Source organism: Gobius niger (assembly GCF_951799975.1).
Source record: "Gobius niger genome assembly, chromosome: 22".
NCBI classification, from domain to species: Eukaryota; Metazoa; Chordata; class Actinopteri; order Gobiiformes; family Gobiidae; genus Gobius; species Gobius niger.
The window spans coordinates 4,440,943-4,555,074 of record NC_136873.1 but is presented as its reverse complement, the minus strand read 5'-3'; the positions used below and the strand labels follow the sequence as shown (position 1 = coordinate 4,555,074).

The following is a 114,132-nucleotide window of genomic DNA, read 5'->3' as shown; positions in this document are numbered from 1 at the left end:
GGTTTAGTCCTGGCTCAGACCGCGGCTCTGCCATCTCTGATAATGACTGTTGCTGTCGATCACTGACATAAATGTGAGAAAAAAATACATGGCAAGTTTTCTGTCATTTTATCTTTTCATATAAGAACAAGGTGTTTTATGCCTAAAAATGCCCCAAATTTCCCATCTTTTCAGCTACATTCAAATTTATGGTTATATTTTATTGGTAAATGAGTTGCCAAGACTTTCTCAGAGGGGATTTAGGATTTCTTGTTTAGTTTTAAACAGACTGGTTTTTAAGTGTGAGTAAGTTACAGCTTTGCTTCTGCATTTGCGCTGAAGCTGCTCATGAGTTCAGGCTTTTTTAGACTCACTGCGGATCATTTATTGACGTTTGGAGAGAAAAAGAACCGAAAATAAGCACCGAAAAAAAAAAGTTTTTCGATACCGCCCCCTACCGGAGCTTTTCGGTCGGTACCAAGTTGGTACCGTTTACCGTTTACCCAGCCCTAGTGAAGACCAAAATTGAACTTTCAGGGCAAACTTGGATGAAAACATGTTGGAGACTTGAAACTGGGGCGGAGGTTGACCTTCCAGCAAGACGACCCTAAACATAAAGCCAGGGCAACGATGGAATGGTTGAAAACAAAAAATATCCATCTGTTAGAAAGGACAAGTCAAAGTCCAGACCTAAATCCAATCGACAATCTGTGGAAAGATCTGAAAAATGCGGTTCACAAGCGCTCTCCATCTGATCTAACTGAGCTTGAATTCACTTCATGATTGTGTCACTGAGTCTGAGTCTTTCACATAAAACGTCAGCCTATGTAATATATGTTTGTGGACCACAGCAAATGTCGAAAGGTTGTAGGGGTACGGATACTTTTTCAACCCACTGTATACAAAGCAACACATGGAAACCAGAGCATCCGGAGGAAACCTACGCAGGCCTGGGGAGAACATGCAAACTCCACACTACCATGATGAACAGAAATCGTTCCACCACTGGGCATGTCTGCTGTTTGGACTCACGTGGGACTGTGGAATCCCAAAACAAGACTTTGGAACGAGAGGAATGTGGGCTGCGGCGGTGGCAGGACTGTCCCGCTCGTCCGCTCAGAGGGGAGGGAGTGGAGGAGGGGCTGATCCGGCGTGACGTCTGGGGCGATGGGGAGTCAATGCAAGAGCGGAAAGGACGGAGATGGTTTTGTGCCTGGTGAAAGAGGCCCGGCAGATGGACTTTGAAAGGCGAGACACATCCTGCACATTCAAGTCCTCCTTATTAGATCTCCGGGTTTCCTCCAGAGTCGTCTTACAAATGTCCTCATGCACCACCAGGCCAAAAAGGGGGGGTATTATGCAAAATGGACCTTTTCAAGCTTTACATCACGTTATTATGTCACTCCCGCATTAAAAACATGCCTGAAGTGTTGCCTTGGCACATTCACGTGTTTCTGAGTAATCTGTAAAAACTCTGATGGCGGCCATTTTAGGGATAGGTTTGCCTGAGTCCTCCTAGGAACGCCCCCACCTCCTGGAGACGCCTCCGAACTTTCGTCACCAGCCGAGTAACCAACCACTGCTCCTCTATTATTATGGAAATGTGACAAAAAAAGTGAGAAAACATTGACAAAAAAGTGACAAAAAATTGATGAAAAAGTGGCAAAAATGTTACAAAAATGTCACAAGAAATTGACAAAAAAATGACAAAAATGTGACAAAAAATGAGAAAAAAATGACAAAAATGTGACAAAAAATGATAAAAAAATGAAAAAAAATGTGACAAAAAATGAGAAAAAAATGACAAAAATGTGATAAAAATGTGACAAAAATATGACAAAAAAATGACAAAAATTTGACAAAAAATGACACAAATGTGACAAAAAAATGACAAAAATTTGACAAAAAATGACAAAAATGTGACAAAAATGTGACAAAAATGTGACAAAAAAATGTCAAAAATGTGACAAAAAATGAGAAAAAAATGACCAAAAATGTGATAAAAATGTGACAAAAAAATGACAAAAATGTGACAAAAAAATGACAAAAATGTGACAAAAAAATGAGAAAAAAATGACAAAAATGTGATAAAAATGAGAAAAAAATGACAAAAATGTGATAAAAATGTGACAAAAAAATGACAAAAAAATGACAAAAAAATGACAAAAATTTGACAAAAAATGACAAAAATGTGACAAAAAAATGACAAAAATGTGACAAAAAAATGACAAAAAAGTGACAAAAAATTGACAAAAAATGACAAAAATGTGACAAAAAAGTGATACAAATTTGACAAAAAACATGCCTGAAGTGTTGCCTTGGCACATTCACGTATTTTTGAGTAATCTGTAAAAACTCTGATGGCGGCCATTTTAGGGATAGGTTTGCCTGAGTCCTCCTAGGAACGCCCCCACCTCCTGGAGACGCCTCCGAGCTTTCGTCACCAGCCGAGTAACCAACCACTGCTCCTCTATTATTATGGAAATGTGGCAAAAAAAGTGGGAAAACATTGACAAAAAAGTGACGAAAAATTGATGAAAAAGTGGCAAAAATGTCACAAAAATGTCACAAGAAATTGACAAAAATATGACAAAAATGTGACAAAAATGTGACAAAAATGTGACAAAAATGTGACAAAAATGTGACAAAAAAATGACAAAAATTTGACAAAAAATGACAAAAAAAGTGATAAAAAATTGACAAAAAAATGACAAAAATGTGACAAAAATGTGATAAAAAATTTGACAAAAAAATGACAAAAATGTGACAAAAAAATGATAAAAATTTGACAAAAAACATGCCTGAAGTGTTGCCTTGGCACATTCATGTATTTTTGAGTAATCTGTAAAAACTCTGATGGCGGCCATTTTAGGGATAGGTTTGCCTGAGTCCTCCTAGGAACGCCCCCACCTCCTGGAGACGCCTCCGAGCCGAGTAACCAACCACTGCTCCTCAGCAGAACCCCCTCCCCACTGATGCCACAGACGGCGTGTGGAGGAGGCGTGTCTAAAGGCTCAAAGGTTCTTAAAGAGACAGAGGCCTATTTCAAGACATTCACTACAGCCATTTTGAGAGAGACATTTTATACAAGGCAGTTATTCTAATTTACTGCATTTACAGACCAACTGAAGGTTTGCTCATCATTGTAGTGTGATATAGACTGGTGGTATGTGACTGAAAAAAGCATAATACCCCCTCTTTAACAGGTCAAGTTATATTTTACCATAGGAGCCCTTCTTTGAGCAGCTTCAAAATTCTTAAATCCATTAAATTGGTTTGTTTTGGACAGGATTTGTTGTCAGAATAGCCTCCCAGAGCTGCTGTTTGGATGAAAACTGCCTCCCCCCTCATAGAGGCTTTGCTTGAGGCTCCAAAGGTTCTCAATAGGGTTGAGTTCAGGGGAGGAGGGGGTCCACATCATGAGTTTCTCGCAGCCAGTGATGCAGAGGTGTTCTTTACAGCAGGACATGGTGCGTTGTCATTTTGTCAGAGGTCATTTTCACACCTCCAGGGATCCTAAAGGGGGCCGACCATCTCCCTCCCCATGATTCTGACCCCCAAACAGAAACCCTGTACTCACGACAGCAGCGGCCCGCGGCAGACGACCAGCGCGTCGTACAGGACGCACACCCCGAACACGGTGACCCCCGTCTCTTTGACCAGCATGGCGCCGCTGCCCAACAGCAGCGAGGCCGAGAGGCAGAGGGGCGAGTGAGTGGGGGGGAGCAGGCCGGGTGACTGCGCCTCGCCGATGCTCCTGAGAGGGAATAAAACACGTACAAGAGGGTCAGTGACGAGAGAGGAAGCTGCACGTGGGAGGTTGAAGGAGGCGGTTACCGGACGTAGCAGAGGAAGGAGAGTAAGAAGAGCAGACAGGCCAAAACGTCGGCTCGACCCACGATCCCCGACACCTGCAACAGAAAGCACAGACAGTGGAGGCGTTTGAGTTTATTCTGAATGGTTTTGTTAAGGCGAGACACTGCAGGTGAATAGGGAAAAAATGTGTATTTACAGATATCAATTTGAAACTGTTGCTGTCGATCACTGGTATAAATGTGAGAAAAAAATACATTGCAAGTTTTCTGTCATTTTATCTTTTCATATAAGAACAAGGTGTTTTATGCCTAAAAATGCCCCAAATTTCCCATCTTTTCGGCTACATTCAAATGTATGGTTTCATTTTATTGATAAATGAGTTACCAAGACTTTCTCAGAGGGGATTTTGGATTTCTTGTTTAGTTTTAAAATAAGCTGTTTTTTAGTGTAAGGAAATGTAAAAATTTAATTTTCGCCTCATTTTTTGACGTTCAAAACTCTATAAATGGGGCTTAGGGATTAAATAATAAAAAATTCCTCTGAAAAAATCTTCCAAATATTGTTCACTTTTTCGTCAATTTTGGTCATTTTTTTGGCACATTTTTTGTCTTTTTGATTGACTGTGGAATTCTTCCGCAGTCAATTATTGGTTTTCATGTTCTTTATTATTATTCCTCTTCCATCTTTTTCCCGATTTTCTAGAGCTTTCAGCACCTTCATGCTTTGTGCAATTTATGCAAGTTATGCATCAAAATGTTCCGCATGTTGAGGAGAAGGTGCTATTACTTTTGGGACTTCTGCAACTTACGTTTTTTCCGCAATCGGCCGAAATGTCGGAGATTTTTCCCATTGACTTATATTGGGCTGCTGCAAATCCATGCTTTTCTGCACTTTTTTTCTGCAATTTCTGCAATTTCTGCACTTTGTGCATGTTCAGCTTCTGCAACTTGTGGGTTTTGAGAAAAAATTGGCTTCTACAGTTTTCCAGTTTTTTTATATGAGAGTTTGAAATTTTTGCATTGGTGTGTATGGGGGAATCCAGCCAATGGGGAGACTCCAGGACTTTCAGCCATTTGTGCTTCTGCCAATCAAGCACTGAGGCCATTTCAACAGTTTGACCAGTTTATGGAATATAAAAAGTTTATGCAATATTGACAGTTTATGCAAATTAACCACTTTATGCATTTTAAACCGTTTATGCAACTTAAGAGTTTATGCCATTTAGGATTTATGAATGTTAAAGAGTTTATGCAATTTACATAATTTATGCAAATTAACCCATTCATGCATTTTACCACTTTATGCATTTTATACAGTTTATTCAACATGACATTTTATGCATTTTACCAGTTAATGCAAATTAACCACTTTATGGAATTTAAACAGTTTATGCATTTTAAAGCACCATTAGGCAACTTAATAGGGATTTTCGCATATAAAGCAGAATAATGCAACTTAATAGAGATTTTTGCATGTAACCTATTTATGCAATTTGAACAGTTTATGCAATTTCTGCATTTGCTTCCCGCAATTCCGCAGTCAATCGCAATGGCGCAGCCAATTTTTTGTCAATTTCTTGTGACATTTTTGCCACTTTTTCCTACATTTTTCGTCACTTTTTTGTCAATGTTTTCTCACTTTTTGTCACATTTTTGTCATTTTTTCGTAAATTTTTCATCAAATTTTTGTCATTTTTTTGTCACAAGTCCAAGGCTGGAAAGTCTTTAGGTCCGACTGACGTGGACATAGTGTCGCCACAATGACAGAAAAATGTGTTTTGAGAAAAAGGCCCTTGAAATTGCATTCTCCCATATAAGTCTATGGGGGAACATTGAATCAGCGCAATATTTAAACATGTTCTTGTGAAGATTTGGTATATTTTCTGTTTCCAGCTGAAAGCTTGTATGTTCAGAGACCAATTTGGCCCAAAACCTGAAAACTGAAAAAATTGAGTTTTGCCTGTAGTGTCTCCCCTTAAGAAAAACCTTGTGCTTGTTCCATTGGCAAGAATAGGTTTTATCTGCTTTAAGGCCAGACCAAATCTACTCCAACTTTAGATTTAATCTCTTTATTCAAGTAGATTTAAGTCATTTCTACATATAGATGATTATTCTTTTAGGATTATAGCCTAAAAGGGTGCTCTGCTAAGACATTTTAAGGAATTGACAGTATTTTTCACATTTCTAGAGTACTTTAACAGGCATTTCACCTCAGATTTGGGTCATAATATTTCTCAAAATCATCTCGAGGGCCAGAGTTTGATGACGGAGATGTGAGACAAGCCTCAAACCAGACAATGTCCAAATCCAGGCTGAAAAACATCATCTTTTATCTGTGAATATTACACTGAAAATATCTGCACTCCTCACTTTTAATGATATTAATTCATCATAATATTGTTTTATGGGTTGTTGTAACTTTATACAGTAAAGCACTTCCAGCTGCCTTGTGTACGAGTAGTGCCCTACAAGTAAACCTGACTTGTCACTTGGGTTGTTTCCAAAGAAGCCAAGACATATTCTGCAAAATGGAGACTTAAAAACAATTCTATCGGAAAAAGTTCTGGTTGATTTTCCTTGATTATGTCACTTCCAGCCTAAGCAGACAAAGAATTTCCCCAATAGGATTCTACTCTGGCATCATGCTAGACGCTCCACAGCTGCCACGGACCAGGTCCTGAGCCACGATCCCAGTCTGGACTCCATATGTGGAGCAGAGTGGAACCCGAGCCAGACGAGAGCCCCTCCAACACAGGAGGACAGAATGAATGAGGCGATTCAGTGTGAAACAGGAGCTCTTTCACCGAGGAGAGAGAGAGGGAGAGGGGGAGGGAGAGAGAGAGAGGAGAGAGAGAGAGGAGAGAGAGGGAGGGAGAGAGGGAGAAAGAGAGAGAGAGGGAGAGAGAGAGCTAACACACCCAAGTATCAACTATCACGAAGAGAGTGGAAATGAAAACATCACAAAAGTGTGACTCAGGAGCAGTGAGACATTTTTATCCACCACCGTCTGCCTTTAAATAATCAAAAAATCATATATATATATATATATATATATCTTTAATTCGATAAAACAAGGACCAATTCAAACGGCTTTATGTTCGGTTAGCAATTTCACAGAATTCGTGCTCCGTTATATTCTGTTATTATACGGCTCTTCACAACGTAAGCAGAAGCTCCGTTGATTTGAATGGGATTTTCCAACGTTCTACTTGTCATTATTTTTTGATAAAGGACCTCTGAAAAAAATAATGACGCTGCCGATGGCAACGGAGTTCGTGCTCATAATGCAGGTCTTTCATATCACTCCACATGGACGTAGTAGCGACACTATCTCTGTCCCGTCTCTGAGAGAGAAGTCGGGGAATCGCTCGTGAAGTTACCGTGAGTCCAATTTTCAACTTACCCAGAGATTCTCCACCATTCATCCAACTGCGCCTTCCTCTAAGTAGCTAGGCTAGCTGCTAGCCTTGCTGCTTCCAGCCTAGCCAAACGTTGCCGAGCAACGCGCAAACTTTTGGGAACTATTTGCAGCGGAAGTCATTAAATAAACCTTTCGACCTTCATAAAAGTGTATAAAGTTTATGTTGTGTGTGTTCAGTTGGCAAATGGCCGAATAATAAGCGGGAAAATAAGCACCTTCAGGGCGAAACAAGGTTCGCCCTGAAGGTTCTTATTTTCCCGATAACGACCAGCGTTCTATACATTATCTCTTACATAAATCAGAACATTTCAGAATATAAAATCTGAATATCTATATTCTGATGAATCAGAATATAGTGGAGCATGAATTCTGCAAAACCAAAGTGTGTACAAAAAGGCTCAGAGCCTAAATGAAACCCTCATGCTGCGTCCACACCAAACGCGTTTTGGGGCCTCCAAAGCGTCAGGTTTACATTTAAAATACATGGAGGACGCGCCTCCGGGGGGCGCCAAGAGCCTCCTGTGCGGCGCGTTTTGAGGTTTTTCGCGCTTGGTGAGCGTTTGACGCCTCCAGGGCGTCGAGCGCGGCCGACGCTCGAGTTGGGAAATGTTGAACTTTTTGGAGAAATTCGCAAGCGTCGACCAATCAGGAGCTTTCTCCCCATAGTGACGTACGTTGTAGCTGAGCCACCGGGGCAGATTCTACGCCGGCCCTCAGGTGTAAACAAGTCACAAGTCACGGAGGTTTAGCTTCATTGTGAACCGGAGCTACAGCCGCTCTGGGACTTTTACAAAGACACATCAGTGCTTCTTTATCTAAACACCAGGATTAAAAGCGGCGACAAGAAAGGTTATTTCAGAGGCTGAATCTGCGCATTAGCACCGGAGAAAGCTAATGCTAAGCTAAACCTCCGGTCCTCACGTGAAAACGAGAAATATGCACAAATAAAGTCAATAAAGAACAATGATCACACACTGAGCTGGGCTGATGTTGTAGTTTATTACTCACATCATCTACAATTAGCTCCGGGAGAAAACCACAGCTTGTTAGCTCAGTTAGCTCAGTTAGCTCAGTTAGCTCGCATTGAGCTCCGGTTTTCTCCCATGACAACAAGCATTAAGCACTAATAATGTCAATGAAGCCGTAACAACATAGAGCAGCTTTATGACGATCACACTCTGAGCCGCCTTCAGGCGTTTGTGGTCTATTGCAGACTTTCAATCAACAATGAGATGCAGCAGGTGCATTTCAGGCAACAGCGACTTCCAAGATAACATTTGTGACGAGCGTCTGACTTTAGTAAGCACAAGCGTCCAACAACGGGCATGAGGCGCGTTTTTGACGCCCAAAACACGTTTGGTGTGGACGCAGCATCAGTCTTGTTTGTCAATATTTTTCGGTATCTGCTATCAGCCGATATAATGCCGATACAAGCGGATATCTCGAAACCCATAACTTCCTAAGCCTCAGGGGTCTCATTTATAAAGCTCACGTCTGAACTGTTCTGCGACAAAGGTGGTGTTAACAGACAGTGAACGTGCAACATTACGCACCACCACACTAGGTCTGTACCCGTCATACGCAGTCCACACTTTTCAGAAACGCTGCACAGACACGAGGAGGCGAGGGGAAGCAGCGAGCGAAAGTCACACTGAGGAAATCACGCTCTGTGCACATTTTAACCCACTTAGCTTTCTTCTTTATTTAATCATCATCTCATTCAGGCCCAAAGCGAACCGCTGCCTCCTCCCCAAACCCCGACTGCAGCACAGCGAGCTCAAGAAACAACATCTGAGTGATTAAAAGATTATTCTGTCGTCTCAGGATGTTTGAGCTCCGTGAATGGCACTGGCAAACATCACAGTCAGCGTCGAAAAGGCTCTTCTTTACGTTCTTAAAGTGGATTTCCTAAAGTTTCATAAATAAAGGGTTTCATAAATCACTTTTTTTCCCTCCGGACGTGAAGTTTGGATTTTGCTCGTTATAGGCAGAGTCTCTCAGACAGTTTTATAAATGAGACCCCAGGAGAACTGAACAGTATTGCTATGAAAATCAGTTACAAGTTTGTTAAACACATTCAAGATTCACCAACTAAAACTCGCAAAGTTGGCCACAGCTAGCAACAGTATGCTAATGCTAACAGCAACTAATCATGGTTGGGACAGAAGCTATGATTGGATGACCTAAAGCGCCCCCTGCTGTCACAGTTCAACACATTTTACAGTTTAGAAGCTTCATACGACGCTCCTTAACCTCTTAACTCCCGCCTGAACCGAGAGCATTTTCTCCAGTTCAGCTTTACCCAAATCCTGTAGGCCAGTGTAACGCCTCATTTGAAAGCAAAGAGCTACAAAACTCATCTAAATGGATCTTTTTCCTCACGTCATCAGATTTTTTTCCATCTTTTTTTGGGGGGGGGTATTCAACTCATTTTGTAACTTTTTTGTCATATTTTTAAATCAATTTTTTGTCATTTTTTGTCACATTTTTGTCACATTTTTGTCATGTTTTGTAATTTTTTTGTAATTTTTTGTAATATTTTTGTAATTTTTTGTAATTTTTTTGTCATTTTTTTGTAATTTTTTGTAATTTTTTTGTAATTTTTTTGTAATTTTTAGTAATTTTTTTGTCCTTTTTTGTCATTTTTTTGTCCTTTTTTTTCATGATTTTTGTAATGTTTTGTAATTTTTTTGTAATTTTTTTGTAATTTTTTTGTAATTTTTTTGTCCTTTTTTGTCATTTTTTTGTCATTTTTTTAATGATTTTTTGTCATTTTTTTTGTCAATTTTTTGTCATTTTTTTGTCATTTTTTGTCATTTTTTTTTGTCATTTTTAGTTATTTTTTGTCATCTTTTTATCATTTTTTTTAATCATTTTTTGTCATTTTTTTCATTTTTTTTCATTTTTTGTCATTTTTTTTCATTTTTTTGGTCACTTTTTGGTGATTTTTTTGTCCTTTTTTGTCATTTTTCTTGTTATTTTTTGTCACTTTTTTGTCAAAGTTTTCTCACTTTTTTCAATATCAATAGGATAACAATATATCGTTGCTTTTTCGATATTAATATCTCAAATGTTCATGTCTCGATATCGATACGATAACGATATATCGTTCAGCCCAACTTAATAAATTGAATTGGCGTATAAAAAAGATAGAAAACTTGGATAGGTTTTCAGGTTCATTTTACTTGGGAACCGCCACCTCAACCCGCAGACTGGAGCCACTGCAGATACACACCCACACTTGGTACTTTCTTCTCAACTGGAAAGCAACGGTGTAACGCTTAATTTGAAAGCTAAGCCTACAAAAGTGATCGCTGCATTTTTGTTACGTTATGTTGTTTTTTTTGTTGCTTTTTCATTACTTTTTTTGTGGCTTTTTGGCGTAATTTTGTCACTCTTTATTCCTTTTCCATCGCTTTTTTCATTGCTACGTCGTCACGTTTTCGTCACGTTTTTGTCACGTTTTTGTTGCTTTTCCGGCACGTTTTTGTTGCTTTTCACCCTCGTTTTCGTCGCTATTTCAATGCTTCTCTTTTAAGCTTCTAGATTTGGGTAAAGCTCGGTTAAGGTGGGGGGTAAGAGGTTAAGGAGAAAATTAAGAGGCCAGACCGGTGGCCCGAGAGCCAGTGGCCCTTCTGTGCTCTTCCAGAATGGACATATGGCCAGTCCGCCCCTGTGTACATGCAATCAGAGCGGAAACCTGAAATAACGCACCTCCTGCCTTTGTTCTTTTGTCCTTGGTACAAACCATACAGTGCAATGGCTCCAAACAAAGCAAACATAAAAACAAAAGATGATTTATTATCGCAAATTACGTCAAAACCTCGTCTTGTCTCGGTTTTTGCATCGTAAATGTACCGTTTACAGCTTCCTTCCAGTGTGAAACATGAGTCAGAAGACGGACTTACCGCCTCCGTGTGGACGGGGTGGACGGCGAAGAGCAGCGCCGTGACGAACGCGGGCCTGGGCTGGGAGAAGACGCAGCGCTCGCAGGTGACCAGCAGGAGGCAGCAGACCGAGGCGTGGAGCAGCAGGTTCACCAGGTGGAAGTACAGGGGCGTCATCCCCCCGAGCCACACGTTCAACCTGCAGCACACAAACCAGATTTAAGCCATTATTCAGATTCTGTCCACAAAAACACACACGGGCGAAGAAGGAAGACTGGCGCAGATGATCGTCATGGTAACGCAGGACAGTCTAGGCAAGTTTTTTCTTGGTGGAGGGCCGAAGCCACTGATTATTAGCCCAAAATAAAGCACAGCACTGCAAAAATGACCATCTTAAATGAGATAAATGACTTAAAATTGCTTGAATTAAAGTTCTTCTATGTTGAATTTGAGTCGGTTTGAACTAATCCAAGATACAAACGCTAAAGCGCCAATGGAACAAGAATAAAACCCACTTGGAATCAGACAAACTTATCTGAATTAAGAGAATAACTACTACTAAGGTTTATCTCGTCTAAATCTACTGAAACTTTAGATTTAATCTGTTAATTCAAGTAGATTTATGTCATTTCTTCCTTAAAACGATGATTCTTTTCCCAGTGCACTTCCTTCAAATGCCAGTGTTGTACATTTAACTCTAATAATGTTACAAATACTCTGATTTGTGTAATGTTTCTCAAAATCATCTTGAGGGCCAGAGGTTCTGTGCTGGAGGGCCGGATTTGGCCCCCGGGCCTGAAGTTGCCTACCCCTGGTCTAGGCCTAGTTTACTCAAATCGACTGTTAGAAATATAAAAATATTGTCTTGACATAGATACAGACGGCATTGCTGGAATCCCCCATATATGGTCATGTTTGAAAACAGTTAAGGGGGAAAACAATTTGGAGAAAAATTTAAATTTTCTCTAATTATTCAAAAAGTACTGTAACAAATGCTGAATTATGAATATAGTTTTCTACTAAATAATGATACAAAGACATGGGGAGGAGCAAAGTGGTTCAACAGCCCATAAATACATAAAAAACAGAGAATGCTAACTTGATGCTACATGTTAGCATCGGGCTAATGCTAACGGTAGCTAGCGCTTGCTATGACTGCGTTTTTTTTTTTGTTTTTTTTTCCCTTTTACTGAACAACCTGCTGTGAATACACATACATATGGACCCGATTAAGACTTGACTTTATTTGTATGTGATAAATACGTTTATATTTGGCTAAAAAGAGTGAAAAACTGTTTCCCAAAAGATTCTATTTTTCCCCTCGGTGAGGCCACGCCCCCTTCTATAGATACAGACGGCATCTCTGGAATCGCCCATATATGGTCATGTTTAAATACAGTTAAGGGGGAAAACAATTTGGAGAAAACTACTTGCTGAATTGTGAATATAGTTTTCTACTAAATAAAGATGCAAAGACATGGGGAGGAGCAAAGTGGTTCAACAGCCCATAAATAACGGAGAATGCTAACAGAATAGCATCGGGCTAATGCTAACGGTTAGCTAGCGCTAGCTACAACTGCCGTTTTTTCACTTCTACTGAACAATCTGCTGTGAGAAAATATCTACATGGGCCCGATTTAGACTTGTCTTTATTTATGTGATAAATAAGTTGATATTCCACCAGAAAATGGCTAAAAAAAGAGTGAAAAAATGTGTTTCCCAAAAGATTCTATTTTCCCCCTCGGCGAAGCCACGCCCCCTTCTATGACGAGATGCCGTCTGTATCTATAGTTAGAGACGGCATTGCTGGAATCGCCCATATATGGTCATGTTTGAAAACAGTTAAGGGAGAAAACAATTTGGAGAAATATTTAAACTTTCTCTAATTATTCAAAAAATACTGTAACAAATGCTGAATTATGAATATAGTTTCTACTAAATAAAAATACAAAGACATGGAGAGCAGCAAAGTGGTTCAACAGCCCATAAATACACAAAAAAACAGAGAATGCTAACATGATGCTACATGTCAGCACCGTGCTAATGCTAACGGTAGCTAGCGCTTGCTATGACTGCGTTTTTGTTTTGTTTTTTTCCCTTTTACTGAACAACCTGCTGTGAATACACATACATATGGACCCGATTTAGACTTGACTTTATTTGTATGTGATGAATATGTTTATATTTGGCTAAAAAGAGTGAAAAAAAGTTTCCCAAAAGATTCTATTTCCCCCCTCAGCGAGGCCACGCCCCCTTCTATGACGAGATCCCGGCAGTATCTATCCCATGTCACTGTCACGTGATAATTTACTTATCCTTTTGTCCAAATTCTATATTCACAAATGTAAATATTCTACGCAGAAACCCGACTTTGCACATTTTTTTAGTGATACTCTCTCATATATTAAGATTTTGGAAGGTTCTGATAACAAAAAGGCTCTAAAAACTATCAGTATTTGCTCATAATACAATATATTTGTAACTGAATAATTGTATTGTACAATTCTGTTACCCCCCGGCATACTCTGTACTCTGTATATTCATAAACTTTTCAATAAAAATAAAAAAATAAAAAAAACTCAACTTGTGGCCACACCCCCTTTGCTCTGCCCAATCCCGTCAGACCTTGGAAGCTAAACAGGGAAGGGCCTGGTCGGTGCTTGGATGGGAGACCGTTTGGTAACACCAGGAAGCCTAGCGAATGTAGTGAGTGAGTGAGTGGTTGGTGGTGGTCAGAGGGGCCGATGGCGCAGACTGGTTGCCTCGCTTCCGTCAGTCTACCCCAGGGCAGCTGTGGCTACAATAGTAGCTTACCACCACCGAGTATGGAATGAATGAATAATGCAATGTAAAGCGTCTTTGAGTGTCCAGAAAAGCGCTATATAAAACCAATGCAGCCCCTCACTACAAAAGTGTATCGTCCCAGCCCTAAAACTCGTCAAATATCTCAAAATTGTAAACGTTCCCCATGACACATCACTGTTTTCGGAGTACGTGAGCCCTGAGACGTCGACCTCCGCAGAAAGACGCTCTCACGGGAACCTGCTGAGAGGTTTTCCTCAGCGGAGCCCGGAGAGAATGCTTTGGCAGAGGCTCTTTCCTCTCTGTAATCTCGGCTCTGAAGGCCATGTCACACACCCAGCCCGCTCTGGAGCCAAACCCCCCCATCACCACCCCCACCCCCCCTGCAGGACTTACACCCCCGGACACAGCTGCTCCTCCCCTGGCACGCCTCCAGCCTCCTCCCCCCTGACCCGACAGAGTGAGAACCAGCTCTTTGTCACGCGAGTTATTCAAGAACATCATGAAGGTGCTGTGACATGTTTTGCTTGAGAACTTTGGCAACATGTTTCAAATTTGGGGTTTTATGCAAATACTTTCCAATGCCAAAAAAACGTTTCAAAAGAATCTTACAATTTGCAAACAGGTTTCAGATAAATCTTGTAACTAAAACTATGGGCCCGATTTTCCACCTGACGCAGCTGACCTCGAATGAAACCAAACCTTTCCTAGTTAAATAAAGGTCAAATTAAAACCAAAAAGGAAAAATACCCTGGAACACTGCTCGAACTGGTAATTACAGCTTGTAGATGATCAGAGTGCTCCAAGTTCAGATATATAATGCCAGTGATGAAGTGTAGCTAATGATAAAACTGTAAACAAAACCACTGATTCACAGGCATGAATGTTACTTTAAGTCACAGCCTTCAATATAAAAAAATGAGGCATGTTTTCGATTTTATCTGCTGTGAAGAAACGTTAAAGGGATGTTTCAGGATTTTTGACATAGGGCCTCATTTCCAAGTGATCCAGAGTGTTGATTTCTGGAGATATTCTTTTTTTGTATTTCATGCAGTTCTTATATTTGAAGAGTTTCGTGGCGCTAGGCTAGTGCAAGGCTAGTGCATTTCTATGGTATCAGCTAGCCTGCATTAAAAACAGTGTGACCCGCTCCACAGAGCACCTGAGGCAAATCACTGATAACACCAGACTAACCATATAAATGTCTGTGTCCATAGAATAATGTGAATGATCGCATTTTGAGGGACTATTTTCTAGCAGATCACTCCGCCGCCGCGTAGCTTATACAACCACGAAACTGATGCTGCTCAAATATAAGGTATTTTAAATGCAAAATGGTTCAAATGATTCTATGGACACAGACATTTATATGGTTAGTCTGGCGTTATAAGTGATTTGCCTTTCAGTTAGGGCTTTTCCACCAAGGTGCTGGTTCTGGGCTGGTTCTGGTGCCGGGCTGGTTCCATAACTGACTTGGTTTTCCACCAAAATGAGAGCTGTGCCTATTGTCATAGCAACGCTTTGGGAAGTCAACATCAAAAATGGATAGAAACATCTCACTACAGCCACTTCTGGTTATAAAATACAGAAAAATAAGTTTATGTTTCAGTCACAGCAGCCGTTAACATTTTGATTTCTTCTTTCTAAGTCTTGTTTTAGCTGAAGAGCATAAAGCAAAACAACAGTTTCCTCCACAGAGACTGTTTTGGCTTCTCCAGGAAGTTCTAAGCACAAACTAACTAATATTGATTGTTTGTTGGAGGAGAGAGCCACGCCCCCAGCTGCTGACCTCACTGGTGCTCGTTTCTTGGTCCAGCTTTTAATTGGTTCCCAACAGGCACCAGATTTTGGAACCAAGAGCCAGCGTTTTTTCAGTGGAAAACGAAAGAACCGGTTCTGAAACTGGAACTGGCCCAGAACCAGAACCAGCACCGGCACCAGCCTGGTGGAAAAGGGCTAACAAAGTGTGTCTTTGGCCGAGACCTGGCACGGTCAGGACCCGAGCAGGTGGGACGCTCGGTATGGCCTGATCAGAGGGTCTTGATATGAATTTGGTATATTTGTAGACTTTGTTCCCACTCTTCGCTGCTCCGTTGTTGTTGGTGTCCCAGGTCCAAGGCTGAACAACTCTTTTATTGTGTTGCGCAGATCTTTTTGTGAAACTACCCCCGTCTCGTGACTGTTTGTCGCCCACGATACGACACAACCCAGAGTCGACCACGTTACAGGTGAACGCAGTGAGTCTGAACTAACACTGAAGCAGAAACAGCTGAAAACTACAGCCGCCTCAGGCCACAAGCTGCTCCAACATGTGCAGAGCAAATGCCCTGGTTGGTTTAGTCCAGGTTCACTCCCACAGTCCTGCACATATACATAATATGGTGTAACTGCTGTGGCTGCATTAGTAGCACCATTCTTGGCTCCGAACTGGTTTAAAATATTTTGTGACGTCTTTACAATGTCTGTGCTTTAGGGCAGGGGTTCCCAAAGTGTGAGTCGGGACGAGAGGTCGGCCGATGCATCGGATGGTCGATATATTGCAAGAAAAATGACTGTACTGATCTCATGCTGGAGAAAAGCGGAACATTCACTTTTTCACTCAGAAAAAGCCGCTTTTAAGAGAGGTCTTGATATTGGTTCATATCAAAAGATACTCGAACCCGAGTATCAGAATTGGAAGCAGAAAACCTGGATTGGTGCATCTCTAGTTACTACTAACCTACAAAACAGGAGTGCTTTTAATAAATCAGCCCCTAATAAAGCGCCCCCTGTGGTCACAGTTCAATACTGACACAGTTTACAGAGACATTTGGGAAAATCGGGCAAAAATATTGGCATTGGCCGATATATATCCCCAAAAATCGGCATCAGTCTTAGAAAAACCCATATCGGTTGACCTCTCATCGGGGGGCCCTCAAATGGATTTTATGTTTTTTTGACTGTATATTTTAGTGAAAGGAAGCCAAATATCAAAAATAGGGTTGTGCCGATGGACGATATCATCGTCCATCGTGATGGACGAGCAACATCCCTGCACATGCACTGGTCTTCTGTGGGCCTTGTAAACCTACAAACTTTGCAGGGATTGCGCTGTAAATTCAATCACAAATATAACTAACATGCACGCTAGTTTCAGTACCTGCCAGAAGCCATGATGTGTTAGCCGTAATTATTAAAGTAAAGACTATTTCTGACGTGCGGGGCTCTCTCTCTCTCTCTCTTTCTCTCTACAGCTCAAAGTTTAACAGCGTGTGGTTTTGCTTTGCTGCGTACGGAAACTTAAACCGTTTTAAAATGACGAGATGGTTCTCACATCAGAGCTAGCATGAGCGCGCATGGATTTGGATTATTCTCACGAAGGACCGAGAGAGGAAAGAAAGAGGTACGAGGTTACGAGCTCACGGACCGGGCGGCGCGTGGAGCGGCTTCAAAAACGTAGCTACGACGCAAACTTGTAAATATTGTCCCGTTCACCCACTGTTTCTTAAACATTACGTTAAAATTGAGCGAATGCAAATAATAAGCTCAGATTTACATTTGTATTAGTGTGAGAAGAGCCTTGGAGTTCACGCTCTGAATAAGTCGTTCTCCTCTCAGACTTTACGCACGAGTTTTAACACATTTCTTTTGCAAAAGTCGTGTTCCATGAATCTGTTCAGATCATGTTTAATTTAAATCCATTTATCCTGCAATCTCACATTTTCCTAACATAAAGTAATATGCAGCTTCTATACAGGCTATGGAAATGTCTTTAAACAATGCTTATAATGAGAAATGATGGTTCACTGGAAACATCGTCAACGGCCAATTAAGGGAACATCGCCCAACCCTAATTAAAAATACTATCAAAGCAAACCTTAATAATCCACAGCCTGAAAGGTTTGGGAACCCCAGATTAGGGACATAAGTGACTTAGTAGAACTACTAGATCAATGTTTCCCAAAGTGGGGGTCGGGACCGCGGGAAAGTGAAGTGAGGGGTCGCAAGATAATTTGGATATTCTTTACATTTCTGACATTGAATTTGATGTCATTTTAATTTAGAAAATTAAAAAAGCAGCACCACACTGTCAGGCAGCTGATTGATTAATCCACTCAATGGCGTTCAATGTGATGATGTCATAATGTCAGATAGAGGGCGGGGCCAATACAACTCTATGGGAGAAATGCAGTTTTTGGAAGAAATCTCCAAAACAAAAATGTACGAATGTTTTTCCTCATCAGTATTTGATCGTGATCGGATTCACAAACCTGTGATATTATTTTTTTGTCTGAAAGTCCTGTCTATTGGACAACATCACGCTCACGTTTTCACATATTGTCTCCACTTTTTGACGTTTTTTGGAGAAAACAATTGGACATTAGTTCATATTTGCCGACAGAGGAGACGATGGACTTTGTGACATATATATGAGATATGAGCCAAAAACTAAGACATAAAAACATGCATTTTGTCAGTTACCACAGTTGCCATAGCTACCATCAGCTGCCCTCCACCTCAATGTTAAACTATGGCTCTTTAGAATGTTGTGATGTCACGTGAACGCGGCCTATTAACAGGCTCTGAGCTGTTGAATAAAAACTGTATCTTGGACATCGGCTTCCTGAGTGTGCAATGCTACTTTTTAATTTTGAAGATTTTCCTCAACATCTGCATCTCTGACATAACCTTTGGTGTGCATTGCTTCTCTTTTCTCACGTATTTTTGATTTAAAACAGCATATTTTAGTCGCAGGACCAGATGTTTCGTACCGGTGCACCACAAACCAGTGAGCACAGCGGGACAAAAATGAGTTCATCCCAAAGACAAAAACCTCAAGCCACAAACAAAGCAATGTGGTTATTTCTATTTAAGAGCATTACACTGGAGAAACCAAACAACGGCTACAGAAGAGGCTTCATCAACACCGTAGGGAAAGCACAAGCGGCCCTCAATCGGCTGTCCACCTCCGCCAACCCCTCCTTTGAGGACAGAGGGGTTCAAATATGATCTAAAGAAAAACGTTGGTTTGAAAGAGAAGCAATTTTTGTGAAGAAACTAAATCCCTCCATGAACAGAAATGGCCGACTCTCAGCCCAGGACAGATCAATAAGCGGGTGATAAGCCGTGATCAGCTGAGAGGAGGAGCGTTCACTCTGAAATTCAGGTTCGATTCGTTAGGACTTAGAACTATAAAGACTTATAACTACAAAGATGTTTACCTACAGGTGAGAGTAGCCATTAATAGAGTGGAGGGACTGAGCCAAGCTGAACTCTGGTCTATATCTAGTCTGCGGGCTGAGCTGACACTTAATTGCGCTGAAGAAGCCTTTTGGATGAGGGGCGAGTACAGAAATCGATTAATCGACGACTAATCGATTATTGAAATAGTTGATTTTAGTAATCGATTAATCGTTTTCTGGTTCACACAGACTCAAATAGAGCAAAAATTACACGAAAATTTAATAATTTTGATGAAAACCTACTTTGTTTTTATAGCAAGTGTATGTAGTACACTTTGTACATTGTAGATTTCATCTCACTACAAAAAGTAAATATCAAGCATTGGCTTAAATGACTTGAATTGAGGAAATGTTTCTTGTTTTGAGCGGTTTTCACTCATTTAGACACTTTTCCTGATCGGACCAAGTTTGCTTTGCTTGTTTGAGGACATTTCAGACCAGTTCTAGGGTAAATCTCGTTTGAAATAAGAAAGTAAAATCGCCAATGAGATAAGACCAGTTTTCTTTCCCCATTGGCAAAGAAAATGACCTGAAATAAGAACGAAATGTATCGAAACGAGTCAGAAACATCTCAGAACAAGTGAAATAATCCAGGACAAATGCCCAAAAACTTCTTAACCAGTCAAAACAACTAAAATTTTGATTATTATGCTCAAATTGAGATGTTTATACTGATCTAGTTAATTACTTTTTGCAGTGTAAAAATAGTCGATAGATTAATCGATTACAAAATAATCGTCAGTTGCAGCTCTAGACTCAAGAACCTAAAGGAACTCATTAATGGGAATCTGCACCACTTTGACACACATCGCTATTGCAGTGGTTCATTGTTATTTACTGTGACAATAACAAATGAAAGTGATTGATCGACTGATTGGTTTGTATTGCCTATGCCACTAAAATACACTAATGTAAAATAATGATAATATTGTAATTGAATGTACTTTTACGTCTTTAAAAATGTCACTCATTGTCCTGCTTTGTCCCTCTTAAAATATTTCACTCTATATCAGGGGTCGTCAAAAGACCAAGGGCCGGACCCTCCGATTGAAGCAGTTGAAGTAAAGCATCACTTTCTACATATGCCAGTGTTGTTCATCATATACTGGAAAAATTAGATAAATGACTTAAAATCGCTTGAATAAAGGGTTTTTTATGTTAAATTTGAGTCGGTTTGAACTAATCTAAGATCAGATAAAAACGCTAATGCCAATGGAACAAATAGAAATCCCACTGGAAATCAGGGAAATTAACTTTTACTGTAAAAAATATTTATTATTCACTTGAAATTATACAAAATAATCTGAATTAAGAAAAAACTTGTGCTTGTTCCATTGGCAAGAATAGGTTTTATCTGCTCTAAGGCCAGACCAAATCTACTCCAACTTTAGATTTAATCTCTTAATTCAAGTAAGTCATTTCTACATATAGATGATTATTCTTTCAGGATTATGGCCTAAAGGGTGTGCTCTGCTAAGACATTTTAAGGCATTGACAGTATTTTTCACATTTCTAGAGTACTTTAACAGGCATTTGAGCTCTGATTTGGGTCATAATATTTCTCAAAATCATCTCGAGGGCCAGAGTTTGGTGTTTGTTTGTTTGGAGTTGGGCCTGACGTTCCCTACTCCTGTCCGATAGTTTAGTGAGATTCAAATATCAAAATGCAGAACCCAAACTCACATCATTAACCCACATTTTAAATGTTTTGCACTATTACACTGCAAAAAGTGGATTCTAAGCAAGTCAAAAATGTCTTACTTTAAGAAATAAGTTCTTATTTATTTACCTAAAACTCTGCTGGCAAATATGAAACCTCTCAGTGGATTTACCATCTACAGAAGAGATGAGGAGGGGAATTATTTTCCTCAGAGCTCACGGGACTAAAGCTGAAATACTGTCAGTGACCAGACTTTCACCTCAGTCCATAAACACCTACAGAACGCCAGGCCAACTATTTCTTTACTCAAGCACCAAAGATGTCGGTCGAAAGTCTTTCACTGCAAAAAGTGGATTCTAAGCAAGTAAAAAATGTCTTACTTTAAGAAATTAGTTCTTATTTTTTCCCTAAAAAGTAATAATGTTTTGCCGAGCGAAGTTTTCTTGAGAAAAAAAAATCTTGTTTTAGGAAATAAAGTCTAGCCATTTCTTGTTCAGATAAATTTGCTAAAAACATGCAATTTTTTCTTGTAACAAGAAAGAAAAACTTTTTGAATCTTCTTCAGTTTTAGACAAAGAATATTTTTTCTTATTTTAGGAAAAACTAAGATCAACAACTCTTAATGTAAGAACTGATTCTCACAGAGAGAAAATACATTCCATTCTTTAAAGTGGGCGGCTCGGTGGCACAGCGGTTAGAGCCTCAGCTCCACAGCTCGAAGGTCCTGGGTTCGATTCCCACCAGTGAGCATGCATGTTCTCCCCATGTCTACAATTAAAACATGTACAATAGGTGAACCCTCCAGCAGGTGATTCTGACCATCAGCCTGACTCCACATCATGGAGACGGGTCCCCGAGCGTGGGCAATATTTTCCTTAAATATTAGTTTTTATTAAGAACATTTTTGCTCAAAAATGTGAGTAATTTAGAACATTTTACTTAAATCAAGCAACATTTAAGTAAAATATCCCAAAATGTTTCACTAAATAAGAATGTTTTCCTTAAATTATTCCATTTTCTGAGGACATTTTGCTTAATTCTAGTTATTTATTTGCTTAAATTTAGTGTTTCTTTCTTGTTTTATGAAATAAGAATTCTTAGCAAGGAAATAATGCTGACCCCATTGGCAGAATTGTTTTTAGGAGGGTACTTTTTGCAGTGTAGAAATGCAAATTCCATTGTACAGGAGGGGGTTCCTGAGTGATTGTGGGGGTCGCAGCCTCAAAAGTTTGGGAACCCCTGAATCAGACAGTCTGCCCTGCTCCACATCCCCTCCAAACTGCCTCCACTTCCCTGCAATCTGAGGTGCTCCCCCTCATGTGTGTTGTATTGTATGTTAGTCCTGCTTTAACCCTGCACACTGTATGGGCACGAGCGCGGTTTAGTCCTGGTTTAGTCCCGTTATAGTCACTGATGCGCGTCCTACCTGAAGGAGAGGACGCAGAGCGGGCGGTAGGACTTGTGGCTCGTGTTGTCCGCCATCCTCTTCCCCCAGAAGTCGTTGCTGAAGATGCTCCGCGCGCTTGCCCCCGCGCGCACGTCCGGGTTGTTGACGATGGCCCACACGTCGTCGTGGACCAGCTCCCCGCGCAGAGAGTTCCCGTAGCAGAGGACGCACAGCGCGGCCACGGCCATGTAGCGACCCGCGGAGCACAGCGCCCCCTGCCCGGGCCTGACGCAGAGCCGCAGCCCCCGCAGGAGCCGCAGCCGCGCGTCCCGGGCCGGCGCCGTCATCATGTCAGGCCCAGCGGGGAGCGCGGGGGCGCGGGGGGGAGCGCGAGGTCCATGGTCGCTCCAGGTGATCCGAGGTCTGGGTGCCTGGGCAGCGGCGGCGGCGGTGGAGCTGCAGAGCCCGGGGAGGGAGGAGCTTAGGCGGCGTCATGGAGGAGCGCGCGCCGCCCCCCAGCCGTGGACCAGGCTATTTCTGGAACAAAACAGCTGGATGTGTTGTTATTGCTCAGAGACCCGAGCGGAACCGTGAGCGAGGGGGGGGGGGGGGCAGATTTCTATTTCTGTTCATGTTTCATTCATTCATTCGTTTTTGTCACTTGTTGGTTGAGTTTTTGTCACATTTTTGTTGATTTTTTCCTCAAATTTTTGTCAATTTTTTGTTCAGTTTTTGTCACATTTTTGTCACATTTTTGTTGAATTTTTGTTCAGTTTTTGTCATTTTTTGGTTGAATTTTTGTCACTTTTTTGTTGAATTTTTCTCAATTTTTTGTCAAATTATTGTTGATTTTTTGTCAAATTTTTGTCAAATTTTTGTCAAATTTTTGTCAAATTTTTGTTGAATTTTTGTCAAATTTTTGTCAAATTTTTGTCAAATTTTTGTCGAATTTTTGTTGAATTTTTCTCAAATTTTTCTCAAATTTTTGTCAAGTTTTCATTCAGTTTTTGTCACATTTTTGTTGAATTTTTGTTCAGTTTTTGTCATATTTTTGTTGAGTTTTTGTTCAGTTTTTGTCACATTTTTGTTGAATTTTTGTCAAATTTTTGGGAGGGAGGAGCCGCGCCGCCCCCAGGCGTGGACCAGGCTGTTTCTGGAACAAAACAGCTGGATGTGTTGTTATTACTCAGAGACCCGAGCGGAACCGTGAGCGAGGGGGTCACAGCCAGATTTCTAACATAAATAAATTAAAAATAGGCTAATTCAAAACGCAAAGGACAGCACACACACACACACACACACGCACTGAAAAGAAAATGCGCAAATCGGTTTCAGCTGGTCTCTGGTGGAGCAGTCCCATGCTGAGGGTAGAGGGGCCTTGAAAGCTTGGGCCGCCCCATGGTCATGTGTTTAACTAATTTTAAACTTTAAAATGAGATGATTGGACTTACTGGTTTGGCCACTGGACAGAGCTGCCTTAACCTCTTGTGTAACACCTCATTTGAAAGCTAAGACCCGCAAAACTGATCTTTTTCTTTGCATTGTTGATGTGTTGTGTCACCTTTTTATGTTTTTTTTTTTTTTTTTTCAAATTTTTGTCACATTTTGGTTGAGTTTTTCTCACTTTAAAAAAAATGTTTGGTCACTTGTTGTTTGAATTTTTGTTCACTTTTTGTCATTTTTTTGGTTGAATTTTTGTCAAGTTTTTGTCACATTTTTGTTCAGTTTTTGTCATTTTTTGGTTGAGTTTTTGTTGAATATTTGTCAAGTTTTTGTTGAGTTTTTGTCATTTTTTTGTAGAATTTTTGTTGAGTTTTTGTCATTTTTTTGTTGAGTTTTAGTCACTTGTTGGTTGAGTTTTTGTCACATTTTTGTTGAATTTTTGGTCAGTTTTGTCACTTTTTTGTTTAATTTTTGTCATTTTTTTGTTTAATTTTTGTCACTTGTTGGTTGAGTTTTTGTTGAATATTTGTCAAGTTTTTGTTGAGTTTTTGTTGAGTTTTTGTCACATTTTTGTAGAATTTTTGTTTAGTTTTTGTTATTTTTTTGTTGAGTTTTAGTCACTTGTTGGTTGAATTTTGTCCACATTTTTGTCACATTTTTGTTGAATTTTTGTCACATTTTTGTCACTTTTTTGTCACGTTTACATCCTTGTTTCCTTCTCATTTTTTTGTGGCTGTTTTGGTGCTTTTTTCCCCAAGAAGCTTTGTGATTAGGGTAAAGCCAAACTGGAGAAAATGGGATCCGTTCAGGTGGGAGTTAAGAGGTTAAGGTGGGCCTCTAGTTGAACAGTGATTGGCTTACCCTCCCCAAATCCCGACTCCAGCCTCCCCCCCAGCTGCTGAAGCAAATAGCGAATATCTAAAATCCATTGTAATTCATACACCTGCAGTATCAGCTTCAAAAGGGGAACACAGCGGATTTAATGAGGTTTTACGAGCCAATAAAAGGTTGACATCATCCGAGTGTTTGACAGATTGATCTCAGACGGAGCAGGTTCTAAACAGGCTCCTCTCACTAATCGTTTACAGAAGCAAGTGTGGACCTGCCCGAGCGGGAAGAAAGGGGCGTCTCCTTCACACCTGAGGCCAGAGCGAGAGGGAGGATGAAAGAAAGTGAAGCCATTGTTACTGGCAAGAATCAGAATCAGAATAGACAGAATAGAGGCCATTTACTAGACTTTCAGTGGGAGCCATGTGTTAAAGGTACACCGCGTAACATTTTGGACTATGCTGTTGCCATCAGTGCAAAACCTTCTCCCAATGACCGGCTCCACACAGAAAATTCTATTACTGCAGTGGTTAATCAAAGAATGGATTTGGAGGAGAACTTAGGGCTGCTCGATTATTGAAAAAATAATAATCACGATTATTTTTGTCATAATTGAAATCACGATTATTCAAAGGATTATTTGTTGCCTTTAAAAAAATCCATCAAAAAAGTGACAAAAATCCAGCAAAAAAATGAAAAAAATCCATCAAAAAAAGACAAAAATCCAGCAAAAAAGTGACAAAAATCCATCAAAAAAGTGACAAAAATCCAGCAAAAAAATGACAAAAATCCAGCAAAAAAGTGACAAAAATCCAGCAAAAAAGTGACAAAAATCCAGCAAAAAAGTGACAAAAATCCATCAAAAAAGTGACAAAAATCCATCAAAAAAAAGACAAAAATCCATCAAAAAAAGTGACAAAAATCCAGCAAAAAAAGACAAAAATCCAGCAAAAAAAGACAAAAATCCATAAAAAAAAAAGACAAAAATCCAGAAAAAAAAAAGACAAAAATCCAGCAAAAAAGTGACAAAAATCCCAAAAAAATAAATTAGAAAAAAAAGGAAAAAAAGAAAAAGAAAATTATAATCGATTTTTTGCGATTATGCTAATTTTGTAATCGTTTACTGTTGTAATCGAAATCGTAATCGAATTTTGATTAATTGCACAGCCCTAGGAGAACTTAACCTGTTTAAATCTGAAATTCGGCTGACTTTACTCGACGTCTCCATGGCAACGAGCTGGAGACGTACCCACTCCCGGTAAAGTTATAGTCATGTCTTAGAAGAGCTGAGCCGCTTTTTTCTACATTTATGAGGTATTTTTCATTGATGAAAATATCTGTCATAAAATAAATGCTTGTATTTCAAGTATATTTTGGGGGTGAAATTCTACACACTGTGGCTTTAACATACTCTATATAAAGAGACACATATGCATTTTCTTTTTCTCACCGTCTGACATGAAACCAGAGTAAACTACCTTTTTAGGTCAATTAGAATTTTTCAAATGCATAGAATAGAAAGACAGAATTTTGTACACGTTTTATTATACTTTTTTACAAAGCAAAAAGTTGACGTACATTTCATTAATATTTTATTATTATTATTATTTATTTTATTATTTAGATTTTCGTCAAATTTTTCTCACTTTTTTGTCAAATTTTTGTCACTTTTTTGTCAAATTTTTGTCAATTTTTTGTCAATTTTTGTAATTTTTTTGTCACTTTTTCATCCATTTTTTCCTCAATTTTTCATCAAATTTTTCTAAATCTTTCGTCAATTTTTTCCTCATTTTTTCGTCAAATTTTTCTCACTTTTTGGTCAATTTTTTCCTCAATTTTTCGTCAAATTTTCCTCCATTTTTCGTCAATTTTTTCCTCAATTTTTCGTCAAATTTTTCTCACTTTTTTGTGTAACTCGGGTCAAACGTTTTGGATTTCCTTCCACAAGCTTCTCACAATAGTCGGCAGGAATTTTGGGCCTTTCCTCAAATCAGAACTGGTGTAACTGAGACACATTTGTCGGCCACCTTGCGCGCCTATGCCTTTTCAGCACTGCCCAGACATCTTCAACTGGACTGAGATCTGGACTTTGTGATGGCCACTTCAGAGCATTGACTTTGTTTTCCTTAAGCCAATTTGTAACCAGTATTGTCAGTTTGCTTTGGGAATTGTCCATTTGTAAAACCCATTTGTGCCCAAACTTTAACTTTATTTCTTGAGATGTTGCTCCAATATTTCCACATAGAGTTCTTTCTTCATGATGTGAAGTGCGCCAGTCCCACCCGCAGCAAAACAGCCCCACAGCATGATGCTACCCCCCTGCATTTCAGTTGGGATGGTGTTCTCAGGCTTCCCCCTTTTTCCTCCAAACGTGACGCTGGTCATTATGGCCAAAGAGTTACATTTTTTCTTCCTGGCAGAGTTCTCTCTCAGCCCATGTCGGTGCAGGACTTTTTTCACTCTGGATAATCAGAATCAGAATCGTTTTTTATTGCCATTGCTTGCACTGCAAAAAGTATTTAACTAGATCGGTATAAACATCTCAATTTGAGCACAATAATCCAAATTTTAGTTGTTTTGACTAGTTAAGAAGTTCTTGGGCATTTGTCCTGGATTATTTCACTTGTTCTGAGATGTTTCTGACTCGTTTCGATACATTTCGTCCTTATTTCAGGTCATTTTCTTTGCCAATGGGGTAAGAAAATTGGTCTTATCTCATTGGCAACTTTACTTTCTTATTTCAAGCGAGATTTACCCTAGAACTGGTCTGAAATGTCCTCAAACAAGCAAAGCAAACTTGGTCCGATCAGGAAAAGTGTCTAAATGAGTGAAAACCGCTCAAAACAAGAAACATTTCCTCAATTCAAGTCATTTAAGCCAATGCTTGATATTTACTTTTTGTAGTGTGTAAAAAGGTTCACAAACTAGGAATTTAGATAAAAAATAAGCTATAAACTTTAAACTATAAGGCTTTAGGGGCATGCATAGGAATATTAAAATAAATACGATAAAAATAAGAGGTAAAATATGGTAGACGACAACAATTGACATAGAACAACAGGATTGGATTTCCATATGGTGCATAAAGTGATATAAAGTGATAAGTGGTGCAGTGGATCTAAGTGTGGACAGACCAGACAGTGCAATAGAGCAGATCACAGTCTGTACTGAGTTATTAGGTCTTTTTATCATTCATGAGTCTGATTGACGGCTGTGGGGAAAAAACTGTTCAAGTGTCGGGATCTATGGGTCTTGATTGACCGTAGCCTCCTGCCTGAGGGGAAGGGGGTGAATAGTTCGTGTCCAGGCTGTAGCTCTTACCAGTTACAGCATCTTCACCAGGTCTTTTGCATTTGTTCTTGGGTTGATATTCAAATTTCAGACCACAGTATTTACATCTCTGGGACACAGAACCCGCCTTCTTTCTGATCTGTGTGATGAGGTCATGACATCGACATCTGGGCTTTACCAAATTATATAAAGGTATAGTCATCTTAGTGTATGTAAACTGCTGACTTTGTAATATATATATAGTAAACATCTGGTTCCCACTGTATATAAGGCTTTTCTATCTTCAGTGGGCCCAAAGCGCTTTACAGCAAAGAACCACTCACCCGTTCACACTCTCATTCAGTCATCAATCTACACACACACTGGAGGCAAGGCAAGTGAAGTGTCTTGCCCGAGGACACAGCAACAGTGTGCATCTTCAGGAGCTTGGAATCGGACCCCCAACCTTTCGTTTTATTAGATAATGCCACTGCCCTCAAAGGAATCTGTATTTAGCTGATGTAAAATATAGAGTAACAATATCTATTTATTGATCGGATTCTCAATCAGGGGCGGACTGGCTACATGTCCATTCTGGAAGAGCACAGAAGGGCCACCAGTCCCGCCTCAACCGAGCTTTACCCAAATCTAAAAGCTAAAAAGAAAAGCATCAAAATAGCGAGAAAAAGAGGATGGAAAGTCAACAAAAACATGAGAAAAACACGGGGAAAAAACTACAAAAAATGACAAAAATTCAACCAAAAAATGACAAAAAATCAACAAAAATGTGACAAAAATTCAACAAAAATGTGACAAAAAATCAACAAAAATGTGACAAAAAATCAAGAAAAATGTGACAAAAACTCAACAAAAATGTGACAAAAATCAACAAAAAAGTGACAAAAATGTAACAAAAAAGTGAAAAAAAATCAACAAAAAGTGACAAAAAATCAACAAAAAGTGACAAAAATGTGACAAAAACATGAGAAAAACACAACAAAAAATGATAGAAAAAATAATTTAAAAAACAACAAAAATATGACAAAAATGTGACAAAAATATGACAAAAAATCAAGAAAAATGTGACAAAAAATCAACAAAAATGTGACAAAAATTCAACAAAAATGTGACAAAAATTCAACAAAAATGTGACAAAAAATCAACAAAAATGTGACAAAAACATGAGAAAAACACAACAAAAAAATGATAGAAAAAATAATTAAAAAAACAACAAAAATATGACAAAAATGTGGCGACGTGACGAAAAGTCTCCATCACTTTTGTCGGTCTTAGCTTTCAAATGGGGCGCTACGTTGTTGATCTCCGGGTCGAGAAGCTTTTAGATTTGAGTAAAGCCCAGTATAAAAAAACATGAATCTAAAAGGAATTCCGTGGTATGGTGGTATGGTGCACCACAAGGCTCAATTTTGGGGCCACTATTATTTATCATTTATATTAATGATTTTGCTTCTGTTTCTACGACCACCTTTCCCGTTCTTTTTGCTGATGATGCCGATCAAAAAAATCGCCCCTGTCCTCAATCATTACATTTTTAAGGAGTATGAATGTCCTCCTCCTCCCAGTGCTTCAGACAGTGCAGCGTCTCTGAAAAGGTTTGCGTTGTTGTCGGGGCTGATACATCCACACAAACGTCTTGTACTCATTTAATATAATTCAGAGGGATTTCATTTACAGAGACCAAAACAAGAACAAACATTATTATTTACAAAAAACACGGCCTTCAGCCCCGCCCACGGCACAAGTCCTGCCGGTCAAAACGCCGCAGAAACCGACTCAAAAATGCTTTGTGGTTAAAAAGTGGACGAACCAGGGAAAAGTGAGACACTGCCGGTGAAGAGAGACGAAAAAAGAAACATTTTGAGCAGAGCCGTGGGAAGATGTTTTAGTTAGGGGGCGCTGAGGGACAAAGTTTACCCCCAAAACACTTTTTCTATGCATAAATCCTGTTTATTAACCTCTTAACTCCCGCCTGAACCGAGAGCTTTTTCTCCAGTTCAGCTTTACCCAAATCCTGTAGGCCAGTGTAACGCCTCATTTGAAAGACCTACAAAACTAAATGGATCTTTTTCCTCACGTCAGATTTTCTGTTGGGCAGTCATCTCTTTTTTGTCAAATTTTTATGACTTTTTTGTCACTTTTTCGTCACTTTTTTCTCATTTTTTTGTCAAATTTTTCTCACTTTTTTGTCCATTTTTTCCTCAATTTTTTGTCATATTTTTCTCATTTTTTTGTCAATTTTTTGTAATTTTTTTGTCACTTTTTCGTCGAATTTTTGTCACTTTTTTGTCACTTTTTCGTCCATTTTTTCCTAAATTTTCCGTCATATTTTTCGAATTTTTTGGTCAAATTTTTCTCACCTTTTCATCAAATTTTTCTCACTTTTTCATCCATTTTTTCCTCAATTTTTCGTCATATTTTTCTCATTTTTTGTCAAATTTTTCTCACTTTTTGTCAATTTTTTGTCCATTTTTATTCTAATTTTTTCCTCAATTTTCCGTCAAATTTTTCGATTTTTTTGGTCAAATTTTTCTCACTTTTTCATCAAATTTTTCTCACTTTTTCATCCATTTTTTCCCCAATTTTTCGTCATATTTTTCTCATTTTTTGTCAATTTTTTGTCAATTTTTCTCACTTTTTCGTCCATTTTTTTCCTCAATTTTTCGTCAAATTTTTCTCACTTTTTCATCAAATTTTTCTCACTTTTTCATCCATTTTTCCCCCAATTTTTCGTCATATTTTTCTCATTTTTTGTCAATTTTTTGTCAATTTTTCTCACTTTTTCGTCCATTTTTTTCCTCAATTTTTCGTCAAATTTTTCTCACTTTTTTGTCAATTTTTTGTCAATTTTTTCTCATTTTTTCCTCAATTTTTCGTCATATTTTTCGCATTTTTTTGTCAAATTATCATCACTTTTTCGTCAAATTCGTATCAATTTTTCGTCAAATTTTTTCTCCATTTTTCGTCAATTTTTTCTCATTTTTTGTCAATTTTTTGTAATTTTTTTGTCACTTTTTCGTCGAATTTTTGTCACTTTTTTGTCACTTTTTCGTCCATTTTTTCCTAAATTTTCCGTCATATTTTTCGAATTTTTTGGTCAAATTTTTCTCACCTTTTCATCAAATTTTTCTCACTTTTTCATCCATTTTTTCCTCAATTTTTCGTCATATTTTTCTCATTTTTTGTCAAATTTTTCTCACTTTTTGTCAATTTTTTGTCCATTTTTATTCTAATTTTTTCCTCAATTTTCCGTCAAATTTTTCGATTTTTTTGGTCAAATTTTTCTCACTTTTTCATCAAATTTTTCTCACTTTTTCATCCATTTTTTCCCCAATTTTTCGTCATATTTTTCTCATTTTTTGTCAATTTTTTGTCAATTTTTCTCACTTTTTCGTCCATTTTTTTCCTCAATTTTTCGTCAAATTTTTCTCACTTTTTCATCAAATTTTTCTCACTTTTTCATCCATTTTTTCCCCAATTTTTCGTCATATTTTTCTCATTTTTTGTCAATTTTTTGTCAATTTTTCTCACTTTTTCGTCCATTTTTTTCCTCAATTTTTCGTCAAATTTTTCTCACTTTTTTGTCAATTTTTTGTCAATTTTTTCTCATTTTTTCCTCAATTTTTCGTCATATTTTTCGAATTTTTTTGTCAAATTATCATCACTTTTTCGTCAAATTCGTATCAATTTTTCGTCAAATTTTTTCTCCATTTTTCGTCAATTTTTTCTCAGTTTTTTGTCAATTTTTTGTCACTTTTTCGTCACATTTCCATCATTGTTTTAGTCTCAGTTTTGTTGCTATTTTCACACCTTTTTTCCAGAAGCTTTTGGACTGGGGTAAAGCTGGAGAAAATGTGCTCGGTTCAGGTGGGAGTTAAGGGGTTAATATTGCCTGCAGTTCACAAACTATCCACCAGGGGGTGCTGCAGCGCCCTCAGCACCCTGGGTTCCCACGGCCTTGATTTTGAGGAATCAATTTGAAACTTTGCCAGCGTCGTCTTTCATTGAATCTTTTCATATAAAAATAAGGCATTTAATACATAAAAATGAGCAACACTTCCAATGTTTTTGGCGACAAAATCTCAATAATGAACTGAGCCAGGTTTAAATTAATCACATTTTTCCCTCTTTGGAAATCTTTGTTTTTTAGGTTGATTAGAAATGACATGTTTTTTCTCCTTTTTTATTGCTTCAAGGTGAAAGTGTGCAAAACAAAAATGGCCCAAAACTGAAATCATCTCATTTTCCCAGCAGTGTCTCCCCTTTAAGTAATAAAACATGAACCCCCACGCCCAGCACTCGAAGTGTTTTGCCTATTTTGTACACGGTAGATAAAAAACGTACTCAAAGTTGCGCATGTTGGAGAAATCTTTGAATCTACGGCTACGTGACCAGAAACTCGACTGACTCAAATCACGCATCAGTCCGACCGAAAAGCGATTTAAAGAGCTTAGCATCAACAGAGCTCTGAGAGGGTTAGCGCTGGGGCCCAACCGATATGGATTTTTGGGATACGATACCGATATGAAGAGGTTTAGGCACGGCCGATAGACGATATATGGCCAATATTTTAAAGGGGGGGTGTTATGCAAAATTGACTTTTTCAAGCTTTACATCATGTTATTATGTCACTCCCTCATTAAAAACATGGCTGAAGTGTTGCCTTGGCACATTCACGTATTTCTGAGTAATCTGTAAAAACTCTGATGGCGGCCATTTTAGGGATAGGTTTGCCTGAGTCCTCCTAGGAACGCCCCCACCTCCTGGAGACGCCTCCGAGCTTCCGAGTAACCAACCACTGCTCCTCAGCAGAACCCCCTCCCCACTGATGCCACAGACAGCGTGTGGAGGGGGCGTGTCTAAAGGCTCAGAGGTTCTTAAAGAGACAGAGGCCTATTTCAAGACATTCACTACAGCCATTTTGAGAGAGACATTTTACACAAGGCAGTTATTCTAATTTACTGCATTTACAGACCAACAGAAGGTTTGTCATCATTGTAGTGAGATATAGACTGGTGCTATGTGGCTGAAAAAAGCACAATACCCCCTCTTTAAGTACTTTAAATTGATCTTTTTTTTTTTTTTTTATCTCTCAAATAGCCTAGAGTTTATTATCATAGTAAAGGTTTCAATCAGAAATAAATAGAAATAAATCTAATAACAGTCGACCCATGTGGGTTTTTCCAAGGCCGATTTTTTCTAAGGTCGAGATTTCGATTGGCCAAGACCGATATGCACCCCTGATATTTTCGGCCACATTTTTAAAACGTCTCCTCTAAAATCCTGTACAAGCTTCTTAATGTGTCAGTGTTGAACCATGACAGCAGGAGGCACTGCATATATTCATGTTCAGTAGGTACTTCAGAGGAAGCTTGTTTTAAAGACAAAAATCCAAAGTCCAGAACAAAACGCTAAGTCTCTGTCTCTTACGGTTCCAAAATGATACGTCTACAACATCAAATACATAAAACTTGTGACCGATTTTCACCGTCATGTCCTTATCACTCTCGGCCGATATCGGAAATACCCAAACATCGTCCGGCCGATATATCGGTCGGGCCCCAGTGAGCGCCCCCCGTGGATCAGCAGCTCTCGTCCTTTGAAATGAATGGGCAGAGATCGCCTGAGAACGTCTCATTTACGTCTGAAAACACATTTATTTACTTGTCAGATACGGAAAGGCGAAGGAAGTGAGATCAGATTGGAGAAGTAAACCTATCATAGAAGCATTTACTGTGTTTTAAAACCTTAAATACTTTGAGTTATGTCATGTTAGTTCCTCCTCTAGGTCCAAATGTCTGTATCTCGCTGAAAGGGAGACATTTTCGAGTACGTAAATGTTCGAGATGCGTTTTAACAATGAGAGAAAAGTCGACTGAATGAGCGAGTGGATCGACTTCCCCGAAAACAAAAACAAAAACGAAACAAAAAGCAAAGTCCACATTCTCGAGCGGAGCCGTTTCCGCTCGTGTGCAGGTTCAGTTCGTTCCGCATCGAGTCCAGCCCGGCCCGGCCCCCCCGGGTACGATTCCAGTTTTTGTAACAAGTCTGGGCCTGAACTCGCAGGTGTCTGGCTCAGTGGCACAAAGGCAGTCTCTCAAAGTTTCGTTTCGAGCTGCTTCACTTCCAGCACCGGTGATTCCTCTGGAAAAAGAGCGGGAAAACGAGGTTAGAACGAATGACCCAGTGACTTTTATCCACAATTACTCAGAAATACACAGCACTGCAAAAAGTATTTAACTAGATCAGTAAAAACATCTCAATTTGAGCATGATAATCCAAATTTTAGTTGTTTTGACGAGTTAAGAAGTTGTTGGGCATTTGTCCGAGATTATTTCACTTGTTCTGAGATGTTTCTGACTCGTTTCGATACATTTCGTCCTTATTTCAGGTCATTTTCTTTGCCAATGGGACAAAAATGTGACAAAAAAAATGATAAAAAATTGATTTAAAAAAAAGACAAAAAATTACAAATAAATGACCAAAAAATTACGAAAAGTGACAAAAAAAAGACAAAAGTGTGACAAAAAATAACAAACAAAAAAAGACAAAAAATGACCAAAAAACAACAAAAAATGACAAAAAAAGTGACAAAAAGTGACAAAAAAATAACAAAAAATGACAGAAAAAAGTGACAAAAATGTGACAAAAAAATGACCAAAAATTGATTTAAAAAAAAAAGACTAAAAATTACTAAAAATAACAAAAAATGACGAAAGTGACAATTTTTTTTTTACAAAAATGTGACAAAAAAATAACAAAAAAAAAGACAAAAAAGTGACAAAAAAGTGACAAAAATGTGACAAAAATGTGACCAAAAAATGACAAAAATGTGACAAAAAAATCACCAAAAATTGATTTAAAAAAAAGACAAAAAATGACCAAAAAATTACTAAAAAAGACAAAAATGACTAAAAAATGACAAAAAATGACAAAAAGTGACAAAATTGATTTAAAAAAATGAAAATTGGTCTTATCTCATTGGCAATTTTAATTTCTTATTTCAAGCGAGATTTACCCTAGAACTGGTCTGAAATGTCCTCAAACAAGCAAAGCAAACTTGGTCCGATCAGGAAAAGTGTCTAAATGAGTGAAAACCGCTCAAAACAAGAAACATTTCCTCAATTCAAGTCATTTAAGCCAATGCTTGATATTCACTTTTTGCGGTGTGGATGTTATTAAAGACAGAGGGTCCAGGAGCTTTCGTTAAAGATCCACATCAGACATCGCCGTGGTATCACATTGGAACGAGTGGCGGCCATCTTGTGATTGTCCTTTTGAACCGAGTGCGATGGAAACAAATAAAAATCCGCGCAGTAATCTTCACTTTACTGTGCGGATGCCAAATTACTCCTGGTATTATTACGCCTTACAATATAGTCCCCCCTTTTATCCGCTTAGAAAATCCACATTGTTTAATTTTGTGTAATTATACTTTGTAGTGGAACACTTCACGTAACCATATTTAAATAGGGAAAACGTGGAAGAGCTTGGTAGCTTCTATCTTGACCTGTTTTGGAGCTATAGAGGAGAGAGGGAGAGGCTAAATGCTAACGCCGTCTGCGCTGTGTTTACGTGACTGAAGGCACGGGGGAAGATCAGACAGGTCCTAAAGAACTCGTCAAAGCTAAGGTAAGAACCCTAACCCTAACCCTATTATGTAATATTCACATCTGTTTTATGTGCATTGTACTCCTTAAAAAAACAAAAAAACAAAGCAGTCGTACCATTGACTCTTGTTGGCCTTCCTCTGCTGTGCGATGCTGTAGATCTCCTGCAGCTGCTTCTTCTGGTCGTCACTGAGGGGCGCTGTGAGCCGCTGGTACCAGTTTGTGTCGGAGTTCTGTACTCCTGCAAAACAACGAGAACAGAGAGAATAATAAATGATACTACAACTACGACCACTTCTACAACAAGTGTCATGCACCAGATACTTTTCTGGATGAATCGTCACAATCCAAAGAACTCTTAATCATCGACTAAATGCTGTGTGTTTTTTTGGTTTAAAGCAGTACTAAGTAACTCTTCCCCCTAGAGGCCATATGCGCAACTGCAGGTGTCGTAGCAAGTTACGATTTTTTAACTTATTAATTGTCTCGGAGAGTAAATACTACGCTGACAGGAAAGGCGAAGAGAGAGAGGGTTACTGTGCATCCAATTATACAATGGAAATGTTTTTTTTCACTCAAACTTGGCTGTAAATACTGTTTAAAGTGACGTCAACCCGCAGTTAGCTTTGCCCGTTAGCATGTTAGCTTCTTCTTCGTGATTCCATTAGTGTGTATTGCTTTCTCCGGACCGGTGGCAGTCAAGTTGCAAACATGGTTTTCTGGCCAGAGACACCAGGGGGAGATGAAAGACCCTCCAATCATCCCATTAACACTTGTATCACCCCCACAGAGACTACGGGAAGGATTTATTATGGTAAACACGTTACTTAGTACTGCTTTAAGGTGAAAACGTCTAAAATGGCCGACTGGCGAGCGTTGGGTCAAATGTTGCGGGGAGCGTTGGGTCACACAGAAGACTTTGGCTGTTTCTCATTCGCGAGGATCCTCTCGGCATCTCAACCACTTTGGACGGAATCCACGTCATCACAGCGCCGCCAAGTGGTGCCACTCCACAGCACTGAATACTACCCATAATGCACTGCAACTGTATTTCTTCTTTTGTTTGTTTTTAGCCCAAAGTTTATAACATGCTAACCTCCTCCAGCCGGGATCAAAGCAACCTTGAGTGAAGTTTAAAATTGACTTGAAGGGGCGAGATGCAAGTTAGCCATTTTATACTCACTACTGCCACCTCAGGTCATAAGTGTAACTGCAGGTTCTATATTAAGCTCATGCATGACCCGAAGTAACACCGTTTTGAGAGACAGTGCAGGATTTTAGAGGCAGTTGTGGTGAACAGGTCTGAGCGCTCTCAAATACAGTGTCCATATGGGGGGTTCTCACTGAGCAGGGCGTTGGTGAAGAACAGGTACTCGTCCTCTCCGTTGTCATAGTCCAGAGGGGTGGAGTATTCCTCCAGCGGCGTTCCCTCCAGACAGTCCTCCTCCCAGAAGTCGTCCTCCTACAGCGGGAGCAGGGAAAGCACATTTAGTCGAGTTGACATTTTTAACCCATAATGTTGTACATGGATTTCTGAGTCCTGTGAGATTTATTTTCTCATAAACCGTAAACAATCAGATACTTGTAACTAGAGATGCACCGATCCAGCTTTTTTACGACCGATACCGATACTGGGGTTTGAGAATCTGCATAAGCTTAATATAGAGACTGCAGTTACGCGTAAGGCCTGAGGTGGCAGTAGTGAGTATAAAATGACCAACTTCTAACTAACTCCTCAACTCCCACCTGAACCGAGCACATTTTCTCCAGCTTTACCCCAGTCGAAACGCTTCTGGAAAAAAGGTGTGAAAATAGCAACAAAACTGAGACGAAAACAAGGATGAAAATGTGAGAAAAGTGACAAAAAATGGATGAAAAAGTGGCAAAAAAAATGACAAAAAAGTGACAAAAAATGGACAAAAAAAGTGACAAAAAAATAACAAAAAATTGACAAAAAAATAAAAAATGGACAAAAAAATAACAAAAAAATGACAAAAAAACGAGAAAAATTTGACGAAAAAATGATAAAGAAATGATAAAAAAGTGACAAAAAAGTGACAAAAAAATGGAATGTAGGTCTTCGCTTTCAAATGAGGCGTTACACTAGTGTTACAGGATTTGGGTAAAGCTGAACTGGAGAAAATGCTCTCGGTTCAGGCGGGAGTTAAGAGGTTAAAGGGGCTAGATGCAACAAGTTAGCCATTTTATACTCACTACTGCCACCTCAGGCCTTACGCGTAACTGCAGCTTCTATATTAAGCTTGTGCATGACGGCACTTTGGACCGAAAATAACAACTTTCTGCAGGATTTTAATGGCAGTTGTGGTGAACAGGTCTGAGCTCAATCTACACATTAGGACATTGCTGGAACATGTAGGGAGAGGAAAATACTTAGTTTTAACATTTTTAAACTCTGTATAGTCCCTTTAAGTTACATTAATATAAACAACTCACATGAAGTGATCTGATCATTACAAATATGTTAGATCAGTTATTTCTTAAACTAAAATACAAATACTCGGCTTCAGCCGTGACCGATTTGACTTATATAGTATCTATCATAGTTTCTGACTCAGCCTTTAGTTTTCGCATTAGCACTAGCATGCACCCGCTAGCTTTAGCATGCTATTGCTAACAGCAGAATATTGCGCAGTGACCAAACACACATTTGTGAAGGTTAAAAGTAACTCAGGTTCTTAGCTTCACAATGACATACCACATGCTTATATTCACTTAGATGTAGGTGGTAAAAGTTGTGTTTTTAAGGCGCTGAGAGCCAAAACCGGTACCGGATACCCAGCATTGTATTTTATCCCAGTGTCGGCTCCGATATCCGATACCAGTATCGGATCGGTGCATCCCCTTGTAATGCAGATGTCAGCAACTCATGCCACTGAGTTAAACAACTGAGACGTCTAACGTGGCTGCCGGCTCTGTGTGTGTGTTTTTCACTGAAACTTTCAAATAGTTCCTGATACTTCATAAGGAATGTTTAGAGGATTGATGCAAAGTAAAAGTTCTTGATATTTCACAAAATACTTCAGAATAAAACAGTGTTGAAAATGTGTTGATCAAATTTGATACATTATAAAATAATGATAGTAAATGAAGTCATTTATTTGGTAACGCACTGCATTTAAAGGTTTATACAATCAAAGAAACAAACACTGGAAAAACAATAATGATCTTCAGGAAGAAAAGACATAAATCTCCTTAGATTGAGAGGTTAAATCTAAAGTTTGAGTAGATTTGGTCTGGTCTTGGATCAGATTAAACCTCATATTCCAAATGGAACAAGCACCTTTTTTCTTAACCCCCGACTGAACCGAGAACATTTTCTCCAGTTTGACCTAACCCAAATCTACAAAACACTGACAAAAACCAGATGTAAATGAGCAGCAAAACGGGCAACAAAAACACAACAGAAAAGCAACAAAAAATCAAGACAAAGCAGGCGACAAAAGCACAACAAAATGGGCGACAAAAAGTCTTGAAAAAGTCTTAGATCACTTTTGTACGTCTTAGCTTTCAAATGAGGCGTTACACATAGGCTGTGAGCTCCAGTCGAGAAGTTGTGAGATTTAGAAAACTGAACTGGAGAAAATGTGCTCAGTTAAGGCGGGAGTGAAGAGGTTAATCCAGATTATTTTGTATCATTTCAAGAAAGAAAGTCTGATTTCAAGTGGGATTCCTGCTTGTTCCAATGGTATGTATTAGCCGTTGTATCTTACTTTAGATTAGACTAAGTGATAGACTCAAAATCAGACTGTGAGCTCTGCAATCAAGAACCTTTCGATGAGGGTAATGCCGAGCTGGAGAAAATGCACACAGCAAATTGATCTTTCATTCCATTTTTCTCCTATTTGTCAGAAGGTTCCACATTTACACATAGCATTATTTGAATGCAGTGGAAAGGTGCTGTCCATACCTCGTCGTCCTCCGTGTCCTCCGTCTGCCCTCCGCTGTGAGGACACGCCGGCTGCGGCGCCTCCGTGACCTCGTCCTCGTCACTGGGAATCTCCTCTGCACAAGAGCAACGAGGAGCCACAAGTCAGAACTGATAGCTGATTCATTACCGAAGAAAAGACAGACCTCTTATATACTTAACACGTCTTTATCACCAGCTTACACTTTGTTGGTTAGAAAATGCAATATTGACCTAAAACAGATGAGACTAAATATCCGGTTGTTTAATTTAGAGAAGCTACGGCGAGTTTATAATTTCGGAACCATATGAGATTGAGACATATACGTTTTTTCTGTTGGATTCTGCTGATATTTGTCTTTAAAAAGAGCTCCCTCTGAAGAACCTACGGAACAAATGCTTGTTGACATGTTTTTACAGTTAAACTTCTTACCACCCGCCGAGACCAAATGCCTTCTGTCCTCTTTGGCTATTATGTAGGCCTGTGTAACACCTCATTTGAAAGCTAAGACCCACAAAACTGATCTTTTTCGTTGCGTTGTTGCTGTGTTGTGTCACTTTTTTATTTTATTTTTTTAATGTGTTTCTTTTTTTCATCTGGTCACATTTTTGTTGAGTTTTTGTATTTTTTTTCTTGAGTTTTTGTCACATTTTTGTTGAATTTTTGTCATTTTTTTGTAGAATTTTGGTCATTTTTTGGCTGAATTTTTGTTGAATTTTGGTCATTTTTTGTAGAATTTTAGTAAAATTTTTGTATTTTTTTGTTGAGGTTTGGCCCATTTTTGTTGCTTTATTGTCATTTTTTTGTTGATTTTTTGTCATTTTTTTGTAGAATTTTTGTCATTTTTTTGTTGAATTTTTGTTGATTTTTTGTCATTTTTTTGTTGAATTTTTGTCATTTTTTGGTTGAATTTTTGTTGAATTTTTGTCATTTTTTTGTTGATTTTTTGTCATTTTTTTGTAGAATTTTTGTCACATTTTTGTTGAATTTTTGTCATTTTTTAAAATCACATTTTTGCCTGTTTTTCATCAATTTTTCGTCACTTTTTGTCAAAGTTTTCTCACTTTTTTGTCACATTTCCATTATTGTCTTCGTCTCAGTTTTGTCGCTATTTTCACAGCTTTTTTCCAGAAGCTTTTGGACTGGGGTAAAGCCAAACTGGAGAAAATGCGCTCGGTTCAGGTGGGAGTTAAGGGGTTAAAAACTTTAACCGTCTTCTCTCCGAACTATCTGAAGCAACAGACTTCCATAGATCTGACGATATCTGCCCATTCATTTCAATGGGCGAGAGCTGCTGATTTCATCCAAATGGGGCGCTAACCTTGTGCTAGCCCCAAAGCGGGACATGTAAGACGGTGATAAAGACGCGTTGCCTGTGATGCCTCGAGCGGAGGTGTGCAGGGCCTCACCGTTGTGGTCCTCGTCCTGGACGTTCCCTCGGGGCAGCAGCTCCGGTTTGTGGAGGACCCGGGAGGCGTATAGGTGCTTTAACCCCAGGAACAGCAGCAGGATGGAGGGCAGGATCTGGGCCACCACTGCCTCCAGTGCGGACGGCCTGGTGGGCAGCTCCATCAGCACGCACAGGCCCAGGATGCACAGCTTACGGTCGTGCAGCCTGGACAGACAAGGGAAGGATGGTCAGCCCTGTTGACAATTTAGGCTACCACGTCACGTCAACAAAGCTTATATTTCGTCTCAAACAACATATCCGATTGTCTCCTAGCTCGTCTCCTTCTTTGCTCCTGCCATGTTCTATGGATCCTTAACTATACCCCCATGGTCTACGCAGGATCTCCCCAGTATTTAAGCTCATATCCAGCCCATACGGTTGAAGGGACATTGGTGGTAAGTGGCTACATGCTAGGTTAGCCCGGTTAGCTTGTTAAAATCACCTACAGCTCATCTTTGATAAAAAGTGTGCATTTAACCACAAATGTGTCAAGCCCAGCTCAGTGTGTGATCATCATAAAGGCTGCTCTATGTAGTTAAGGGCTTTATTGATGGTATTAGTGCATAATATTTGCTTTCACGGGGTCAATGCGAGCTAGCTGCTTGCTGCTAAGCAAAGAAATAATTATGTCTGCGCGCAGCTAGCTCCGGGAGAGAACAGATCGACTACGGCCCGTTGTAGATAAAATGTGAGCGATAAACTTAAAAATCAGAACGGTTGCTTTATGTAGATGGGGCTTTACATATTGAGTGCTCGTTTTTGCTTTTATTTAATTACGGGGTTTAAGGGGTTAAACGGGAATCGGTTTGATCCGGGGTTAAGGGGTTGAATGGGAATCGGTTCCAGCCGGGGTTAAGGGGTTAAACTGGTTTGCCTGGGGGTTAAGGAGTTAAACGGGAATCGGAACCCCTTAACCCCCAGGCAAAACGGTTTAACCCCTTAACCCCGGGTCGAACCGATTCCCGTTTAAGGCGAGACACAGCAGGTGAATAGGGAAAATAAATAAATGTAGAGATGTCAATGTGAAACTTTTGCTGAACATCACAGATATAAATATGAGAAAAAAATGTGTTGCATTTTTTCTGTCATTTTATGTTTTCACATAAAAATAAGGCATTTTGAGCATTAAAATGGCCAAAGTTGCCTATATTTTGGGAAATCAAAATAATGAATTGAGCCGATTAAATGTTATGGTTTTATTTTATTGACATATTAGTAACTAAGATTTTTTCAGAGGGGATTTTGGATATTTTGTTTAGTTTTTCAATCAACTAATCATCAGTGAAAAAATCAGTAAAAACTCAAATTCCGCCTGTTTTTTTGGTTTCAAAGCTGAATAAATCAGGCTGGGAATTAGATATTAAAAAATCCCTCTGCAAAAACCTTCAAAATATTGTTAGGTCTCAGTCTGTAAAGTTCTGAGTCTGTGGGAGCTTCTATAAGGGCTCAGGCTCTGCCCGAGTGCGGCTTCTCTCATTCAGAGAAAACCAGCCCTGAAGTTTTGTAGCGAGTGCGCATGCTCGGCCCGTTCTCCGACTTTTCCGCTCCAGCGTCTCGTCTCGTAGGAGGAAAAACACCATATTTGGGTGAAAGCGTCATCACGGGGCCCCTTAGCAGGACACGTGGATGTAAAATCTGTCAATATTTATGAATGAAAACCCGCGGGAAAGACGGCCTTTCTACGCATCATAAAATAAACATCATGCGGGTGAGTTTTGTCATTTTTATTCTCCGACATGAAAACTAAGATTTAAAGGGAGGAAAATAGATACAAATCTCCACTTCGACCACTGCGTGAAAAATCAATACTTTCACCTGCCGTGTCTCGCCATAACCCCTTAACCCCCAGGCAAACCGGTTTAACCCCTTAACCCCGGATCGAACCGATTCCCGTTTAACCCCGGATCGAACCGATTCCTGTTTAACCCCGGATCGAACCGATTCCCGTTTAACCCCAGGTCGAACCGATTCCCGTTTAACCCCAGGTCAAACCGATTCCCGTTTAACCCCAGGTCGAACCGATTCCCGTTTAACCCCTTAACCCCGAGTCGAACCGATTCCCGTTTAACCCCAGGTCGAACCGATTCCCGTTTAACCCCAGGTCAAACCGATTCCCGTTTAACCCCAGGTCGAACAGATTCCCGTTTAACCCCAGGTCGAACCGATTCCCGTTTAACCCCAGGTCGAACCGATTCCCGTTTAACCCCCATTTTCGCCTCAATCAGCTGAACAATTACACTTAGGCTATTTATTTATGATCATAATCATCACTTAAATATGACCAAAATCACCAAAATACACTAAAGAAATGCGGCAAAACCATTCCCACAATTTGGACAATTTGACCCGTCTAAAGTGCCCGTCTCAAAAGCCTGATATGTGTCTGGACTGTCCCGACTTGTTCAGCATGGAAACATCCACGACATCGACAAGCGAGCAGAACAAGAGCAAGACTGCAAAAAGAGGAGAGAATGAGAGTGACATTTTAACGATCAAGCCTTACCCGAGGAAGAACTCTGTGTCGTTGATCCACTGGTTGATGAAGTGCGCGGTGAGCGGCTGAGAGCCCGAGTCCAGCGTGTGGAACAGCAGCGGGGGGGAGTACCACAGCGCGGCGATGACCACCTGCAGACACATGGTCCTCAGCTCGTGGGTCTTCACGCCTCGCATCAGGCGCTCCAGGGCCGCGTGCACGAACACCGGGACCACCTGAGAGAAGGAGGGCGTCCGGGTTAAAGCGGACGAGGGAGGTCGAGATGAACCGGTTTTACCATTACCACGATTCTAAAAGGACACGGTAGATAAAACAAAGTCAGTCAGCAGTGTGGGTATCTAAGCGATGACCGAGGTGTTGTTATCGCTGACGGACAAGCAACATGCAAAGCCTCCCGACCGTCAGAAAATTGCAGCAAAAGTCGCATAAAACAACATCTTCGACATAATCCTTTGCTGTATGTCCAAGTCAAGGAAACAAACTGCCTAATTTACAATAAAGTTGTCGAGATGTTCAGAAATAGCCTCAACAACTGGCCCAGGATTCACAAAAAGCTCATCTGCTTCATCGTAGCTGACAGGAACCAGCACCAGTGTTGTTTTTGGCAGCCCTTTTAGTTTTAGTCTTAGTGTTTTGGACGAAAATGCTTTTAGGTTTAGTCACATTTTAGTCATTTCAAAATGTGATCGTTTTAGTCACGTTTTAGTCAGATGAAAATTAAAAAGGTTTTTGTCACGTTTTCGTCTGTTTTATTACAACTCCGCGATCTGACGGAAAACGTTCTCCCATTTTTGTCTCGTCTCATCCACATAAACTTGTAAATGCTCATTTTAGCTCGTCATCGTTACGTTATCGTCGTTTAAAAAAAGGGGCGTCAACGAAAAGATATCGTTATCGTCTTCGTTGATGAAAACAACACTGAAGCGCACAGACTCCCCCCCCCCCAGTAGAATGTGGTGGTGTCCCTCTCATAAAAGGGGCGTGGTCTGGCCCGTTTAATCTTATGGAAATCATTACCTTTGCACAAGTTTCGGACATTTTCTGATGGAAAAGAAGCATTAAGCAAACCAAAATGAAGTCGACGCTAAACTAGGTCTTTAAAAATAAGCATAAAAAGATAAGCTCCAGGCACTCACCATTGAAAAAAATTGAGGGTGTGCATCATACTGGGTTAGGGTTAGTGTGTGTAGCGCATCATGTCTTGCATTTAATTTAATCATTTCGTCTGTGGGTTCGTATGAGTAAGATTACTAATTGCATGGCTTAAAGTGAAAAAAAATCCTGAGCCTGAACATTCTGTGGCTCAACCAGGACTTTTATCGATACTCCTTATCGATCCGGTACTTTAATGGTACTCTTAGCGGTACTTTAAAAGAAAAAAAGAGCTACGTTAGATAGGGGCTACTGTATATAGGCAATGTAGCCTAGGCCAATAATTTTCATGGAAATACGACCATATTAGTCCAGTGCTCCGGTCTCTGCACTGGCTTCCTGTCACTCAGAGAATAGACTTTAAAACAGCTCTGCTCGTGTACAAGTCTTTTCATGGTTTAGCTCCAAAGTACATCTCTGACATGTTACAGTCGCATGAACCATCTCGGGCCCTGAGAACTTCAGGGAGGGGCCTCCTGGTGGTTCCCAGAGTCAGGACTAAACACGGTGAGGCTGCGTTTCAGTTTCATGCAGCTAAAATCTGGAACAGTCTTCACGAGGACGTGAAACAGGCCTCAACTCTGACAATGTTCAAATCCAGGCTGAAAACAGTTCTTTTTACCGATGCATATGACTGAAAGTATTTTATCTACACTCTCGCCTTTTACTGTAATTGATTAATTTTATGTTGATGTTTTTATTGATTCTATTTGTTTTCTTGTATTTATGCAACTGTGAAGCACTTTGAATTGCCTTGTGTATGAATTGTGCTCTACAAATAAACTTGCCTTGCCATTAAACTTTTTTATTACACATTTACTCTGCATTTGGTCCTAAGGTATTTCCAATTTGTGCAAACATTTAATATATGGGAGGTAAAATACAAGTATAGACCAAAATGTAAAGTGTAATATTTTTCAAAATCATCTAGTAAGTAAAGGATTAATGGCTCATTCATACTTCACCCTGAGCTGCAGAACAAAATGAAGTAACTTTTGCTTGTCAAGTTCTTGCATCTTGTGAAGTATGAATGAGCCTGAAGTGTCATACATGTTTTGTTAATCAGGCTGTTGGTTAGATTTGGCTGGAGCTATTGGGACTGAGCCTAAAGGAAAACTGCAGTAAAATAATGACCTGGAGCCACTTTCAGCTTGTGTCCAGTGGGTCAACACTGGCCGCACTGACACATGTGCGCGTTCACGCCACTGTGTGCGCTGTTTGCGGAACAAATAGACTCCACTTATTTTTTAGTCTATGGACTCCACTCGAATCGGGTATTGTGACAGTGCGAGGCTCTGTTCAATATGTAGGCGTTACGTTTCGCTTTTAACAGCGGGTTAGCGGCAGCAGCTCGGTCGTTCCCGTGCACACCTGTCTCACCGCGCGCACGGCTGCAGAAGGAGGCGCGGGGCAGGTACGACCATGGATCTATCATAATAAACGGGGTCCGACACCGCGCTCTCGTGCGGGGCTTGTAGTGCTTATTTTAGCGCGGGTGATGCGACCCCGTTATCCCGACTGTTCTCACAGACACAGTAAATAAACTCACTGTGGATCAGTCGTAGAACCTGCTGCTCTTCGCCTCTTTATCCGATTCTCACTCGTCTGGTCATAGCGTCCATTTGGGAAAACTTAACACATAACAAAAGTAGCTCCAGCATCCGCGTGGCAGTTGTTTTGGTTTCAGACGAATCACGTAACAGCGAGGCTGCGCGTGAGATGCGTTCATGGACCGTAAGAAGTGCGGGAAACGGGAGGTTTTCACAAATGCGCGGAAAAACGGGACAAATAATTTGCAGTCTGATACACTTTGATTGCGCAAGAGGCCTCAAGCCGGAAATCCGGCACCCGGCCGGAATACTTTAAGCCCTGTAATTGTGGCAAAACCATCTGTCATAAAAAGAAAGGGGCCAGTGTGCGCCTTCATACTGATTGAAGACTTTGATTTGCAACAAGAGTCTTCAGCTCATTCTAATCTGAGGAGCGAGGGAAAGGAGAAGGAAAAGTCTGCGTCAATCCCCTCCTCTGCCGCTCGACCTGTGGCGACCTGTATCTGTCACATACATTTAAATAACAAGATGATGCGCAGCAGCACATGATAAGCTTGTCATGTCCGGCATATAAATGATCATACGAGCGATCGCTGTTATTGTTTACTTCCGCAATTTTCGCCGGATGTTTTGGTGAATGGTCGGCAACAGCTGATGCAGACAGGCCTCTAACTCGGTTTTATAAAATGATAGATCTGTTACAGCGCAAGAGAAGCAATGCCCTGTTTATGGACATTGTTTTTGCTGATTATAGGATTTGAATAAAATGTTTATCAAATATGAAAATGTAAAATGCCTACCACGGCCAACGGATGTGACGACATCGCGATCGCTCGTATTAAAGAGAGCATTCAGATCTGGGGGTGTAATAGCCGATCCCCCAGATGAGCCAACATAGTTTAAATGTGGAAAACTTGCTTGAGTGCACTATAATGGACGAAATAGTTACTTTTATTGTGTGCTATTCACCTACCTATTCACCAACAAGCCAGTTGTAAATATTTTATGAGCAACAACATTGTCTCAGTTTAAGCTATATTTTAGTAATACCGAAAATTCTCTAATACTGGCCTGTATTCCATTAGTGGCCGGGTCTCTAATGGAGGCCGGGTTCGCGGCTGGCGGAGGCAAATTAAAGCCGGTCTCTAAAACAGGCCGGGGCTTTTATTAGAAACTATAGCGGTAGAAATATTCCCCATGTTAGGAATTTGTCTCGTGTAAATGAAAACTCAGGTGCAGGAAGTAACAAACGGGAACCCGGGCCGAGGGGGACGCTGCGGAGGAGCTGATCCGAGCGAGACTTTGACACAGATTTAGACACTTTTCAAACCTCCAGTGACGATATTTGGAAACAGGGCAACAAATGTTGTGTGACCCTCCAGGGTTTTAATAAAGTCACCATCGCGTCTTCAAAGCACGTCCAGCTGCTCCGTGTGCAGGTCAGTCCCACGCCTCAAAATAACTCCTCCCATCAGTGCGAGCGTCTCGTCTTCTCTCGGGTCAGTCTCATGATCGATCACAAACACAAACGCTCCGTCTAAACTCGCCTTTTACACAAGATAACAACAAATAATCCGGTCCGCGGTAAAAACGAAACAGAAACCTGCAGTGACACTGATGTCAAAGCTCCGCTAACAGCAACGAAACACTTCCTGTTGTCCCGACAAAATAAAAGGCGTCAATGTTCCAGCCGCTGGGAGAGGGTTTGAAATGTTAATTAATAAATGAACCTAATATTTTAGGTGCAAATGGGCATGAATCTCATTTTTCTTCGTTTTCCTGGTCGTCCGTTTTGCTCAAATAGAAATAAAGGCCTGTCTCTAATTGTGGCCTGGTTCCAATAAAGGCCTGGTCCTAGATGCCCTTGAGTAAATAAAGGCCCGGGACTATATTAGAGCATTTACGGTATGCAACAAAAGGTTATTTATTGGTAAATGCGGGGAACAAAAATCTAAATAGAATCACGATATTGATTTTTTGTTCAGCTCTAGTCATAGACGTGATGTGAGACGGGGGTGTGGCCGGAAGAGGAGGCGTGCTCTCACCTGGTCAATGCCCCTCCCTCTGCACTGGAGGATGATGATCTCCAGCAGTTTGGCCGCGTGACACTCTGCGTCCTCGCCACAGTCACTGCTCAGCACCTACAAACACAAGATACGATCACTCCCACTGCTCCTGCGACGACCAGCGCGCCCCCACCGGCAGCAGGTACCTTCTTGCACATGCTGAAGATGACCTCCAGGTGTTTGGGGTTGGACAGGAGCATGTCTGTGTCCACCGTCACGTAGTTGTGCAGGAGAGGCATCATGTCTACGGGACAGGGAGAGGGTTGATGACAGAGGGTTCAGAAAGGAGGGATGCACTGTAGCAGACACATTATTTTTAGGGGTGGGAATCTATGGGCATCTCACGGTTCGATTACGATTCATCTTAATGTGTGTCAATGAAATGTCCATCAATTAGAAAAACAAGCGCTTTGATTAAAAATGTGCACTTCATTTTAAAAATAATGAACTGTTAAATATACATTTTTTTCCGCATTTTTTTTAACCTCTTACCACCCGCCAAGCCATTGTAGTCACTTTTTATTTCCCTTATGTGTTTTTGTCACTTTTTGCTGCCCTTTTGTCGCTTTTTTGCTGGATTTTTGTCTTTTTTTGCTGGATTTTTGTCATTTTTTTGCTGGATTTTTGTCATTTTTTTGCTGGATTTTTGTCTTTTTTTGCTGGATTTTTGTCATTTTTTTTGCTGGATTTTTGTCTTTTTTTGCTGGATTTTTGTCTTTTTTTTGCTGGATTTTTGTCTTTTTTCTGCTGGATTTTTGTCTTTTTTTGCTGGATTTTTGTCTTTTTTTTGCTGGATTTTTGTCATTTTTTTGCTGGATTTTTGTCTTTTTTTGCTGGATTTTTGTCTTTTTTTTTGCTGGATTTTTGTCTTTTTTCTGCTGGTTTTTTGTTTTTTTTTTGCTGGATTTTTGTCTTTTTTTTGCTGGATTTTTGTCTTTTTTTTGCTGGATTTTTGTCATTTTTTTGCTTGATTTTTGGCTTTTTTTGCTGGATTTTTGTCTTTTTTTTGCTGGATTTTTGTCTTTTTTTTGCTGGATTTTTGTCTTTTTTTGCTGGATTTTTGTCATTTTTTTGCTGGATTTTTGTCTTTTTTTGCTGGATTTTTGTCTTTTTTTTGCTGGATTTTTGTCTTTTTTCTGCTGGATTTTTGTCTTTTTTTGCTGGATTTTTGTCTTTTTTTTGCTGGATTTTTGTCATTTTTTTGCTGGATTTTTGTCTTTTTTTGCTGGATTTTTGTCTTTTTTTGCTGGATTTTTGTCTTTTTTTTGCTGGATTTTTGTCTTTTTTTGCTGGATTTTTGTCATTTTTTTTGCTGGATTTTTGTCTTTTTTTTGCTGGATTTTTGTCTTTTTTTGCTGGATTTTAGTCTTTTTTTTGCTGGATTTTTGTCATTTTTCTGCTGGATTTTTGTCATTTTTTTGCTGGATTTTTGTCATTTTTTTGCTGGATTTTTGTCATTTTTTTGCTGGATTTTTGTCATTTTTTTGCTGGATTTTTGTCACTTTTTTGCTGGATTTTTGTCTTTTTTTTGGCATGTCTATGGTATCAGCTAGCCTGCTTTAAAAACAGTGTGACCCATTCCACAGAGCACCTGAGGCAAATCACTTATAACACCAGACTAACCATATAAATGTCTGTGTCCATAGAGTCATTTTAACCTCTCACCTCCCACCTGAATGGATCCCATTTTCTCCAGTTTGGCTTTACCCTAATCTAAAAGCTTCTTGGGGAAAAAAGCACCAAAATAGCCACAATGAGAAGAAAACAAGGATGTAAACGCAACAAAAATGTGACAAAAATTCAACAAAAATGTGACAAAAATTAAACAAAAAAAGTGACAAAAATTAAACAAAAAAGTGACAAAAATTTAACATAAAAGTGACAGAAATTCAACATAAAAGTGACAAAAATTCAACAAAAATTCAACAAAAATTCAACAAAAATTCAACAAAAATTCAACAAAAAAGTGACAAAAAATGTGACAAAAATTAAACAAAAGTGTGACAAAAATTAAACAAAAATTAAACTAAAATTAAACTAAAATGTGACAGAAATTCAACAAAAATGTGACCAAAAAATCAACAAAAAATCAACAAAAAAGTGACAAAAATTCAACAAAAATGTGACAAAAATGTGACAAAAATTCAACAAAAATGTGACAAAAAATCAACAAAAATGTGACAAAAATTCAACAAAAATGTGACAAAAATGACAAAAAAACAAAAAAGAATTAAAAAAAAACAAAGGTGACACAACACAGCAACAACGCAAGTCAAAAGATCTGTTTTGTGGGTCTTAGCTTTCAAATGAGGTGTTACACAGGCCTATATAATGGCCAAAGAGGACAGAATGCATTTGGTTTAGGCGGGTGGTAAGAGGTTAACCATTTTGCATTTAACATAACTTACAGTACATCATATTATAGATGACATATTTAGATTACGGAGCCTGTGTACCTGTGAAGTAGTCGAAGCAGTCGTGTTGGAAGACCTCGTACAGGACGCCGAGGAGCTGCCACATCTGAGGAGACACGTTCTGACATGTGAGTCCGAACGCCAGGGACAGGATCTCCTCATAGAACTCTGGACAGGAGAGAAGAAGACACGGTGCAAGTCAAATCCGTGCTTTTCATCCCCTTTAAAAGCCAACACCGTCAGTGACACCAGTAAAGAGTTACTCCAAAATGACCGTTATTTTCAGTAAGGAGTAATCTAACCCCCGGCTCACACTGAATCCTGAACGGTTGCAGTACAGACGCCGCAAGAAATCAAAAGTCATTCAAATCGATGTGAACACATGTTGGGTACATTTTACTATTAGATCTACAGTTACTGCCGCTTGTCAGACTAAAAAGAAGTATTTAACAACATATCAGCAAATACCCACAGATCTCATTCAGACATGTGGCTACAGACGTAATAAGGCAAACGTTTTTGAAGCAGCTCCATGAAGCAGGACCATGATTAGGTATGATCATGATGAATATAAAGAATATTATACCATGGTCTGGGTGAATACTGGATCCTGATTGGCTGGTGCATTATTTTGGTATAACCGCACACGTAGTCCGGTAGTTAAATCACTGGGATATCACTCCGCTGTGGCGTCGCCATAGCAACGCATGACACAGCTGAATCAGATAAAGGCGTAATTAGTGACTGACAGGAACGTATGAGATGGATTTAGTGTTAATTTCAAAACAAAATGTTTGTAGAGGAGAGTGAGCAGCTAGGTTAGCTACTGTTAATAACATATGAGCTTTACATTTCTATTGGAAACGGTTAAGGCTATTCATCATTTTCAGGCGTACATAAAATGATCCTGCATTGAAGCATATTTGTCTGGATTAGTAAAGTCAAACATGTTAGTTTCAGTTGGGGGGGCCCAGGTGTGAGCGACTCCACCGCAGCTGTTTCCATAAACAGTTGAGCTGGTTGAGCTAGCTAGCTTTAGCTTCAGGTTAAACAGCGTCAAAGTGAAATAACTCCTGCCCACGAGTGCCGCATATCGGTGTTTACTTCCAGGGAAAAGTGTTTCCGGGTTAGTCCTGTTGTGTTGTGATTCTGTGCTGATGTTGTGTCGTTGAGCCTGACTGAGATCATTTGTCTTTGTCATTTTTGTGTCATTTTTGGTCATTTTTTTGGTCATTTTTGGTCATTTTTTGGTCTTTTTTGTCATTTTTTTTCTTCAGTGACCGGCTAATAACCCACACAAAATAGTCCCGTAGTCTGGCATATTTAGTGAGTTTAGTCGATGAAAAAAACATTTATTATAAATGTTACATTTGTGGGACCCTGGTATAAGGGGATTAAACAACGAGGAGCCGCGTTAGACGTTATATTGCAGGAGTAACTCCACTGCACTGCACGTCGTGGTGCATTATAACCGCCTAATGCACGGTCCGAGTTGTTTAATCCTTGCTTATAAATGCAAAGTCAACAAAATGTGTCTTAAATTTACTCAACTAAATTTACATGCAATTTTAGTCGACTAAAACTAGACTAAAATTTAAGATTTTTTTTTTTTACTTAAACTCGACTAAAATTGAATGAATTTTTGTCAAAAGACTAAGACTAAAGCTAAATTAAAATATGTTGTCAAAATTAATACAAGTAAACAAACAAACAAACCGAGCCCTTAAGATACTCAGAGAGGATGAATAAAAGTATTGCTGTCATCATTCAGTGTTATCTGTTTTTCCATCGCTCGTCATCATTTGTTGCCCCCGTGTGTCGAGCCCATAGAGCGGGACTAAACCATTCCGTCCACAAAGCCCCAGCCGCCCCGAGGCAGCCCAACAGAGAGAGCCTGAAGTTGTGAGGGGTGGAACGCACCTGCCATACCTATGACGGGCTTCTGCAGCACCAGCCCGATCACCTGCAGACAGATGGCCTCCAGCTGCTGCGTGATCTGAGAGGAGACACAAGACAACTTTAAACGTTTTTTCATGACACACTTTAAAGGAGCATAATGCGACTGTTTATGTGGAATAAAAAGTTGACATTTGTGCATAGTTGACCTACTAGCGACCCAGTGGCTGTATGAGTGGTCAGCATGGCGCCTTTACTTTCCTTCACAGCTGGGCTACTGCTGCTTTCAACATGATATTTGAGGGACGCTCTCACCTCGGCGTGGTCCTCCATGACGGTGAGGATGGTGTCCATGGTGCTGAGCAGACCCAAAGCCATCACCGTCTTGTCCTCGCTCTCCTCGTACTCGTCGCTCTGAAGCACTCGCGTGAAGATCTCCGCCTGACCAGAGGGGGTAAAGAAACGGTCAGCTCTCCATGCGCCCGTACGATCACTGTTTATTCTGCATTGATAATATTCATTATAATCATATTTAATCGTGGTCCTCGACTTCATGGAGCTGCTTCCACATGAATAAAGCACAAACCTGTTCATTTGGCAGTGAATTTAAATGATCTGAGGCTCTTTCAGATGGTCAATACAAGTTTGGATGATTTTAGTCTCTCCTTTTCATTTTTATTTAGTCTTATTTTAGTCGACTGAAATATCTGGACATTTTAGTCATAGTTTTAGTCTCATGAGAAACTTTTAATTTAGTTTTAGTCCAATTTTAGTCGTCAAAAATATCACTTTGACTAAAATTGAGACTAAATATTTTAGTCGACGACATTAACACTGGTACTTTATGTTGAATTTGAGTCGGTTTGAACTCATCTAAGATAAAAAAGGCGAATACCAATGGAATAAGCAGAAATCCCACTTGGAATCCGACAAATTAACTTTTACCGTATTTTCTGGACTATAAGTCGCACTTTTTTTCATAGTTTGGCAGGAGGTGCGTCTTATGAGAGCTTGAAAAACATGCTGCAGGGAGAGGTTTGTCAACAGTGCAGAGGTTTGTTCCTTATGCTTTAGTATCTGAACTGTTTATGTGACGTTAACATAACCTATTTAGTTTGTTGTGTATGTTGTTTATATCCCATTAGGCATTTTATGGCTAGTGCGTCATATACTCCGGAGCGACTTATAGTCCGGGAAAAAACGGTACTTAACCTCTTACCTTTCGCATTAACCGAGCGCAGTTTCTCCAGTTCGGCTTTACCCAAATCTAACAAGTTCTCACCTGGCGCTTGCAGCATATTGGCCAGAGTAACACCTCATAGTCAAGACATACAAAACAGATCCTTTTCCTCACATTGCTGCCTCGTTGTTGTCACTTTTTCATCTCATATTTGCCAGAGTTTGACACATTCTTGTTGTTTTTTTGTCACATTTTTATTCATTTTTCGTCCGATTTTTCATTTATATTTTTGTCACAATTTTATTATTTTTTGTCAATTTTTCATTTATTTTTCATTTATTTTTTGTCAATTTTTTGTCAATTTTTTTGTCACATTTTTCGTCAGATTTTTCATTTATATTTTTGTCACATTTTTATTATTTTTTGTCAATTTTTCATTTATTTTTTGTAAATGTATTATTTTTTGTCAATTTTTTATAATTTTTTGTCACATTTTTATTATTTTTTGTAAATTTTTCATTTATTTTTGTTAATTTTTTGTAATTTTTTAAATATTTTTTTTGTCACATTTTTATTCATTTTTCGTCAGATTTTTCATTTATATTTTTGTCAATTTTTCATTTATTTTTGTCAATTTTTCATTTATTTTTTGTCAATTTGTTATTATTTTTTGTCAATTTTTCATTTATTTTTTGTCAATTTGTTATTATTTTTTGTCAATTTTTTATAATTTTTTGTCACATTTTTATTATTTTTTGTCAATTCTTCATTTATTTTTGTTAATTTTTTGTCAGTTTTTTTGTCACATTTTTATTCATTTTGTCAGATTTTTCATTTATATTTTTGTCACATTTTTATTATTTTTTGTCAATTTTTCATTTTTTTTGTTGTTAATTTTTTATTATTTTTTGTCAATTTTTCATTTATTTTTGTTCATTTTTGTCAATTTTTTTATTATTTTTTTGTCAAATTTTCATTCATTTTTCGTCAGCTTTTTCATTTATATTTTTGTCACATTTTTATTATTTTTTGTCAATTTTTTATAATCTTTTGTCACATTTTTTATTGTTTTTTTTAGACATTTTTGTCGCTTCCTCTTTTTTTTAATTTTTTTTTTAGACTTTTTACAATAAGCTTTTACATTTGGGCAAAACCACTGGAGAGAAAGTGCTCTGTTCAAATATTTGTAGCTTTAATCTGAATTAAGAACAAATGTACTTGTTCCAATCGGCAAAAAGAGGTTTTATCTGATCTAAGACCAGACCAAACCTACACAAACTTTAGATTTCATTTCTTAATTTAAGCACTGGTAGATTTATGTCTTTTCTTCCTCCCATGATGATTGTTTTCCCAGTGTAGTCGTAATAGTAACAGCAGTCGTATCAGTAGAACAGTAATAGTAGTATAAGTCGTATCAGTTGCAGTAGTAGCAGTAGTACCAGGTTGCGTGTCATGTCGACGGCGATGGCGGCCACTTCATGGTTGTACTCGCAGATGAGCTTCTGGATGACGTTGGTCAGATCGTCGTTCTCCGTTTCCTTGACGACGTGAAGCAGCTCCTGCATCACCGGCCGGATGAACGGGCGGATGTAAACTTTGGCTGCGGAGACAGGGACACGCCGGGTCAGACGCCCAAACGACTTTCCTTTCAGTAACATAACAAACACAGGAACAGGCTGTAGATCGCAGGGCGAGCCGGCGTCAGACCTTGCTGTTGGTTGGACACGAGCGTCTGCAGAGCGATGGCCGCCTCCACCTTCACCGGCATCTCCTTGTCCTCCACCAGGTCCTGCTTCACCAGCTCCACCGCGCGGCGCAGCACCACCTCGTCGTGGAAGCGCAGCGGGCTGAAGCAGTGCAGCACCCAGCATGACTGTGAGACACAAACACGGGGTACGGTCAGCCCAAAGCAGTTTGAACCAGGACAGGAGAGCAGGACAGGAGAGCAGGACAGGAGAGCAGGAGAGGATCTCTGCTTTCTTCCACTGAAACGGAGAAAAGCTGCTAAAATGGCCCCATAGCGCAAACTACCTTAAAACTTGAATGAGTCTAAACCAGTCTGAATCAGTTTAAATGGGTCTAAACTCATCTGAGCAAGTCTGAACCAGTCTAAACCAGTCATAAACCAGTCTAAGCCCAGTGTAAACCTGTCTGTACTAGTTTAAACCAATCATAAACTAGTCATAAACCAGTCTAAACCAGTCATAAACCAGTCTAAACCAGTCATAAACCAGTCTAAACCAGTCATAGTCTAAACCAGTCATAAACCAGTCTAAACCAGTCATAAACCAGTCTAAGCCCAGTATAAACCCGTCTGTACTAGTTTAAACCAATCATAAACTAGTTTGAACCAGTCTAAACCAGTCATAAACCAGTCTACGGCCAGCATAAACCTGTCTGTACTAGTTTAAACCAATCATAAACTAGTCTGAACCAGTCTGAACCAGTCTAAACCCAGTATAAACCCATCTGTACTAGTTTAAACCAATCATAAACTAGTTTGAACCAGTCTGAACCAGTCTGAACCAGTCTAAACCCAGTATAAACCCGTCTGTACTAGTTTAAACCAATCATAAACTAGTTTGAACCAGTCTGAACCAGTCATTAACCAGTCTAAACCCAGTATAAACCCGTCTGTACTAGTTTAAACCAATCATAAACTCATCTGAACCAGTCTGAACCAGTCATAAGCCAGTCTAAGCCCAGTATAAACCTGTCTGTACTAGTTTAAACCAATCATAAACCAGTCTAAACCAGTCTGAACCAGTCATAAACCAGTCTAAGCCCAGTATAAGCCCGTCAGTACTAGTTTAAACCAATCATAAACTAGTCTGAACCCATCTAAACCAGTCATAAACCAGTCTAAGCCCAGTATAAGCCTGTCTGTACTAGTTTAAACCAATCATAAACTAGTCTGAACCAGTCATAAACCAGTCTAAGCCCAGTATAAACCCGTCTGTACTAGTTTAAACCAATCATAAACTAGTCTGAACCCGTCTGAACCAGTTGGAGGCTTGGTCTGTAAGTGGTTTTAGGGTTCTGGTGCCAAATGGTGCAGACTGGGCAGGTCCTGGGCCGAGTGTTTGTATTTTAGTTCATGAAATACTGATGAAGAATAACTGATTTAAGATATTTGTAATGCACAAGTTGTAATGATGACTTCACGAGAGGTGTTCATGTAAAATCGGCAGATACTCAAACTCCAGTATCGGTATTGGAAGTAAAAACCGCTGGATTGGTGCATCTCTAGTCCCCTTCCTGGACAGAGCAGGGGCAGCGCTCACCCGTGCTCGCAGATATCCCAGAGGAGAGTTGAGGAGTGGGAAGACGTAGTTCTGTAGCATCAGCTCCATCTGCTCGCGGTAAACTCGCTTCTGTTGGAGAAACACACCAAAGCAGTTACTTCAGCTGAACAGTGTTTTTGTAGAGACAGGATTACAGAACCACTTTGACCTTTTTATCCCACCACCTCCAAAATCAAAAACAGGAAAGAGGCACTGAATGTCTACAAGTGAAGTTCTCAGGCTCATGAGGGTCCGGGATGGTGCCTTCAAATCTGGTGACAAGGAGAAACTAGGGCCAGCCTGTCCCACGGCACCAAAAAAGCCAAGAAGCAGTACTCCAAAAAGACAACTGATCACTTCAGAGACACTCGGAGTCTGTGGTAAGGGATAAAGACCATCACAAACCATAGGCCTCCTCCACAAACCTGTGATAGTGGCACCTCTCAGTAGCACTCACTCCAAGTCTTATGAAGTGCTTCGTACGGCTCGTCATGGACCACATCAAGTCTGTTCTCCCTCCCACCCTGGACCCAAACCGGTTAGCTTAACCGGTCCAATCGCTCAACTGAAGATGCCATCTCCACTGCGCTTCATACAGCCCTCACTCACCTCGAAACAAAGGACTCCTACGTTAGAATCCTGTTTTTAGACTTCAGCTCAGCATTCAACACAACAATCCCACAGCAGCTAATACACACTGAACACAGGGGCTCCCCAAGGCTGTGTGCTGAGGCCCCTCCTGTTCACTCAGCTGACCCATGACCGCATTCCAAAGTACGACTCAAACCTCTTCATCAAGTTTGCAGACGGCACAACAGAGGTGGGCTTCATCAGCAACAGAGACGAGTCAGACTACAGGAGTGAGGTGAACAAGCTCTCTCTAAATGTGGAGAAGACTAAAGAGATTGTTGTGGACTTTCGAAGAGCGCAGGTCCGGCACGGTGACCAGCACTTAGTTCGGTTTATAGACTGATTTTTTCATAGCAGATTAGTTAGTAATTAGTTCATTTACTCATTTACATTTCCTTGAGTAAAGTAGGCGACACTTTTAAGAGAAGTTATATCAGAATTTAACAGTTTTTTTTCATTCAATATTATTTTTAATTTATATTGCACTGCTGATGGCAAACCAAGGAATTGTAGAGGGAGCCCAGAGGGTGAGGCTGCCTCTAGACCAATGAGTTTGTAAAAGAACAGTTGTTACAATCAATGAAACAGATTAATTTCACTTGTCCTTTTTTGCAAATGGAGTGTACAAAAATAAAATAAACACATGAAGTTGCACAAATAGCTCAAAATGTTGTTTTAAAATGAAACCGGAATACAGGAAAGCCCCTGAATTTAAAATAAGGAAGGACCACTGGATGGAACATTGGATGGGGGGGGGTTACCTTGAGGAGAAGGTCGGCTAATGCCCCAACACAGTGCAGTGCCCCATCCTTCCTGCGGGGGTCAGCAGAGGGGTCCATGAGCATCTGGTGACAGAACTCCATCATCTGAGGAAGAACCTGCAACGAAAACAAAACAATTCATCCGCTGGAATTCATTTGGAATGAGAAAATGTCTCAATACTGGTCTCTTTTTAAAGCAAACTTGATCTTAGAGCTCCCCCTGCAGGCGTCTTATGAGAATGGGACTGTCGATATGACCGTTCTTTTGATTTTGAACCTGAAATTAGCCTTGGCCTGGAGACCTTGCACTGGTGCAAACTCAAACAACTTGCGAAACTTGACCATCTAACAACTAATAGCATTAATAAAATATATGGTTGAAACGTTTATATGACAAAACAGGACAAGTATATCTTTTTTTTTTTTGCTCTACAGCAGTTTATTTCAGTTTGTTTATAATATAATAATGATTTTTTTTTCCCCCCCTCTTTTTTATTATTATTTTTATTAACATTTACAATTACTAACAACAAAGAGGAAGTAGTGCCAGGGATATATTACATTTTACCAGAGGAAGATCTGTCATTAAAAGAAAAAACAACAACACTCATAACAAAAATATTAAGAGGAGCCAGGAGTAATATTGTACTTTTCTAGGATTTACATTGTTTTACCTGCTTTTATATTTTGTATTGAATTAATAGTAGAAATATATAGGTTCAAGTCTGCAAGGAAAGCATAACAATTGTTTTTTTTTGTCAGCCCATTTCATTTTATGCAGGTGATACTTTCCAATTAAAATATAAAGTTGAATAACAAATTTCACATCTTTATCCAGTTTTTGACCAAAGTAGATACATACATCTTTGGCATTTAAAATAATTAATTGTCCAATTTTACGGGAGAGGTAGTTTTGAACATCGATCCAAAATATTTGACAGTACATGCATTCAAAAAACAAGTGAATAATTGTCTCCTTGTGTAGACCACAGAAAACGCACGAAAAGTCAATATTCAGTTTAAACCGTTCCAGAACATGTTTTGCAGGGTATATTTTGAGAAGAATCTTGAAAGACACTTCCTTTATCTTGTTGGTTAGGCAGTACGTATTTGTGACATTCCAACTGCTCAGTTTGCTTGCGCAGGTGTGAGGGCTGGCCAGCAGGGGGCAGGTGTGAAACAGAGACCTCTCCTTAATCGGGGCATACTTGCCACGTCAGGCGGTCTGGACCGGGCGATATATCGATATATTTTGAAATGAGATATGGAATTAGACCATATCGTGCATATCGGGATATTTCAAATTAAGATAAGCTTTTAACTTAACAAAAAGTTAAAGTTTCTTATTCTGATTTTATTTTGTCATCTCCTTATATGTAAATGCTGCCTCTTTTATTTTCAAGGCTATTTTTATTCAACATGTTTTTTTTTTATTTAAATGTGCACCTTAAAGATTACATTTTATTGTGAGTTTTCAATAAAACTACTCACATTTGGCTTTGACTTTGACTTAACATTTCATTTCACAGCTCTCCCTTTGCGGAAAAACTATCGGGATATATATCGTATATCGATATTCAACCAAAATATATCGGGATGTGACTTTTGGTCCATGTCGCCCAGCCCTAATCTGGACCGATAAGTTCCAGTCTTAGCGGGCTCTTATCAGGGATGAGGAGTCGGGTTGACAAAAGGGGGAGACGACAGACCCTCCAATCATCCCATTAACACGTCACCCCCACAGGGACTTCGAAAAGGACTTTAACTCGAGTAGATGTTCATATTCTGCTGTATAGTTGAGCTTATTGTGGTTTAGCCGTTCATAGTTGTACCTTGTCGTGTAAAGTCTCACCTCTTTGCGTTTGCGAGCAGCTTTGCACAGCAGACTCTGAGCAGCGGTGGCCGGCAGCGCGTGGTCGTCATACAGGTCTTAAAAAGAGAGAAACAAATACAAAAACTGTTGAGATGTGGCTTTGTTTTGTCATACAAAGTAGGTTCAGCTCCTCTACAGTCTCCTCAGAAGGACCTCAGTCTCCTCTCGTCTCTTTTAAAGTTTCCCTGGGCTTTTGCAGAGATGTACAATGTGCAACTGTGACTGTACAACACTACTGTAAAGTAATTTTAGAGGCAGTTGTGGTGAATTGGTCTGGGCTCATTCTATCTACACATTAGGACATTGCTGGAACATGTAGGGCAGGGGTAGGCAATGTCAAAAACCTCTGGCCCCCAAGATGATTTTGAGAAATATTATTATGCAATTAAAATATCAAATACTTGTTAAAGTAGTCTAAAAATGCGAGAAATAGTGTCAGTATTTTTATAAATGTCCCGTCAGAACGTCCCTCTTGGTCATAGAATGTTAAACAGTGATTCACTACTGGTGGGTCAGGACCCAAAAGTGGGTCACGGAACCATTTTCAGTGCGTTGTGTGGGAAATTTTATTATATTTTCCATCTGTAACTGTATGGAAACACTAACTATGTCTGTTAAAATGAAGGTTATTCAGTCTTAAAGGACATCTACTGCTTGTTCAACAAAAACGTGTGTGGAAAATACAATATTTTATACGATATATGTTGAATTACAGTTTTATTTGGGTCATTGGCTCGTCATCTGAGGGTAATGGCGGGTCCCAAAGCCCTGCTTCTTCGGAACCACTGATAAAACATTGGCATTTGCAGAAATAGTTCTTTAGGCTACTATAGATACAGACGGCATCTCTGGAATCGCCCATATATGGTCATTTTTTAAAACAGTTAAGGGGGAAAACAGTTTAGAAAAAATCTAAACTTTCTCTAATTATTCAAAAACTACTTTAACAAATGCTGAAATATGAATATAGTTTCTACTAAATAAAGAAACAAAGACATGGAGAGGAGCAAAGTGGTTCAACAGCCCATAAATACATGAATAACGGAGAATGCTAACAGGACGCTACATGTTAGCATCGGGCTAATGCTAACGGTTAGCTAGCGCATGAACAATCTGCTGTGAGAAAATATCCACATGGGCCCGATTTACCCTTGACTTTATTTATGTGATAATTAAGTTGACATTCCACCAGAAAATGGCTAAAAAGAGGGAAAAATTGAGTTTCTCTAAAGATTCTATTTTCCCCCTCGGCGAAGCCACGCCCCCTTCTATGATGAGATGCGTCTGTATCTGTGTTGAGGTTCGGCCCTTAGGTGTGTTGGCAATGATGAAAATTGGCCCTCCACGACGCAAACTTGCCTACTCCTGACGTAGGGGGTGGAAAATACATAATTTAAATCTTTTTAAACAGGTTTCTTCCACCTCCAAAAACATGCTGGTCAGGTTGCCCCATAATGGCAAATAAAGCACTTACTTACAAACCACGTACAATAACCTCTGTATTAGCGTCACTTTATTTATTTTCTCATCTCTTCTAATTGGTTTATTTACAGGCTTTGCCCCTTTTAATGTACTTTAATAAATTGCACACAAGATACCTCTGTACACTATTTTTTTTGCACATTACCTTGTTTTTCTTTGATTGCACATTTCCTGACTAACTGCCCCCCCTGAGCGTTGAGTTGCTGTAACAAGTGAGCTTCTCCATTGTGAGATCCATAAAGTCCTGTCTTATCTCATCTCTCTCTCATCTCATCCTAAGAGTAAGTCTCACTCACTGAACTTCATGCGGATGTACTCGTAGGGATCTTCCTGCCACAGCTTCTCGTCCTCGTCTTTGTAGCACATCAGGGGAAAGATCACCTCCTGGTTCAGGATCTGCCACAAAATAATCACAAGAGTGTGTCAGACGCCCTTGTAGTTGCCCTGTAGCTGCTGTTCTCACCTGCACGTGTGGCTTGAGGTGTTTCCAGGTGAGCGAGTGCGACAGGCCTTGGCTGAGGTAAAGGAGACACTGCTGGAGAACCCGCGGGGTCACGTAGCGTTTCTGACGATACTGGTCCACCACTTTCAGCAGCGTCTGGAAGAACGGACACACGCAGGGTCACCGCCTTATTTTTGATTAAGAAGCGTATTAACCAATCAGAGAAACGCCTGATATGGTGTGAACGGCATGCTGGGTGAGGAAGTTAGTGGTTTTAAGATGCGTTGGCCAGAAGAGCCGAGACTAATAAGAACCATCTATATCGTTTTCATCACAAGAACCTAAGGAACAAGGAGTCATTGGTGAAACTCGTGAAAAAGTTCATTTATTTCTGTAATAGAACTTAAAATGTGAAACTATTATATGATATAGACTCATGACAGGCAAAGTGACATATATAGTCTTGATCATGCCTTACAGTCCATCCATCCATCTTCTTCCACTTCCACTATCAACATTAAAACAAATAAAGGCTTGATATATGTTACTTTGTATGATGATTATGGCTTACACTGCAAAAAGTATTTAACTAGATCAGTATAAACATCTCAATTTGAGCATAATAACCCAAATTTTAGTTGTTTTGACTAGTTAAGAAGTTGTTGGGCATTTGTCCTAGATTATTTCACTTGTTCTGAGATGTTTCTGACTCGTTTTGATACATTTCGTCCTTATTTCAGGTCATTTTCTTTGCCAATGGGGTAAGAAAATTGGTCTTATCTCATTGGCAATTTTACTTTCTTATTTCAAGCGAGATTTACCCTAGAACTGGTCTGAAATGTCCTCAAACAAGCAAAGTAAACTTGGTCCGATCAGGAAAAGTGTCTGAATGAGTGAAAACCGCTCAAAACAAGAAACATTTCCTCAATTCAAGTCACTTAAGCCAATGCTTGATATTTACTTTTTGTAGTGTAAAAAATCTCAGAAAATTAGAATATTGTGAAAAGGGACTATATTGAAGGCTCAAAGTTCATCAGCGAATTAATCCCAAACACCTGCAAAGGGTCCCTGAGAAATTAAATGGTCTCTCAGTCTGGTTCAGTAGGATTCACCATCATGGGGAAGACTGAGCTGACCGTTGTGCAGAAAACCATCACTGAAGTTGAATGTTCTCAAAGCACATTCATAGAAAGTTAAGTGGACGGGAAAAGGCTGAGGCTGGAGTCAGTGCGTCAAGAGGCGCCACACACAGACGGATCCTGGACATGGCCTTCAAATGTCATATTCCTCTGGTTGAAGCATCCTGGTCTTGCCACAGGCTGAGAGCATCTATGCCACGGCGCATTAAGGCAATAATTAAAGTAAAAGGGGCCCAGACCAAGTACTAAGTACATATGTATGATTATAGTTTCAGAGGGCCTACATTTCTCAGTTTAAAAATGTTTTGTATTGATTTCATGTATGATTCTAATCTTCAGAGATTTTTATTTTTTTTTTATTTTTTTTTACAGGCTGTGAGCCAAAATAATCAAAATTAAAACAAACAAAGGCTTGACATATGTCACTTCACATGTAATGAGTCTATATCATATATTAGTTTCACATTTTAAGTTGAATTACAGAAATAAATGAACATTTCACGAGATTTGATTGGCTTTTAGAAAAGTCCAGACTTTTGAACAGATACAAAAAGCAGGAGTGGACGGTTGGACAGACAAGCCAGGAGCAGGGGCGTAACTATCATATTGCAGGCTGGGGTTTAGGCTAGTGCTCCTTGGATAAAGGGGGCACAAAAAAGCCAAAAAGGAATAAGGGGTAAAAAAAAAAAAGCTTTCCTGCAGCATAAGTGTCGAACACTCACCTGCTGCAGACCCACAGCGTACGTCTTCAGGAAGAAGTCGGCGAACTCAAAGTACTCTTTTGTCACGTTCCCCGGACTGCCATATCTGCAGCAACGAACAAAAGAGGCATCACCATCTGGAGACGTGTAGAGAAGGGCTGAGGCAATATATTGAGCTCAAGAATCTTTGTTATTTGTTGATTGCAACCATTACAACTCCTCACTTCGGAAATACGCGCTAGCCAATGTTGCGTTGAGTCGCGCATGTGCAAACACGAGAGACTGAAAGTTGGCACTAGCATTTTAAGCCCCTTTAAACACCACAGCAGCCGCAACAGACGCAGAATAACAACTTCCACAGTGACAAACACATGCTATTGGCGTCTGAAGGACTTCCCAGCTCAACTGACCACTATGAAAGCCCTTAGTCGCACCTGGAGCACATGGCTACTTAATATGCATGAACAAAAGGACGCACTTCAGCTCCGATTACAGCTGCTGGACTGATTCTACAAGAGTTCGACAGCAAAGGTCATTCTTTCCTTGCAATAATTATATTTTTAGAAGGTGCAGAGCCTCCTCGGTGAGAGCATCTGCTGCTGTGGACGTTAGCACTAGCCGCATTAGCAATAGCAAGTGGGTTACCAATTTATTATGAACCAAGGCGGAAAAAAAAGTGATTTAAATGAGGCAACTGAGTGAGCCGATCTGAGCTTTTTCTTCTCCAGCTCAACATTTCTCTTTTTCCGCTAATGTTTCAGCTCTACTTTACGAGGGTTTAAGACTGTGATCAGACATCGCCAATCCTATAAAGACTACAAATAGTGCTTTATGATGAACATTTAGGCCAGGGGTACACAAATCAGAGAGTACTGTTAACATAATTAGAGTGAAATGTGAGGAAAAAAAGTAGAAATACTGTCAATACACTCAATTAGGTCATGCATTATGTACAACACTGGCATTTGAAAGAAGTGCACTGGGACAAGAATAGTTTTAAGGAAGAATTGACATAAATCGACTTGAATTAAGAGGTTAAATCTAAGGTTTGAGTAGATTTGGTCTGATCTTAGACGAGATAAAACCTATAGTAGTAGTTCTCTTAATTCAGATAATCTTGTGTCATAGCGTTTGTATCTTGGATTAGCTCAAACCGACTCAAATGCAACACAGAAGAACTTTAATTCAAGCATTTTTAAGTCATTTATCTCAAATAAGATGGTCATTTTTCCAGTGTTGTGCTTTACTTTGGGCAAATAATTAGTGGCTTCGGCCCTCGGTCTATCTGTAACAGGGGTGCCCAAATTTGGCCCGCCGGAGCAATTAGGTTGGCCCGCCAGAGAGTGACCTACTTTTGCGCTGAGTGTGGTTAATAATACTAACTCTCCCATTCATTCTCAATGGTAAACATGGATGCAGTACACTTTTTGGCCACCAGCGTCAAATTGGGGGCGCTGTTTCACTCCTTTCGCAAAGTTAAGGAAACACTGTTCTGGTGTCTTGTTTGTCAGTCATAGCATCAACTTCCCAACTTTTTCCAAATTTTATTGCAAAGGTCATTGACATATATGACTTATGAAAGAATTTATGCTGAACTGACACTTTCAAATGGGTCTAATGTGGCATTTTCTTTGACTTAACCTCTTAACTCCCGCCTGAACCGAGAGCATTTTCTCCAGTTCAGCTTTACTCAAATCCTGTAGGCCAGTGTAACAACTCAGTTGAAAGCTAAGATCTACAAAACTCATCTAAATGGATCTTTTTCCTCACGTCATCAGATTTTTTCCCCATCTTTTTTTGGGGGGGTTTTCAACTCATTTTTTGTCATTTTTTGTTCTTTTTTTGTCTTTTTTTGGAGTCATTTTTTGTCATTTTTTTGTTCTTTTTTTTTGAATATTTTTTTGAATTTTTGTGTAATTTTTGTCTTTTTTTTTGTCACATTTTTTGTCGTTTTTTTGGTCACTTTTTTGTCACATCTTCATCATTGTTTTCGTCTCAGTTCTGTCTCTATTTTCACACCTTTTTTCCAGAAGCTTTTGGATTGGGGTAAAGCCAAACTGGAGAAAATGTGCTCGGTTCAGGTGGGAGTTAAGGGGTTAAAGAAATGAATGAGGTAAAGTCACTGTAGGAGTGTAGGTAGTGCAGGTACAGGTGGTGTTGTTGCACTATATTGCTACAATAATTGATTTTGTTCTACTAAAACTTGGCTTTTGTATCATACTATTTGCATAGATAGAATTAAATGCAATTGTATACCAAAAAATAAAATAAAGTAACCATTATTATTTGCAGTTATATGTGTCTCACGCTGACATCGCCGCGTTTGGCCCGAGACCCTTAGGCACTTTTTCACCCCTACTAAAGAAGACATAACAAAGCCAGACTGGAAATGACTTTGACGGCATGAGCAGCAGGACTTGAACGAGTCAGTTGCTTTTTCAATCTGATTGTGTAGCTTTATAACAGTAGCATGAAGTGGTACTTGTTTTTATCAGCAACTCAGTGAGGTACCGTTCGAAGACTCTGGTGAGGATCCTCATGGCCCACTTCTTACACTTCCACCAGGCCAGCTCCGGCCGGTCGTCCTCGTCCACCTCCAACGTCTCCTGAAATACAATTCAGGACTGTGATGTCATCAGTAATACACTAATGGAGTCGCAGCTAGCATTAGCATGACGCTAACATGAAGCATCAGGCTAGCATTTGCCTTTATGTATGAATGGGCTGTTGAACTACTTTGCTCCTCTCCATTTCTTTGTATTTTTATTGGGAAGCAAACTATATTCATAATTCAACATTTGTTACTAGTTTTGAAGTAATTATAGAAAGTTTAGATTTTTCTCCTCTTCGTTTCCTCCCTCAACTGCTTCAAACACGTCCAAATACTAGAGTTCAGGAATGTGACGTCAAGCATTATGGGATGAAACTAATAGATACAGACGGCATCTCTGGAATCGCCCATATATGGTCATTTTTAAAAACAGTTAAGGGGGAAAACATTTTTGAAAAAAAATATATTTTCTCTAATTATTCAAAATCTTCTGTAACAAATGCTGAATTATGAATATAGTTTTCTACTAAATAAAGATACAAAGACATGGGGAGGAGCAAAGTGGTTCAACAGCCCATAAATACATGAATAACGGAGAATGCTAACTTGATGCTACATGTTAGCATCGGGCTAATGCTAACGGTTAGCTAGCGCTTGCTACAACTGCCGTTTTTTCACTTCTACTGAACAATCTGCTGAGAGAAAATATCCATATGGGCCTGATTTACACCTGACTTTATTTATGTGATAAATAAGTTGATATTCCACCAGGAAATGGCAAAAAAGAGGGAAAATTGTGTTTCTCTAAAGATTCTATTTTCCCCCTCGGCGAAGCCACGCCCCCTTCTATGACGAGGTGCCGTCTGTATACGTTTGTTAAGTGGGGACGTCACAGCTCTACTTCCGGGTCCTGGGATGTGCGAGAAACTACAAAAAAACTCTAATACCACAATCAATATTTCTGAAACTCGACAGAGAGTTACTGAACAGACTTATTTATCAGGCCCATTAGCCAAAAAGGTTGTACCTACTACTGTAAAAGCAATATTCACCATAATCGGGTTAGCGGAGAAAAATGCTAACGGCGCAGCAGCTACGCTAACCCCGGAAGTACTGACTTTAGTAAATAATACTTTTTTAGCAGTAGATGCGGCATTTTTGGCTAATGAGTCTGAGACATAAGTAGGGTAAGCAGAGCCGTGGGAAGATGTTTTAGTTAGGGGGCGCTGAGGGACAAAATTTACCCCCAAAACACTTTTTCTGTGCATAAATCCTGTTCATTAACCTCTTAACTCCCGCCTGAACCGAGAGCATTTTCTCCAGTTCAGCTTTACCCAAATCCTGTAGGCCAGTGTGACGCCTCATGTGAAAGACCTACAAAACTAAATGGATCTCTTTCCTCATGTCAGATTTTTTTTCATCATTTTTTTTGGTTGGGCAGTCGTCTCTTTTTTGTCAAATTTTCGTGACTTTTTTGTCACTTTTTCGTAAAATTATTCACATTTTTTTTGTCAAATTCTTATCACTCTTTCGTCCAGTTTTTCTCCACTTTTCGTCAATTTTTTCTCACTTTTTTGTCAATTTTTTGTCAATTTTTGTCATTTTTTGTACATTTTTTGTCACTTTTTCGTCAAATTATTCGAATTTTTTTGTCAAATTCTTATCACTTTTTTGTCCTTTTTTTTAGCAAATTTTTCTCACTTTTTTGTCATTTTTTGTCACTTTTTCGTCAAATTTTTGTCACTTTTTCATCAATTTTTTCCTCAATTTTTTGTCATATTTTTCTCATTTTTTTGTCAATTTTTTGTCACTTTTTCGTCAAAATTTTCTCACTTTTTGGTCACTTTTTGGTCCATTTTTTCCTCAATTTTCCGTCATATTTTTCGCATTTTTTCGTCAAATTTTTCTCATTTTTTTGTCCATTTTTGTCATTTTTGTCATTTTTGTCATTTTTTCTAAATTTTTTGTCACTTTTTCGTCATTGTTTTCGTCTCAGTTTTGTCGCTATTTTCACACCTTTTTTCCGGAAGCTTTTGGACTGGGGTAAAGCTGGAGAAAATGTGCTCGGCTCAGGTGGGAGTTAAGGGGTTAATATTGCCTGCGGTTCCCAAACTATCCACCAGGGGGTGCTGCGGCGCCCTCAGCACCCTGGGTTCCCACGGCCTTGAGGGCAAGTTACTCTCCGTTGAGTTTCAGAAATATTGATGGTTGTTTTTAATGTTTTTTCTCGCATATTTGCCGGTCTGCTAGTACCCGGAAGCAAAGTCGTGACGTCACAACACTGTAAACAGCCTTCAATTTAAAAATTAGATGGTTAATACTAGTACTTTCATTTGAGTACTCGCCGATACCGAATAGAAAAAGCGGTATTGGTGCACCCCTAAGGTATTCTGTGATTGTATTTGCAGTAGTCCTGGTATTTTTGGCAGTGTCTTACCGCAGGTACGTCCCTCTCCATGACTTGCCGGAGCAGCTCCATCCACTGCGTCATGACGGAGGTGTTGATGAGCCTCAGAGGCAGAGAGTACTGCGGAGGCGGGACAGGAGGGAAGCGGGTTACAGGCATTTTCCATAACGTACCGTTCATACAGACACGGGCCAGGGTGCACAACACTCGCCACTTGTGATGTTTCCATTACAGGCTGCAGTGGTGGGGGTAATGAGCAAGCATGTGCCTCTACAACAACATCGGAGGCTGCGGAACTAAAGCGAAGGGAGAAAAGTAGATTTCTGCGGTAGGGCTGCTCGATTATTGAAAAAATAATAATCACGATTATTTTTGTCATAATTGAAATGACGATGATTCAAACGATTATTTGTTGCCTTTAAAAAAATACATTAAAAAAGTAACAAAAATCCATCAAAAAAGTGGCAAAAATCCAGCAAAAAAAGACAAAAATCCATCAAAAAAGTGACAAAAATCCATCAAAAAATGACAAAAATCCATCAAAAAATGACAAAAATCCATCAAAAAATGACAAAAATCCAGCAAAAAAAGACAAAAATCCAGCAAAAAAGTGACAAAAATCCAGCAAAAAAGTGACAAAAATCCAGCAAAAAAGTGACAAAAATCCGGCAAAAAAGTGACTAAAATCCAGCAAAAAAATGACTAAAATCCAGCAAAAAAAGTGACAAAAATCCATCAAAAAAGTGACAAAAATCCATCAAAAAATGACAAAAATCCATCAAAAAATGACAAAAATCCAGCAAAAAAAGACAAAAATCCAGCAAAAAAGTGACAAAAATCCAGCAAAAAAGTGACAAAAATCCAGCAAAAAAGTGACAAAAATCCAGCAAAAAAGTGACAAAAATCCGGCAAAAAAGTGACAAAAATCCAGCAAAAAAATGACTAAAATCCAGCAAAAAAAGTGACAAAAATCCAGCAAAAAAAGTGACAAAAATCCAGCAAAAAAATGACAAAAATCCAGCAAAAAAAGTGACAAAAATCCATCAAAAAAGTGACAAAAATCCATCAAAAAAGTGACAAAAATCCATCAAAAAAGTGACAAAAATCCATCAAAAAAATTACAAAAATCCATCAAAAAAATTACAAAAATCCATCAAAAAAGTGACAAAAATCAAAAATTTGAAAAAAAACAAAAATTGAAAAATTGGAAAAAAAAAAAATGTGAAAAAAAAAAATGTGAAAAAAAATTATAATCGATTTTTTGCGATTATGCTAATTTTGTAATCGTTTACTGTTGTAATCGAAATCGTATCGAATTTCGATTAATTGCACAGCCCTATTCTGCAGTGGGTAATCAAAGGATGGACCAAACCTGTATAAATTAGGGATGTCCCCCCAAAGACAGCAGTGACAATGCTATTGCGAAGCTACTGATCAAACGTTTACACACCCTGGTGATCTTGGCCTGATATTATGCACACAAGTGGACACAAGCGGGTTTCAATGGCTGCAGCATCCGCACCTGTGAACTGTGCTTGTGATTATTGTGTTTGTATAAAAGGTCAGTGGGTTTTTGGGCTCCTGACAGACCCTTGGATCTTTCATCCAGTGCTGCACTGGAGTTTCTGGTTTCTGGTTGCCGGTTGTCCAGGTCCAGGTCATTTTTTGTCAATTTTTTTTGTTATTTTTTGTTATTTCTTTTTGTCATTTTTTGTTGTTTTTTGTCTTTTTTTGGGTCATTTTTTTGGTCATTTTTTGGTCAATTTTTTTTGTTATTTTTTGTTATTTTTTTTGTCGTTTTTAGTCATTTTTGGGTCATTTTTTTGTACATTTATTGTCGTTTATTGTCGGTTTTTTGTCATTTTTTTGTCAATTTTTTTGTTATTTTTTGTTATTTCTTTTTGTCATTTTTTGTCATTTTTTGTCATTTTTTGTCGTTTTTTGTCTTTTTTTTGGTCTTTTTTTTGGTCATTTTTTGTCCATTTTTTGTCCATTTTTTTGGTAAATTTTTTCTGGTCAATTTTTTGGTCATTTTTTGTCAATTTTTTATCAAAGTTTTCTCACTTTTTTGTCACATCATCTGTCGCTATTTTCACACCTTTTTTCCAGAAGCTTTTGGATTGGGGTAAAGCCAAACTGGAGAAAATGTGCTCGGTTCAGGTGGGAGTTAAGGGGTTAACAGCAGAGGCATGAAGACGATAAAACTAAACACTTTTAAAAACTCCATGGTAGGGCTGTGCAATTTATCGAAATTCGATTACGATTTCGATTACAACAGTAAACGATCACCAAATTAGCATAATCGCAAAAACTCAATGATAATTATTATTTTTTTTCACTTTTTTGTGTGCGTTATTTCAGGCTGCTGGGATTACTTTCCCTTCACTTTTCACGTGCCGCGGCTCATGCTTTTGTCTGTGTGATGATGTCATCAGGCCGCGCTGCTCAGTTTGCTTGCGCAGGTGTGAGGGCCAGCCAGCAGGGGGCAGGTGTGAAACAGGGACCTCTCCTTAATCAAGGTGTACTTGAAATCATTTGTACTTTTATGACTGTCCAGAAAACATAAAGTGTAGTGCAGTGTTTTGATTAATAAATAAATAAAATAAAGCCTTTTTTTTTTAAAGGCAACAAATAATCGTTTGAATAATTGTGACTTCAATTATGACAAAAATAATCGTGATTGTTATTTTTTCAATAATCGAGCTGCCCTACTCCATGGCTTATTTAGAGCTTTTACTTTTGAGAGCAGACAGGGAATATTTAAAACAGACAAAACCATTTTTAAATAAAGGGTTATGTTATGTTAATGGGCCTAATTGTAGCTACATTATGAAATATTAATGAGCAGTTTACTTCATATGAAAGATCAATGCACTAAGCTTTCATTTTAAAGGGCTACTAACCCCTCCTTCCAGAGCCTCAGTATCAGAGCCTCAGATTTGAAAATCTCAACAGAAAGGGGGCGTTGCCTGGAGGACTAAGGGGCACGCGGGAGGGGTGAGGGGTGGGAGGGGCTTGAGGCTTCTGACTTCGACGCTGCACCTGCAGCGCTCCTCGTAAACAAAGTCCGAGCATGGGAGCATGGAGTTCCAGCGAGCTAACTTATTTAGCAACTTGTTCCACTGGGACAGCTCGACAGCTCTCTCTACACAGGGGGGGCATCGTGGCAGACAGCGGCCTTGTACCTGAGGCGCTGGCTCATTTATTCCTCTGTCATTTACAAAGCTAGCGGCTTAGCATTGAGCTCGATCGACGTTAGCATCGCAGCTAAGGGACGTAACTGTCCTGGCTGCTTCAGAATTTACCGATCTATTTTAGATGTAGACTTTTGCTGTGGTCTACGTTAACATGGGAGATGTATCTCAGTGTCCTCAGCAGAGTGTGTGATATAGAGACGTGGCTATTTGTGTTACAAAGATTTTTATTATTTTTCTTACAGCAAAGTGCACAAAACATATCAAATAAATATATGTAGGCCTGTATTATAGAGCAGGAACACTGTCTTTTTGAAATTGTTTTTGGTTTGCCATTGAAGATGTGAGACAGAATCATTCAGGTTATGTTTCTCTAAAGGCTTGACTGTAACATTGTGAACCCAAAGAGCCAGTTAGCCCTAAGTAAATAGCCTGAAGTAATTTCTATTACTAAATTTAGTGAACTAAAAGGTTTAACCAACGTTAACACATACACTAAACTACCACTGAATGATGACACTGTAGAGTAAAGACTATAATGAAGTATTTATATGTATGCTTTTTTTAGTTGAATATTGAAATATTAATGAAAATTATAGATCTTGTTTTGTACCAGTACTTGATTCTGCACTTCTGGCTCTTACAACAGTGCAATTTCCAAATTATAGCACAATTTCTTTGGTAAAACTTACTACAAACTTACAGCTCACATTTCACTTGAGGTTGAGCTGCATGTGCCACTCACTTGGCCTACATAGATGTGTGCAATAAACAAATTGAACAGACAAAGTTGACTGGTTATGTTATACAATACCAACTGTAATAAATATACATGCAGTAAGTTTTCAGCTTCTAGAAACAGTGGTGCTGCATATACCTTCCTGTGACATATCTGACAGAACATATACAGGCTTCATTTTTTTTTTACTGCCCACAATTAAATCTTGCATGAAACATTGATTTTAATCTATTACGTTGTCCAATGGGCACAGAATGGTTCAGGCACAGGTCCTTTGTGTGCTCCTGATATGGGAGAGGATCCTCGACCACACTTTCAAACAGCAGGGCCATTAGTTGGTCAAAGTAGACTGTAAACAAAGCACAAAACATTTGTCCTTGTAAAAGCATTGGTTGTGTTGTTTTTAATGTGACATACCTGAGGTAGCTCTGGTCTTCATGGCTCTCACTGTGTAGTCTCCACGCTTGAATTTTGGATACACTATGACGATTTGCCTTTTTTAAATCAAAATTCAAGGCACCAACCTGCACCCTAAAATTTCACAAATAAACATTAATATGCAGTATCTATTTTCTAAACATTTCAAAGTGATAAAATAACTAGTGAATATTTGTTGAACCTTTAGGAATCATTACCTGGCCAGCATTCCTTTGAATAAGAGGCCCAGACTATTGTGAGAGAATCAGACTATGGAATGCCTCAATATTTGAAGTGTGGTATTGTGGGCTTATTTTAGCTTAATCTTTCAAAAAACGTGGTGTTAACAAAAGAGTAAGAGTCTCTCGCATGCTGCTGTGCCTACAAAGAATTATAAAGAATTACAAAGAATAATAAATTGATATGTGAAGTGTAAATACATCAATATAAATTAGATATTGGGAGGAGTAGTTGTAATTACACATACTTGATTTTGGCCACACTCTTGCATCATCCCCAACCAAAGGCCTGTGAAGACAGCGAGGGGACAGGGGGTTTTCCGTGGACATTCTGAATGTAGTTGCCCAGATGTCCACTCAGCCACAGCCTTTGATGGTGACCAGTAGAGATGATTCATATAGATGGTTCACAATGCTTTTCTTCCACCTCGTCATTTCCTCCGTTCACCTTTTCTGGCCCAGCGCATCATTTTTTTCCAATCTCTGGGACACAAAACACAAACCCCTCCTTCTCCATGCACACGCTGTTTCCAACCTCATTGCTCTAATAAGACAAAAAAATAAGAATATGAGTTCTATCATAATGCACAGTTATCCAAAGTTACATATTTATGTTTGTATTGTAATGTTTTACCTGGACTAGCTCGATGTCAATGACTTTGTTACTCGTTAGATTCATCATGGTGTAACTGCCATACTTGGCTGAATGTCCTACATGAATGCAAGTTATACATTAGCTGACTTTTAATACTTCAGATAAATGTTTATTAAATGTATTTACCAGGTGAATCTGCCCGCATGTCCCCGCCCAGTGACACAGAGCCGCTTTCAAGAGCCTCCCTGATGAGGTTATCCTGCTCCAGCTTCCACTGCCAGTTGACCGTAGGGATGAGGAGCTTTGCCTGGTGCCTATAGAAGCACTGCTCTGACAGTCCCTGAATATTGAAGGCCCCCAAGAACTATAAAATTAAAACATCTGTTATCATCGGATAATATATGGAAAAACAAAATGTTTTTGTAGTGCCTTTGAAATCTGGCTAAAGGATGAGCCGGTGAACAGCACAGCAGCACAGAGCTGTAGGTTTCCAGCTGGGACGTTGTTCACCATGGGCTGACTGGACCACTGACTGGAGAACTCACAGCGAGGACACTGTTGAGTGACCCAGACAGGACATCGCCTAAACAGCTCCAGCAGTTGGTCCTCAAGAACAATATATTTTTTGTCCTTGTGTGGAGGGACTTCAGTGGGAATGCTATATAAAATAAAGGATATTTCATCCCTCAAAAAACCAGGACGCTGTATATATTTTTTCAATTAAAACTCTAGATTTTCTTTGTACCTTGAACAGTTCACAGTGCTGGCACTGTCATCGATGTGGAAGCTGGGGTCAGACGCTGACACCTCACACCTTCTCCTTTTTAAAGGTGTAGAGGCTGCTCTGGGACTGTCAGGAAGAGGGATTTCCATCAGGTCCCCTGTCCCACAACCGACGCTTGTGTAAGCGGTCCAGGCTTGAGTAGCTGTACAAAACACAAACAAAAAAAACACGTTTAAAATGGCAGTAATTACACAACTTGTGTCTAACTACAGTATATAAAAAAAACAAAAGTGTAGACTGTTTTATACATAAAATGACAGTACTGTATAAAGGATAAATAGATTTCACCTTTGCGTCGCCTGCTCGGCTTCACATTGGCCTGGACACTTGCATGCCTTGTAATGACTGGATCAGTCTGGACATTTCTCTCTGCTCACTTTTGGCTGAAAACATAACAATAAATAATATTTATAAAGTGCACACACAAGTGACATGCAAACACATTGTTTGTATTGATGATTTATAGGAATACAACCTAGGATATACTTCAGAATATGCCACCCTATAGCAGATCAACCAAATATTTGTATCAGGTTAATTCTGGCTACAGTCGGCTACTAAAAACTTCCAAATGGTTTGGCATTTTGAAAAGCTGCGTCCAAATAGGTGTAAACTTTGGTTCAGTTCAGAAAACTTGTCAACATGAACATAATTATCAGAATTGATCCTATTTTGTGAACCTGTTCAACAACAATGGCAATAACAACTATACTGATTCTGAAACCACGTAAGAACAGCTCACATCTGTGAGCGCCCTCTCCTCACTGACCGCACGGTCCACCTGGAGTGGTCAGCCCTCTCCTCACTGACCGCAGTCGAGCATCAAACGGGAGCAGAGCGCGCACGGAGCGGGTCAGTTTAGCCTCCGACACACAGTACGTTCTAGCTATACGTTAGCTATACAGGCTAGCTTGTAGCTACTGTCAAAAGCTACAGTCATGTCAAACTTAGATTAGTTTGGTGCTCAGACTCGTGCACATTTGCGCAGTGTTGGCGTAACTTTGCAGACTGATGCATTAGCAGGCTGCCCCGGGCAGCGAGTAGACGCGCTTATAACCGGTGGCTGCTGTTCCTCAGCCACAGTGAGCGAGTGCGGGACACATCGCCTGGAGCTGAGGCTGCAGAGTCTATTTACACGCCATATTTTTTCAACATATCTACACGACTCATGTGATTGGTGTTATCAGAGGCCAAACCGGCGAATTTGTTTGAGACACTACAATAACGATCTATTCTGACGTGCACATCAATATTCTATATACTGTACATGACTCAATCTGTGAGCAAAGTAGCTTCTACTGACAGAAATGACCGGGACAGAGTGAACCAAGTGCCTCTTTTTACAGCAGCTACAATCAATGCAATTACTACCAAACCCAAAATGGGTAAATCATTATTTTTCTCACTCACCTCACATTGTTGGCGGGGCAGGAGTGTCGGTGGGGACGGCCTCGCTCTTCAAACGGAGAAGACTAGCATAGCCCAGTTCAACCTCGGTGAAGTTGGCGAAGGAATCAGCACGTAAAATGGTCTTTGCAAACTCCAGCCCCACTACGCTACACTTCCTCCCCATCCTAACACAGTACAATTAACAACTAACAATTAAATTATACACGATAGACCACTAAAAGCAATACTAACAAACGCCCTAAGCTAAATTGAGCTAACTAATCTAACAATAAAAGCAACTAGTGATTACAACTACAATATTCAACAACTAACACTACTAAAACTATACACTTATTTATAATAAAAAAGCTATCCTAATAAAATCTACCTAAATGCTATGACAACTAATCGCAAACCTGACAATCGATGATAATATTCTCTCGTTATTCCAACTCCAACTCGCTACGGGGGCGTGAGCGAGACTGAGCCTTTTTATACCCCAGAGCGGCAGAGCCCGTGACATCATCTCTCGCCTCCTGACATCATCTCTCTCCCCTCCGCTAATTGGGTGCCGAATTCAAAAAATCAAATGCAGTACCGACAGTTCGCTGCAGATGGCGCCACACAGACGGTTTGGGACACAAAGACAGGATTTCAACAAATTTGCACTAAATTGTTAAAATAGTGACATATACACGTAGACAACACTATAAGATACCCATTTATACAACTTAGCTAGAAAAAAAAGTTGATTTGGGGGTTAGTTGTTCTTTAAAGTATTTTAGCTTCCATATATATAAATAAATTTGGTCCAAATAAATATAGGCCAAGGATTAATGCCTATACAGTAGCTTCTATCAAACATTTTTTCTTATTTTCCTTTTAAAAAAAACGATAAGAGAGTTAAAGCACCGGATCGATAAGAATAAGTGTAGTAGTATCGATAAATCCTTAACGACACCCATCCCTAATCACATCTCCATGGAGACGAGCTGGCCTGGTCTGAGGAGCGGTGGCTCAGAGTAAGTTAGTGTTGTGTTGATACCTGTACCTGTACGAGTGAGTAGAAGATCTTGAGCACTTGCTTCTGGATGAGGACGGAGAAGATGGTGGCGTCCGGCATCAGCTGAGCCATGAGCTGCTGCACGCGGGGCAAGAACAGCTCCATGGCCGCCAGCAGGGGAACCCTCTCCTCCACCTTCCTGTATCTGTGACATTAGCAGAATATTAACCCAACCTGAGATCCTCCTCTGGCAGTGAAATAAAAGGTTTGTGTTCGGCGTTTACTCACTCGTAGGTCTTGACCAGCTGGTAGAGGGCGAGCAGGGCGCCGTACCACCCGCTGCTGTTCTGCGCCCGCATGAACATCTGCAGTTTGTCCACCACTCCTGGCCAGCGCCCGGGGAAGTCATGGCGGATGATGGCGCGGAGACACATGGTCAGCTGGGCTCTGGGAGGCAAAAGTCCATGAAAAAGAATAAAGTAAAATTCTGTGAAAAAAGCCATCAGAGCTGTCAATGACACGTTTTCTGCTGGAAGTTAATTACTGGTCTTTTCTACACTGAACACATGAGCGGATATTTAGGATACATTACAACAACTCAGTTATTCTTTGAAGGGACTATACAGAGGTTAAAAATGTTAAAATGAAGTATTTTCCTCCCCCTACATGTTCCAGCCATGATCATTAACCTCTTAACTCCCGCCTGAACCGAGACAATTTTCTCCAGTTCAGCTTTACCCAAATCCGGTAGGCCAGTGTAACACCTCATTTGAAAGCTAAGACCTACAAAGCTCATCTAAATGGATCTTTTTCCTCACGTCATCAGATTTTTTTCCATCTTTATTTTTTTGGGGGGTATTCAACTCATAACTTTTTTGTCATTTTTTAATCTTTTTTTTTGGTCATTTTTTGTATTTTTTTGTTAATTTTCTGTCCTTTTATTGGTTATTTTTTGTCACATTTTTTGTCATTTTTTGTCATTTTTTGTATTTTTTTGTAATTTTTTTGTAATTTTTTTGTATTTTTTTTTCACTTTTTTGTCATTTTTTGTAAATTTTTCATGTTCCAGCCATGATCATTAACCTCTTAACTCCCACCTGAACCGAGAGCATTTTCTCCAGTTCAGCTTTACCCAAATCCTGTAGGCCAGTGTAACACCTCATTTGAAAGCTAAGACCTACAAAGCTCATCTAAATGGATCTTTTTCCTCCCATCATCAGATTTTTTTCCATCTTTATTTTTTTGGGGTATTCAACTCATAACTTTTTTGTCATTTTTTATCATTTTTTTGGTCATTTTTTGTATTCTTTTGTAAGCATTTTTGTCATTTTTTTGGTCATTTTTTGTCGTTTTTTTGGTCATTTTTTGTATTCTTTTTGTCACATTTTTTTTTACATTTTTTTACATTTTTTGTGACATTTTTTGTCATTTTTTTGTAAATTTTTTGTATTTTTTTAGTCATTTTTTGTCACATTTTTTGTCATTTTTTTGTCATTTTTTGTCATTTTTTTGTAAATGTTTTGTATTTTTTTGGTCATTTTTTGTATTTTTTTGGTTATTTTTTGTCACATTTTTAGTCATTTTGTTTGGTCATTTTTTTGGTTATTTTTTGTCAAATTTTTGTCATTTTTTTTAGTCATTTTTTGTCCTTTTTTTGTCCTTTTTTAGGTCATTTTTTGTCCTTTTTTGCAAACAATTTTTTGTCATTTTCTGTCACATTTTTTGTCTTTTTTTGTCATTTGTTGTATTTTTTTATCATTTTTTTTTGTCATTCTTTTGTCATTTTTTGTAATTTTTTTGTAAATGTTTTGTATTTTTTGTAATTTTTTTTGTCATTTTTTGTCACATTTCTTGTCATTTTTTGTCATTTTTTGGTAAATGTTTTGTATTTTTTTGTAATTTTTTTGTAATTTTTTTGTCATTTTTTGTACATTTTTTGTCTTTTTTTGGTCATTTTTTTGCACATTTTTTGTCAAAGTTTTCTTACTTCATTCTGTTCATCTCAGTTGTGTCGCTATTTTCCCACCTTTTTTCCAGAAGCTTTTGGATTGGGGTAAAGCCAAACTGGAGAAAATGTGCTCGGTTCAGGTGGGAGTAAAGGGGTTTATATCAGTCACTGGGTCCATGATCTCTGTACAACATCCAAAATTTCCTCAAAAACGAAATCATTTGACCAATTGTTTACGAAATCCAGTTTTCCATTTTTAAACCTGGCTCTATTTACTATTCAGACTTTGTTTCTACAAAAAAAAAAATACATTATTTCCATATAGAAAGCTTGAGAGAAAGCAAACTGCCTGTACCGTATGGACTCGGGGCAGCGGATGATGCCTTCGATGATGTGTTCGCGGATCTGCTGCCGGTCGTTTTCGTGGATGTTGAAGGGGAAGATGACCTCTCCGGCCGCGGGTTCTCGATCCTGCCAGTACTGGGTCACCATGTTCTTCAGGTAGATCGCCGCTGCGCACATACAAGCGTTCATTTACAAAGATCCTGCACAAGAGGCTTCATAGCATGCCTTTGGGAGCCTCAACATTTTAAATATTCTCTAACTGGAGACTTAGCAGATTACTGAATCCACTGAAGTGTGATTAGCTCAAACTGTTTCTCCAAAATGAATGACATAAGGCCCATTCACTTTTTAACACAGAGAAATATATTTTTTTAAAGGAAGTCTCTTAGTATCGGTTAATAGTGGATCTGGGCAGTAACTGAAATGCCCAGTATCGGTATCGGAGGCAAAAAAAGCTGTAAAAACGTACACTTTGCAGCATGCCCGCTCTTTGCTCACCTGCCTGACGGACGGGGAACTCCACCTGCTCGGACACGATGATCTGCAGGAGCGTCGGGGCGAAGTTGATGATCTTGTACGACTGAAAAAGAAACAAAAATTTGCTTTTGGTCAGAGCAAAACTTCGACATTGGGAAACAGAGAGAACACAGAGCGCGCCGGACAGATGCAGAGTCGTGTTGTCCCGCAAAGTCGGCAGCGTGATTCCCGACTCCCACCCCATTTCCTCTTCAATGTGCCCTATTAGTCTTATATATTTAAATATCTAATACTGTGCCTGTGCCTTTCTGATGATATCACAGTACAGAGATGTCATTTGTTTAGAGATTGCTGTACTGTGATATTCTAATTATGGCAGACAGTGTAATTTACCCGTTATTACTTTGCTATTATTATCATTTTTTATTGATTTGTTTTACCCCTCCTGGAACCGCCACCTTAACGTGGTGGAGGGGTTTGAGCGCCCGAATGATCCTGGAGGCTCTGTTGTCGGGGGCTTCTTGCCTCTGGTAGGGTCTCCCAGGGCAAACAGGTCCTAGGTGACAGGGGCGGACTGGGACTGAAAAACATGACTGCAGCAGGAGCTTGGTTCGCATTGCCGGCAGTAAGTCAGACCTGTTCCCGGTGCGTGTTGGTCTCCGCCAGGGCTGCCCTTTGTCACCGGTTCTGTTCATTACTTTTATGGACAGAATTTCTAGGCGCAGCCAGGGGCCGGAGGGTGTCCGGTTTGGGAGCCTCAGAGTCTCATCTCTGCTGTTTGCGGATGATGTTGTTCTGATGGCTTCAACGAACCAGGACCTTCAGCTGCTCTGGGGCGGTTTGCAGCCGAGTGTGTAGCGGCCGGGATGAGGATCAGCACCTCCAAATCTGAGGCCATGGTTCTCCTTCCCCTCTTCAGGTCGGTGGGGAGTCCTTACCTCAAGTGGAGGAGTTCAAGTATCTCGGGGTCTTGTTCACGAGTGAGGGACGGATGGAGCGTGAGATGGACAGACGGATCGGTGCGGCGTCAGCAGTGATGCGGTCGCTGTATCGGTCTGTCGTGGTGAAGAGGGAGCTGAGTCGGGGCAAAGCTCTCGATTTACCGATCGATCTACGTTCCCGCCCTCACCTATGGTCATGAGATTTGGGTCATGACCGAAAGGACAAGATCGCGAATACAAGCGGCCGAAATGAGTTTCCTTCGCAGGGTGGCTGGGCGCACCCTCCGAGATCGAGTGAGGAGCTCAGTTACCCGGGAGGAACTCGGAGTAGAGTCGCTGCTCCTTCACGTCGAAAGGAGCCAGCTGAGGTGGCTCGGGCATCTGTTTCGGATGCCTCCTGGTCGCCTCCCGCGGGAGGTGTTCCAGGCATGTCCTAGTGGGACAAGGCCTCGTGGACCCAGGACACGGTGGTGGGACTATGTCTCCGAGCTGGCCTGGTGTCGCCTCGGGGTCAGAACAGTTGGAGGAGGTGTGTGTGGATCGGGAAGTTTGGGCATCTCTGCTGAGACTGCTGCCCCCGCGACCCGGCCCCGGATAAAGCGGAAGAAAATGGATGGATGGATTTGTCACATTTTAGTTGAGTTTTTGTCACATTTTTGTTGAATTTTTGTCATTTTTTTGTTGGATTTTTGTCACATTTTTGTTGGATTTTTGTCACATTTTTGTTGAATTTTTGCCACATTTTAGTTGAATTTTTGTCACATTTTTGTTGAATTTTTGCCACATTTTTGTTGAATTTTTGCCACATTTTTGTTGAATTTTTGTTGAATTTTTGCCACATTTTAGTTGAATTTTTGTCACATTTTTGTCACATTTTTGTCGCATTTTCTGCCACATTTTTGTTGAATTTTTGTCACATTTTTGTTGAATTTTTGTTGAATTTTTGTCACATTTTTGTTGCGTTTACATCCTTGGCTATTTTGGTGTTTTTTCCCAATAAGCTTTTTGATTAGGGCAAAGCCAAACTGTAAAAAATGGGCTCCGTCCAGGTGGGAGTTAAGAGAGTTCAGAAAACTCAGAAACACTAGTAGATAATGTGCCGTTCTCTACGTAAATCTAACTTCATTAAAAAAGTGGGACCTGATCTTGAATAGGTGGTCGCGCAGTGCAACCCAAAAGTCCGGGGGTAAACACAGCCCCGCACTTCCACAACGGGACCGGACGAACTTGGGAACACCTCTCTCTATTGTTCCCCTGGGCTTCACGCACCCCCAAATCCCAGGACACTTCCCACGGCCACTGATAGGGGGGGGGGGAGGACGGAAGAGAAGAGCCTCCATCGCCTCCATCCACGGCAGCGAGTCTCTCCTCCCTCCCCCGGCCCGCTCCGGATCACCGTGTCCCCGGCGCACACACCGCTCTCTCGGACCCACCTGGTTGAGCTCATTCTCGGCCGCCAGGCGCAGGCTCGGGTCGATGGTGCCCTTCAGCGCCTGGACGATCCTGTTGGGGTCCATGGAGGGGTCGGTGGAGCGGGACCTGCGCCGCTTTTTTTTTTTTACAGCCCGGGATTCATGAAGCAGCAGCGGGTTACGGGGCTAATGTTGTTTTGGAGGAGCGCACGCGCCGCGGGGACGCTTCCGGCCGTTAGGTTTCAGAATAAAAGCGGCTTCGCGGTTTTTGGAGGACGGTGGTTTGTGTTTTGTTTTTAAGGAAGTGGGTTTGGGTGGCGGAAGCTGTAGCTTGACGCACTGCCGCAGAGCAGGAGCTTGTGTCGTAAAGCCAAAGTAAACGCTGCACTTTTACTCTCTCGTGCGCGAAAGAGAGCGCCGCGGTGTGGACTGGAGGACGCACAGCTGACAGGTCGCGCTTTTTATTTCAAGTAACTTTTTCAAGCAGTTTGTTCACGCAGTACATTTTTACTTCTACTTGATAAACAAATTAAGTACTATCTGCACTTTTACTTGAGAAAATAAAACAGTAACTCGTGGTCACTGTGAGTAAATCTGTTTTGTCTCTTAACCTCTTAACTCCCGCCTGAACCCGCCTGAGAGGATCTTTTTCCTCACGTCGTCAGATTTTTTTTCCATCATTTTTTTGTTGGGTGTTCAACTCATTTTTGTAACTTTTTGGTCATTTTTTGGTCAATTTTTTGTATTTTTTTGTCAAAATTTTATCACATTTTTTGTCACATTTATGTCATTTTTTTCGTCAATTTTTTAATCCATTTTTCGTCACTTTTTTGTCAATGTTTTCTCACTTTTTTGTCACATTTCCATCATTGTTTTCGTCTCAGTTTTATTTTCACAACTTTTTCCCAGAAGCTTTTGGACTGGGGTAAAGCCAAACTGGAGAAAATGTGCTCGGTTCAGGTGGGAGTTAAGGGGTTAAAGTCAAAGCGGAATAATCCATGCTATGTTGCAAGGTCGACTAAAATGTTCCAATAATTGGAAGAACAAATAGACTCCATCCATCCATCCATTTTCTTCCGCTCTATCCGGGGCCACCACCGTGTCCTGAGTCTTCCACGAGGCCTTGTCCCACTAGGACATGCCTGGAACACCTCCCGCGGGAGTCGACCAGGAGGCATCCGAAACAGATGCCCGAGCCACCTCAGCGACTCTACTCCGAGCTCCTCCCGGGTAACTGAGCTCCTCACCCGATCTCGGAGGGTGCGCCCAGCCACCCTGCAAAGGAAACTCATTTTGGCCGCTTGTATTCGCGATCTTGTCCTCTCGGTCATGACCCAAATCTCATGACCATAGATGAGGGCGGGAACGTAGATCGATCGGTAAATCGAGAGCTTTGCCCCGACTCAGCTCCCTCTTCACCACGACAGACCGATACAGCGACCGCATCACTGCTGACGCCGCACCGATCCGTCTATCGATCTCACGCTCCATCCGTCCCTCACTCGTGAACAAGACCCCGAGATACTTGAACTCCTCCACTTGAGGTAAGGACTCCCCACCGACCCGAAGAGGGGAAGCCACATTTTTCCGGTGGAGAACCATGGCCTCAGATTTGGAGGTGCTGATCCTCATCCCGGCCGCTACACACTCGGCTGCAAACCGCCCCAGAGCAGCTGAAGGTCCTGGTTTGTTGAAGCCAACAGAACAACATCATCTGCAAACAGCAGAGATGAGACTCAGAGGCTCCCAAACCGGACACCCTCCGGCCCCTGGCTGCGCCTAGAAATTCTGTCCATAAAAGTAATGAACAGAACCGGTGACAAAGGGCAGCCCTGGCGGAGACCAACACGCACCGGGAACAGGTCTGACTTACTGCCGGCAATGCGAACCAAGCTCCTGCTGCTCATACAGGGAACGGACAGCCCTTAGCAGAGGGCCCCGGACCCCATACTCCCGGAGCACCCCCCACAGGGCACCACGAGGGACACGGACCCCATACTCCCGGAGCACCCCCCACAGGGCACCACGAGGGACGCGGTCGAACGCTTTCTCCAGATCCACAAAACACATGTGGACTGGTTGGGCGAACTCCCACGAACCCTCGAGCACCCGACGGAGGGTATAGAGCTGGTCCAGTGTGCCACGACCAGGACGAAAACCGCATTGTTCCTCCTGGATCCGAGGTTCAACTATCGGCCGGATCCTCCTCTCCAGCACCCTGGAGTAGACCTTACCGGGGAGGCTAAGGAGGGTGATCCCTCTGTAATTGGAACACACCCTCCGATCCCCCTTTTTAAAGAGAGGGACCACCACCCCGGTCTGCCAATCCAGGGGCACTGTCCCCGACCGCCACGCGATGTTGCAGAGACGTGTCAGCCAAGACAGTCCTACAACATCCAGAGACTTAAGGTACTCAGGGCGAATCTCATCCACCCCCGGAGCCTTGCCACCGAGGAGCTTTCTCACCACCTCGGTGACTTCAGCCCCGGTGATGGGCGAGCCCACCTCCGAGTCCCCAGCCTCTGCTTCCTCATTGGAAGACGTGACGACGGGATAGAGGAGGTCCTCGAAGTACTCCTTCCACCGCCCGACGACATCCCCAGTCGAGGTCAGCAGCCCCCCACCCGCACTGTACACAGTGTAAACTCCATGGCTTCCCCGAACTCCCCCCAGACCCGAGTTTTAGCCTCCGCGACCGCACGAGCCGCAGCACGCTTGGCCTGCCGGTACCTCTCAGCTGCCTCAGGAGTCCCACAAGCCAACAAGGCCAGGTAGGACTCCTTCTTCAGCTTGACGGCATCCCTTACTTCCGGGCGCCACCACCGGGTTCGGGGATTGCCGCCGCGACAGGCACCAGAGACCTTACGGCCACAACTACGAGCAGCCGCATCGACAATGGAGGAGGAGAACACTTTATTTGTTAAAAGTAAGTCAAACAGACCAGACGCGGGATCATTTGCTCATGATTTATTTAGGCACAATCTCCAGTTCATTTCTGTGCAAAAAACAGTTTGGCCTCAGTGCTCACACCAACCCCCCCCTCACCTCACCTTTTTACATTCAGTCAGTACAAACATCACCCATTTCATGTCAACAGGCAGGAAAGTGCAGCTTACGTTGAAAATGTTTGTTATTCATTGCAAGTTGACGCACAGAAAAAAAAGTCACACTTCGAAGGATGGGTCAAGTCTCAAGCTCGGATCGAGAGAATTTCGGCAAAAGTGCAGAATTTCGGCAAAAGTGCAGAATTTCCAGAGGAGGAAATAATAATGGATATTTTCTTTATGAGTGTCTGAGGCAAAACTAACCGTACTCAAGATGATTTTCTCAAGAAACTGATTTCATTTTGACAATTTCCTTCTGTCCAAAGTTTAGAAGAAGCTGACGAAATGACCCCTGTTTGAAGTAAATAAATACATAAATAAATAAATTGGAAAATGGCTGAATTCTTACATTTATTGAGAAAAGTTCTTCCAAATCTTGTGCAGAAGCCGCGTTTAGTGTTATTCCAAAAACTGCAAATGCTAAATGGCCGAAGGTTAGTGTTTTAAAGGAGAAATGTTCAGCAGAAAATGAAATTGCTTTTTGAGAAATCAAAATCAACACATCCTGTTTGAATGCGTTTTCTGCCTCCGACACATCGATATTTTTTGCTTCGGAATCGATCAAGATTTTGGTTTCCTTAATAAAAAAACGTAGTTGACCCGTTTTATGAGGAAATAAATAATCCAGAAGCAAAAGCGTAACAAGTTCAGTCCTGGCAAAACAATAAAATGGCGGAATTAGTTGATTTTTCCCCCCCCGCTGCGTTCAGTAAATACAAAAAAAAAAGAATAAAAAGTTATATTTCAAACACAGAACTGAGAAACCATTTGTTCAAACACTTCGCCATATTGAAAAATAAATAAATAAAAAATAAAATATGAAGGAATGAGTATTTTGTAACATTTAGTGAGAAACGTTTGGTCGAAAAAAACTCGCCATGTTCAGTAAATAAATCAAAAACGGAATATACTTTGTCGAAAACATAAAAAAAAGGGCACGAGTTCAATCCCAATCCTTTCAAAACAAACAAATTAAAGTACAACATATTACGATATAATTTCCAGTGACTTATTTGTGACCATTTGTGAGAAATAATTAGGCCAAGTGTTGAGTAGAAGTTGAAAAAGTTCAGCAAAAGCAATAAAAAAAACAAATTAGGGGGGGAATCATTGGCTCAAACGCCTTGTACAGTAACAAACAAACAATTTTTGAATATTTTGACTTGAAAAAGCTCATCATGTTAAGAAAACAAATTCAAACTAACTAAATAAAAAGATAGATTACATCCCTTCCACTTTCCTTGAAACTTAAGCAACACAATTTTCCATGAAATGTTGAACCGAGTGAACAAAAAAAACAAAACACTGACAATTTCGTGACAAATCTTCCACCCAAACGTGCCTCCAGGTCTCCGGGTCCTTCAGTCCTGGTAGAGCAGGAAGCCCGAGAAGGTGCTGTACTTCCACGTGCTGCCGTAGATGGCGCCGCGGTGCAGCCTCAGCCACACCTGGTCGCCCCGGAGCAGCGGCAGGATGGCGTGGTTGCTGGCCGTCTCGTGGTCGGGCGCGCCGTCGTTGGCGTACGCCGACACCATCACCTCCTCGTCGCGCATCAGGTTGACGTAGAGCGGCACGTTGATGGCGAGCTTCAGGATGTGGAAGTGGAAGACGTAGGTGCCGTCCGCCGGGCACGTGAAGCGGCCGATGCGGGCGTCGTACGTGTCGCCCGCGTTGCTGTGGAGCTGGTCGAAGACGATGGGCTGGTCCAGGTTGCCCGGGGCGAAGTTGGCGGTGCGCGTGGAGGTGAAGGCCACGCGGAGCGGGTACAGGGGCAGGCTGGGCGCCTCGAGCGGGGCCAGGGGGTGAGGCAGCAGGGAGGCGTCCACTGAGCCGGAGCTGAGGGCGGGACAGGGAGAGGGGGTTAAAGTGATATCTGTAGTACATTGTAAAATGAGGGGAGACATAAAGTTCATTAAAGAGGGGGTATTATTCTTTTTTTTGTCACAAAGCACCAGTCTATATCTCACTACAATGATGAGCAAACCTTCTGTTGGTCTGTAAATGCAGTAAATTAGAATAACTGCCTTGTATAAAATGTCTCTCAAAATGGCTGTAGTGAATGTCTTGAAATAGGCCTCTGTCTCTTTAAGAACCTCTGAGCCTTTAGACACGCCCCCTCCACACGCTGTCTGTGGCATCAGTGGGGAGGGGGTTCTGCTGAGGAGCAGTGGTTGGTTACTCGGCTGGTGACGAAAGCTCGGAGGCGTCTCCAGGAGGTGGGGGCGTTCCTAGGAGGACTCAGGCAAACCTATCCCTAAAATGGCCGCCGTCAGAGTTTTTACAGATTACTCAAAAATACGTGAATGTGTCAAGGCAACACTTCAGGCATGTTTTTAATGAGGGAATGACATAATAACATGATGGAAAGCTTGAAAAAGTTGATTTTGCATAATACCCCCCCTTTAATAAACAATCAAGAACCTCCTGATAGGACCAGAGGGGTAACCTACCAAGCTGGAGTAGAGGGTTACGTTCAGGGTTGACCCTGTTTCGACCCGTACTACGAAGCTGAGGCCTGTACTACGAAGCCCGGGCTGACAAACCCAGACATAGAGCTTTTGGATCTGTGCGAGCAGGTTTTGTGTACATCTCCGTGGAAACATGTCCCTTGGCGCATAACCTGATCTGGACCAAGCTTAGACAAGACGACAACTCTAACACACTTGCAACTTTCCCTGCTCAGACCCGGAGGTGCAATATGTGAGATGGTGCCAGTTAGTGTTTTTAATTTGGGTTTACTTGCATGCTTTTTATCGCATGGTTTTATTGATTTTATAACTGGTTACCGTCCACCACATGACTATATTGTCCAACTCCCAGGCAGGCTCTCCACGCACGTGTCCCGAGGATGGCCCCGTGACCTCCACGTAGACGGACCCAGGATATGTCGACCATTTATTTAACCCATATACATTAAATTGTATTTTTATCCTTTTAACCTCATCTCATCATTGGCTACACCACACCATGACATCTCCAGAAAGTCAAACCTGTGACACAATGCACACTAATGGAATCAGGAAGAAGAAGCTAACATGCTAACGGACAAAGCTAACTGTGGGCTAGCGCCACTTAAACAGTATTTACTGCAAAGTCTGAGTGAAAAAAAATATCACCATTATATAATTGGATGCACAATATCCCTCTCTCCCTTTGTCTTTTCTGTCAGTGTAGTATTTACTCTCACGGACAATTAATGGGTAAAAAAAAAAAAAACAGCAACATTCTATGACACCTGCAGTGGGGCCTACCTAGTTACTTAGTTCTGCTTTAATATTGAAAACATTCCGTGCACAGAGTTTTTAATGCATCATGTCCTTGTGTGTCAGATGCCTTCCCACCTGCTCAAAGTGGAGGCCGAGAGGGAGGCTCCTTGTCCCGAGTCGAGGGGTCTGAGGTCCATGGTGCTCAGCAGGGACAGGCCACTCCTATCGGCTGCAAACAGAGGACGTTATTTGGGTTCAGACACATGATCCGAGCACTTTACATTTACACAAGGGGTGGTGCTTTATGGAACTGGCCAACAATAAGCACTGTGGGCAAAGATCTTTAATGAAACAAGAGAGGACGGGGCCGTAGTAATATGTTGGACATGGTCTTTCTGGCGGCCATCTTGTGCCAGCGCAATGTAATCAAATAGAAACACCACTTTTTTTTTTGTTTGAAGACGTGGACAAACTAAAAAGAAGGATTTGTCTAACTTTAGCAGGACATGCTCAGAGACTCTCTCAGAGACCCGTTTAGCCCCGCCCTGTGTGTCCTACCTCTCACTGGTCTGTGGTAGTGCGACGGCCTTCCTCCTGATTGGCTCGGAGACAGGAAATACTCGAGGGCTAAAAAGTGAAAACACTGGAGGTCAGATTTACGGGACATCCCAAGATATCGTCCTATTCCTGGAGTCAAGAGGAGACAGAGTTTTTCATTTCAACCATGAAAGAACTTCTTTTTTTTATTGTATATATTTTTTGTTGTAGAAATTGGCTGCTCTGGACTGGGTATGGCCTTCAGATTGATGGGCAACACCCACTCTTTGGAGAAGATCTAAGCCACCTGGGCTGGTCCACTCCACATTATTATTATTATTATTCTTTTTTACTCTCAATGTCTCATTTGCAAGAGAGACCTGTTAAAACATACAAGGTAAATAACAGTTAACAAAAAGGCAACAGTGGAACGATTAGACTATAACACAATCTAAGAAAATGTGTAAAACTTAAAAACAAGAGCAGACACATGGAGGAAACTCCTTTACAAGGGATTTAAACTGATGGAAGGTCATGAGAAAGGTTTTTTAAAAGGTTTTCTGTGCCTCATTCCAGACATTTGGTGCGAAGTAGCAAAAGGCTTCTTTCCCCATTCTGTCTTTACACGGTGAGACTCGAGAGTTAAAAACATGCACTGTGGTTCAAAAGAAAAAAAGAAAGTTAACGAAAAGTTAACGATTGTAGTGACTATATCGTCTTTGCCACGGCTACCTGAGTGTGCGATGCTTTTTATTAACATATTTTAATTTAGTTTTAGTCTTAGTCTTTTGACGAAAATGTAATTCGATTTTAGTCTAGTTTTAGTCAAAAAAATATCAATTTTAGTCTAGTTTTTGTCGACTAAAATTGCAAGTAAATTTAGTCGACTAAATTTAAGACTAATTTAGTCGACTTTGCATTGATAATATTCATTATAATCATATTTAATGTTGTTCCTCTGCTTCATGGAGCTGCTCCACATGAACAAAGCTCAGAGCTGATCCTTTGGCAGAGAATTTACATGATCTGAGGCTCTTTCAGACGGTCAATAGATGTTTGGATGATTTTAGTCTCTCCTTTTCATTTTTATTTAGTCTGATTTTAGTCGACTAAAGTATCTGGACATTTTAGTCATAGTTTTAGTCTCATGAAAAACGTTTAATTTAGTTTTAGTCCAATTTTAGTCGTCAAAAATATCACTTTGACTAAAATTAAGACTGAATATTTTAGTCGACGAAATTAACACTGGTGTTGCTTCTCTTTTCTCAGGAGAAACCGGAGTATCTGAAGAAAGCTGACACGGGAAGAACATCGAAACTCCACATGGATCTCACAGGGTTAAACAATTGAAGCGCAATTCGGCACCACATAAGTGATCGCCTAGGTCACCTATGCCCTGGTCCCTACAACTATTGAAGCTAAAGCACTGGCACTTGTGTGGGCTAGTCATGCTCTTACACCACCGGGTAAGTTCACTTCTTACAGGTATGTTCATTTAGTGTTGATCAAATATGAGCTTTAAATTTACCATTGTCACATTAGCTGCTAGCTAAACCTACAGGGGCCAGTCCTCACTCTTACAACTTGTGACCACTCAAACTTTTAAGGCCAGTCTTGGGAAGTCCCAGATCATGAGTCATGTGTGGGAAACAGCTCTAAGATAATGACAAGTTAGCAAGCACTACTCCCGTTTTGCTCTAAGCTTTTGGAGTGGAAATAACTTCAGGAGATCTGGAGAATGAGCCAAATGACCAAAGACACCGGAAAACAAGGACTGTCAGGACTAGGAGCCCAAATCCACACCTTCGTGGCTCTCGTCGTCGCTGGTGTCGAACTCCGGAGGGGTCTGGGTGCTGATGCTGCTGAATCGCGGCCTCTGCTCTGCAGTCGGGGGCAGCACAGGGTTCACCTTAAACACCTGCACCAGAGAAGACAAGTGGTGTCACACTCAGTGGGCGAGCGTAGCACTACTCGAGGGGTGCTGCGATGAGGACCAGAGAGGATTCTAACTCGGAATCCTCTGCAAGCGATCAGGTTGCTGTCATGTCTGTGGCTTTGGTAGACAACATTAATGAAGCGAATAAATAAAAATAATAAGTCTACACTCAACAAAAATGTGCATTTTCTATGTACACAAAATACCCACGTCTTGATAATCCTTCGCCGTATATGCCAAGTTAAAGGGACTATAAGGAGTTTAAAAATGTTAAAATTAAGTATTTTCCTCCACCTACATGTTCCAGCCATGTCCTAATGTGTAGAATGAGCTCAGACCTGTTTACCACAACTGCCTCTAAAATCCTGTACGGTCACTCAAAAATGTATCACTTCGGCCCGAATTGCCGTCATGCACGAGCTTAATATAGAAGGTGCAGTTACATATATGGCCAGAGGTGGCAGTAGTGAGTATAAAATGGCGAACTTGCTTCCAGCCCCTTTAAGGAAACAAACTGCATAACCCCCAATAAAAGGTGTCCAAATGTTCAGAAACTGTTCAAGGGGAGACACTACAGACAAAACTCAATTTTTTCAGTTTTCAGGTTTTGGGCCAAATTGGTCTCTGAACATATAAGCTTTCACCCGGAAACAGAAAATATGACTAATCTTCACAATAACATGTTTAAATATTGCGCTGATTCAATGTTCCCCCATAGACTTATATGGGAGAATGCAATTTCAAGGGCCTTTTTCTCAAAACACATTTTTCTGTCATTGTGGCGACACTATGTCCACGTCAGTCGGACCTAAAGACTTCACATTTTCCAGCCTTGGACTGAATAATATTTGGAAGATTTTTTCAGAGGGATTTTTTATTATTTAATCCCTTAAGCCCCATTTATTGAGTTTTGAATGTCAAAAAAGCAGCTTATTTTAAAACTAAACAAGAAATCCAAAATCCGCTCTGAGAAAGTCTTGGCAACTCATTCATCAATAAAATGAAACCATAAATTTGAATGTAGCTCTATCCATTATTCAGATTTTGTCCCCTAAAAGTTGGGAAATTTGGGGCATTTTTAGGCATAAAACACCTTGTTCTTATATGAAAAGATAAAATGACAGAAAACTTGCAATGTATGTTTTTCTCACATTTATGTCAGTGATCGACAGCAACACTTTCAAATTGAAATCCCTATTCACCTGCAGTGTCTCGCCTTAAGGATGCACTCAAAAAGCATGTGCTCCTGTGCTTTAGTGTAATTAATGGAAAGAAAAACTCAAGTTCCCCCGCATGCAATGAGAATGAGAATCGCAAATAATAAAACAATAATAATAAGAATAAAAACCTCCCAGTGATGTATGTAACTGTAAGCTCAAAATCTACTGCTCCAAATTATGCAACTCATCGTTTCAATGCATTTTAAAAGGTTGTAACTAAATCAAAAACATCAACAGGTCAAGTTATATTTTACCACAGGAGCCCTTCTTTGATAGCAGTTTCAAAACTCTTGCATCCATTAAACTTGTGAGTTTTAGGAGAATGTGCTTGGATTTGTTTGCAGGATGTCAGAATAGCCTCCCAGAGCTGCTGTTTGGATGAAAACTGCCTCCCACCCTCATTGAAGTTTTGCTTGAGGCTCCAGAGGTCCTCAATAGGGTTGAGGTCAGGGGAGGAGGGGGTCCACATCATGAGTTTGAGGGGGGGTCCTACACCTTGATGTTCCGGTGACTCCAGAGGCATCAGCAGCTTCAAATACCTGTTTTCTGCTTTGTAGCTCATGTATTTGTCTGGCAGAAACCGCCCTAATTGTGTCTTTATCTGCCCATGTCCGTTACTTTTCAGCTGATGAAAAGTTCACGCTTTTCATCAGCAGAAAGATCCTTTTTCTTTCCCATATTGTGTGAAAATGGTGGTTTGCTTAATAATGTGGAACTTTCTTTCTCAGTAGCTTTTCCCTTAACGATATCAAACGCTAACACAGACAGATTGATGGACGTACCGTGTGCATGTTGTCGAAGTGAGCAGGGGGCAGGCCTCTTCTGGAGGGGGGAGTGGTGAACCTTTGGGCCGCAGGCGGAGTACGGGGCAGAGGAGGCTTCACTGGCACGGAGCTCTACACAGAGGTGCACATTTCAAAACGATCATGCTTTGGGAATCGATTTTTACGAGCAGATCGATCTCATTCATTCATTCATTGACCTGCAGGGGGCGCTGGTGGTCGATGGCGGAGACAGAGGGGTCGGTGCAGAACAGAGGAGGAAACGTCTCGCTGCTGGACATAAGCCCCAGGTCCTGGAGAGAAGACACAGAGTTAGAATCAAACGAGGAACAAAAGAAGAACTCAAAGCTGGGACTCGGGCGTTTCGATCAGTTTTTTGTAAAGCTGCACCAAACATTCAAACAAGAAACAATAACCAATGCAGTATCCAGACAAATCTAATGTCCAAACCCATGTAATGTCTAAATGAGCACTCAGCAGCAGATTGAAATGTGTTATAGAAGCTCACGGTGCGTTAAGAATGTTAGGCCTCTATTTATTTATTTATTTGTGGGTTGATTTGTTATTAGGATCCCCATTAGTTGCCAACAGGGTAGCAGCTCGTCTTCCTGGGGTCCATCACAATATTCAACAATATAGTGAGTACAGTCATGATATAAGGGGTCATGTTAGTAAAAAGTGGTGACTTACCTCCTCCACTGCTACGGAGTTCAGGCTGTGATCTCCGTTCGGGATCAAGGGTTTGGTGTCATGGTGTCGCCCTGGTAACGGCGTGGACTGATGGAAACAACAACAGTGTAAAACGATGTGTAATAAAGGCACTTTTTGGACTTTTGAATGGTCTTACGTGCAGTGTCTTGGGCAGCGGGGCGCCAGGGCTCCTCAGGTCAGACTGAGCTGAACGAGAGGATTCACAGTTTAACAAACAAGAAAGGGCTCAAAAAAATATAACCATTTCTGGTGGAAAAGTTGGATATGGTTATGCTAATCATAGTTTGACATCAGTGAAGTGTTTTTGGCAGCCATCTTAGTTTTAGTCTTATGAATGAAAATGCTTGTTTGTCTTGTAGTCACATTTTAGTCAATTCTACATAATGGTTGTAGTCTAGTTTCAGTCTAGTGTGTGCAGATGTGTGCAGTCGCGACAGCACTTCCGTCAGTTCCCCCAGTGGAACTGTAGCTACATATACACAGGCTAACACCACCGAGAATGGAGTGAATGTAAAATTGACTGTTTGACCATGTCTAATGGTCAAATAATGGTCAAATATAGCAAGTATTGAAGGTTTTATCAAGCTTTTGACAGAGCATCCACCACAGACATGTGCTCATTGTGAACACACTGTAAAAAGTACCCTCTTAAAAACAAGGAAAACAATCTTGAAATAAGACATTTTGTCTTGTTTTAAGGAAAAAATTCTGCCAATGGGGTCAGCATTTTTTTCTTGCTGAGAATTCTTATTTCTAGAATATTTTTCTTATCATGAAACAAGAAAGAAACACTAAATTTAAGCAAATAAATAACTAGAATTAAGCAAAATGTGCTCAGAAAATGGAATAATTTAAGGAAAACATTCTTTGTGGGTATTTTACTTAAATGTTGCTTGATTTAAGCAAAAATGTCTTTATTACACACATTTTTGAGCAAAATGTTCTTAATAAATACTAATATTTAAGGAAAATATTGCCCAGAGACCCATCTCCATGATGTGGAGCCAGGCTGATGGTCAGAATCACCTGCTGGAGGATTCACCTATTGTACATGTTTTTAGTGGTAGACACGGGGAGAACATGCTCCACACAGAAAGGCCCCGTCCTCGTGGTAATCGAACCCGGGACCTTCGAGCTCCCACTCGAGCCGCCCACTTTAAAGAATGGAATGTGTTATCTCTCTGTGAGAATCAGTTCTTACATTAAGAGTTGTTGATCTTATTTTTTCTTTGTCCAAAGCTGAAGAAGATTCAAAAAGTTTGTCTTTCTTGCTACAAGAAAAAATATGTTTTTTAGCAAATTTATCTGAACAAGAAATGGCTAGATTTTATTTCCTAACATAAGATTTTTTTTCTCAAGAAAACTTTGCTCGGCAAAACATTATTACTTTTTAGGGAAAAAATAAGAACTTATTTCTTAAAGCAAGACATTTTTTACTTGCTTAGAATCCACTTTTCCTCATGGTGGCCGCTCTTCTCATCCTCTGATCATTGCCTCAAAGTGCGCTGTCTGAACATTCCTTCATCTACATGCTTCTCCCTCCCAAAGGGACATGCCTGGAACACCTCCTGATGGAAGACACCAGGAGGGCTCTGTAACAGATGCCCGAGCCACCTGAGCTGACTCTTCTCGACGTAACGGAGCATCGGTTCTACTCCGAGCTCCTTACCCTATATCTGCGAAGGAAACTCATTTCGAACACTTGTATCGGTGAAGGACCATGTCTCTGTTGCCTGGGGATCCTGAGGGGGGGTTCATCTCCACACAGTAAAAACTAAGTTAAGTTGACTAACAGCAGGGCTCTGTTAGAGACACGGGACACAAACTGGAATATTGGCTTGATCAAAAGTTATACTAGACAAGTGAAGCATGACGGTATGTGAACCACCTCCAGGGAACGGTGGTGTTCTCACCAAAAAAACCTGCTGGACCTCCCGACAGCAGATCATCGGTTTGCGTAAAGGACCTTACCCAGAGGAGAGGGGCATCCTGAGGCTCTTCTCCTCGGCCTGTGGTGGGCAGTGGAGGGAGAGCAGTCACCGTCCAACACAGAGTCCTGACAGACACAGACATTAACGGCTCAGTACATGGACTCTGGACACATGACTCACGGAGCATTTGCTGGGGTCACCTGCACGAAGCTGAAGGCTCCGTTGATGTTGGTTAGCAGCTCCTCCAGCCTCTGCCTCCTCAGCTGTGGGTCTGTGGGCAGCGCCAGCACCTCTACCGGCATCTGCAGGTCCACGCACTGATGGGCACAGCAAAGGGTTAAACACCTCCAGACACAGAACAACAGGAGGACGGGACTCGAGATCGGCCGATGTGGGTTTCTAAGAGGGCCATCGGTTCAAACAAATCTTGATCACTCTGTTGGTTGCATCATCATGTTTTGATAGAGGCAAGTTCTATTTCATCCCTCCTGACCGGCAGAGGCGGTGCTGTAAGCACTGAATGTTCCCTTCGCGCATGCGTAGTTCGAGTAGTTAATTCCAAATGAGTCACACCTGTGACCCTGGATGACGCCCCGGAGGTAATATATTCCCCCGTCATCCGAGCCTCTGTTCCTTTTTTCTTTTTGCGTGTGGTTCGAACAACGTGGCTTTAGCCGTCAGTTTTTGGAGTTTTTTGCTGTCGTTGGATGCCCTGTCGCCGAATTTGGCTGGAGTAGCGGTGGATCGCCCTCCTTGGGCTGCGACAGTTGGATCTTCGCTGGTGGACTGTTTTCTGTAGGTAAATTTGAGTGTTGGTGACGATAGAGTCCCAATTTTAGCCCGTTTTGCGCCTACAGTCTGCATTGCTACCGGTATTTTTCCGGTTGGTATTTCGCTATAATTGGTGACGGTGGCGTTTGCGCCCCTCTCCCAATTTTAGCCTGTTTTTTCTGTCGATAGTCCGGATTGCTGCCCGAGTTAGCATTTTCTTTTTTTACTTTGCTATAATTGGTGACGGTAGCGTTCGCGCCCCTCTCTCCTAATTTTAGCTTGGAGCTTGGCGTCTCGTCCCACTCTCGTGTGTGCTGCAGACGGTTGCGAGGATGGATGGCTCACATTGCTGTGTGGCTTGTGGGACAGCGCTTCAGGCTGATGACGGTCATGACCTGTGCCCTGCCTGCCTTGGACCTGACCACCTTCGGGAGGCGCTGTCGGATCATCCTTGCATGAACTGCGGTTACATGTCCCGGGCCGTGAGGCTGGCTAGGTTGGCGCAGTTGCGCACTCAAGATGATGCTGACCCTCCTCCTTCTGGGCAGGTGGCTCTCCCTGCACGTCCGAAACGCCGGAGTGAGTCCACAGTCGTTGGGCCTGCGCCTGAGTCGAAGCAGTTGAGGTCTGATGAAGGCCTTTCCCTGAGGGTTGAGCAGTTGTCTGCAGAGTTAGCGGTGATGAAGTCCCTGTTTCAGTCACATCGCTTGGATCCTCCCTTGGCTGGGGCTGGGTTCTCTTCCCCGCCCATGCCTGTTTTGAATAGGGAGGTAGAGGTTGTTGAGGAGGTGGAGGATGTTGGTCTCACTGAAGATGTTTTGTCTCTGGATGCCTCAGCCTCTCGCTGTAGGGATGAAGGAGAGGCACCATTGTCTGTGGCCGGATCGCGCTCTTCGACTCAGAGCACAGCTAGTGAGGCGGCAGACAGCTCCATGCAGGAGGTCTTGTGCATGGCTTTGAGGCGGCTGCGGGTGGATATTCCGCAGCCGGGAGAATCTGCTCCTGGGAGCGCCTTCTTCCGGCGCGTAAAGGCTCCTGCCCCTTTTATTGTCCCACAATCGACAGAATATCTGAGGGAGTTAAATGCATGTTGGCGCGACCCAGGAGCCTTTTCGCACCTCTCCGCGGATGGTCGGGTGTTGGCTGCTGTGCATGAGGCGGCAAAGGCAGGCTTGGAGCGCATGCCGGCGGTTGAACCTGCCATAGCTTCACTCATCGTGTCACCAGATGAGGCTCTGTGGCGTGATGTTCGTTGCCCACGGGTTCAATGTCGCGCTACTGATGATGACCTCTGTAGAGCCTATAGTGCTGGAGCACGGGCTGGTCGTCTTGGTAACTCACTTGCGCACCTCATGTTTACCCTCTGCATATAACTCTCTGCATCCTTGCAGGATGAGGGGGGTGTGGCGGTTGCTGCCGGGTTTAGTGATGCGGCACTGCAGGCGTTTGCTCTGATGACCAGGGAGCTGGGCCGTGTAATGTCTTTCCTCGTTCAGGCTCGTCAGCAGGTTTGGCTGGCTCAGTCTACGCTGACTGAGACATGCCGTAGGACCCTACGCAGTGTTCCTGTGGAACCGGGAGAGATGTTTGGTTCGGCTGCCCTGGAGGCATTGAAACGGACTGTTCAAGCACGACAGACGAGACAGCAGCTTTCAGGTCTCAGCTGGGTTATGCAGCCCCCCCCTCGGCGGCCGAGGCGCCTTGTTACTGATTTGGCATCCCGATCCTCCTCGTCTTCGGCTGTGGGTCTGGCCGTTACAGGGTCCTGGCAGTTGACTGGGTTGCCGGCGCCTGTCCAACACACAATTTTGAGTGCTCGTCGGCAGTATGATAACAGGTGGCGGCTGTTTCCCGGTGGTGTTCTGGTCGTGATGAGGACCCGGTTTTGTGTTCAGTGGCTTCTATTCTGGAGTTTCTTTTGTCGCTCTCCTTTGACCCTTAAGGTATATGTAGCAGCGATCTCTACTAATCATGCTGAGATTGATGGTTGTACTGTGGGGAGCCATAATCTTGTGTCTCGTTTTCTGTGTGGGGCTCGCAGGTTGCGGCCTCAACATCGGTCCCGCAGTCACCTGCCTGGGATCTGCGCTCTCCCGTCCTTCTTTTGAGCCTTTGGTGCAAGCGGAGCTCAAGTGGCTGTCTTGTAAGACTGCTTTTTTGTTGGCTATTGTCTCTGCTAAAAGGGTTGGTGAGTTACATGCTCTTTCTGTTAGTCCCTCCTGTCTCAGGTGGAGTCCGGATGGCAGCGGTGTTACCTTATGGCCGAACACTGCATTTGTACTTAAGGTGTTATCCGGTTCTCATTGTAACCGACCATTGCAGTGGGCACAGTTCCGGCCTTCCGGAGTGGCTGGGGAGGAGTCTGGCTGTTTGTGCCCTGTGAGGGCACTGGAGGCATACATTGCGGCGACTGCGAGTTTGAGACGCTCGGACCAACTATTTGTGTGTTATGGAGGTCCGCAGTTGGGTCGTCCTCTGTCTAAACAACGTCTCTCCCATTGGATAGTGGATGTCATCTGTCATTGCTATGAGGCGGGGGGTCACGCCTTGCCGATCGGGGTGAAGGCCCACTCGACTAGGAGTGTCTCCACTTCCTGGGCGGCTATGCGAGGGGTTCTGTTGGAAGCGATTTGTGCTGCGGCGTCATGGGCTTCCCCGAGCACGTTCACCAGGTTCTACAACGTCAATGTGGCGGCGTCTCATCCTCTGGGCCGTGCTCTCCTCCAGGGGCCTTCTGGATCCTCTGAGTAAGGTGGGTGCTCAGGATTCCTCGTGACATAGCTGGTACTAGTCATTCAGTGCTTACAGCACCGCCTCTGGCAGTCAGGAGGGATGAAATAGAACGAAGGTTACGTATGTAACTATGGTTCTATGAATCCCGGATGAAAACGCAGTGAAGAATCAATACCTGCACACTGAGTATCTCGTTTAGACACTAGATTTAGTATTGATTCGTATCTGGGTGTTCAGTATTTTTGGACAAATAACTAGAAGTCTGTGCTTTCTTTAGCTTTCTTTAGTTAATTTCCCTTTGTGAGCACTGGTTTTTAAAATTGTTATACCGGCCAAATAAGTCAATAACCCAAGAAAATGAATTTTGTTGTATAACCCTGATCTCTGCGACAGACGAGGGGTCAGAGGGTTAAATTTGGCACTGACCGCTTTGAATGGCTCCTCTCTCCTGGTCTTCCTCTCCTTCTGTAAACACAAACAGTGAACAAGGAAAACATGGAATTGCTATATGTGAAAACCTTTGTCTACAATGGAAAACTCTTACATTTAACACAACAAATCTTCCATCGTCTCTTCGTCCAAATTCCAAAACTTGGGGCTGTTTGTTTCTGAAGAAATGCTGGTGAAGCTGACAACTATAAAGTCTCATGAAGGTTGGATTGAGATTAAAGTAGGGATTGCAACTTTGATTAACCTCTTACCACCCGCCTTAACCAAATGTATATTCTCCAGTTCAGCTTTACCCAAATCGAAACGCTTCTCGACCAGCGTAACGCCTCATTTGAAAGCTAAGGCCTACAAAACTGATGCGTTGTTGCCAGGTTGTTGTCATCACCTTTTCATCTCAGTTTTTGTCACATTTTTCTATTTACTTGTTGCTTTTTTGTTGTTTGTCACATTTTTGACGCTTTTTTGTAGAAGCTTTTAAATTTTCATCCTTGTTTTCGTCTCATTTTAGTGGCTATTTTGACACTTTTTTCCAAGAAGCTTTTAAATTTGGGTAAAGCCAAACTGGAGAAAAATGTGCTCGGTTCAGGTGGGAGTTAAGAGGTTAAATTTTGCTTAATTGCCCAGCCATAGCGATGGGGGCCAAACAACTTTACCTCCTCTAGATTAGAACCCTGCCTTTGTTTCCATATTTGACCAAATTATTTTCGATTATTTTTTTTTTTTTTAAGATCTATGCAAATTAATTGATAATCAGAGGATTAATTTTGCAAAAACAAACTCCACAAATGCTCAGAAACATGGATTGACTCTGGTCTGTGAAATACATCTGCCAGGCCTGTGTGAGGCGCTGTGGCGCTAACAATAGCACAAGACTCTGCAGGTAAATATGAAACTTCTCAGTGGATTTATGATCTACAGAAGCGAAGAGGAGGGGAATTATTTTCCTCAGAGCTCACAGGACTAAAGCTGAAACACTGTCAGTGACCAGACTTTCACCTCCGTCCATAAACACCTACAGAACGCCAGGCCAACCATTTCTTTTCTCAAGTATGTCGGTCGAAAGTCTTTCTTGAAAACTTCTGGCAATGATTTGGCTTTTAAGGAATGCCAATTATTTGCAGGAACTTTCCTCTGTGATGGGGCTTCAAACCTGCAGCATTGATTTACGCTTGATTTTAATTATTGTGATATCGTTAATCGCAAAATAAGAAGTCAAAATTTCAACATCCTCCCATGCCTTTTTCCAAGAATCTTTGAGCAGCTATTGCAACCTCTAAAACAGTGGTTCCTGAACTTTTTGGAGCCGTGCACCCCATAAAGCTTTGGGTGACGAGTCGCATATCCCGTACTTTAAAGGGATATTTCAGGATTTTTGACATAGGGCCTCATTTCCTAGTTATCCAGAGTGTTGCTGATTTCTGGAGATATTTTTTTTTGTATTTCATGTAGTTCTTATATTTGAAGAGTTTCGTGGCGCTAGGCTAGTGCATATCTATGGTATCAGCTAGCCTGCATTAAAAACAGTGTGACCCGGTCCACAGAGCACCTGAGGCAAATCACTTATAACACCAGACTAACCATATAAATGTCTGTCGATTTTTGGAATATAACTGACCTGCATCACATGAATGATCGCATTTTGAGGGACTATTTTCTAGCAGATCACTCCGCCGCTGCGTAGCTTATACAACCACGAAGCTAAAGTTGCTCAAATATAAGTTATTTTAAATGCAAAATGGTTAAAATTACTCTATGGACACAGACATTTATATGGTTAGTCTGGTGTTATAAGTGATTTGCCTCAGGTGCTCTGTGGAGCGAGTCACACTGTTTTTAATTCAGGCTAGCTGATACCATAGAAATGTGCTAGCCTTGCATTAGCCTAGCGCCACGAAACTCTTCAAACAGAAGAACTGCATAAACTACAAAAAAAATATCTCCAGAAATCAGCAACACTCTGGATAACGAGGAAATGAGTCAAAAATCCTGAAACATCCCTTCAACGTGATTGAAAACACTGGGAATATCACATGTCATTTATGATGTTCATGTTTATTTCCTCCATTATTACAGTGAACTCAAGCAGGTTTTCCACATTCAAGATTTTTTTGCTGGTGATTAAGGCTATACAGAATGTGTAAATACAAGAAAATTATTATTTTTTAATTATTTTTAAAACAGGCTGTTAGTGTGAATGGGTAAAGCCGAGTATTTTGCTTTGTCCCAGTGACCAGCTCATTCTGAACATCAGACTCTGGTTTGGACTCTGCGCTCCGACCCCGCCCCCTCAGTCGTACTGTCAAACCAACGGTACAGATCCAAATGCGCTGGTTTAAACTTTGGAAGTCTATGGAAGTCACCATCAGTCTGACTTGTTAAGCACTCGGGTCCTAAGCAGCTCTCGAGGTTTGGTTCTGGAGTGGACACATTAAAAAGGTCCAGAACAACCTCTTCCACGTCTGAACTAGAAGACTCTTTCGCCTGTAGAAGCGCGTTTCCCGTGCGGTGGTTTTAACGGGTCGATATTAAACAGATTGTTATGAACTTTTTTTCTTCTACAGAATGTGTTTGCGTACCCCCGGGATACACGTACCACAGTCCTAAATCACCATATGATTGCCAAAATCTAAAGCGGGATTCTAATCAAGGTTATCTCACATTTTCACACTTTTATGGACCATCCTAGGGAGGACAGCTTCTTTAAGGATGAATGAAAATCACTACAAACAATCACGTGGTGCATATTCCGGCATGCGGCTTGTAACTTTCCATCACAGTAGAGTAGTCGCGTGAGTGGCTACATCTACAGTAAAGTTCACCAACTATGTAGAGATGTGTGTGAAACCCTAAAATGTAGAAAAGAGTCTGTATTTTCCCTTAAGTAGTCGTTTCCCCTGCGAGCTGCATCTGTGTCCACACTCTTGAACACAGACGGCCTCAGCGGGGGTCGAACTCACCCTCTTGCACTCGTCCGGCCTCCTCGCTGCCGGCTGGTCCTTGAGCACCAGGGCAGCCCCTCCTCTCCAGGGTTTCCCCGCCGTCGGGCTCTCGTCCCAGTGCTCTGGGGGCTCCTGGTCCTTCGGAGCGACACTGTCAGAGTCCCAGGCCTGGACTGGAGCAGGGTCTGAGTCCGGCTGGTGCTGGGGTTCAGGGCTCTGCAGCAGGTCACGAAAGTCAGAGCACATTTGAAGGTCCTGTATATCACAGTTTTTTTTTTAAAGAAAGACTTGGATATCAAATTGACCATGACCATAGCCATTGCTGTGATACCTCCATCTAGTGGCAGCACAACAAGCTAGTTTTCCATTAGAAAGCATTGCACTTAACACATGTTCTAAACAACTGTAAAGCCTGGTGCCGAATTCTTTTAAACTTTCTATAGCTAGATATTCCCCCCGTAATAATGCTGGGTTCAGTACAATTAAACAGGACCAGGCTGGCTTTTGTAAGGTACATTTTATAAAACTTTAGCCCAGATATGTCCCGACGTGAGCCCAGATATGTCCCGACGTGAGCCCAGACATGTCCCGACGTGAGCCCAGACATGTCCCGACGTGAGCCCAGATATGTCCCGACGTGAGCCCAGATATGTCCCGACGTGAGCCCAGATATGTCACGACATTAGCCCAGATATGTCCCGACATGAGCCCGGATATGTCCCGACGTGAGCCCAGACTTGTCCCGACGTGAGCCCAGATATGTCCCGACATTAGCCCAGATATGTCCCGACGTGAGCCCAGATATGTCCCGACGTGAGCCCAGATATGTCACGACATTAGCCCAGATATGTCCCGACATGAGCCCGGATATGTCCCGACGTGAGCCCAGACTTGTCCCGACGTGAGCCCAGATATGTCCCGACGTGAGCCCAGATATGTCCCGACGTGAGCCCAGATATGTCCCGACGTGAGCCCAGATATGTCCCGACGTGAGCCCAGATATGTCCCGACGTGAGCCCCGATGTGAGCCCAGATATGTCCCGACGTGAGCCCAGATATGTCCCGACGTGAGCCCAGATATGTCCCGACGTGAGCCCAGACATGTCCCGACGTGAGCCCAGATATGCCCCGACGTGAGCCCAGATATGTCCCGACGTGAGCCCAGATATGTTCCGACGTGAGCCCAGATATGTCCCGACGTGAGCCCAGATATGTCCCGACGTGAGCCCCGACGTGAGCCCAGATATGTCCCGATGTGAGCCCAGACATGTCCCGACGTGAGCCCAGATATGTCCCAACGTGAGCCCAGATATGTCCCGACGTGAGCCCAGATATGTCCCGACGTGAGCCCAGATATGTCCCGACGTGAGCCCAGATATGTCCCGACGTGAGCCCAGATATGTCCCGACGTGAGCCCAGATATGTCCCGACGTGAGCCCAGATATGTCCCGACGTGAGCCCAGATATGTCCCGACGTGAGCCCAGATATGTCCCGACGTGAGCCCAGATATGTCCCGACGTGAGCCCAGATATGTCCCGACGTGAGCCCAGATATGTCCCGACGTGAGCAAAGTAATATGCCTTATACTCAAAGTTTAATTGTACACAAAAAAAATGGTCACAAAGTTCAATTTTCATTTTCAAAACGTTCACCTCGGGCATGGTGGATCTCCGAGGCTCAGACTTCAATGCTGCCGGAGGAAACAAATAGAAAGTTACATTTACAGGGTCACGGATATTCCTTTGTACCTCCCAGAATGCTGTTCTCACGCCAGTAACTGTACGCACCATCTGTGTTGGAGTCAGGGGAGCTCTTTGTGGACGGTTCTGGCTCTGGAAACAGAGAACTGAAGTACGGACTGAGAACCAGGACCTGCAGCTCCTCCTTCAGCGACGCAACTGGACCAGAAGAAAACGTCACACTGGTAAGAAATGTGCATCACAAAAGCACTGAGAACTTCTAATTTACAGGTGAAAAAAGTTTTATTTATCGGATTCAGAAAAGGAAGCCATGGAAGTGATTCGTCACTTCAGATAATACACAGAGAAGACAGTGAACGTTTTTAAACTGAGCAGCAGAAACCCACTGTGATCATACTTTGTCATTACAGCGTCAGCCTTTAGTCTATCCCTTTATACTGTCCTTAAAGGAATAGGCCATCGTTCTAACATACCGAGATATGTTCTTACCTTAGCTTAGACTTCCGCACAGTAAAGTGAAGATATTACTGATCATATTTAAATAGGGACAATATGGAAGAGCTTGGTAGCTTCTATTCACCTCGTTTGGAGCTATAGAGGAGAGGAGGAGAGGCTAAGGCTAATGCCGTCATATCTCAGTGCGTAAAAACAGTGGCCTATTCGTTTAAATTCAAATCATACAGTTTACAATGTAGGTTCATTCTGCAGGTAATCTACTAGCTGCTAATGCTAATGTTAATGTGCGTTTTAAAACCCAGAGAATCATTAATTACGCCAAATGCCAAGTCTATATATTTACATTTTTAAAGACGTCACAAAGCCATTTCTAGACCATTTCAGGAGCCTAAGAATGAGGCCCGACATGGCCTTGACAGTAGCAAATTATAAACTAGTTCATACCATTTTTCACACAAAATATGTCTTCCAATTGTCTTCTGACAGCGAGTAGATGTGTAATCAAGAACGACCATTTACCAGTGTTTCTGATCACTGGCTTGCAATATTTTATCCTTAGAACGAGAAATGATCCCTGTTCCCACAAAAACACCAATTGGCTCAGCATTTGCCGGGCTCTGCCAGACTCTTCCCTGTCCATTCCACGCAGGGAATCAGTCTGGTCACGGAGCAATTGAAGCAGTTTGAAGGGGCGGGCCTAACGGCACAGATTGTCAGTGAAATAAACCAATTAGCGATTAGCGGACGCGACGACAGCTGTGTCCAAATAAAAAAATATGAAGTGAATATAAACTCACGCGGAGAACGCGAGGAAAAATCCTCGACTACTTCATCCATGATTAGTTTTGGCTGATGTTAATGTTAATTGAACTAACAACATAGAGGTGCAGCGAGTGACGTAGCCTTGTCATTTCTCTGTGACGGTCGAGATTGGTTCGGCCTTAGCCGCCAATCAACAACTTGTTTACCGTGTGTGGCCACACCCACCTTCTTTCCTGCAGAAAGAAGGTGGGTCTGGTTTAACAGGCTAGCTCAGCATGATATCCCGGATATTGCTCCCATCTATGGAGTGATTAGCGTGGAGGCTAACACGATGTTAATTCTGATATTGGCCTGGACAGGTTCTTGTTGCAAGAAAACTGTAGCGTATTGGAACATTTGCGCTACAGCTGCAGGATTCTTGGAGTGGCTGAATTAAAAAAAAAAAAAAAAACTTGCTATGCGCCCTGTAAAATGCGCTTCTTTCTTTTGGACTGAGCTGTGGCCACACAAGGAGCATCATCACGATGGAAATGTCTACTTAAAACTCAGATTAGACCTGGTGTTGTGGCACTTGAGGCGTGTGTGGTTTATTTATGGAAAACTGTTGTTTTGATGATAGGGGTGTGCACATTGATCTACAGTATCAAAGTAGGCCCGTGCGTAACCTACGTTCAAACAGACTTTTCAAGGCAATTTCGCTTTTGTTTTCAATTTGACGTCGATTCTAAGGAAGAAGACAAGGCAGCGCGATGTAAAGAGGAAAACAATGTGAATGTTGACACAGAAGAGCGGCTCCAAGTGCTGCTTGTAATGAACCAGGACTCGGTCGCCTCTTTTTCTTAAATAACGCCCTCTCCCTAGTGGCTCAGCCTTTAGCGTAACATGAAAGATCGCGCGTGCACCACGTTGCGTTTAGAGTTGCGCACGGATGGCGCCAGTCACAAATACTGGTTCTTTGCGTTTTAGCCCCACATTCATGAAAAATCAGATACTGGGAGAACTTGCAAACTCCACACAGAAAGGCCCCCTTCTGGCCGAGGATCAAACTTGGAACCTTCAAGCTGTAAAGCACAAGCGCTAACCACTGTGCCACCGAGCCTAAATAACAAAGGATTGTACTTAATATTGAAATAGAGCTTGACATCTCAGTGTGGTGAAAACCCTATATTGAATTGATTTTTGCCAAGTCTTCTAGGAACTCACAGGTGGAGCCAGCGACGGTTGTGTCCTTCCCATCCAGAAGCTCCAGGAACAGGCCTGCAGCCCTCTCCATCTGCTCACTCACACTGGCACACACAGGGGTCGCATTACTTACATTAGTCATGAAGTTTATCAGGTCCTGGGTTTGACTTAGAGAGACGCTGCAGGTGAAAAAAACACGCTTATTCATTCACAAATATTCACATGTTTGGTCCACTCTTGCAACAAAATCCTCAGTTTCGCAGCTCCTATAGACTCAAATCTTTCCAGGCTTGTACTTAAGAGTATTCACCTACATCGTCTCACTTTAAGAATCTGGATAATAGGTTTATTCACCTGAGGGCATGGTCCCGTGCGAGTCCCAGCAGTGCCCTCAGCTCCCCGAGGCTCTGCAGGGTCTGGGCCGGGACTTTCGGCGCTTGGTTCAACCCGGAGAGCAGGTCTGACTGGACTTGGTCTCGGTCCAGACAGCGGAGGACCTGCTGGAACTGCAGCACCGAGCGGAGACGCCGCCGCTCAGACTCCGCCCGCTGCACCTGCTGCTTCTTCACCGCCTTCCTCTGAGCACGCAGCAACTGCACCGAGGTCAGGAGGTCAGGATGTCAGGAGGTCAGGAGGTCAGGTCAGTTTGAAAATATGACTTGTTTAGAAGGATAACATCAGTTCAAAGTTCGTCTGTTGCATAATTATTTTGTTTCAGTGAAGCAGCAATTTTAATGGAGACATGTTGGCCAGAAAAGTCATTTTTATTTGAATTTTCAAGCTGCTGAGAGGAAGTGACAGAAGGTAATGTTCCACTGATCAGGATGTCATGGTAGTGTCAATGCCTGACAAATAATGACATTGAATCCACATTTTTGCACAGATTTGGCCTTTTACAAAGCACGTGGTCCTAAACTTCTGATCAGCTGCAAAACAATTTCAGTTTTTGTTGTTTTCAATGTTTTTAAAGGTAAATTGAATTTTTTTGTCTCTCCCATTTCTTCTCGTTCCTTATTGAAGTTCTGTTGGAACCTTGTTAAGATCCAACTGTGCATAATGTAATGTATGTTTTTTGTGGAATGCAAGTTTGTTATCAGAGCCGTGGGAAGATATTTTAGTTAGGGGGCGCTGAGGGACAAAATTTACCCCCAAAATACTTTTTCTGTGCATAAATCCTGTTTATTAACCTCTTAACTCCCGCCTGAACCGAGAGCATTTTCTCCAGTTCAGCTTTACCCAAATCCTGTAGGCCAGAGTAACGCCTCATTTGAAAGACCTACAAAACTAAATGGATCTTTTTCCTCACATTAGATTTTTTTATCACTTTTTTTGTTGGGAAGTCATCTCATTTTTGTCAAATCTTCGTGACTTTTTTGTCACTTTTTTGTCAAATTATTCTCATTTTTTTGTCAAATTCTTTTCACTTTTTCGTCCATTTTTTCCTCAATTTTTCGTCCTTTTTTGTGACTTTTTTGTCGCTTTTTCGTCTTTTTTTTTTTTTTTTTGGTCCATTTTTTCTCAATTTTTCGTCAAATTTTTCGTCCGTTTTTTGTCCATTTTTTTGTAATTTTTTGGTCACTTTTTCGTCCATTTTTTTTCAATTTTTCATCAATTTTTATTTATTTTTTGTCCATTTTTCTCACTTTTTCGTCAAATTTTTGTCCATTTTTGTAAATTTTTTGTCACTTTTTCGTCAATGTTTTCTCACTTTTTTCACATTTCCACCCTTGTTTTCGTCTCAGTTTTGTTGCTATTTTCACACCCTTTTTCCAGAAGCTTTTGGACTGGGGGTAAAGCTGGAGAAAAAGGGCTCGGTTCAGGTGGGAGTTAAGGGGGTTAATATTGCCTGCAGTTCACAAACTATCCACCAGGGGGGCTGCAGCGCCCTCAGCACCCTGGGTTCCCACGGACTTGTTTGTTATCCAAAATTAAATAAATTTAACTAGTTGCAACAGGTATAGAAAATTACATCAATAAAAGTGACTTGTCCGTAACAGTGTTAATTTTGACAACATATTTTAGTCTTAGTCTTTTGACTAAAATGTAATGTAATTTTAGTCGAGATTTAGTCAAAAAAAACTTTTCAATTTTAGTCTAGTTTTAGTCGACTAAAATTGCATGTCAATTTAGTCGACTAAATTTAAGACTAATTTAGTCGACTTTGCATTTATAATATTCATTATAATCATATTTAATCGTGGTCCTCGACTTCAGGTTTCTGCTTCACATGAAAAAAGCTCAGAGCTGTTCATCTGGCAGTGAATTTACATGATCTGAGGCTCTTTCAGACGCTCAATAGAAGTTTGGATGATTTTAGTCTCTCCCTTTCATTTTTATTTAGTCTTATTTTAGTCGACTAAAATATCTGGACATTTTAGTCATAGTTTTAGTCTCATGAGAAACTTTTAATTTAGTTTTAGTCGTCAAAAATAACACTTTGACTAAAATTAAGACTAAATATTTTAGTCGACGAAATTAATACCGGCCTGTAATAACATAGGCATCTATCACATAAGCATCTGTTCGGATATACTATGAGTAAAATCTTGAAATTGCAGGAGTGCTACAACTAATATAACAATTAAAATAATTATAATAGATCGATGGTTACAACATGAACCAGGCCATGACACTTTGATTGTATCACACAATGTGCAGATGACATTATGCAGACGTGTAATGTACAGGTGTCGCGGTTACGCTACTTATTTTGGAAAGGTTTGATGTGTTTGACCCACACTTTACAGTTCGGGGTGTCCTTACGCTCTGAGTGAGAGAGTCCAGGGTCTGGTGCAGCTCCTGAGCCAGGGACAGATGATGAAGGACCTCCTCGTACTTCTCCACACATGCCTGAAGGACAGAGGGTAATCACACTCACATGGAACAACACAGGTCCAACCCATTCAGTGCAACCCATTCAAATCCCACGGAAAACGCAACAGTGCCAGGTTTGGAGGACTTGTGTGTGTGTGTTGAGTGGAGACACTGCAGCAAAATGTTCAGGTTCTAACAAATAAACTTGTTAAAATACATAGCCGAATCTTCACAAAGGCTTTAAATACTGCACCGATTTAGCGTGTCTCCACAAATGTACGTCGTCACCACAAAGTTTCCAATTCAGTCATGTACTTAATATTAAGCTTTTAATTTCATTTATTTGTTCGTTTTTTTAACCTTTTAACTCCCACCTGAACATGTTTTCTCCTGTTCTCCAAATTCTCCAATTCTAGAAGCTTCTTCAAAGTAGCGACAAAAAACGAGAAGAAAATGAGGATGTAAATGGACAAAAATGACAAAAATCCAGCGAAAAAGTGACAAAAATCCAGCGAAAAAGTGACAAAAATTCAGCAAAAAAGTGACAAAAATCCAGCAAAAAAAGACAAAAATCCAGCAAAAAAAGACACAAATTCAGCAAAAAAAAAAGACAAAAATTCAGCAAAAAAAAGACAAAAATTCAGCAAAAAAAAGACAAAAATTCAGCAAAAAAAGACAAAAATTCTGTAAAAAAGTGACAAAAATCCAGCAAAAAAAGACAAAAATCCAGCAAAAAAAGACAAAAATCCAGCAAAAAAAGACAAAAATCCAGCAAAAAAAGTGACAAAAATCCAGCAAAAAAAAGACAAAAATCCAGCAAAAAAAAGACAAAAATCCAGCAAAAAAAAGACAAAAATCCAGCAAAAAAAGACAAAAATCCAGCAAAAAAAAGACAAAAATCCAGCAAAAAAAGACAAAAATCCAGCAAAAAAAAGTGACAAAAATCCAGCAAAAAAAGACAAAAATCCAGCAAAAAAGACAAAAATTCAGCAAAAAAAAAAGACAAAAAAAAATCAGCAAAGTGACAAAAATTCAGCAAAAAAGTGACAAAAATTCAGAAAAAAAAGCGACAAAAATCCAGCAAAAAAAAGACAAAAATTCAAGCAAAAAAAGATCAAAATCCAGCAAAAAAAAGACAAAAAATCAGCAAAAAAAGTGACAAAAATCCAGCAAAAAAACAGCAAAAAAGTGACAAAAGAGCGGCAGAAAATGTGACAAAATAGCAACAAAAAAGTGACCAAAATCCAGCAAAAAAAGTAACAAAAGTGCCATAAAAAAGTGACAAAAACACATAAGGGAAATAAAAAGTGACGACAATGGCAAAGAGGAGAGAATGCATTAGGTTTTGGCGGGTGGTAAGAGGTTAACAACTGTTCCAATTTTTTCCACATAATCAGTTTGATTCAAATTTGAAAAAAAATGACCTGAATATCTACAACTTGGCTAAAACATTTCATATTTTGTTTAAAATTAACATCTTTGCATGTATATTTTTCCGTATTCGCGTGCTATTCATGCTCTTCTGGTCCATGTGCATGAATCACAGTAAAAGCTACACCGCTTTGAAAAGGAAAAATTGAACCAAATACAAAGATCAGTCAATATGAGGGGGCCTCACCAGCTGGTCCTTGTTCAGCTTGTGTCCTCGCTTCAGTCTCAGCTTGTACTCCTCCAGTTTGAGCTGCAGACACATCACCGGCATGAGAACATGTTTGATTAAACAGGTAGAAAATAAAGAGAAACCATTCAGAATAAGGCAAAACAAGCCGTATGCTGTAGTCTTGAGCCGGGGTGTAGCGCCAAATTCTGGGCCCTAGTTACAAACTATTTTGAAGCTTAAAGAGTAACTAAACACCAAATCCATTTTTTTTTTACTGATAAACGGTCTAAATGGTTGTTGAATAGAGTTAGCTACATGTCCCAGTCAACATTTTGACATTTGGTGCAAACTTGTTCAAAATCTCACTTTTGTGTCTAAAACCACATGGTTAGCGCCTCTACTGGTTTCACGCATCAACTACATTTGATATTTTGTGGTTGGAGGAGAGCGTGTCCACGGCGTACAGAAAACGTCACCAGTTCAGCCCGTGGTTCTGCCTCTGTGGCCCCGCCCACACACACACGTACATTTACAACAAATGACGTAATAAATATTTCTACTGGTATTTTATTCAGTTCACTTGGGAGAGTAATATTATTTAGCCTTAGCTACCTTGCTAACTTATAGTTTGAGATTCTGGAGGTTTCATATTGAGCTCATGAGTCAAACCAGTAGATGGCGCAACTTTTTTTTCCACTCATGGTAAGTGATGTTGTGAAGCCATTTATTGTGAAAAAAATGTGAACACTCATTTCAAATCACCATAAATTCAAATACCAAAATGACCCTTTAGCATCACTGCCAGCTTTGAGTCTTTTGTGGTAGTGGTGGAGAAGGTTCTGTGTAATCTAATGATAAAGCAGCCTATTTTTCTTGACCAAAAGCCTCCAGTTCCTGTAAGTTCGTGGGCTGTCTTGCATGAACACTTTGCGCTCTCCCCACAGTGGTACAATTCTGCTGGAGCCAGTGGCAGGTCGACTTGGCCTTGTGTTTTGGGTCATTGTCTTGTTGGAACATCCGAGTGTGACCCATGCCCAACTTTCGGGCTGATGAGGGCAAATTCTCCGCCAGTATTTTTGGATCGGCTGCTGCATTCATCCTTATCCTCATCCATATTTCGCAGTAGGAATAGTCTTGTTGCCTCTTCTCCAAAAGGTAACGTTTGTTTGGTCTCATCACTCCAAAAATGTAGTTCCAGATATGCTGAGGCTTGTCTCTGTGCTGTTTGGCATAGTGTAAGCGAGATAATGGCTTTCTTCTGGCAACTCGGCAAACACTGGGGGGCGTACACTTTTCAACAGGGTCATTTTGGTATTTTCTATTGTTATTTTTAACAAACTGTCCCGAGTGTGCATAGCTACCTTCTTCTTCTCCAGGTTGCGGACTTTGTGCTTGAGGCAGATGAGTCCGTTCTCGATGTAGCCTTCGTATCCGGGGTAAACCTCCGTCAGCTCCGGCTCCGCCCCCTCCCCGTCGGACGACCCCGCCCTCGGACCGGTCGGCTGATGATGATCCGGCGGGCCGTCTTCGCCGCGGCTACGGAGGTCAGGGGGTGGGGTGAGGGAGGGGGACAGTTGCACCATGATGGATCCCAACACTCAGGTCTATGCACTGGGGGAGGGGAGGGAGAACGGAGGTTAAAGCAACACGGCGGAATATTCAAGGTTCACATCCGAGTTTCTACAAGAAGCAGCAAGTCCAATATTATAATTATTAGCACATTATACAACCTTTTCTGGCATTAATGTTGGCACAGTCCATTGAATGATGCAGTAAAACACAGATGTCTGAAGCAGCACCTGGTGATGTAAGCACTAGATGGCGCCGTAGTGTTGGGTACATTTGTTTACAGTCAGATGAAAATGTATCCACATATCACCAGGGGCGCTAGCTTTATCCAAATCTAAAGGCTTCTCGACTGAAGAGCAACAGTGTAACACCTCATTTGAAAGCTGAGACCAACAAAAGTGATCGTAGCTTTTTGTCAAGTCACCGCATTTTTGTCATATTTTTGTGGTTTTTTCATTACTTTTTGTGACTTTTTGTTGTTTTTTGTCACTTTTTTGTCACATTTTTTTCCATCATTCTTTTGTTCTGGTTCTGTCACGTTTTTGTGGCCTTTTCGTTGCTTTGTCGTCGTGTTTTTGTTGACTTTTCATCACATTTGTCACTTTTCCGGCACATTTTTGTTTTGTTTTCATCCTCTTTTTCTCTCGCTATTTTGATGCTTTTCTTTTTAGCTTTTAGATTTGGGTAAAGCTCGGTTAAGGCGGGACCAGTGGCCCTTCTGTGCTCTTCCAGAATGGACATATGGCCAGTCCGCCCCTGGATTTGGTGCATTGTCGCCACTTTGACATTTTTTTGTTGCTCTCTTGTCACTTTTATTTGTCACGTTTTGTTACGTTTTTTGACACTTGTGTTGCTCCCTTTTTGGCCATTTTGTTTTTATTGTTGTTGTTTGTCGCATTCTCATCTTCGTTTTCGTCGCCATTTTGGCACTTTTTTACGTCCCACCGCATCACATGACTTGTCCCACGTTCACTACTATTCGAGGTGATTCCCCAAACTTCAAAACATAAAACATAACAAACAAAACATAAACTTTAACCAACATCACGCACTGCGCCTGAGACATGACGAGGAATTAAAAAATTAGCTGAAAAATTAGCTGAACTAGCATCGGACACAAACGGAATGCACGCGCTGCGCTAACGACGACATAAACAGACAATATCGCGAGAGTCATTCACCGAGGCTCCGCTGCACGTGCGCCGTTGTTATTGGTTCTCGCTTGAAACAGGTCAAATGAAGATGAAGTCGAGTGGACGCCGCGCGAGGACGAAAAGCCCAGCAGCGCGTGGTGGTGGTGGTGGGGGCGGCACGGGCCGAGCGGTGACCCACCTGCGGTGCGCTGGCCCCCGGGGTAAGACGCGGGCAGGGACCGGTCCAAAACGGGTGAAGATCTGAGGCCGCGCCGCGCGACACTGGTACGTTTTTATGCGTCACCACGCACGCCGCCTCCTACCTGTCCGCGTGCGCAATGTTGTAACTTCAGTTTGACCTCTTAACCCTAG

At 41.1% G+C, this 114,132-nt stretch overlaps 3 protein-coding genes across 3 annotated transcripts in view; all 3 read right to left on the bottom strand.

Annotated features, from left to right (window-relative positions):
- Positions 1-22,637, bottom strand: part of tmtc1 (transmembrane O-mannosyltransferase targeting cadherins 1) — a gene marked incomplete at its 3' end in the record, with an annotated part of 42,172 nt that extends 19,535 nt beyond the window's left edge. Inside the window, exons 1-5 of the mRNA XM_079581167.1 lie at positions 22,213-22,637; positions 11,124-11,301; positions 3,817-3,890; positions 3,560-3,736; positions 511-586 (exon numbers count right to left, since the gene is read on the bottom strand). Of these exons, the coding sequence (XP_079437293.1) occupies positions 511-586; positions 3,560-3,736; positions 3,817-3,890; positions 11,124-11,301; positions 22,213-22,523 (816 nt within the window). The 5' untranslated portion in view covers positions 22,524-22,637. The remainder of the gene's footprint in view (positions 1-510; positions 587-3,559; positions 3,737-3,816; positions 3,891-11,123; positions 11,302-22,212) is intronic.
- Positions 22,638-35,428: 12,791 nt separating this feature from the next.
- Positions 35,429-82,443, bottom strand: ipo8 (importin 8; the record flags this gene model as incomplete). Its single annotated transcript, XM_079581166.1, has 25 exons — positions 82,245-82,443; positions 79,892-79,973; positions 79,404-79,560; positions 77,389-77,547; positions 77,149-77,305; positions 68,771-68,860; positions 66,294-66,388; positions 63,804-63,888; positions 61,964-62,098; positions 61,797-61,896; positions 59,998-60,074; positions 58,146-58,262; positions 56,755-56,844; positions 55,178-55,343; positions 54,910-55,070; positions 52,606-52,731; positions 52,315-52,390; positions 50,437-50,562; positions 48,127-48,224; positions 47,960-48,055; positions 43,222-43,427; positions 40,678-40,883; positions 39,271-39,365; positions 36,687-36,804; positions 35,429-35,583 (listed from the first exon to the last, which is right to left on the bottom strand). Exons 1-25 carry the CDS (start codon positions 82,326-82,328, stop codon positions 35,429-35,431), a joined length of 3,057 nt encoding a protein of 1,018 aa, XP_079437292.1. The 5' UTR covers positions 82,329-82,443.
- Positions 82,444-86,688: 4,245 nt separating this feature from the next.
- On the bottom strand, positions 86,689-112,641 carry caprin2 (caprin family member 2; the record flags this gene model as incomplete). The annotated part of the gene is made up of 25 exons (XM_079581165.1): positions 86,689-87,163; positions 88,669-88,762; positions 89,092-89,220; positions 90,874-90,988; positions 93,009-93,122; positions 93,209-93,301; positions 93,699-93,785; positions 93,856-93,944; positions 95,691-95,775; positions 95,851-95,967; positions 96,299-96,443; positions 96,767-97,065; positions 97,329-97,491; positions 97,540-97,656; positions 97,763-97,950; positions 98,130-98,212; positions 99,550-99,619; positions 102,562-102,759; positions 104,197-104,234; positions 104,332-104,442; positions 106,666-106,748; positions 106,999-107,237; positions 109,408-109,494; positions 111,077-111,139; positions 112,420-112,641. 25 exons carry the CDS (start codon positions 112,639-112,641, stop codon positions 86,689-86,691), a joined length of 3,504 nt encoding a protein of 1,167 aa, XP_079437291.1.
- Between the last annotated feature and the right edge of the window lie 1,491 nt (positions 112,642-114,132).